Genomic DNA, 142,796 nt, shown 5'->3' with positions numbered 1-142,796 from the left:
TCCAAATGTTATGGCTCATCTTGCATACAAAAAAAGTATGCAGTATGCATCTCTACTTCCAGACAAAGATAGAATCCCAATGAAACTGTTTACTATATCTTGACAATAGGATGCTGGGCTCCCTGCCATTATACATGCTCTAAATGATGGACATATGATTATGTATGAAGAACTATACTGTAGTAATTAGATAGGGGGATTTAGTGAGGGGGAGGGAATTGGGGAGGAGAGAAGGGAAATCCCACACTCTATGGAACTATATCATAAAATGATACTAATACAAAGAAGTAAAATTTTAAAATATATATATATATGCTCATTAAATGCTGAATTCCAGAAACACAATGATCCCATCTAAGAACAGAAAGAACTATCCTAACGCGAGGAGTGACACGCTAGCCAGAATGATGTTAAAAGGTAATTTTCAAAAGAAAGGTAGAAGCATGGCCCTCATGCAGAGATAAACATGGACACATTTAAAGAACCGATTGTAGTCATTAATCAAAGAGGAAACCCACAGATGTCATCGCTGGTTGGAAAGAACTTGAAGAGATGCACTAAGAGACATGAATACCGAAATGAGTGTGTAAACGGAACAAAATTAGTATTTTCATGGGTGGAGGGAAGTTGACTGAACCCCTACCAGACAGGGCAGAATTTGCATGTCTATCAGTTGCCTAAAACATACAGACAATTACGGTCTCAAATCCGATAACTGGGAGAGTATGTTGTTTCTTGACAAAGTAAAGTTTCCCAATGAAGCACAATTTTTTTTCTGCAATGCAAATGGCCTTGAAGAGGTCGAACATGTTACTCCAAAACGTGGCATATCGGCCCCAAGATTGTTTAAAACTGAAGGAATTTGAGAAAATAACAGAAGCAACTGGTCACTCTGAACTTCCCTGGCTCTTCTCCCTGGGAAAAAAAATTATGAAACCAACAATAACTTTGATTTTTAAAATGTATTTATCTATGAGGAACTCAGAGTTGGGTCTGGTGTGATGGCTCAGTAACTAAATCTTTACCTTGCAGATACCAGGATCCCATATGGGCACCAGTTCATGTTCCTGCTACTCCACTTCCCATCCAGTTCCCTGCTTGTGGCCTGGGAAAGCATTAGAGGTCGGCCCAAAGCCTTAGAACCCTGCACCCACATGGGAAACCTGGAAAAAGCTCCCGGCTCCCAATTTCGGATGGGCTTAGCTCCAGCTGTTGTGGATACTTGCAGAGTAAATCAGCAGATGGAAGATCTGTCTGCCTCTTCTTCTCTCTGTAAATCTGCCCTTCCATTAAAATTAAATAAGTCTTAAAAAAAAGAAAAAGAAAAAAGTCAGAGTTACAGAGAAAGCAAGAGACACAGAGAAACTGAGATCTTTCATCTGCTGGTTCAGAGGCAAAAGTACTTGCACTGTCTTGTGTTCACTTCCCCAGGTCGTTAGTGCGTCATTTACAAGCTCATTAAAAGTAACTAGGATATGTTGTGGTGCAGTGAGCTAAGCCACCATCTGTAATTCTGGCATCCCATGTGGGCACTAGTTCGAATCCCCACTCTTCTATCTCTTATGTGACTCCTTCCTGGTGCGCCTGAGAAGACAGCTGAAGAAGGCTTCGGTCCTCTGCATCCGCTGGTCATTTGGAGAGTGAACTAAAGGAGGAAAATATGTTTCTTTCCCTTTTTCTCCTCCTCTTGCTCTCTCAGTAATGCTGACTGATGAAGTCTCTCCTAAGGGCCCTACCCTAACACAGTATGCCCCAGCACCTAGAATGATTGACTCAAATGCATCTGAGAAAATGGCAAATGCCTGCATTGGCTCAGCCCTTATTCTGAGTTAGATCACTAACCCAGGAAAGGATGTTCTGATCTTCCTCTGAAGCAAGACCTCACAAGATGGGAACTCTACCTGGGGAACAGGGAAGCAGCCCCTTCATTCCTAAAGAGGGGACCCCAAGAAAAAGGAGAGTGGAAGACCTTTTTATTGTTATTGCGCCATACTTTCTCACTCAACACCAATAGATTCATCAAAGCTAATCTAAAAGAGAGCTGTGCTTGATTATGGGGGGATTTTGTTTACTTATGAAGGGTCTTGGCTCATTTAAAACTTTTGGATCCTTCTAGTTCGTTAGTCTGACTTTTGTTGTTCGGGTCTCGCCGTAGCAGTGGGTGCGGAAGATGTATTTATCTTGCCTACAGCACAATGCATAGAGACACTCTTCATCCAGTAGCTTCTTCCCCATATGGCTGCCATGGCTGGGCCTGTGCAAAACCGAAGAGACACATAGGGTGTCACTGTGGCAGGAGTCTGTCGTTTTTGTAATTTTTTTCCCCCCTCTCTTCTGGGTTTGCATCTTGTGTTCAAGAAAAAAAAAATGAGAAACGTGAACAAGAAAACAAAGGACACAAAAATGAAAGAAGAAAAATCATAAAACAGCCACAATGATAATAATAACAATAATAATAATAATAAGCCACTAAGAGGATTCCCTAAACAGGAACGGAAAAAATCCTGAACAGCACTGAGAAAGTTCCCTAAAGGAGGAAGCTGTTCCAAAGCTTATTTGTCTACAGTTTTCTAGGCTGTAAAAGGAAATATTCTAATGATTGGTCTAGAAAAGGGATGGTTCTCGCTGATTAATTGGATGGGGACTCAACAGAAAATTTATGAAACTTTCCCCCAAACCGAATAGAATTCTCATTACCCAGATTGGTTGTAACAGCACAGAGGAACTTTGGTTAGCAGGACTAGCACATGACATGAGTGTCTCTCGCAGAAGGGCTGTTATCTCAGCTGGGGGAGTTGCCGGGAGCTGACTCTCCAGCTCCTATCTACCTAGCAGGAGTCTGCGTCCCTATCAGCAGGGGCCCTGGTGCTTCAGCCATCCACTGCTGCTCTCTCAGGCTCATTAGCAGAAAACAGGATGGGAAACAAAGCAGCCAGGACTGGAATGAACATTCCAGTGTGAGAGACCTGTACAAGTGGCAGCTTAACATGTGGTGCCAGAAGCCTGGTCCCCAACAACTTACTGCTTGAAAAGAAATCTGAACTGATATTCCTCTTCTTCTGATTTTCTCCAAAAGCTACACAAGTATACAAAATACACCAAAAATAGCACTGCTTTCCAGATGTCATGTTTTAAATCATATCACGCATACATCTTCTAATTTTTAAAAAGATTTATTTATTTTTTATTGGAAAGACAGATTTATAGAGAAAAGGAGAGACAGAAAGAGCCTCCTTACGCTGGTTCTCTCCCCAAGTGGCCACAATGGCCAGAGCTGAGCTGATCCAAAGCCAGGAGCCATGAGCTTCCTCCAGGTCTCCCACACAGGTACAAGATCCCAAGGCCTTGGGCCATCCTCTAATACTTTCCCAAGCCACAAGCTGGGAGCCGGATGGGAAGTGGAGCAGTCAGAATACAAATGGAAGTGGAGCAGTCAGGATACAAACCGGTGCCCATATGGGACCCTGGCATCTGCAAGGTGAGGACTTTAGCCACTGTTGCATCGGGCCCATATCTTCCAATTTTTAAAAGCCTGCTAAAACACACACACACACACATACACACACACACACACACACACACAGATTCAATGTTTTAAACAAAAGGCAAGCTAGCAGAAACAGGCAAAGAGCACACCACTAAATATAGCAACATAATTGCTGTCACATAAATTATCTCCTTTCTGTAGTGTTAGAACAATGAGATAAAAGGTTTATCTCAACAGAGGAAGAGTAAGAAGAGTGGAGTTGATTGTGCATGCCCTTAACTTCTCTAACCACAGGACAGTGGGAGGGGACAGAAAACTGCTCTACCTTCATTTGCATTTAGGGAGTTTTCCACGGTGCATTCATTGGTTTGTGGATCCTGGGTCTCTGAATGATCAGACAGGACAGCATCATCGCGCAGGATGAAACAAGGGCAAGACAGCAAAGCAGCTCCTTCTCTGGCTCATTCTGGACGGATCTCAGTGTTAACCAGGATGAGACATGCTGCTTTTTGCTCACCATCCTGGTGGGTGCATCCCCCAAAGCAATGTTAGAACCTCACAAATGGAATTCCACCAAGTGCTTTATTTTTGGGGGTGGGGGGAGTTATGCCATTCAAAGAAGAAATGTGATCCAATGTCACCGTTCCAACTGGCTGCCCTAGTCTATCTACCTATTTACTCATGTTGGCTAATGAAACGGGAGCAATTTAGAGCAGCTGTCATTCAATGGCATTAACAACTGTCCAGGCGGTAGGGAAACAGTAAACAACACAAAGTTCTTGTCTCTAACACGCACCACATCCTCAACATGAAGAGTTAGAAAGCTGTGACGTGAAGAAATGTTTACCTGACTCATGCCAACAATGGAGGGTCCTTGGCTGCAGAGGAATAAGAACAGACATGGAAACTGAGGCACGCTGCCCCCACCCTCGGAGCTGGATGATCTCAAAGGCTGCTAGAAAAGCCAAGTGGACTCTTAGTGGGCCGATTTAATTTATCCCACCATATTCAGCAAATTAGATCATCTATTATAGCATCCGTCCTATCAGAAAGGTACATTGGGAAGTAGTACACACGGCCATGGGGGAACAATGGGGCTTCTGTCGTTGATATATTGGTTATCGGGTAACAGCAGGCAAGCATATGGAGCGGGCATTTAGCCTCATAATTAAGAGACCATTTGCCATATCAGAATGTCTGGGCTCAAGCTCCAGCTTCCCTTCCAATTCCAGTTTCTTACAAATGCACACCCGGGGAGGCAAGCAAAGGATGACTCATGTACTTGGGTCCCTGCCACCTAGGTGGGAAGCCTGCATTGAATTCTGTATTCCTGGTTCCCATCTTATCCAGCCCTGGCTCTTAGGGGGCATGTTCAGGATGAACCAGCACATGGGATAGCTGCTCCCCATCTCTCTCTCTCTCTCTCTGTCTGCCTTTAAAACAAATACATATAAACGAACTTTTAAATGATAATGCTGGGGATCAACCCATTAAAAAAAAAAAAGCATGTGAGTAATTCACATGTTATTTTCTGCCCTTTTTTTTAAGGGTTTATTTATTTGAAAGGTAGAGCCAGAGTCACAGAGAGAGTAGGACAGAAAGAGAGAGAGAACTGGAGCTCTCTTCAGTCCCCTGGTTCACTCCCCAGATGCCAGCACCAGTCTAGCTTGAGCAGCTTGAATCAAGAAGCCAAGATGTCTGATCAGGTCTCTCATGTGGATGGCAGGGGCCCAAGCACCTGGGCCATCTCTTATTGTTTTCTCAGATATATAAGTAATGAGCTGGATGTACCGAGCAGAGCAGCCAGCCCTGGAAAACAGTCCTCCAATAAAGGATGCCAGCATTGCAAGCTAACCCACTGCACCACAATGCCAGCCCCTCGAGCTGCTTCTCCTGAAAAAGAGATCATGTGATGTGCACTAAGAAATACTATGAATTTCTGTCCTAAGAGAGCTTTGGGAGCTTCTCCAATGCCAAAATGTCTAAGCACTCTTTCCATATTGAAACCATGCCTTTATTAAAACGTCTGGCTACCATTCCACACACTTGCTGACATTAGATTTCTTTTAACCCCATCAAAAGCGTGTCAGCTACCTCTTGCAGTCTCAAGAGTGGTTACACATGTGCGACACCATCTTCAGAGAAAAGCTTGTAAATTGTGTTAAGTGTTTATGCTTAACTTATTAGCATTATTTAAATAGTGACGCCAGCACTTTGCTTTGCCACTGCTACCTCAGAAATATTTAAGCATGATAATAACGCAGCTCTACTTTCTAGTTTTATCTGGAAAATTAAAGCTTTTAGGCCCCATTTATGCCTGTCAACAAGTAACGAGCAGAGGTCTGAGCTGCTCGTAATCCAGAGGCACTAGGTTACAATGCGTTGCCATGGAAACCGTGTTTTATTGCATTTTCTCTTCTTGATTTAAGGCGTTTGACAATCACAGCAACTGTTTGCCAGTCTTCCCACATCATAAAAAATTCAAAAACACAAACAACCAATGGGGGGGGGGAGAGAGTGAGAGAGGAAAGAAAAGCGGGAGGAAAATCCTCTACTGTTCCTGGAGTTTGCTAGAAACATAAAAAGGAAATGACAGCCCTGTATTTAACATGGATCTTTTGTGAACAGTCTCTCTTTCCGAAAGTCCAGCAGCGCCGAAAGATCCAATCAGTGGTTACTCATGGAATGGATCTGTCTGCTGATGGTTCATTTTGTTTATTGCATTCTGTATCCTTTATGATCCCTGGGATTTTAGCCTGAAACAGCATTTTCTTTAGCAAGAGCCAGCTTTCCTTTGACATCGTTTATTGCATCTAAAACATGACTCTTTGAAAGCATGGTACATTTTCCAGCGAGCTAAGATCTGCAACAGAATCTTGCATGAATGTGTTTATTCAGCATCTAGGGTTAAAGAACAACAACAACAACAAAAACCTCATCCGGTTCATGTAACATTAATCACTTTGCTGTGCTCAGCTGGGGTCATTGCCACATTCCTAGCAGTATTAAGGCGAGCCAAGATTAATCATGTGCATTAAAGCTTGCAAGGAGGACACCTGAAAGGGATCTCAGATCAGACATGGACCATACCAAACGGGCTTTCCTTGGATCCAACTTTCTTGCTTTTGCTGCTATGAAGTTGTATGCTTCTTCTTTCCTCTATTTTCTCCCTTTTCTGAAGGGAGAGTCAAAGTTCATGTCTGTCTGAGTACTCAGAATGAATATCATTCACCAAATGTTTGTAGCACATACCAAGCAGGGAGCAGTCCATGTGGGGGACAATGAGATGCAACTCTCCCTGTCCTCATCCAAAACAAATAATCCAGGTCGACGTAGCAGGGGCAGGGTTCAGGGGAGGACAGAGGAGAGAATGCTTGAGCGATGGGGAATGAGAAAACACCAAGGTTAACTTTGGAGAGGGGAGAAAGGCAGCACAGACACAGGGAGCAGACCACAGTGTGCAGAGGGACTTGATGGGCACGGCAGGGCGCCCTCTTTCCTGGAGGTACAGGACAGGCCTGAGGATGAGCCCTCAAGCTGGAGCACAACACGAAACTCTGAACACTTGCTCTTTTCCAAAACGGAAAAGTCAAAGAAGAATTTCAAGTGGGAAAAGTAGAATAATCAGACTGTATTCAAAGTTGACTCAAACTGGGGCAAGGTCAGATTGGGTGGCAGATGAGTTGGTGAGAAGCCCCAATCATTGCATCCACAGAGGAAGGGGGTGCTGCCATCCAGAAAAGCCACGTTAACAGCTCAAGCCTGACTAGAGAATGGAAAGAGACGTGGTGGAGCCAGAAGTGACAGGTCAGGTCAGCCGAGATCCCAAAGGAAGCCAGAATGTGACTGATGAAGAACATGCAGTCTAAATGATGGCAAGGAATTTGCTCGCATTGAATATGCAAATAGACATGCCATGTGAGGTTATAGGCACAGATGAGGGGTCATCTTCATCAGGATGCTGGCCACGGCGTTACAACCGTGATGAATGACAGCCAGGCTGAATACACTGACTTAAAACGTTTATGTAAGCAATACGGACAAATGAGACTGTCAAGGCAACAAAATAGAAAAAGAAGGAATGAGAGAAGAGTCTCAGGAGAAGTTTATGGATGATAAGCTACTGCCCGTTTATGTGTTGCTGACGCATTAAGAAAAGCATGCATTAGGTATTGTGCTGCCTGGGTTAGGTCACCCTTTGGAGTTGTATTCCGTTCTTGGCCCACCTTGTGGGAGACCCAGATGAAGTTCCAGATTTTCGACTTCCTCCTGGCCTGGTTCACGGCTGTTGCAGGCATTTGGACAGTGAATTAGTGGATGAAGTTCTCTCTTTTTACTATCTGCCACTCTGCCTTTCAAGAAAAGAGAAAATAACACTTTTTAAAAGGGAGAAAAAGCATTAGAGATTTAAGAATTTTTTAGTGTTTTGCTCTGTCTAAAATGTAAGTCAGCTTGGCACATATGATAATAATCTCTGAAACACAGAGCAGTTTTAAGAATAAATGTTAGTTTTAAAAAATACTGACATGGGCTGCTTATCTAGAGAGCAATGCTTCATAAAAGAGGCTAATGTTACTGGGAAGCGTTACAGCTTTAAATGTTCATAATATGCATATTTAAATATGTGTTTATTGTGTATGACAGATCGATACATTTTCCATGTCAACCATCACATGTGGCCGTTAAAGATTCATTGTTTAGAAATACATTTTATATTTGTGAACAAACGGGAAATTAAAGTGCAGAAACACACACAGAGCACCTGTCCCAGGTGAGTGGTTGTCTTGCCCATCTCGAATGTGACAGGAAGGTCCCGACAGGAGCTGAGTTCTGGCTCATGGGACTTTGCACTGCAACCACTAAATTACCCTTCAGAGCTCATTTCACAAAGACAGCAAAAGACTAGAACTATGTTTGTCCAAGCTTGGCCTCACCCTCAACAAAAGTGAACATTTAAGAGCTGATTGTTATCCAAAAGCAAGAAGCAATTGAAAAATGGCCATTATTTTGATATACCCTGAATGGAAGGTTTAGGCTTTCCAACTCTTGTTCTATCTATTCATACAGCTGTCACTCGCTGTGGTAGAATTTACTGAATAAGGGTGATGTACTGGATTCCAGGTGAAAGACCAGGACCCAGTCCTTACGCTCAAAGAGTCAAAACCCGATGAGGGGGGAGAAGTTCTCAGGCTGCTATTCAGACAGACTGTGCTCTGCACAACTGCAAGGGGGATGTTGCCTTGGTATGACCCTGACCCTGCCTGAAGTCAACTGACACATCCCTCTCCCTGGCCACCATGAGTTTCTCAGAAATGGACACATGACCCAGTCAGAGTCTATGAGAGCTAAAGCAATGCTTACTGGGGCTTCCGAGAACTTTCTTGGTGCCACCACTGTGGCACAGCAGCGTAAGCTACCACCTGGTACCTATTTGAATCCCCACTGCTCCATTTCTAATCCAGCTCCCTGATAATGAACCCGAGAAGGCAGCGGAAGCTATCCCAAGGACTTGAGACCTGCATCCACCTAGGAGACCTGGATGAAGCTCCAGGCTTCTGGCTTCAGCCTGGGCCACGTGGACAGAAGAGCTCACTTCAGCTCTCTCTCTGGAACTCCACTTTCCAAATAAATAAATAAATCTTAAACAGGAGACAGATGTCTCTCTTTTGCTAGGAACTATCCTCTCTTCTGGATAACATGGTGGGATAATGTGAAGTTGGGAATTGCTGTGGAAGCCTGAATCGGGACTTGCTGAGGTCCCTCAAGTAGAAACTGAGTTAACAAGAACAGAGGCAGGAAAAGAAGAGAGATGGAGCACCCAGGTGATAAGCAACATCACAGCAGGTGTAGCTGCACTCCGCTCCCAAGTCAGGGCTATCTCACTGGCATGAAGCCACACACCTCCTTTTTGGTTAAACCAGACTGAGTGGGATTTCTTGCTACAATTGCAAGAACGTGACAGTCACCAAAATTGACAACTGCATCACATCTAACATTTAGGTGAACCTGATTGTCTTTTTTTTTTTTTAAAGATTTATTTATTTTTATTGGAAAGGTAGATTTCCAGAGAGGAAGAGAGACAGAGAGGAGGGTCTTCCATCTGCTGCTTCACTCCCCAAGTGGCCACAATGGTGAGCTGTTCTGAAGCCAGGAATCAGGTTTTTCTTCCAGGTCTCCCACATGGGTGCAGAGTCCCAAGGCTTTGGGCCGTCCTCAACTGATTTTCCAGGCCACAAGCAGGGAGCTGGAAGAGAAGTGGAGTAGCCAGGATACAAACCTGCACCCATATGGGATCCCGGCACATACAAGGCAAGGACTTTAGCCATTAGGCTACTGCACCGGGCCCCACAAACTTAAAAATCGGGCCCAGTGCAGTGGTCTAGCAACTAAAGGCCTCACCTCTAACACACCAGGATCCCATATGGACACTGGTTCTAATCCCGGCAGCTCCACTTCCCATCCAGCTCCCTGCTTGTGGCCTGGGAAAGCAGTAGAGGACAGCCCAAAGCCTTGGGACCCTGCACCCATGTGGAAGACCTGGAAGAAATTCCTGGCTTCTGGCTTCAGATAGGCACAGCACCAGCCGTTGCGATCACTTGGGGAGTGAATCATTGGATGGAAGATCTTCCTCTCTGTCTCTCCTCCTCTCTGTATATCTGACTGTGTAATAAAAATAAATAAATCTTAAAAAACAAAACCTTAAATATCTACTGGTCTCTGCTCCTCTAGACATCTCCTCCAGCTTAGAATCACGTGGGTCCCAGAGGGGTTGGCAGGAGAAGGGTCACAGTCGCCCTTTCTAAGAGTCCGACCTCAGCATGGACGTGGAACAAACTCTGAGCTTTCTTGCAACCCAATGTTGACATGAATTCCAAGAAAACGTATGGTTATTCAAAACAATTTTTACATAGCACTCAAGGCTAGCTTCTCAAATTGACTTGACACCATCGTCCTTTACTGGGAGGTTTTAGTTTCGTTTTGTTTCGCCTTTTGCTTTTCATACCCTCGAACACATACAGAAAAGTTCTCAGCGTGTATGTGATGCTGTAATGAGTACTTGCTTAAAAAAAAAAACTGGTTTTATTTGGATTAAATCATGCAAACAGATGGTTTGATCATTTTGAAGTGTGCCATTCCACGGCGTTCAGTGCATGAACAAGTGAGTGTGGTTTGACCTTCTGCCCAAGCCAATGGAAAGCCTCAACCCACCCAAGAATAGATAATACTGTTCCATCCCAGCTACACACGTGACCCAGCCTCTGATGACCTTTATTTGACCTTCTGTCTGTGAATTTCTCTCTCCTAGGAACTCGGTACAAGTGGAATCATGCAGTATTTGTCCTTGTGTGTCTTATTTCACTCAGTGTCAGAGCTCAACATGCTGTAGCATAAAATTTGATTTTTAAATATCCTCGTCTATCCTCCACCACTGAAGGTTTCTCGTATTCAAACATAACATGTACCTGTTGCGTTGTTACTATGTTTTTAATTAGAACTTTTTTGTGTGTGCCCAAGAACCCAGAAGAGACCAACATTGCAACCATTGCAATTAGTCCTGTACAGAGGGCCTTCCTGTATGTAACACACAAGGTCACGTGATACCATCACTAGAATATCAGCCTCATTCTTCCCCACTATTTTCCATTTCTCTTTTCCTCTGCCTTGCCCAGCCATTAGCAGACAGCCGGATTGGAAGTGGAGCCAGCAGGACTACAACTGGAGCCCATATGGGATGCTGGTGCTGCAGGCACAGGCTTAGCCTGCTACGCCGTGGCACTGGCCTCAGGAGCTAGCTTTACAGCTTCTAAGATAATCTGTTTATCCTTCTAACTAGCTTTGCTGGAAGTTTGGGATTTTGTGGATGGAAACAGTCTATAGAACCAGAGGAAATTTCCGGGAGAAGATGGCATTTGTGTCTACCTCTCTCGCTCTGTCCCTTCTTATTCTTACTAAAATTACATCCGTGCAAAACCGTCTCTGTGATGCTCAGTGTATCTCGTTGTTACCAAGCTCAAGACATTTGCTGTCCTACCTTTTCTCGCCTCCCTGGAGAGGCCCTGCCAGCTCCGCACCCAAGGGGCCGTTTGGAGACTTCATAAAAACAAAGAGAGGAAAAGCTTGCGGATAGGGGCATTTTGTTTTCTAGAAGCAGAGAGAAGTGAGACAAAGGTTTGTTCAAAACTAGGGCAAACCTCATTATTTTTTTTTTCCAGTTGAGGACTTTTAGAAGATATTGCTTCATTTAACAAGCAAACAACATTGCCACATTCCTAGCTGTTCTGAGAATGCGTTCCATCAGCCCGGATCCTTGCTAAACAAGCAGCCACAAGTTCTCCATTCATAGAGAATTTAACCCCACGGATGGCTCTTGGCGACAAGAGGAGTGGACGGGCTAGAGACAGTGCAGTCAGCAGCAGACATGCATGCAAGCCCCTGCCCTTACCCTTTAGTTACTGTGAGATTAAGGTCATGCTTCAGTCCCTCTCCAGCACTTACTTATTTATTGCTGTGTAAAAGCAGCCCCAAGTGTAGCAATCTAAATGCAATAACCATTTGTTTATGATCGGGTGAGTCAGCCACGCCTACTGATCTTTCTTGGGATCGGTGGCTCAGTTGGCTAGACCAATCTAAGAGGGTCTCATCTGTCCATCTGGGGCACCTTGATTCTCCTGCCCATACCCAGCAAGCTAGCTGGCATTTGTTTACGCAATGACCTCAGTGTTGCCACTACAAGCGAAAGAACGCAAACGTATGTCCAAACACTTGTCCCATTGGTCAAAGTCTCGTCAAGCCCAAATTCAAAGGGTGGAGACTAAACCTGCACCTGTAAATGGGACGTAGTATACAAATGGGAGGAATTACTGCAGCCACCTTGCAAGCAAACTGCCCGTTGGTTTACTCCCTAGATGCCCACACCAGCAAGGGTTGGACTCAGAAGAACTCTGTTCAGCTCTCACCCGAGTGGCAGTGACTCAATGACTTGGACCATCTCCACTGCCTTCCGGGTTGAGAACCACAGGTGGGAGCCAGAGGTGGGCATCAGACCCAGAATGTCTCAACCACAAGGCTGGTTGCCATCCGCATTTTCTCCTAACAGGTCACTTAGCCTGTCTTAGTGTTTGGAACGTAAGGGGCCGGTGCAGTGGCTCGATGGCTAATCTGCCACCTGAAAGTGCCAGCATCCTATGTAGGTTACTGTTTGTGTCCCGGCTGCTCCACTTCCAGTCCAGCTCTCTGCTTGTGGCCCGGGAAGGCAGCAGAGGATGTCCCAAATCCTTGAGTCCCTTTGCCAACACGGGAGACACAGAAGAAACTTCTGGTTCCTGGCTCCCAACGGGCTCAGCTCTGGCCATTGTGGCCTTTCGGGTAGCGAAGCAGTAGATGAAGGATAGTTTTCTCTGTCACTCTTCTCTGTGGATCTGCCTTTCAAATAAAAATAAATCTTAAACAACAAAAAGCTCCCTGTGCCTAAGGGTTTGTAGCATGAATAATAAAGAATTAAAATAAAGAATTTGGAACGTATGTAGCCATTTCTAAAGAAAAGTTTCGTGCGGCGCTTGCCTGTTGCACATCTTTAATGCCTCGGGGTTTCTCAGAGTCACTAGGAGTAGCTTTATGATCATATCTGCTTAATCATCATACTTCCTTAATTAAGTTCTTCACTCTGTGGGTTCACACAGCAGATCCCAAACTTCATAGGGCTGGAAGCAGAGCTCAGGGCAGGTGGGACAAGGTTAAGGCAAGGGTGGAATTTCACAGTGTGACTTTTAAAAAACATGCACATTGGAACGTCATCAATTTCCTCATCCAACGACGAATTTTTATTTCTCTTGGAAATGCAAGTAGTTGCCAATGCCTTCTGCATCAAGTCTTGGAATCCCTTGGTGCTATCCCCAGTGTTGGAAAGTTTTCATCTGCAATTAGATATATATTAAGCCATTAAAATATCATTGAATTTTAATGATTTGAATCTCTGAAAAATATGTAAATTAGTAATGGTTTATTAAACTTCACAGTTTCGGGTTATTATGAAAAAGAGGATCTTTATGTATAAGATGTTGGGGGGGTTGTGTATTCTATTACATCATTCTTGAGTGAGAATGACAAGAATAAAACTACTCTTGTCATTAGTAATTTACAAAAAGCAGGGTCTTACATAATGAATAGAAGCCATCACCATGAAAGCCGGTTGCAAGCAGTTGTTTGGGTTCAGCCCTCTGGTTTTTGCTTTGGAAAGCTCTCAACTGCATTCAGAGCTTCCGTGTAGAAAAAGGTTTCCTTCCCGCAGGTTTCTGAAAGCCTTGAAGTAGCAGTGGTTACTGGAATATTATTTCCATCCCCTTGCTGGCTGCTGGCCACGGCCCAGGGGGGTATCGACAAGCGGGGTGTGAAAACCGGAAGGGGGGAGGGCAGAGGAGCTAGAGGACGCTAATTTTCCTTCTTTTGCAGCAGGAGGTATAATGTCTTTATAAAGTAATAATTAAAAGAAAAACAATTCCAGGAACCTTATCTGCTCAGTGCAGCTGCACTTGCTGCTTTGGCTTTGGCAGCGCGGCGGAGGCTGTGACAAACCGTGCAAATGGCACCTTTACAGGAGTTTTATTCCTTTTCCTATGATTTGATTGAAGCAGACAGCTACATTTTGTGTATATATAATTAGGCAGTAAAATAGGCTTTGAAGGCAGGATCCCATTTAGTATGTGAGTCAGCCGCACCACAGCCCTTCAATTCAACAGCCAGAGAGTGATCTTTTTAATGCCCCAACTCGCTCAACGTGTTTGCTCAATGCTGCATCTCCCAGTCAATGGGGGAGGGAAGAGGAAGAGAGAAAACAAATCAGGTTTCAGGCCATATTCCTCTCTTTCTCTCTCTTTTCCACATGCTTTCCGGAGGGAAAAAAATCAATCTGAAAAAAAAAATCTAGGAAGTCTGTGGTGATTTCATCTTAAGACAAACTGATTTTTATTATCTTTGTCTCTTTTCCCAGATTGTCCCCCGGGGCACCAGGGAGTGCCACAGCAGTCCTTGGCGTAGCTAATCCCTCTCTTAAAAGGCCATTGTGGCAGTAAAACTGAGACCTACGGCTTTTGCGTTCTGCACCTCACCCCTGGCCTGGGCTACCGCCTGCTTCTCCTCACCTCATTTTTTTCTCTTTTCCCCTTTCGGATGCAGAGTTTCTCCCATTAACAAGATCTGAAGAAAAAAGGAGGGGCTAGCTGCAGGAGAAGAAACGCAACCCCACTTTTTCTCAGTGCTGTCCCCCGCATGGGGCACCAAGCGATCTTTCTTTTCTTTCTGAACTCAAATTAGCAAGCGCCTTCAAGTCGTGCTGTTCCTGGAGGCGCAGCCTGTTTCTGGGGGAGAGGCCTCGCTCCGATGTTTTCTGAGTGCTAATGGGGAGCAATCCTGGTTGAATGTCTCTTTTTTCTTCTGGCAATAGAAATCAGGCCTCCCCTGTACACCACGAAGCTTTATCTGATTATAAAGCAGTCGCCTAGGCCTCCCCATGCTTTCATCTCTACGCCATTTGTTAGCCACCGTCCCACTCTGGCAAACCTGAAGATGGAGAGAAGTCACACCAAGCATCTTAGGTGATTTATTCAACCGAGGACCTCAAAGACCCCTGCAAACAGGAGCACATTGACAGGGCAAGGCTCCAGCATAAAGGGCATACAAGGCCATGGTCAGGGAAATCTGAGTTTCCAGCGTGATTAGTACCCTGGTAACTGAGAGAGAGGAACTGGGGTCTCCCTTGTCGTGGGAGATTTGGCATCCATGCTGTAGGATTGCCCTGCCCAGTGTGAGGCCCACTGCAGCATCAACCACTCAACATTCAATTTACTGCCTGGGAGGCCCCTGGGGAGCGGAGCAAGGGAGGGCTGATTCTGTTCCCTAAGATGAAGGGCTTCACATGACAGGCAGCTGTATATATTTCTTCAATTGGCCTAATCTAATAAAGCTGGACATGATTTATATGTGCAAAATGTTGCCATGTTAAATAATTCAGGACGAAAATGCTTTTCCTCCGAGTGCGACAAATAGATGTCAATCTGAATTTGATGGAGCCTGTATCCCACAGGGACTCTGGCCCAAGTGCAACGTGATGCCTTCCTTGTGCTGGTCCCTGAAAGGACACTGGGACCAGCTTGCCTCCTGAATCGAGCTTACCGTGGTTTGGACCCAATGAGATGAAATTTTTCAAACAGACCATCCTTGCTGTTTCTGCTTTCACAAGAGAGCGGCTTCCACTCAAAAGTGTTGACCCCATGGAAATGTCTAAGTAAATCTGATGCAAAGACTTTCTTTCAAGAGAAATAAATGGAGCAAAGTTCTCACTAACTTTTCTGTGCACGTCCCCTATTCATGCGGAACAAACTCTTATCTCCTTGTCCCTGATATTGGTCACCTAAACTGCATTTTCAAAGACTTTAAGAGAACAATGCTATTCCTCCAAATTGTTATCATAGCTTGCATTATCATGAGGTTTGTTATCATAAAGTTTGTGTATTTCACTTTCATGTTAACCATGGACACATAATAGGAGCTGTCACTTGGCCAAGTCAGGTCCCCACAGGTGCATGGCAGTGTTTTCTGTGGATGAACTTTAGTGTGGCTAGCATTGACACGACAAAGCACAATCCGGTTATTACCTAAGTGGAGCCCCTTGGCTTATGAAAACTAAACGACAACATTGAAACCACCAGCCAGAAAGTACTAGGAGTGCCTGAGCGATAGCTTGAGGAAAGCACTTCAGATTATCACACAACTGTGGGACTGGATATGAAGAGACAAGAAAGACATGTGGCTGATGTGTTTACATGTGAGTTCACTGGATGGCCGGCAGTGATGACTCACCCGTCATCTAGAAAGGGTCAATGTGGGAGTGGAAAAAGCCCAGTGAACTTTACTCCCATGAGCCCTGGACCTTCGAGAACCTAGACATTTACTCTGGGGCTGGGCCCACTTCAAATGTGCAGTACTAAGTTAATAGCACAAGCAGATGTTTGAGGCTTTTTAAAAGCCTTGTTCAGAGCAATAATCTGCCGTGATGAAATGAAGGCTCAGATGGATGTTTCATGGGGAATGTTGTGAGTTAAATTTCCTCCCACCTCCGTTTCTTTCTTTCAGAGTATTCTTGTCTTCTGTTTTTTTTTTTTCTTAGCACCTGTTACAGTTTGATACGATTGTCCTTTATTATGTGAGCTTTACTTTTTATTTCTCAACTTTGTTAAAATAGAAGTCCCATGAAAGCAGGAACTTCGCTTAGTGCCTAGAACAGAGCTTTGTATGCAATGGAAGCTCAAAGGATATTTATTGGGAAGCATACAGATATATAGCATGACAAAATATTGGCATTCCAAACAAACGCATGAACATTTCAAGAACCATGCTCACAGAGCCACAGGTTAAGCCATCGCCTGTGATAGCAGAAACCCATATAAGCCCTGGTTCAGGTCCCAGCTCTGCTGCTTTCAATCCAGCTCCCTGCCAACGTGCCTGGGAAAGCAGCACGTAGCGTGTATTTGGGCCTCTGTGACACACAGGGGAGCCAGACTTAGCTCAGGCTCCCGCCTTCAACCTGGCCCCATTGCAGCTACTTGAGAAGTTAATTTTCTGATAGAAGACCCCCTATTGCTTTCTTCTCCCCTCTCTCTGTAACTTTTTCTTTTAAATAAATACAATAAACCTTTACATTTTTTCATAGATTTCTGATGGTATACTTTAATAAATATTTAAGCAATATGGAAATAATTTGATTGCTTTATTTTGATTGTTGTTGGGTGTAAACTTCAATCCATTGGCATTTATTGTAAACCAAGGTCCAATGACTCCCCACTGCCACTTCATTATGTTGGAACTACAGTGGAAAACCACAAGCATATAAATGACACAGTTAGTGTGAGACGTTCATTTAAAAGCAGCATAGTAATTTTGAAAGAAAGTTTAGATGTAGTTTCCAGGTCGTTCATTACATTTAAATGTTTGTTACTTTCTACTCAAAAAAAAAAAAAAAATCTATGGATCGAGGACTGATACTGCTAAATCCAGGATGTACTCATCTTTTTCCTCTCTCCTTACTTCGGAGACCACAGACTACAGTGGTTAAGAATGTGGACTTTGAGAGCAGGTGTTCAGCATAGCAGTTAACATGCCCTCTGTCCAAAGTACCTGGATCGCATTCTGGACCCTGGCTTCTGACTTCAACTTCTCCAAATTATATTTTAGGAGGCAATGGTGATGGCGCAAGAGCTTGTGTTTCTGCCACCCACTTGGGAAAACTTGAATGGAGCTCTTGACTCACAGCTCTGGTCCCACCCTTGGTCTAGCCCTGATTATTGCAGTAATTTGAAGAGAGAGCTTTTTCTCTTTCTGTCCCTCTGCTTCTCAAATCAATGAATAACAACAAAATCCTTAAGAAGACAATATGGACTTTGGACTGACTCAGGCTTACCTCCAATTCTCCTATCATGGCTCCTGTATCATCCCTACCTCCATCCATGTCCTAATGGCATCTATGTCACAGTTTGGAGTGACTCAGTATTTTCTTAGTTGCATGGCTGTGACAGAACACGTAAGCAGAACTTCCATGCCCTCATCTGCAAAATCAAGGAAGTGGTATTTAGAACATTTTCTTTTCTTTAAGATTTATTTCTTTTTATTGGCAAACAGATTTACAGAGAAAAGGAGAGAGAGAGAAATGTCTTCTGTCCTCAGGTTCGCTCTCCAAGTGGCCACAACAACCGGAGCTTGGGTCCCTGTGCTTGAAGAGGTTAGCCAACTGAACCACTGTGCCAGGCCCTGGATTAGAATATTTTCTAAGGTTTTGCAACGAGGCAAAGTTTTCTGTACTACCACACCTCTTAGGTTAAGTTTTCCAAGAATTCCCATCATGACAAAACAGTCAACGTTTCTACTGTTTTCTCAGATGCCGGAGTAACTGATTCAGACTGCACCATGACTGTTGTATCTTTATCCCAACGACTCCCACTCCACTCTTACTCTCATGGGTAGTAATTCTCTTGACTCCTTCATCACCTCCTACTGCAAATACAATTCCAGAGTGTGGTATCAGCAGATGTGTTATGCCTCTTTGTATAAACCCAGCCGTCAAGATGAACAAACACACGTGTTTGATGGTTTCATTGGACACCATACAAAATAAGCATGGGTTACATTTGGGATGGCTGTGTGGATGCTCGGAAAATGACGCCCATAATCAAGCCCTCAGAAGTGTCCTTTGAAGCGCACTTTGGCTGTGACCTCCTCTCGCCCTCCTGTCTCTCACCCTCCACGCTCCCTCCACACAGGTCATAAAAACTAGAGTTTCACTTCTAAAAGGTGGATCATAAAAACTCAAACTCCTTGTTCCCAGAGCCAGCTGTGAAACCCACAAATGCTCTGGAACCTGCCTTCACCTTTCTGTGTCAGAGTTGATCTTACGGAAGTTCTCTGACCTGCCTCATCTGACATGGATGGCCAGGGTCCATTCCAGAAGGTTCCTGCCTCACACCCAGGAGGAAGGAGAACGGTGGGGAGAGGCCGTGGAGAGTCCGAACCCACAGGCCTTTCTGGGTTTCTCTGCTCAGTCCATCAGACACTTCCTGTTTAAGATTTATTTATTTATTTATTTAATTTTTTGGAAAGTCAGATATACAGAGAGGAGGAGAGACAAAGAGGAAGATCTTTCATCTGCTGATTCACTTCCCAAGTGGCCGCGATGGTTGGAACTGAGCTGAACCAAAAGCCAGGAGCCAGGAGCTTCCTTGGGGTCTTCCATGTAGGTACAGGGTCCCAAGGCTTTTTTGGGCTGTCCTCAACTGCTTTCCCAGGCCACAAGCAGGGAGCTGGATGGGAAGCAGGGATGCTGGGTCACAAACTCAGAGCCCAAATGGGATCCTGACACATGCAAGGCGAGGACTTTAGCCACTAGGCTACTGCACCGGGCCCCATCAGACCCTCTTGTTCTGTCACGTTTCTTTCCAGTTGTCCCTGCTTTATTGGACCTCAGTAAAATAGATACATCCACTTTACTGAGCTCTGACGTCACACAAAGCTCGGATTTAACGAATTTGTGATGTTTTGCTCTATGGAACCTCTGTTCTGTGGTCGGTATGAACCCTTAACCAGGGAAGGAAAGAACTATCCATTTCGGCCCCTACGGTTTCATATCTTGAAAGTATATCCACACACACATTAACTTCTATGACCCTTACAACAAACTAATAAGGTAAGTAGGGCGAGCCTTATTGTCCCAATTTATAATAAGAAAAACTAGGGCACAGCGCAAAACGGAAGGCTTGCCCTAGGCGCCGCAGTTGATTAGTGGCAAGTAGGACAAGAACCCAAGATTCTCACCCTGAATCCAGGGTTATTTCTGTGTGCCTGGCCCCATTTGCAGCAGCTCACTCAGCCACCACCACCCCAGGCCCATCGCCAACTCTCACACTGCTGTCAGAGGTCGTCCTGTTTGCTGGGTCGCTTCGTCGTGGTGGAAGTTGTCCAAGAATCCATTGCTTCCATACGGAAAGCTGTATCAGGGCTCGTCCATATCTGAAAATCGGAGACAGGAAGGCTTTGTGGTGTTCAAGCTGAGACACACCATGCAGCATGAGGTAGGACTCCTAGATGGGGTTGGGGCAATGCCTTGAGGCCTCTTCAGCCTGGATGCTAGTACAGAAACTCTTGGAAGTCCAGTTTAAAATGTTAAGAATATCAACCATACCGCAGGGTTCTAATAAGGAATGAGAAAGGCTATTATTTGTGGAAGGCAGTGAGAAGTGACTCCCATTGGAACTGGGACTTCTTTTTATTTCAACCCTGAATAAAATATTAGGTCAGATGTCAACACTTGCTGTCTTACATTTGCCTATCCAACTCTATTTCTGTAACAGCCTGAGCATTGGTATTAATCACTGTCAAGGTCAAACAGCCAAGATGCTTGCCGATTTTGTATCTTCCTCCACGTGTTCATCATTGGCCTCTTTCACACCAGGGAATCACGTGTCAGAATATCTATCCTTCCACTTCCTTTGATTTCCAAGTTTTGTACAATTGTACTGTGGTACACCTTGCTTGAGAAACCTATTGCATGCCTAGTTATAGCATAAGCCCTGTGAAAGACAGACACAAGGAGCAGAAGACGTCACGTGTCCAAGCGATGTGCTGGGAGACAAGGTGAACAGAAGAAGACGCTGAACACTGCAGCAAATGTTGGCGACTCCACTCAGCAACCTGTGTTGAACAGTGAGCCCCAGAGCAGTTTTGATGGAGAGTGGAGCCTCAAAGGTAGTTAACAGAGGTTAAATAAGCTCATAATGACAGGGCCCTCGTCCCACACAAGTAGTCCAATAAAAGGAGACCTCAGAGAGCTTCCCTCCCCCTACCGCATGAAGACACAGGCAGAAGGCATCCATCTGCAAGCCAGGAAGGGAGTTCTCCAGAAAATAAACATTTGCATTTTTTCTAGGGGTGGGCTTTGTGGCACAGTACATGCCGCTGCTGTTTGGGGTTCTAGTATCCTGTGTTAGAATGCTCTTTGGAATCTCAGATCCTCCACTTGCAGTCCAGCTCCCTGCTAATGTATGGTAGGTAGGACGCAGTGGATGACAGCTCAGCTTGGGCCCCTGCTACCACGTGGGAGACCCAGATGGAGTTCCAGTTTTCTTTTGTCATCCCTAGCTGTTCGGGGAGCGAACCAACAGATGCAGATCTTTCTCTTTTTCTGTTACTCTGCTTTATAAGTCAATGAAAATAAAGAGTTAAAAAAAGTATATTACTTTGGCTACTAAGTCAATCTCATTTTGCTATGGTAGCCTAATCTATTCACTATAGAATTAGAGGAAAACCAATAAACACATTACAATTCACACACAAAAAATTTTTTTTATTGAAAATAAGAGAAGCAAAAATATTATTTGGTTCATATTTCCCAACTTGGAAACTATAGTAGACCAGATTGACACTTTATGGAATAATGTGTAGGAGACGATGAAAGACTGGCAAATTAGCGGTGTATCCCCTAAGGACTGTGGTTTCAGGCTGACTGTATGGAATCACAAAAAAAGGGGGACAGGGGACCTGCACTCACAAAAATGTGTTCAAACTCATGTTTGATGCCTTTCCAGCTGCAGTAAGAACAATCATTAACTGAATGGCCTATTTTGAGCTGAACACTATGCCACATGCTCTATTTCGTTGAATCCTTCAAGCAACCTTGCCACACAATGTCTGACACAGCCTAGGAGCTCAGTCCGTGCTTTTCAAATGCTTAAATACTAACACGCTAGCCTTGGTTCCTTATGAGAGAACTGAAGGTTAGAAAAGTTCTATGACCTACCCAAAGGCAACAAAGAAAAAGAAGATTAGAAAACATCTGAGTAATTTAGAAATGGGGACAGAATTTCCTGGCTAGTGGTTGAGTTAAGGGAAGTTCTCTGGTTAAAGGTTCAAGTACAACGACTGGCACACAGAGTGCTTTAGTAAGCGCTAAATAAAACATCTCACAGAGATGAGCTGATAGGGAATGAATAAGAACCAAGGAGAGCAGTAATGCCACTGTTTTTCAACTTTGAGCAGTTGAAGGTAATGTGGTTAGAGTTGATAGAACTTCAAATGACCCGTGTAAAGCAAATATTTAATGTGAGGTTTGCTTTCGTGCTCAGCCAAGGCCACTCTGACTTAGTATTGTTTCTTGTATAAGACTTTTAATCCTAAGTATGATAGACTCAGCTGGATGACTTTTTCCTGGCATGGTCTCCGTGTTCCCTATTTGGGAGTAATTTGATAATGTCTTCTGTTAGGACGTAAGGTGTTGTTGGATACTCTTGATTTGTAACATCCACAATAGTTTTTGGAGGTGTTGAGTCTGATCATAAACGTTCTGAAAACAACCTAGAACAAAACCTTGGCTAGGCAGTTCTGAAGTGAGGGCTTCTGCAGTCAGCACCTTGGCACCATCGCGCACCAGCGATGTAGGGTCACAGGTGCTTCCAGGAAGGTAATCTCTTCCTCTCCCTTCTCCTCCTTCTCTTTGAATAAACTTATCTTTAATTCCACTCCACAAACATTTAAAAATGTATTTGAAACGCAGAGAGACTAAGATCTTTCATTCATTAGTCTTTCCGCCCCCACCCCCACTCCCAAGGCCTGTTTTTCCATAGTTAAGTTATTTTTCAATTGTTATTAGAAAGTCAGACTTACGGAGAGAGAGGGTGAGACACAGTTAGTGAGCCTCCATCTGCTGCTCGCTGGCCACCAGGGCTTCATCCAGGTCTGCCACGCACATGGCAGGGGCCCAAACACTTGGGCCAACATCTGCTCTTTGCCCCGGCCATCAACAGGGAGCTGAATTAGAAGTGGAGCAGCCAGGACTGGAACGGGGGCCCATTTGGGATACGGGATCACAAGCTGTAAGTTAAGTAGCTATACCACAACGCTGGCCAACTCATTTAATTGTTTCAATATTGTTGTCAGACATTTCAGGCATGAATAATCTCCACCTCTTTCCATTTCTACAGTATTTTTCCAGAGCTGTAGTATTTCACGACCTCCATAAATCTCTTCTAGAACTGATTCCTCTGGAGAAAAATAGACAACTCGCAAGTAATTTCTCCATTCGAATATCTTTGACTATTTCAGAGAAGCTTTTGAGAATATTTGTGTAATCATCTTTAGTTTATAGTTTCATTCTTTTGGCAAGAAGAGGGTGTTTATCATCCTAGGAACTTTGCTTTTTTATTTATTTGTTCCACTGAAATAAATCTTCTGAGATGGCTGCTGATCCTGGGGATTATGTGGATCTTGTTTTCTTCTTGAACTTTTCAGAAATCTTCATTGTTGCTGGGGTTATCTGAGGTTTTTGCTTTGCCTCTACTTAGGGACACATGGAGTTCATTAATTAGTTTCTTGTTTCTGAAGTACAAAGTTTAGTGGCTTTATAGAATTGTTCTCATCCTTAAGGTATCATCTAACTTTTAAATATATACATATATTATAAAATACATTGAGAACTGTATTCTTTTTTTCTTAGGGGGATTTATTTTATTGGAAAAGGAGATTTACAGAAAGAGATGAGGAGACAGAGTTGGAAATCTTCCATCCACTGATTCAGTCCCTTAATAGGCAACAACAGCTGGAGCTGAGCAAACCTGAAGCCAGGAGCTTTCTCTGATTTCTGCCACGTGGGTGCAGGAATCTAACACTTGGGTCATTTTCTGCTGCTTTCCCAGTTCATAAGCAGGGAGCCGGATTGGAAGTGGAGGAGCTGGTGCCATAGGCAGAGGCCTATCTTCTGCCAACCCCAAATTTGTGTTCCTTTTAAAAGTCAATCACTAAAGTTGTTTGTGTCGGATCTACTCTGGCACTTGGAATTTAGTAGGTGCTCAATACGTAGCATACAAGTAAATAAGTAACACAATTATACAGACTGTGTACACTAATGAGGTGGCACTTGCTTATACACCTTTTTATCTCTTTATTTGGGAAGCAGAAAGACACGCACTGAGAAAGAGAGTTCTCAACCTCTTGCTGAAGGCCCAGAACCGTGTCTGATCCAGAGCCAGGAGCTGCAAAGGCAATCAAGGCAGCCCACGTGAGGAATAGAAACCAACTTTGAACCGCCTCTGCTGCTTCTCAGGGTCGCCATTGGCTGGAAGCTGGGCTCAGGGAGTGTCCTAAGTGCCAGGCTAAATGCCCACTTGAACTACTGCAGGTCTTTTAAGAGTTATTATTGTCATTATTTTTATTTGAAAGAGAGAAAGTGACATAGAAGGAGTTTGTCCACTCGATGAGTCACTTCCCTAAATTTTCACAAAGGCCAGGGCTGTGCCAAGCCAAAGTCAGGAACTGAGAAGTATACCTAAGTCTTCCACATGGAGAGCAGGAACCCAAGGACCTGGACCATCCTCCACTGGCCTCCCAGGTCCATTAGCAGGAAGCTGAGTCAAGGAGCTGGAGACTCAAATAAGAATTCCAACATGGCTTGTGGGCCACCTCGGTGTGTGACTTTACTTGCTACTCCCATGTTCTCCGCTGGTGAGGTTTTCTTTTCTTCTCTTTTTAAAGATTTATTGATTTTTATTGAAAAGTCAGATTTACAGCGAGGCGGAGAGACAGAGAGGCAGAAAGATCTTCCATCTGCTGGTTCCCTTCCCCAAGGGGATAGAGCGGTCGGGCCTGAGCAGATCCGAAGCCAGGAGCAAGGAGCTTTGTCCAGGTCTCCCACACGGGTGCAGGGTCTCAAAGCTTTGGACTGTCCCCCACTGCTTTTCCAGGCCACAAGTAGGAAGCTGGATGGGAAGTGGGGAAGCCGGAACATGATCTGGTTCCCATATGGGATCCTGGCACATGCAAGGCAAGAACTTTAGCCACTAGGCTACTGTGCCAAGCCCCCTTTTCCATTTTTTAAGGTTTATTTCATTATTATTTGAAAGGCAGAGTTATAGAGAGAAGGAGAGGCAGAGATCTTTCTTCTACTGGTTTACTTCCCAGACAGCTGCAAGGGCTGGAACTGAACTGATTCGGGTCTCCTCTGGGTTTCCCATGTGGTGTAGGGGCTCCAAAGACTTGAGCCATCCTTTGTTGCTTTCCTGTGCCAGAAACAGGGAGCTGGATTCCAAGTGGAGCAGTCGAGACATGAATTGGCACTCCCATGGGATACAGGCACCACAGGCAGAGACAGCCTACCAGGCCTTGGCACCAGCCCTCACCAGTGAGTTTTAAAGGTGACTAGCTCCACTTTGCAGAAAGCTTGTGTCTCATATCCATGCGTAGGTTAGTGACAAACTGAGCCATTTTCATTGACATATAAGCTGTCTGAGTAATTTCTGAAGCCATTTACCTTGAACAAATACGATCAAGTAAAAGAAAAACCCGAAACCTCTTTCTTATCTTTGTCAAGTCTAAGCCCTATTAAGAAATTCAGAGACTAACGTGCTATAACCCACTCATTGTTTTTCTTACGCTTTGGCAGAATCAATCTGTTGTAACATCCCAAGTTAAGTGTCTTTCCCCTTGAATCATCACCATCCCAGAAGGTTACTGGAGGCGCTGAATCACTGACAGCTTATTCTAGCCAAGTGAAAAATGAGAATCCTCTTGGTATCTGCTCTGCTGGTTCAGTGTGTTAAACTTTGGCAGACTGGGAGTTCTCTGGGTTCAGGGCTCCCTGAGGGCTGCTGGGGGAGGGACGTCACCTCTCAAAAGCAGCCGACGAAGGCCCCACCAGGCAGAGAGAGAGAAACAAGAGAAGGTGCAGGAAAGGGAGATACTGTTTTCCACCTGCTGGTTCACTGCCCAAGTGGCCACAACGGCCAGGGCTGGGCCAGGCTGAAGCCGGCTGCTCCACCACGCGTGTGCTATAGGAGTCCAAGTGCTTGGGCCATCTGGCACTGTTTTCTCAGGTTCATTACAGGGGAGCTGGATTGGTAGTGGAGCATCTGGGGCTCAAACTGGCAATTCAGCACAGGATACTGGAGTTGCAAGCAGTGGCTTAACTCACTGTGCCATTGCACCAGCCCCACTCTATGGTCTTCAGTTTCCCACATTTCTCCCATCAGTTTGCAATTGATCACCCTCTGTTGAGAGGTATTCCTTGTCCTTCATTTATTTATTTTGACTAGTTCAAGCCCTTATATTTCCTATACAATATGTAGATGTTTGTGTTCCCCACAGATCCCATTTTTGAGCCTGTAAAAATTTTGTTTGTTGACATTTACCTTTTGCTATAGTCAATATGTTCTCATGGTAAGGACCTATCTTTCGACAGCTCTTCATCCACCATGTTCTTTTCCTGCTCCTAGGAGTTTTCGTTAGGCTGTAGAATATTCTTGTAGAACTTCCAAATATGAGGGCTTCTAAATTCAGAGTTAGTTTAAGACGTTTATTATCCTTTGCCCCTTGAATGTTTTGTTTTGTTTCAATGCATCTCAACACACCCTGAGGCTCACAGGGGCCATCACCGTCCTCCAGAGACTTGGGGAATGCATTCTAGTGCTCACGCATTTGGAACTTCAACATAGATTCATTAAATATTTTGGACATTTATTTATGAGTCTGATTTTTTATTTTCTCTTATTTATTTCCACTTATGCATGGTCTGGTGGTTCACTTCAAATGCTCACAGTGCCCTGGGGTCAGCCAGGCCAAAGCTGGAGTCAGCCCACGCCTCCCACATGGGTGGAATGAAGCAATGCAGTCCATCGCCCTCTGAGGGTCTGCATTAGCTGGAAGCTGGGGCTGGGGATGGAATCCAGGGACTCTGCTGGAGGAACTTCTGCTTATTTGCGACTTATCATTAGACCAAGTACCCTTCCCTAATATTGTTTCGTATTTCTACTTCTAAGAACTTGGCCAAGTAAGGATGATATGACTCATCTGCTATCTTCTGGAACCTTCTGATTTCATAAATAAATAAATAAATATCAGTTAAAGACTACGAACGATAAGAGATTCAACAGCTTTCCATAGTCACTGCCAGGGAGAGCTTATTGCCTTGGGATGAGCTCCTGTGTTGTGTGCTCCAGTCCGGCCGAGCACCCTCCCTGGGTGGGCAGGCAACCGAAGGCTGCCCTTTCTTGGGCTGACCCACACAGAGCCAGGGCACTCAGGTAAGCACAGAATCGTCTGACGTCAGCTGCCATTGTTCTCTCAACAGAACACCTCTGTGAGGGTTCATAATGGCCCTATGTACTAGGTGTTTTCAGCCTGAGCCTGCCCACCATGCTTCCCCTGTGGGACCTCTGATATCAGCAGGCCCGTTCTCGGCCGTCACCATGGCTTCGTCCTTTCTGTTTCCTGTGCTTGACGGACCTTCCTGCCATCCCCGTTCCAACGTGCACAACAATTTAACTGCCTTCCTCCCTAGAGCATATACTGATTCCTTAGATAAAGTTAACTTTTCCTCTTTCCCAAAGCTATGCATTTTATACTTACAAATCAATTCCTGTTCAGAGTTTGGCACGTGTCTTATCTGACCTAGGAAACTTGAAGCACCTCAGGGGCAAACACAAGTCTTAACTCTGTTTCCTGTAGTCTGTGACTCCTACATAATAGAATCAATAAATGAAAGACTATCTCCAACCTAATCAGAGGAAAAGTTAATATTTGGCAAGAGATGTGTAAAATGCTTAGCATAACTGTTTTTTTTTTTTAAAGATTTATTCATTGTTATTAGAAAGATTTGCAGAGAGGAGAGACTGAGAGAAAGATCTTTCATTTACTGCTTCAGTTCCCCACTGGCTGCAACAGCCAGAGCTGAGTCAACTCAGAGCCAGGAGCAAGGAGTCTCTTCCAGGTCTCCCACATGGGTGTAGGGTCCCAAGGCTTTGGGTCGTCCTCTGCTGCTTTCCCAGGCCACGAGCAGGGAGCTGGATGGGAAGTGAAGCTGCCAGGACATGAACCAGCACCCATATGGTATCCTGGCACTTACAAGGGGAGGATTAGCCAATTAAGACATTGTGCTGGGCCCAGCATAGTGTCTCACACAGGGTAAGTGGTATCCTGGTATTTTTTCTTTTACCGTTAAAGCAAAAGTTTGAAAGAATACAAGTTTAGATTTAGGGAACATAGTGCTTTCATAAGTAACAAAAATTATACCTGTAATTTATTAATAGTCTCAGGAAATGCTTTCCTTTTAACTTTGACTTTACCGATGTATAACCATGGATAGAAACATTGCTTTCTATGCTTCTATTTTTTCAAATGATATATCAATTCTCTCACAATGATAGTTAAATCTTATTACATCTGATGATTTATTCATATGCTGTTATAATAGTTTTATCAGTGACTTCTTGTTTTATAATCTCATTATGTCACAAAATTCTATCTTACTTGTTAAGAATAGTAACTGTGCAGCATGATTTTATCTTCGATGCTCTTGTTAAGTGTCAGTATCGTAGCCTCCTCTGTGAAAAGATTAAACTTTCTTTTCTCTTCGTTTAGTGGAATTGTACTCAACATTGCTTATATTATATATAATGTCTTTCCTTGTATTGTGCTATTTTACTTGAAGAATTTAATTCTGGAAACTGTATCTGTTTCATTCTACAGCTCAATTTCCTTGAATGAGATCAAAATAATGCAAGAAGAGAATTATAAATTACCCACTATTTTTTTGCTTCCCAAGTACGATATACCTGTAATGAACTACAACGTCTTTATTCCTTTTCTTAATGCCAGCAGAATATAATTCTCTCCGAGATTGATTTGCTGCTTGATTGAAGTAGGGTTTATTTAAGGACATTTCAAAGTGCTCAGGTGACTTTCCTAAGCCCAGATTGAAAAAACTACATAGAACATTATAGATTTTCACCATAGATGATCTCACAAGTACAACTGAATCAAATCAAACAAAAACCTGGTTTGTATGAACAAAAATGCCATCTGAGACACTTACCCTGATGGGTCAACGCCAAAGACGGCTCAAGCCAGGAGCTCAACTGGGTTTCTGAACCGTTCCTTCCTTTCCAAAGACTGGTAGTTTCTCTCTCTCTCTCTCTTTCTCTTTTTGCTTGTTTTTTTCCCCCCTTTGTATTTAAGACAGAAATTTGCAAGTTGTGTGTGTTACACTCGTGTGTGCTGCATAAAGAATATTATGATGCCCATGAATACAGCACCAGTCTCAATAATGACCAGTTTGTGTTACGTTGACTCCCTTCTGTCATCACTATGCTATTATTTTTGACACTTTTTTTTTTTTAACTACAGGTAAGTTACAACAAGTAGCTGATTTTGTTTTTCAGTCCTGAGTCTTAGGACCAGATACAGTTCACTTTCAGGCTTTGCATATCTGATCAATTGTGCCAAGCTCTCTGCCTCATGTGGCATTGATCTTTGACTGAAAAATTGATCGCATTGTTTTTCTTGGATAGAAAAGCAGGGAAGTTCATTCTCTAAAGAAAAGAACTCATCCAGCAGCTGCTCCTGTTCCTGTGTTCCACAGGAGGGGCGGCATTGTTGTCTGGGGCCATGCTCTTGGTGGCCATCCCAGCACTGGTTGAACATCAAGGAGTTCTGTTTTGAATCTCCGCCACAGAATGATTTAGCTGCAACACTTGGACAACTTTGTTACCCTGATCCTGCTCATCGTCTCATTGTTGCAAACAGCACTTACATCACTCACTTGTTATGCAGACTGTGTGCAATAATGCCCATGCAAAATTAAGAAGTTTCTGGAACATGGTATGTGACACAAATACTTCCTGTTACTATCTGCCTAAATTAATAATGTATCTTTTTAAAAAGATCTATTTATTTCTATTGGAAAATCAGATTTAAAGAGAAAAGGAGAGACAGAGATAAAGATATTCCATCTGCTGGTTCACTCCCCAAGTGGGTACAGCAGTCGGGCCTGAGCAGATCCGAAAACAAGTTTCTGGCTCTCCGTTGATTCCATATTCTCCGAGTGATTGTGGTGATTCATCCGGTAGGAAAGCGTGTTTTGAAAACAAACGAGACACAACTGTTCCCAACAGAAGTGAGAGTCAACAGCCAAGAGAGCTGAGTCCAAGAGGACTTTTAAACTTTTGAAAAACAATGCTTGTGTGCCAATGTCTCGTTGCTACGAAAGATTTTCTAAGAGATGCAGGAAGGTTATGCTACAAGTTAGACAAGGCTTATTGTTTCTGATGGACAGTGCTGCTTTCAAACTCTTCCGGCGAAGGTACGAAGTGAGCGCAAATAGAGTGGAATTTGTGAAGTGTGAAAATATATATGATGACATGCTTTCACAGTGACAAACATTTCCTGTCCCCCCCAAAACACACCCCCCAAGTTAGAGATACATTTATCAATGTGTTTGCTTTTGCTCTCACCACTGTTTCCACACATAAGCAAACCTAGTATTAAATTGTGGTTATTTAAAAAATTGTTTATTTAGTCAGTTGAGAAATAGAGCCCCATCCATTGGCCCCCGCCTCAAACGCCCCTACAACAGAAAGGCTGAGCCAGTTGGAAGTGAGGAGCCGGGAACTGAACACAAGTCTGCCTCCCACGGGGTGGAAGGTACCCAAATACTTGAGCCCTTCCTGCGCCTCCCAGGGTCTGGGTTAGCAGAGAGCCAGAGGCAGGCTCTCATGTGGGATGCAGGCATACCGATCTGGGTCTTAGCTGCGTGAGTAAATACCCACCCCACAGAGATTTTTTTTTTTTAAATGACAAAAGGGGAAGCAGAGAAAGGGAGGCCAGAAGAAAGATGGAGTGGAACATAATGGCTTTATTCTGCTGCCTTTGACCTTCCTTCCTTGGCAGCCAGTGCATGTTGTAGTCGCTTCAAATTCAAACCGAGCAGTGACAACATTTCACCTACAAGTTTTAAAATTTGGTTTTACAAATATTGTTTCCATAGGCCATCTTTCGGGAAATGAGAATAACTCTGAAATGCAGATTAAGCAGAAGTCTTTTTTGCAGTCTCTCCTGGTGACCAGTCCTTGGCTGGCTAACAGGCCAGCCATTCCCAAGCAATTTTCTTCAGGCTGAAATTATGCGCTGACCACAGCAGATCACTTCCCATAATAACCCTTCCCCCACCCAACGCTAAGTACAATCTGTCTCCGACTCACTGTAATAACGTGCAAATGACTGTAATTTTGAAGACGAGAAACAGCCCAAAGTGAAACGTGTCTAAACAGAGGTCGATTTGAAAAATCAGGGCTATTACCTAAATCTGTAAAATACATATTGTAATAAAACCAGCAACAGCAATCTCCAATAAGTAGTTTAAAAAAAAATGTAGCTGCGTTTTGATCTTTATGCACCCGGTCTTCACCGGCATAAAAGAAAAAATCCTTTTCCAAAAATGGTTTCATGACATGTGATGTAAATTGCCTTGCTTAGCTGCTGGCTCCCCAGACCTCGCTTGGGCATGGGTTCAGAATAGAGTAGACTGCTCCTCACCACAAGAGCCCGGGCTGACAGAGGGACGATTTGAGACATTTGACACTGCCCTACATTTGCGGTTCCCTCAAGAACACAGCATACCAATGCTTGCCTTTCAAAGAATGTGCTGTTTTGCAATATTTTGCTAGAACTACAAGCCATAAAGAGGACCAGACTTTGCTGCTTTTTTTTCCTTCTTGGTTGTTTGAGGATGGAGGATGGGGTAAAGAAACAGGGGAACCAGGCGGACTGGGAGAAACGCCCCCTTCACAGTTCTTGTTTGTTTGGCCTGAAAATTCATTGCAGCCTCACACCCTCTCATGGGTTGGTTACCTCAGGGCACCTAAACTGGCTGAAGCTACACTAGAGAAAGTTCTATCAGGATGCTCATGTGCCAGCTCCCTTGAGTGTAGGCTCCCGTTGTTGTACTGAGGAATGTTTTAAAATTCTATCTTGTTTATTTTATTCCCAGAGATTAAAATCCAAGGTGAGTGAGCAGAAGGCAACCAGTACTGCCACCCAAATCGTGTAAATGCTCACTTCACCAACTGGAACAGGTGCAGGAGAGAGGCTGCTACCCCTGTTTCCTCATTCCACCTCATCCAGGGACCTTTCCGTGTCTAGGGTGTCCCCTCTCCTCTGGGCGCTGCCTCTGTGTCCTCTCCGGAACACTGTTGACAAGCTGGAGCTCAGCCTGTTAACCTGGAGAGAATGGACAGCCCTTCACATGCTTGTGTGGGATTCCGTTGTCCTCAGAAACCAAGGCAAGTCAGCGGGTCACCGCCTCCATGCAGGCCTCACCCAGTGCAAGCTCCAGAGGGCCAAGTGGCTTTCCTCAGATGGGTCGGCGGTACATTTCTCCTTCTGTCTGTACAAAGCTTCTTTTCCTATAAATTGAGCTCATTTCTAGACACATTTGGATTTTTTTTTAAAAAAACTCTGTTTTATACTTTTTCCCATGGTTTTAAGCAGAATTCAAGTGTGAATGGTGGGTCGGATGTAGAAAAGGTGTAGTTAGTTTTTTTTTTTAAAGTTCAAAACCATTATTTATTTTATAGTAACTTTGTGCCCAAAATAGTAGGTCCAGAAGTCTCTCTTATCAGCTGGGAATGTATTCTCGTCCCCCCTGTGAAGGTTTGAAAGCTCAAACGGTACTGGGCCCATTCATCCCTCATAAAGCTCAATTTCTAAAGTAGGCATAGTAAAAAAAAAAAAAAAAAAAGATTATAAAGTAAGTAAAAATAAAACAGAACAATGCTAACAATATGCTGAAATAAATGCTACTTCATGTTCATGAATTTTACAGTTAATGTATAATTGACTCTGATTGACCATGGATAATTGAAGCTAAAGAAAGAGGAGCTGTGAGAAGGTCCTACTGAACCCTCCCTTTACGGCAGCATAGAAGGTCCTTTCCAGATGAGGAAACCGTGGCCTAATAACTTGATCAAGTCATGGAATTCTCCTGGGACTGAGTTAGGTTGTTAAGTAAACTCCGTACAGTGTGGCATGCGGTATTTACAGTTTTTCTAAGAGGCAGTCAAATTTTTTTAAGTGACTTTCAATTTTGTCTTAAAATTGGCTTAAATGTCTTTCAAATAAAACGTAGCAGTTTTATTTAGTCCGAGTTTTTGTGACCAGGCACATTAGCAGGCTAATTCTGTGCTGGCTAATGATCATCTTGCTTTACCAGTTACTGTGACTATGGAGATTGTAGTTAGTTTTTTTTTAGACCAATATTCAAGAAATGATTTTTGATCCTTAATAACATACCTCAAATCAATAGGGGGACTTTCTGATTACCCTCAAAGAGGATGTAGAAGGTGAGGAATGACTGAAACATCAGCCCTGATGACTCCGCCATTTTGGCTTGGCACCATTTAAAATATCTGCTTCCCCTAGGCCTCAGCTTCCTTAAGATTTGTGTGTTACTTAAGTTCAAATTTTGTTGTCTGCCAATCTTCTGTAACCTCGCAACCTTGTTCTTTACCAATCTGCTGTAACTTCGCAACCCAGTTCCCATCAATCCACTGCAACCTCTGTATCTAAAGGCCCTATCCACGCAGCAATCCCTTGCAGCCCCTCCCCTTAGTTCCCGCCTACCACCTCAACTACCAATCCCTTGCAGCCCGCCCACAGCCCTATCCACCAATCCCTCCTGGCCCTGTGATACCACCCCAAGCCATAAAGGCACACTCCTACGCCTGTGTCGTTGAGACTCCATTTTCTCACTCCTTCCCCATTCCAAATGTCATTTTCTCCTCTTTGCTACATCACCAGATAGAGACAAGCTAAAATGTAAGGTTACTAAGCACACATTATTAGCAAGCTGGCATTATCAGTTACGCAAGGCGTCTTCATTTTTTTTTTCTTTTCCCCGCAAGGCGTCTTCAAAAAGTCCAGGAGAAAGCACACATTACAAACAAGATCTGCACGATGTAAACATTCCTACATTCCTTGCACCAAATGTACAATTACTTTTCTTTTTTTTACTTTTTTTTTTAAGATTTATTTTTGTTATTTTTTTTATTGGAAAGGCGGATATACAGAGAGGAGAGACAGAGAGGAAGATCTTCCATCCGATGATTCACTCCCCAAGTGAGCGCAACGGCCGATGCTATCCAAAGCCAGGAGCCTTTTCTGGGTCTCCTGCGCGGGTGCAGGGTCCCAAAGCTTTGGGCCGTCCTCGACTGCTTTCCCAGGCCACAGGCAGGGAGCTGGAAGGGAAGTGGGGCTGCCGGGATTAGAACCGGCGGCCATATGGGATCCCGGGCGTGCAAGGCGAGGACCTTAACCACTTGCGCCACCGCACCGGGCCCTACAATTACTTTTCAATTTTCATTTCTTCATGACCTCTGTGAAGTGTAGGCATATCCAGGCGGATAAGGGTATGGAGACAATTAACTTCCCTGCTGTCTAGCTAAGCGATTGACATAAAGTCTTCATCTCTGCAAATACAGCCAGACCTCCCAGTGTTGGAAGGGGGGAGGGGCTCAGATTTTCAAAGCTGGATCATCAATGATCTGATAGTTCTCTGATGCCTCTTGATTGTCCCCTTTATATAAAAACAAAACAACAACAACAAAAACATCACAACACGCCCAGGCAAAGCCAGCACAATAACCCTGGCTATTCAAAACTCCAATGGAAGAATTTGGGAGGCCTGAGAAAGAGGGTGGGGCACGAGTGGAGATCGGAAATGCTGGAAAGGAAGGGAATGCTTTGATTTTTTTTTTTTTAGTCAAAGTGGTTAGGGTTAAAGACTTAGTAGAGTTGCGCATTAACCCCATCCTTTTGGCTACTGAGGCTTATCCAGGTTTAGGATTTGGGGTTTGGTGTTGAAGACTGGGGGAGACTGGATTGCATATGGAGACGGAGCCTCTTCTGGCTGCTGTTGTGCTAAATCTATGCTGCAGACCCTGCTCCAACTTCACTAGGACTCATTTTTTTAAAACTCCTCTTTGAAGTCCTGTTGTTTTAACAGCCAGTCATTGATTTTTCCTAAACTAATATAACATATGGAGTAGCCATTGGCTTGTGAGGGTGGACGTGTAGATGGCACCCCGGGGAATCAGGAAGTACCCTAGGGTAATCCGGCCGTCTGAGGAACCACTCTTCTAAAAAGAAAAAAGTTTTCTTTAAAAAAAAAAAATCACCATATGGTGCTATTTTATCATCAATGGGCCATACACATGTAGAAACCTGTGCACTCAAGTATATAAAACAAACATCAGCGTTAAAGCGCACGGTGACTGGGTATCAGATGCCCGATGTGGTCCCTTTCATTGACTGCACAGCTTTGATTGGAACACAGGTTGATTTAGAGAGATCTAAAGACTTTATAGAGTGTGTTTCTCTGCTTTATATACCCCAATAAAGGCTGCAAACTGCTGTTTATAACCATTTGTGATGTCAGCTCCAGTTCATGAAAGGAAGGGAAAGAGCTAATTGGCAATTTTTTAATGGACTAAATATGCTGAAAGCTCAAACGAGTCAATAGCCATCACTCCAACACGTGGCATCCATATTTCCACTCATCTACGAAGCCATCCCTTAACATGTACGTCAGTGCGATCTTCTGCCAGCACCGATTCCCTGTGACCCCCCCGTTGGCACGGCTTCCTAAACTGCAACTGCCCTTTGCAAATCACAATTTTGGCTGTGCTGGATCCCTAAAAGCTGGGCCCCTGATGCTTTTGATTAAATTCACAGAACATATTCTTTTTTTTTACTTGAAAATTTCCATATTCTATCTCCGCAAAAGAATGGAAACTAACAATGAAAAATTGAAAATAAAATGTGCTTTAAAGGCTTAAAATACATAAATACATTAGCTTAAATATACTTGGAGTAGCTATTAGACTCAAATGCTAAACTTGTTATTTCATATTAACCTCTCTTATCCTATGACCTCACAGGCCCATTAACTTGGTTGCTGGCATTTGTCCCACAATAAATTCTGAAATTCCCCCTGTGTTTGGCCTGCAGCTGTAGCATTCCCAGGATTTAGCCTTCCCCACCCCCATCCCGAGACACGCTTCAAAATCTGTTGGTGGGAGGCTGGGGCGGATTCTGCTCAGGCGACCTGGTTTGTTTATGGGGTTAATCTTCCTAGTATATTTCTCTGCCACTAATCGATTTTAGTAAGGAAAAGGGGGGTGGGGGGGGAGATGCTGGCCCGTGATGTTCATAAGGTTGACTGAGGCTCTGTTTTATCTTTCGGGTTGGGGGCTGTGGAGGGCAGGGAAGGTAGCCTCATAAGACCAGGTGGAAAAGATTTGTCCCTAATTCCAGAGAAGAACCCTGCCCGAAGCGTCGGTTAAACCGTTGCCAGCGTTCACACGTCACAGCTTGCAGACGAGGCGCCTGGAAACAAAAGGGTTACTTGTTTGCCCACCACCGCCTTTACCCCAAGATCGATTTTTCTTATTTAATCAACGAGTAAAAAGAAATCCTATTCTCCCCCCCGCCCCCCAAAAAAAACGAAGGAAAAAAGAAAAGAAAAACCATCTGGAGGGGAGGAGATGGGACGCAGAAAATCCGCCTTGGGTGGTGGGCTGTGGGTCCCTGGAACGGCTCAGGGGAGCCGGCCGGCGCTCGCTGCCGCCGCACGCTGCCAGCCTCCCGGCGCTCCGGCTCGGAGCTCGCCGCGCCTCGGCTTCCGCGCGCCACCCGAGCGAGCGTCTCAGATATTTCTCCCCAGTTCACACACTCCAACTAGTATTTACCGACATCCTCTCTTCGCAGCCTGTTTGAGATGTGTTTTAATAAATAAGTGTTTTATGTGAATGATGTAGTAATTGAAACACGGGCCAGCCCAGCACCATTTTTTTTTTTTTCCTTCTGACTGTGGGAGAGGTGCCTCAACCCCAATCTGGTTGGGAAATAAAACGCTTTGTCTCCACACCCCTCCCCCAGCGCACCCCACCCGCTCCCAGTGTGTGTTTTATGCGTGTGTCTCTCCAACCCCCTACAGTAGCCAAGAAGAAAGCAGCCGGCCAATCAGAGGGCCCAGTTTCATAAAAGCTGCTCTCTGATTGGCCCGCTGCGAAAGGGCACTGGGAACAAAGAAAAGTGCCTTTCAGGTAACAGAGGCTGGGAGCCGCTTTCGCTCCAGTCCCCCTGTGTGTGTTTGTCTGTGTTGTCTTTCCAGCCCTGATTTCAGTGTTGCAGAACAAGCTGCTGGTGTTGTCTGTAGGCACCAGGGGGATTTTGATTTGGTTGTTTTTTTTTTCCTTAAACTTTATTTTTTATTTTATAAACAAGTACACAGGACGGTCTGTTAATAATACATTTGTTGAAGAGCTTACAAATTTCAAAATAAAGCGGCTGCAACCAAACACATTCAATGCAGTTAGAAGGAAAAGGTCAACTCGCTCCCAAACAGACCGTAAGTACGGTGGCGTGCTGTGTCTCTCTCTCTTAGCACTTAGCGGGGACTTCATGCAGGGGAATGTGCGAGTTGGAGGCATTGAAAGGAGGAACTTGGTTGCAGGGTTTGGCTTTTGCGTTTAGCACAACCCGAGAAGGGTGCGTTTGGTTCAGTGGAGGGTGAAGCGTTTGCAATTCCACACCAATGAAGCTCAACCGGGCGCTCGGGATAGCTAAGGAGGAAGTGACCTTCTGGGCTCCAACCCAGAGGACAACGCAAGTGACACAGTTACTAAGTCTCAGTCCACAAAGTCCGGTTCTGCCTGCCCCCCTCCCCAAACCCAGCCCGGGACGGGGGCGGGGGCCGTGTGTCCCCGTCACGTCCTAGTGGCCTCGATAATTTGCTATCAAGTCACCCATCCCAGGCAATGGTGATAAGGACCACTTTTTTTCCAGCTCCTTAAAAAAAAAAGAAAGAAAAAATCCCTCAAAACACCCTTCAGGGAAAGGGGGAGGGGGAAGCCCCAGCAACCTAAACAAATGCACCAGCAGTAATAAGGACAGCGTGTTTTCTGACAAGGCTCAGGGAGCTGGCCAAAACGTTTCTCTTTGTTTCCTACACCAAGGGGACGGGGTGGCGACGGGGGTGGGGAGCCCCCAGGTGCACGTGCGTCCCCCTCCCCCACCCCCCACCCCCGAGCAGAACGCACACGCCGGAGACGGGCGGAGAAGAGGTTTGTGAGGTGTTTTCTGGAAAACCTCGGTGGGGCTCTGGCGCGCTCCCTCGGCAAACCTGCGAGAAACCCGCACCTCCGGAGCCAGGAGAAAATGTCCCACCCTCCAACGGCCCCGCAGCCTCGCCCCCCGTGAGAGCGCGAGGGCGAGCGTGCGGGCGGGGTGGGGGATGGGAGAGGCTGGCTCGCTTTTTTTTTTTTTTAAAACACCAGATCAGTATTTTCTTGATACGCTTGTCACCATTTTTGTTCTCACGACAACCAATTGAGCCCTTGATCCTCACGTGACGCGAGAGGCTCGCACTGTAACCAAATCGCTCCTTTTCCGTGGTTGGTCGCCGCGGGCTCGCCTCCCCTCCCCCGCCCCAGCGCCGACATTTCCAGCGCGGCGACTCCCGCACTTCCCATCCATCAACAATTCATTACTGCTCTTAGCTTCCAAACGCCAGCTAATTAAAAATCCTAAGCCAAGCTCCGAGGCCATCTGACTCAACGCGTGAAGGGGGCGGGCGCCGTGAGGAGGAGGAGGAGCGGGGGGGGGGTAAACTAAGTAAAAAGGGAGACACACCGCTCGCCAGAAGGGGAAAATTGTCCTGAAAAAGGTCGCCTGAGGGAAAAAAATTTTTTTTCCACTCTTTAATTATCGAATTACCACACGACTGACGGGCTGGAGCGACGCGGGCGCGCCTCCCCCTCCCCCACCCTCCCTTAGGGACTTGTAACTAGGAACTCGGTTCCTTTTTTTCTTTCTTTTTTTTTTTTTTTTCCCCCTGAAAACAACATAAAACAGGAAAACACCACATCCTTTCTCCCGGCCGTGACGCGACCGGGCCCCGCGTCCCTCACCGGAGCCCGCGAGCGCTCGGGCCGCCGCGCCCAGCCCCCACACCTGTCCCCGGCGCGGCCGCGCTCCTCCTCCTCCTCCTCCGCCGCCGCCGCGTCCACCCCTCCTCTTAAGTTAGTTGGAGAAATCAAATCTGTCAGGAAGGGCGGAAAAATGCCACTTCCCGACTAACAGGCGGAATCCAGCCCAGATTTTCAGTCCTTTCTTCTTCTTTTTTTTTTGTTCTTTTTTTCCCTTTCGCTAATTTGGCCCGATGTTAGCGCAGTCTGTCTCGTTACTGGCGGGCGCCTGGAGTTCGCTCCGCGGGATTAATACTTACCGATCACGGTGACTCTTCAGTCTACAACTGAAGGCGGAATGCGAAGTTGGGAAAAGTTTTTTCTCTAAACTCTGTCTTTCTGTCTTCCACAAACCCCCTGTTATTCTCGATGCTTGTTCAGCGGGAACAAACCCTTTGGTGCTTCTGTTGTGAATGTGAAACATTATCTTCCAGCCTCACAGTCACACATTTTTTTAAAGGAGAAAAAAGGACACCCGGTCCGCTGGCCAAAAAGGGGGAGGTGGGGGAGAGTGGGGAAGTGGAATAATGTTCTCGAGTGATTATTCTGGCTGAGATGTGCGATTTGGCTTCTTCCTTCTTGATCATTTGGTGTTTAAGTAAGATGAGGTACAGGCTTGTTTGCCGAGTGGAGTGGGAACAGCATTTTGATTTGCTGGCCTAATTAAAAATGAGAGGATTAAAGGTAAGCAACGCTTGTGTGTATGTGTGTGAGTGTGTGTGTGTGTATGTATTTATGTATATTTATTATTTTTTTTCCCTGACTGTCAACTGTTAAAAGGGGGCTGATCCCTTTAAAAACCGTTTTAACTGCTCTTTGTCAAACACACTCTCATTTGCGGTCGTTGAGGCCACCTTGGCGCGGATCACTTAAAGTGTATGTCTTAATCAGTTTCCTTGTGCAGTTAGCAGCACCGTATTTAACAGACCGAGTCAAGTCCTGTGGGCTGGGAATAGAGCAGAATTATTTAGATTTTTTTTTTCCCACCCTCAGAAGGCGGATACTTAACCTTTTGTAGAACACTGTCTCTCCTATAGAGAAATGCGATCAAGACATGTGTGTGTATATTTAGACAAACTGGATGCTGTTGGGGAAGAAAGGATAGGAGGATAGGAGGGTGTGTGTGTGTGTGTGTGTGTGTGTGTGTGTGTGTGTGTGTGTGTGTGTTTTCCGTCCTGGAAACAAAAACCAGATTGCCCAATTTGTAAAGCAAAAAAAAAAAAAAAATCCTAAAATTAGAAAATAAGAACAATTGAGCAGATAGATTGAGAGAAGTTTTAGGCTGTCTGGGCTTTTAATGGCAAGAGCAAGAACGTGGCCAGGGGCTTTAAAAGCCGTGTTCCTCTGGTCGGAGTGTTGAGCCTTTGATTTGGGGAACTGAGATAGCACACGCGCCAGGTCAAAAAAAAAAAAATCCTAAACTTAAAAAAGATAAAAGCAGCAGTCCATAGAAACCTCGGATCTGTAGGAATTTTGTTAATATATAATGGCTTTTTTTTTCCCCCTTAAAGAAGTGTTGTTGATATAGGGTTGGTTTTTCCCACCTCTTATTCTTTCTAGCGACTGTCCTGGGCATGCCTTTTTTTGTTTGTTTGTTTCCCTCCCGCGGGTCTGGGTCTTCCCCTTAACTCTGGTCCTGGATTGTGGAGACAATACCCCAGCCAGCTCAGTCTGCCGCCGTCCCGGGCCCCTTCACTGCCGCCTGGGTCGTGGTCTGGTTGGCTCCTGGTAACACCCAGACGAGAAACCTTCGACTTTTCCCCCCTTTCACAGGAAAAGGTGGACCTGGACTGAAGCCTGTGGAAGCCCCGGACACGTTGGTGGGGCAGGAAAAAAAAAAAAAAAGAAGAGGAGACTCTGAAGATAATTTTGGTGGCTTTTTTTTTTTTTTTTTTTGGTTTTGTTTTTCCTGCGAAGAGGAAGCCCAGCGGAGCTAAACGAATGTCCCCTCATCTCCAAAGGAAAGTTCTCCGGGTGTTTCTGCTTCAGAGCCCGCCTTCAGGATGTCAGTGAGCAACATTCCCACTGCAGGCAAAGGTGTGGATGCAAACGCGGTTGATACCTATGACAGTGGCGATGATTGGGAAATCGGGGTTGGGAATCTGATCATTGATCTGGACGCTGATTTGGAGAAGGACCGACAGAAATTTGAGATGAATAACTCGGCCGGCACCGCGGGCGGCAGCAGCTCCCGGGATTGCGGCGCTGCGGCCTCTGCTGCCGGGACCGGGGCCCCCGCCGCCTTAGCCGACGGCCTGAAATTTGCTTCTGTGCAGCCCTCGGCTCCCCAGGGGAATTCGCACAAAGAGACCAGCAAATCAAAAGTGAAAAGGAGTAAAACTTCTAAGGATGCCAATAAATCTCTGCCTTCGGCTGCCTTGTATGGGATTCCCGAGATCAGCAGCGCTGGCAAGAGGCAGGAAGTCCAAGCGCGCCCTGGAGAGGCGGCTGGCATGAATTCAGCGCTGGGTCAGAGCGGCAGCGGCGGCGGCGGCGGTGGTGGCGGCGGCCCCAGCAGCCACGGCCCCGGCCCCGGTCCCGGCCCCGGCCCGGGCCCCGGCGTCCCCTCCGCTGCTGCCACCGCCGCGGCCACCGCGGGCTCGTGCGCCAAGGGCCGGGACGAGAAGCCAGCCAAGAGCCAGGGCAGCCGAGGCGCCAAGCGAGACAAGGAGACGGGCAAATCCAGGAAGGACAAGCACGATCTGTTGCAGGGTCACCCGAACGGCGGGGGCGGCCAGGCCCCATCCGGGGGGCACCTCTATGGCTTTGGGGCCAAGAGCAATGCGGGTGGCGCGAGCCCCTTCCACTGCGGGGGCGCTGGGAGTGGTGGTGCCGGCGCTGCCGCCGCCGCCAGCGGGGAAGTTAACAAAAGTGCCACGGATTCGGGACTCATGGGAGGAAACTCTGTGTTGGTAAAGAAGGAGGAGGAGGACGACGAGAGCCACCGGAGGATCAAGAAACTGAAAACCGAGAAGGTAGGACCCAGTCGCCCTGGTCGCGGGCCCCTTCCTCCCCCTCCCAGCCCCCGTGCGCTCCTGGTGCGTTGGTGTGGGGGTATGCAGGCTGTGGCTCAGTGCACCCTCCCCTGCCCCCTTCCCCCCTACCCTGTGCTTCCCGGGTTTGCGCCAGGAGTGCTAGCTGTGCACCTAGTGCAGCCCAGTCTGTTGCTGGGGGCGCAGGTGGGGGGAGCTGTTCTGGGTGCCTCTTGGCTGCTGCTGCGGGGCGGTGTCTGGGTCCCCAGGTTGGGGATTGGGTCAGGGGGAGGGAGGAGGGACGCGAATGCACCTGGGTTCCCAGCTCAGGTTGCAGTGTGCCCGGAGTACAAAGCGCTCCTGCACCCCTGGGACTCTCGCCCCTGTTTTGTCCCCTAAGAAGGACAGTCTTCCGTGTCGGGCTGGCCGTGAGGTCCCTGACCCTGCTAGTCCCGAGGGGGCAGGGTTCAAGTTCCCTGCTTGAAGAGGAGGGATGCCGAGGATCCTCTTTGCTCTATTTTCACCAACCTTGGCATCTGTTTACCCTCCCCGCCCCTCCCCACGAGTCTGTCAGGGTGTCTCCCTGGATGCGTCACCCCGAGGTGTTGCTGGTGTGGTTTGGTGCCTGGTAAGATCCAGCCCCAGGTCCTGTCCTCCCCTCCCTGCTCTCCTGGAGGTGTCCCTTGCACATGTGGCTTGCCTGGGGAGCTGGAAGGCGGCAAAGAGCAGTGAAGTGGACCAGACACGTGGCAGTGGTTGAGGACCGGAGTCCTGCTGCCTTTGAACCCCGTGGTTGCTGACTTAGAGGGGTTTAAGCCTTCCTCTAGACTTCCTTCAGCTGTGTGGTGGTCTTCCTGGCAGCCAGGAGCCCTTGCTTTGGGTAGGCTGCCCCCCTGGGGGAGTGCTGTGGACTGGTGGAGGAGGCAGGCAGGTGCCCTGGTCTGGGGGTTGTGCGTGTTGAATGGTGACTGTGCACTGGAGGTGCTGGTTCGCCAGGCAGGTTGGGGCACTCACTGGATGTGTGGGTGACACTGCTGTAAATGAATGGTGGAGTACTTCTTGGGCTGAGCCTGGGAGCAGCAGCATTTTTGTCATGTGGCTTGCTGCTATTGGTTTTTGGAAAGCTGCTTACCAAGCAGTTTGTTTTTATCTTGCCGTTTGTGACTTGGTCAGAATTGTAATTGTGGTAAATAATGTCTTTGGGTATTTGCCTCTCAAGTTATTCTCTACTCTCTGTTGAGGCCTTTTTGTTGTTTTGCTGTGTTGGTGAATGTCCAAGATTCCAGGTGGGGTCTGGAACGCAGAATTTTGATTTGGGAAGGTGATAGTGCTCTTTCAGGTGTGGGGAATGCCAGACCCACTGAAAAGTCGTTGGAACACTCCACTCTCCCTTTTAAATGCTTAGCCTCAATGCTAAATCGGTATACGTACTGATGCTTTCAAGTGGGGTTTTTGAAATTCCCAGATTTTGAGTCTTAGATTTGAACGTGTGGTTTCTCATCGTTTCTGCTAAAAGGCGTTCTGAGATCTTATTACTTGGTACTGTAGGGCATTTACTTTGGTTGCCAATAGTCTTCAAATTGCAGTTCTAATCTGCTTTAACTGTCTAGATGAATTGCCCTAATCCAGTGCTCACAATGGCTGTGGTTAAGGAGTCAGTGCTGTTTGATTGGATTCGCTGGCTGCTTGGAATGTGGGAGGGACTGCCCTTTTGCATTCCCCTTAGCCTTTTAATCTTGCAGCCAAATGTTCACATTCAACAATTTTGTTTAGCTGGCAATCGGGACATTTCAGAATCTCAAAGGCTGCTGTCATGGCAACTGAGAGGAGAGCACGGTGTCGCTTCTCTGCTTTCTGTGTTCTTTTCACTTCGCAGTCACAGAGGAAACTGGATGGAGAAAGGGAAAATTAAATTATTCATGTACGGGCCCGTCTTCTGCAGTCTGAGCGCTATACACGGATGGGACCCTGTGAATCTCCTCAATGAGAGGCTGGCCGACTGTGGTGGGGGATAGGGGAGGGCAGGAAGCATATTGCATGCAGATTCCCTCCCGCTCCTGGCCTCCTGGAGGGACCAAGCTGCACCTGTCCCGCCCACTGCAGCCCCTGCCTGGACGGCCTGGAGGTGGCAGGGCTCACTGGATGACCTGTCTTCCGAAGGTTCTCGTCCTTAGCTTGGGGAGATGGCACTCTTCTGCAGGAATGCCACCCCGGAAAGTCAGTCTAATTCCACTAACGAGTGGTTGCGTCAAATTAGGCTTCTATCTAGGAAAGGCATCCTAATGAGGGGAGGAGGCCTCTGAGCAAGCAGCAGAGGCTTCACCTGACAAAGTGACTCCCCTGCAGGGCACCTCGCGCAGGCACTTCTGACCTGCTCGCCACCGCTCTGCCGCCCCCCAGCCGACTCTAGGTGTTTGAAGAGTCAGTGAGGCTGATCAATTTTCAGCAATCAGATTTTGTGGCTCATGGAGGCCACACGTGAGAACCGAAGGGAGACTCTGTGTGTGTGTGTGTGTGTGTGTGTGTGTGTGTATGTGGCTGGTTGGAAGGTTTGCAGGGGATTCATAAGATGGGCTGTCACCGGTTAATTTTCACAGCATGCCTAAATGTCTATTTTTGGTCTCTTTATTCTGTTTCTTCACTACACAGTCATGTAAAACATGATAAATTGGACCTTATGAAACCTAATTAAATCAATGAGTGTTCTATTCCTTTATGTGGAAACCACAAGTATGTTGTAAAAGTCGCCACTCCCTGCATAACGTGAATGAAATCAAAACATGCCATAATTCTGAGATGTGTGAGCAGTATTTCTGTATCCCATTTTGTGGTTAAGCCGCCAGTGACATGTCTGAATAAGTAGATTTGATGGGCTGGCTTTGGTTGTTAAGACCTGCCTCTCCGCCTCCCCCTCCTTCCTGGGGAAGCCTAATACCTTTGCACCAAGCTTGTGGGCGCACAGTGTTCACTTACCAGCTAGGCAAGCATTCAGCTGTCTCAGTAGACACCTGTGGGGAGCACCATGTTTGCTTGAGCACCAAAGAATTTAAAGATTTCTGTATTCTTACCAACAGCTGATACTGGAACAGATATGAAAGGCACTGGTGATTACAGGATACACCAGCTTAGGGATCAATTCAGTGTCTACACAGATGGGAGAGTTCTCGGTGGTGTCCTGGCATTTTTCTTGGTAGGGGCTCTCGTCACCCTAACATGGTACTACACATGGTACTTAAAAGATAACCTTTTCTTTTTATTCTGTGGTTGGAAGTCTTTTCACACATCGCTGGGGGAATTCTGGTACTTTGAGTGGGAGCCGTTTAAGAGCCTATTTTGATGAATAAGTTTTGTGAATGGTTTTATTTGATTTGGTTGGTTGGTTGCAAACATCGGTCCCCTACACATTTTTCTGGGAGTGTCATTTACACGCTGGGGTCCCTTGCTGGCGTCTAAGAACAGGGTCCATTGCTGAGGTCACCACACTATGGTGTTGGGAAGCTCGGTGGCTCTGGCAGCACTGACCCAGCGGCTCACTTCTCTGGAGGTTTCCTTCAACCTAGCCCAGGGCCTGACCGCTCCCCAGGGAAGTTTGCTGTGAGAATCCTTGGAGCCTGGAGCGTTTGTATGAGCAGCCTCTGCCCAGAATCCCGAGTTTGGGGTTTGAAATCTATTGGATTTGCAGTAGAGAAGGACAGACTCAGTTGATGAAGAGATAAATAATGCTCAGCAACTTTTGTAACTTTGCAACTAGTCTGTAATTACAAGGAAGGAGGGGGCACTGCTTGTGCCAGTGTCGGGAGGTTAAGAATGCTCTTCAAGGGAGACTGCTTGGCTCCGAGATGGTTTTAATTAGAGCATTATAAAGACTTATTTTTCCTAAGCAGTGTTTTATAGTCAGTAAATGAAATGTGTGCCGAAAGTGCTAAGCAGAAACCTCCCCAAGCACAGAGGTGTTCAATAACCAGATCCAAACAACGCGGAAAGGGCCATCTGTTCTTCGTTTTCAGCATGAAAACCAGGGATTGCACGGCTGAAATTTGCTCCAATTTTGACAGTGTCTGTGCGTGCCTTCCCGCCCCCCTTTTGATTTAAAAAAAAAAAAGTTCACCTGGTACTTCATAGAGACTTGAAATTGCGGTAATATGAGCAACACTGTGAAAACACATGTTCCTACATTGACTTTAACCAGTTCCACTTTTATTTAAAAGCTTTCCAGAAGCGCAGGACACCCCCGGCCCCCGCCCCAGCACTGCAGACACTCGCCATGGGGGGGGGGGTCCATTCTGCTGAGCTGTATTCAGCTGGTACCTGAATGGTCCTGTCTGTCCCTCCTCTCCTCCCCTTCTGCCTGAGGGAGGCAGGGAGTGGGAGGTCTGCGCTGAGCAGTCTTTAAGATGGTTCATTTAATGTGCCTGCTGCTTCCCTGGGCTGCTGACTGTGACCAGAGAGGTCTTGCCCTGGGAAGGCTTGTCCATTACTGGGCAAAATACTCTTTTCAGATACATTTTGGAACCCTGGCGCTCGGGGTCCTGGGTTTGGGAACAGCCCTGGGTGAAACATTCTCGGGCCTTTGTTTGAGGTCTTTTCTTGAAGCTAATGACTGGGCTGGTGCCTTGGTGAGATAAATGGCATTATCTCTGAGTGGGCTGACAGGAAACAGACATGTTAATGGTGAAGCTGCGGGGAGGATCTGCCCGGGTTTCTCCACAAAAGAGTGGAGAAGAGACCCCTGGTTGTGGTCATTAACACGTAATGCATTCTCTTCCTGAGAGGCCTTGGGTAATTGGAAAGCTATTTTAGCCACAAGTATTTAAATCATAAATCTGCTACTCCCAGTTCCTTAGCCTTCTTAAAAGTGGCAAAGCAATATGTTTTTTTCTTTTCTTCTTTTGGGGGGCAGGGTGAGAGGTAACAAGTGTGTGGTATTTATTTTTCCTTTAAACATGGTGGCAGTTTTTTTTTTTTTGCGGGGGGGGTGTTCCTGAGTGACATTCGGTGGAGCTGCATTCGTCTAACAAAGGTGTTACACAGCAGTGCTCAGCCATTCCTGGGGCTCCAGAAAGCCCAAGCGTAGTCCTACAGCTAAAAGGAAGTCACCTTTTTATACTTAGAGCTGTCTTGTGGGAGGGAGATAAATCGGTTTCTTTGTAAATCGGAACACAGACTTTGCTCAGTGATCTGAGCGTGATGAAGTTGACTTTTTGATGTGGATGTTTTTTCTTTCAAAAAAGGTCAACAGGCATAATTGAGTTTCGATGTGGTTTAAAGTTTGGGCTTGTTGAGGGGGCAGAACACTGCCGTGTGCTGAGCCCACTCCGGGGGTGTAGGCGGGGCAGATGGAATTGTGTTATCAGCACTGGGGGTCTTTTCAAGCAATTACGGTAGCACAGCATCCTGAATTTGCCAGCCCTGTGAAGGGCTGCTCCTCTGTGGCACGTGTTGTTCCAGGACCAAGGAAGTCCTGAGCTGGCCCTTGGGGCAGATGTCACTGTGGAAATAGCCTTCTCCATCAGGATTTTTATCAACAGATGATAATACTCTTAATCTCCTTGTCAATTAAGCTTATAGGCATTTTGAAAACCGGCAAGTCCCTGCTTCAGTAACCACTTAGTAACACAGAGATGGCAGGGGGGTGCCCTGCACCTGGTGTTGCACAGGTGTGCCTGTGGGCTTCCTCGAATGTCCCAGGTGGGGATGGTGGGTTGGGCGTGTTGAGTTAGAACGGGCCTGATTCAGTTGCTGTTGATCTTACTTTCCTACGCCCTGCAGACTCAACAGGCCTCTCCCTCTGTCCCAGTTGAGGTTTTGTTAGTGACTACTTGCTTTCTGTTGCAAGTTCTTTTTCATTGAAGCTTAAGGTCTTGGCAATTGGAACAAAGCCTTCGCTGCTGAATGGAAGGTTGTTAAACCATTCACAGTTGATTGGCCAGCACTTGGGCTATTTGTCAGGTTATTTTGAGAGCTGCGAAGACACTCCCCGGGTGAGAACTAGCACTTTGCTCCTCCAGGCCTTGCTGCATTATCTGCTATATTCGGCTTAGAAGCACCTGTGGGAGTTTAATGAGAGGAGACTCTGGGTTTTGCCTGAAAAACCGATAGGTCAGTGGGCTTTGAATCCAGGGATCTCATCTGGGATTTAGAAGGTCCCCCCGCCTCCCTCAGTTGCGTCAAAGCTCAATAAACATTAAAAAGTCTGTATTTTAGTTGCAGGGGAGAACTCAGAAGGCCTGGTGTTTTGATTAGGACCAATGGGGTTGAAACACCGAACACACACCACTGCTGGCTTTGCTGCCTTTCCCCGCCTCCATCCCCGCCTCAGGATTATAAACTGAGCCTATTGTCGCTTTCTGCCTCCTGGGAATCCTTGTCAGCCCGCACCTGAAGAAAAATGTGCCTCCTGGGGCATTTTAGGCATATTTCCATCACGCCATATTAAGGCAGCTTTTACAGTTGAAGAGAGTAAATAAAAACGTATTGATTATGTTTTGTGTCGTTCAGGACGACTGTGGAAAGCAGATATTTAGGCTGTGGAATTGCCCTATTATGTTAACCAGAGAGCAGATGGCATGGTGCCACAGACGGATAACTTTACTTAAAGGGACTTTTAAGGTTTTGATGTGTTTTCTTTTCCTCTTATTTCCCTGATGGCTTCTTTTTATTGAAGGGTAACTTAAGGAGACCTGGTAGCAATTTTACTGCCCTCCCCTGACAGTCTGAAATAATAGCTTGGTCTTTGGTTGCACTGATCTACCAGTCAAGTTGATTCTGGTTTTTGTTATGTGGCAGTGAATTAAAAAAAAAAAGTGTTTGTAGTAGGTTTTAAGAAATGGACTCTTTTTATAGGCTTCAATTAGCAACAGACAAAGTTCCAATGGGTCACACTTTCATAAACTCCTGGAAGTCACTGTTGCTCCATTTGATGGGAAAAAGACCAACCCATGGGTGCTTTGGCTAGCACGTCAGGGACGCCCTTCTGGCCTGGCACTTCAGGTTCAGTCCAAATTGTATCTGCTTAGGTTAGCAGCTTACCCTATGCTGGAGGCCTTAACTTTTTTTTTTTTTTAAATGACACCACTTGCTTCCAGTTGAGTTGGCATCAAAGAACCATTTATGTGGGTGTCTCGACTTTACAGTTTCGCCCGTTCTTCGCCTATAAAATCGTCAGGATGAGTTGGCAAGTGGCTCTGGCTATTTTTTTTTTTTCCTCCCTGGGTAAAGTGGCCCCATTCTGACCAGATGACTTGGGGATCTCGTCACCTCCCTGGTTCTGGTTTAAGAATCAGCTCCGGGCCCTCAGTCTTCACGGAGAGCTGTTGATGTGTTGTGTGCGGTTCACCACAGCAGCCACGCGGATAATGCCATCAAATCTGCGCCTTCCACGTGCTCGGGTCGTTCTTTTGTGACGGAAATGAAGTTAGAACCCAGTCTTTCTCAGAAACGCGGTCCCTGGGGTGAGGGGGGAGGGGCGACTCACGAGACGCAGGCCGTGATGAACTAAAAAACAAAACCGGAAAACCTAACCTTCACCCCCTCCCCACGCGCCCTTCAGCGCCGGAAGCCTGAGGAGAATCCCGCGTTCCGGCCCGGGGAGCCGGGGCCAGGGCGGTGGGCTCTCGGCGCCTCCCCGCGTCCAGGGCCGCCGTCCCCGTGGCTGCGGCGCCTCCCGCCCTCGTATCCTAAGGCCGGAGTCGCCCTCCTGGGCTCCGGCAGCCTCGGCTGTATCTCGTAGGTTGGGTTTTCCATCTATCTTCTCAGAGGCTCCTCCGACTGACCGCGGTATTGTCTCCTCAGCGCGAGCAGACGGAGGGCTCGGGCGCCTCAGTCGGGGTGGGGGGCGTGGCCGGCAGCGTGGGCTGCGCGCTCCCGGCGGGGCGGGGGAGGCGCGCGCGCGCACGCACGTGGCCGAGGACGCGCCCCGCTTCCCGCCCCGGGGACCCGGGGATGGCCGCGAGCGCTGTAAATCTGTCAGCCCTTCAGGACGCCTTCACCTCTTTCTTCACTGGCCCCAGCTTCTAGTTTGACAACGTTCCCCCGAGGCGGAATTCTAATCTGCTTCCAATTAGTTGCAAAATGTGACTGAAATTTCCACGTTCTGACTGCTGTTTTCTCTTCGCAGGCACACATCTAGAAACAAATTAATGCTCTTGAATATTTATTTTTGAGCCTTTGGATTTGCTTTCCGAGTTTTCCGCGACTATTTGGAAGGAGTTGCCAGGGATTTGCATTTTTTTCCCTCTTCCCTTCCGCCCTGGAAATCCTTGCATCCTGGGTCTGTGAAAACCAAACAAAAAGCCGCTGGAGATGCAAGCCTTTCCCCTTTGCAGAATTCCCAAAATGGGTTTACAGAGCTGTGGGTTGTGCCAGGAAGTTGCATAGTGTTTCTCAGAGGAGTGTTTGGGGATCTTTGGGTAAGGTTAGGACCCTGTGCCTGCCTTGCTTTACTGGAATACAACCTCATTTGGGCCAAACACCAAGACTTTTGTTGTGCACACATGCTTAGCTGTTCAAATGCGGTGCCTGATGGTCATGACCAGTACCAGGGCATGGTGGGGGATGTCCCTGGTGGGAGGTTGGGCTGGACTTGGGCCCTAAGGGCCTGGGTGGCTTGTGAAGGGTGTATGGGGGGGGGAAAGCTGTGCGTGCATTTCAAAGCCGTTTCCCTCATCTTTTTATTCCTTTCCCCCTCCTTTGCCTCCCCCCCACTCCTTCCCCCACCCTGTCCAAGACTCCACCTCCTTTTCAATGATTTGTTTCCCCTTACAAAGGCGTTCCTCTCCTCCTGTATGCAAATGGGAGAGTGGCTTAGGTCTTGCTTGCTGAAGGCCAGAAACGTAGCACTGGCATTTCCTTACTTGCCTTTCAAAGCCGCTTGCTTGGTCCTAAGGCAGTGAGTGTGAGTGGGGGATGGTGGCGGGGCTGGAACTTTTTGCGCTCGGGGAGATTTACGGTTGCGTCGTTTTATAGTGGAGTTCACTCCTTAGCATCTGGGCACATTGATATCAGCAGGAAGAATGGACTTTAAAGAGGTGTGCGGGATTTTATTGATGGCAGAGTGGTTATGTTGATCACGCTTCTCTCTCAGTTTCTAAGTAACAGCCTCCCATGTAAATGGATGCCCATTTTTTAAAAAGTGCGTTGTCAAACCTAGTCCTAAAAGCCCGGATTGATTGATCTATGGTGTCCTTTTTTATGTGCTGTTTACAGTCTGCAGTTAGGGTGGGGCATTTATTTCACTTGGTTTAAGCAAAGCTTCCTTTATATTATTTGTATACAGAATATCAATTATTTAAATAAGTTATAGAAAAACTCATTTTCTGCCGCTCCAGATTTCCACAAAAGAAGCAGGCGTGCTCTTTGTCATTTCCTTTCTTCTTACTCAATGACTGGTCCCAGAAAAAAAAATAGCCAGATGGAAATCCTTAAAAATTTCAACCGGGGTCTTTGAGATTGCAGACCTCCTGGGTTAAAAAAAAAAATGGTGGCCCCACAGCGAAGTGCTCACAATGGACAGGATTGTGGTCCTGGGGTTCATTAATTACCCTTTTAGGAGGTCAGGCTCTCCCTAGCTTTCTCCCTACCTTGGGAGAGAAAACAGTGGAGACAGTCCGAGTTCAAGTGGACCTTGCTGTATTTGCAACTTAGCATAACTGCTTGGAATTCTCCTCCCATCCCCCACATCCCCAGCCCCTTACTTGGGGCTCACGCATCTCTGTTGAGCGAAGACTACACGGAGCTCCGTGTACACACAGAAGCCTCCTTGCATCTCAGAATCTGCGTTGTGTCCCTTTGTTGATGGTGCATAGTTTTATAAACTCCAAATGAGCTTATTGCCTTTTAACCACTGGGAGAGCTAAATAATGGAAGAACCTAGAAAAGTCTCTGGATTGGGCCACGGCCAAGCAATTAAAAAAAAGAATGAATGGTTTAATTGTACGGCAAACCATTTGTTGACAGATTAAGACTTACTCAGTCTTGGACTGGGAGGCAAAAGGCCGAGGCGGAGAGCTACAGAAATGGAATGCCCTGGGGTACGTTTTGTGCTTAAGCCTTTTTTTTTTTAAACTCCTTTCTTTTCACAAAGGCCTGATGAATTAATGGTGAGAATGCTTTGGCCAAGGGCACTCTTTACACGCTGTCTGTAAAAAGAGGGAGAGGCTTGGGGGTAGGGTGGTTGGGGAGCAGTTTGTTAACTTTGCTGCTTGATCAGGAAGCTAAAATCTGCAGATTTCTCTGCTGGAGAGAGGGGAATGGAAGTGATGGAGGCTGGTGCTGGGGAGCCCTGCTGCAGGCGTCTGGGGCTGTTGACAGAAATTCCCCGCTATTTCCTGATACAGTGACCCTGTTTCTGAGTAGAAGGGGACTCTCCAGTAACTTGGGCAGGGAAGAGCCGCTACCCTGCAGCCTGCATTTCATTCAGCATGCTTTTTGCGTTTTAATTTCTTTTTCTAGGGGTAGAGCGTAGCTAGCAGTAGGAGTGGTCTTTGTCCCTGTTGGAGCTGTGGTTGGCTCTTATCTGAGTAAACAGGCTTGTGGAAATCGCTGGTGAACTGGACTCGCTGGAAATGTTCTAAACAGGTCCCGTTCCCTGTTTCTTTTTATTATTTATTTGTTAGCTTCATCTGGGAGTGAGACCCTTTATCTCCTCTGTCATCCTTTCTGATGACCAACTAGTATTTGTGATGTCTTTGTATGAAGAGGCCCTCAGAGAAGTCCTTTTTTTCTTTTTCTGAAACCCTGCCATCTTAGGTGGCTTGATGTGTTTTTGGTTGATAGCACGTTAAGACTGCATTGGCTGATGCGGCCTTCGTTTGCTCTTTCCTCTTCCCTTCAAGTTTTGTTCCTGTTCTCTTAGTATCTTGATAATTTGAGAGTGGCTTGGTCCTCAAGTCCAGGTCATGGCGGAGAGCATTCTATGAGCTGTGTCTTCTAGGGGCTGGTGAATGGCAGGCAGGGTGGAGGGTTAGACCTCTGTGGTCGTGGTGCTGGCTTCTGCTGGTTTCCAGCGGTGCCACTGCTCATTCCTGCTGCTTTTGTGTTCATGTTTTCAAATGAGCAAGGCAAGGGGTTGCCATTTACCATTGTGAGGTAGCCAGCATGAGTTACCATGGCTTTTAGTCACTAGGTAGACGAACTTCAAACATTTCAAAACAAAATCATGCAGACAATTTCTATTTGCTGAAAACTGTAAAAGCCCAACAAATGCTCACTTAAATCTGATCACACTTTTTTGACTGTTGACAGGTGCCTAGTACGCTCTTACCTTTAGAATCCCCCAGGTAACACTCCCGTGGTTGTGTCTGGCAGTCTCAGTCTAAGGCTTGGCACATTGTAGAGGTCTGCCAGCCTCGGACCACACTGCCTGGCCCGCTGCAGTATGCACATTTCTGGAGGTTGTGAAAACACACCAGGCACGCGTAGCTGTGTTAGTCTCTTTTGGTCCATGTTCCCTCAGTGTCGCATGAGGAATGAACAGTACCGGCTCCCTGTACCGAGTTTCAGAACTTCCCATTGCCTGCCCCCCTCCAACTTCTCCTCCACACTTGGATCCCTTTTGTTGCCCACACACAATCTGAAAACAAAAAGGCCAACGCAAGATTCTGTTTACACGATTATTTTATAAACCTGCTTACACTGATACTGAAACTTAATTTTTGCTACCGTGGAAGGCTTTGAGCATCCTTTGAAAGCCTAACTTTTGAATCTGAAAGCCTATTGGACGTTCACGTATGCATTTCTTTGTAGAAATGAGTGTTTTCATGTGTGTGGTGTTAACTCCAGCAAATAACACCATTCAGGTTTAGCTTGGAGGAAACTGACACCTGCACTTATGCGCTAGTGGTCGGATGGTAGTATAGACTCAGTTGCCCTTGTCAGTTTCTAATGCTCTAAATATATTGAATCTTTTTTATTTATTTTTATTGGAAAGTCGGATTTGCAGAGGGAAGTAGAGACAGAAAGATCTTCCAAGTCAGATTTACAGAGGGAAGGAGAGAAAGAAAAAAAAGTATTACATCTGCTGGTACATTCCCCAAATGACCGCACTGGCCAGAGCTGAGCTGATCAGGAGCCAGGAGCCTCTTCTGGGTCTCTCATTGTGGTGCAGGGTCCCAAGGCTTGAGCCATCCTTGACTGCTTTCCTAGGCCACAAGCAGGGAGTTGGAAGGGAAGTGGAGCAGCTGGGACACAAACCGATGCCCATATGGGATCCCTGTGCGCATGAAAGATGAGAATTTTAGCCACCAGGATACTGTACTGGGCCAGTATAGTGAATCTTAAGTACATTGAGTTTTCCCTTCCTGCCATTCATAGTAAGATCTGAAGAGGTTCCAAGACAACTGTGCTTGTGAAATCTGGAAAATGTCCCAGTGTGTGCCGGTGTTCGCCCCTTACCCAGAGTCGGCAGTTCAGTCTGCATTTCCCCATATGACATGGTGGCCAGCGTCTTGGCTGACATTCACCAGCTGCGGTGGGAAGTGAAATGGCAGTGAAAGTGACAGTACTTCGGCCCTGGTCTGTCAAAGAAATTGTGAGAGGTCTTTGAGGGGCCTAGTCCCCAACCGCTGCTAACTCTTGCCGGGAGCTGAGGAGTGACCCCAAGTCCACCAGCAGTTCCGCGTGGGGGCTGGCTGCCCCCGTGTTGTGCGCAAGCCTGACCCGTGCGTGTACAGTTGCCGAAATCCTTGGAGGGCGAGTGTGTGCGCTGTGGTCCATGTGGTTGAAATGCTAGCACGGAGCATAGCGTTTGCTTTCTCAGCTTACCCACAAAATCTGTGACTAATTTAGTGAATGTGAAGATTTTTTGTCCAGATGGTTAGGTTTAATTGTAAAAGCTGGAAAGATGTCGGAGTACCCTTTGGTGGAGAGTGCAGGAAACAACAAGTAAACAACTAAAAAAGACTTGAAAGTACCCAGGAATCACTAAATATAGCATGCGTGTACGTTTTGGTATTTCTAAACAGACACAGGCATGTGCCTTAAACATTCACATGCATGTCGCTGCACACAGTCAAGGCCGTGCTGAGAGAAGTGATGAGAACATGGCGAGCAAGCGGCACCTGCCAGAGGAGTCGCCCTTCTCACTGTTCTGAGCTTGGGCATTTCCTGCAACGTGTTTGGCCTTTCCCGGCTCAGAACAGTTTTCCCCAAAGCCTGTTCTTCCCCTTCTCGCTGTTGGTTCTTGGCTAAGGGGTGCTGGCGATCACCCACCCCCACCAAGCCTTCAGGCCAGTCCCCCTCTTGGCTCTGGGGCTCCTTGAGAGCTGCACAGGTCTGGTGCGCATGCTGCAGCTGTGTAGCTCGCAGAGGGGCCGTGCTTGCTCACAGGGCCCGCTGGGCAGCTGTCAGTGCTGTGTCAGGGTAGGCTCCCCTACAGCATCCACTGCTTCTTCAGGCAGTGCCTGGCTGTGCCAGCGCATCACGTCTGAATGGGTGCTTTCAAGCTTCTCCAAGCCTTCTCATTCTTCTGGCTGCTTCCATGAAGATCAGAATTGAACGGGCAGAAATTGTGTTTCGTAGTCTGTCTGGAGCACCTAGAATCTCAGGCTAGGAGATTAGCTTTGAGGCTGGCAGGCCAGCAGGATTCTGCAATGAACTTGGTGTTACCTGGAGTTACATGCAGCGCAGCAGGATGCATATGATGTCTGCTTTTCCGAGTAGAGTGCTTGAGAGTGATGGGCCACCGTTCCACAGGTCAAGCAGCAACAGACGCAGTTCTTTTTACAAAAGTGAAAGTGCGTCCTGCTATAAATAAGTGTGCTGTGTAGCATTCAGAAAGTGTAGAGAAATGAGCTAAATTTATATGTGTTACATTTACCCTGTACTGGTAGCTTTAACATTCAATCAATGAGCCTTTTAAAATGACCCAAGGAATGAGAGTCTGTTACACAAGGAAGACAAGGCAGCGGCTAGCTGTGTTTGGGTAGGGATTTCCGGGTTATGGAAGACCTGGGTCAGGTGGGGTGGGAGAAGGTTGGTAGGTGCTCAGGACTGAGAAGTGCAGGGCTGCCAGGCCATTGCTGGCAGGAGCAGGGAGAGAGGGCAAGGGAAGGAAAGATCAGTCATGCCAAAGCAGAGGTGGGCATTGCTTTCATTCCTAGACTAAGTTCCCTTTGCATTTCCTTTGACTTCTGTTGGGTTCCTGCCTGCTGGGGGCTTAGGCTTTCTCTACTGCTCACAAGCCTCGAGCTCTGCAAGGCGAACTTAACATGGTCCAACTCCATCACAAATACACTTCGACAGGCCCGAGGCCCGAGTGCCCAGGTGGGGACTGTCTGGGAGCAGGAGAGGCCTCCGAGTTTGCCTGGGGTCTTAGCTCATGCCTTTCAGATGTTCATCTTTTCTTACCTGTTTTAGTGCTGGCTTCTTTTCTTTTTCTTTTCTTTTCTTTTCTTTCTTTCTTTCTTTCTTTCTTTCTTTCTTTCTTTCTTTCTTTCTTATCTTGCTAGCATTCATTGGTCTTAACAAGAACAGATATGGGATGTAGTTCACAAGAGTGCAAGAGAAGTGATAAGCAAAGGGCTGAACAGGGGTCGATAAAACAGTGCTGCAGGGAGGACCAAGCAGAAAGCAGAATGGAAATAAAACCCACAGCAATCAGAAGGCACTGCCAGCCTGAGGAACCCATTAGCTCTTGGAAGTCAGGATGGAAGTCCTGGAAGGTGATCACTCTCCTGCCTTCCTGAAAGGGTCCCTGGTGGCCCCCGGCAGGATCTGCGCTGCCAGGGAGGGAAGGGCTTTCCCCTTGGAGTGCATGGAGGATGCTTCTGTCTTGGGCCGCAGCCGGAGCAGGGGCTTTGGACGCCGCGTCTCAGAATGCGTACTGCTGGCTTCTTGAGATACTTAGAGGTGGCTGCAGGGTGTGAAGTGACAGGGCTGCAGCAGCAACTGCTGTAGTTCCCCCCACTTTTTTTTTTTTTCTTTTTTACCTGAGACTTGCAGCAGACAATGATTGCCAAAAAAGACCGAAAAAGCGATGCAGAGGCTTGTCAATGAAGTGTCATGAAGTCATGCTCTAAGTCAGTCAAGGGTAGTGTAAATGTCACATATTTTTATTTTCCATATCGGTTAATTTTTTAAAAAAAATTCTTTTTAAAAGATTTATTTATTTTTATTGCAAAGTCAGATATATGGAGAGAGGAGAAGAGACAGAGAGAATTACCTTCCGTCTGATGATTCACTCCCCAAGTGAACGCAACGACCAGTACTGTGCTGATCCAAAGCCAGGATCCAGGAACTTCCTCCGGCTCTCCCGCGTGGGTGCAGGGTCCCAAGGCTTTGGGCTGTCCTCAACTGCTTTCCCAGGTCACAAGCAGGGAGCTGGATGGGGAAGTGGAGCTGCCGGGATTAGAACCAGTGCTCATATGGGATCCCAGCACGTTCAAGGCGAGGACCTTAACCATTACGCCGTCGCACCTGGCCCTCATGTGTTTTAATGTATGTACTTTTCTGTACATTGTGCTTTCCAAAAGTTTCTAATGTACTTGATGACACAGATTTGAGGAAGATGCTGTGAGATGAGCCTGTGCAGGTCAAGGTGGCTGGGATCCTATGGGCGGGTTGGAAGGGTAAGGTGTGCTGAACTCAGCACACTTTGTGCGAGCAGTGGTGCTTCTCTCCTCTCAGGACCTGATTTGGGGAACACAGGCTTTAGGGCTGACAGATGGTATGCAGCTTACTTAGGTCTTGGTGGAGAGTAAGGTTCATGGGGAAAATAATAGGTCTGCCTACCAAGAGATTTAGTTGTTTGAAAATCAGAAAGGCAGAATTAACAAAGGGAGGGACAGAAACATTTTCCGTCCACTGGTTTACTCCCTAGAAGGCTGCAACGGCCAGGTGTGGGCTGATCTGAAGCCAGGAGCCGAGAGTTTCTTTGTCTCCTGTGTGGACATAAGGCTTAAGCACTTGGACTCTCATTTGTCGCTTTCTCAGTTGTATTAGCAGAGAGCCAGATCTGAAGCACAGAGCATCTGAAACACAAACCAGTGTCCGTATGGGATGCAGCAGCACAGGTGGAGGCTTTGCCCACTACCCCACCTTGCCAGCCCAGGGTCTGTCTTCTTTTTGGGAACCTTCTGTTAATTTTTCTTTCGAGCCTTTGATGCTAAGAAACTGCCCTAAGGTCGAGGGTGGAGTGTGGGGGCTGCTGTAGCTCTCTGGTGAAGCCCTGTCACAAGATGGAGAGCAGGGTCGGGTGCAAGCCTGGCACAAGGAGACAGCTGAGTCGGTAGCTTCCGCTGACAGTGGTGGCTGCAGCCTGGAATCCTGACTGATTGGACATGCACTTTCAGATCGTGCCTTCTGCTCTCCTTCTTGAGTGACTGCACCTGCTGTTGAATCCACTCAGGTGACACATGTGGAACATGCTGCTGATGGCCGTGTCCAGGATGACCAGGAAGTGAACTCCAGCCGGGTCACGTAGGGCTGTAGGAAGGAGTTTGCATTTGGTTTACATGTGACCGGAAGGCACAGGTTCAGACTTCTAAGCAAGGAGGTGACGTGCTTGGCTTTCTTTCTGAAAAGAGAAAAGGGGAGGAGAAATCAGAGCATTTCACAGCCATCCTGGGAAGACACGTTGGGCACCCTAGGTCAGTCTTGGTGGTGGTGATGGCCATGGAGATGGTAAGGGCCACATGGTGTGAGATGCTGGGGACGGGACTTGGGTATGCGGTTGTGAATTCAGAATTAAGTGCAGTGCTTGATTGTGTTGAGGTAGGCGGGACCAAAAGTTGTGACTTGTTTTTGCCGAGCAATGATGTTCAGCTTGCGTGCGGCAGCTAGAAGCTCAGACTGTAAGACACGGACACGTGAGGGGGTCTTTAGGTGTGGGGGGCTGGACTAAGGAACAGCATTGGGATGGTGGCTGCAGAGGAAGTTTGGTCTTTCTGGAAAGCAACTGAAGACATTTTCTGCAAGGGAGCGTGAGCAGCTGGGTCCATGGCTGCCACAAAGGTTGAGATGAAACCCAGGCTTGACTAGGTACTTAGCACAAGATGTCTTGGATGAGGACTCGATATTGCAGTGTCAGGAGCATCAGTGGAAGGCAAGAAAAACCTAAGACTTTTTTGTAAGGAGCACTGTAGTGATCAGGAATAAGGATCAAATGATCATTTCAGAAAGTGGGACGCTCAGGAGCCTCTTTGTATGCTGTTAGGGGAGAAGTCCGTTGAGGCCCATCTTCCCAGAAGGGGTGGGCACGATGCCTTGGAGTGGTGGGTGCTGGGCTGGGGAGGCCTGGCCCAGGGTGCAGCTGTGGGGTTTGTGCAGCCAGCCAGGACCTCCCTTTGTAGCAGAGGACTGCATCATGCAAAAATGAAATTAAAAGATAAACTTATTTTGATTTTTTTTCAGTAGAAATCATTTTTCTTGAACATTTGAAGATCTTTGGTTTGTATTGATGTAGGGAAGGTGATAGGCTTTGTGATAAAAAAGAGGTGTCTTTTTTTTTTTTTTGGCACCGTTTGTGCACAGTGTTGGCACTAGGTTAGAGGTTTTAAAAAAAATAATGAATGTTGTAGACAGAACTTCAGCATTCATTTTTTTCCCTTCATTGCCAGCCTCTTCCCAGTTCAGAAAGAGCTGTGTTCGGTTGTGTGTTCTGGTAGGGGATCCAGGAGGAGGAAGGGAGCTCTTGATCTCTTTTTAAAAAGATTGATTTTGTTTGAAAGGAAGAGTGACAGAGATCATGGGGAGAGGAGGAGAGAGGGCAGGACGGATGGAGGAAGAGAGAAGAGGGATAATATAAGCGCTGTGAAACACTGGTTTGCTTCCCGAGTGGCCAGACTGAAGCCAGGAGCCAGGAACTCCATGGAGGACTCGCTCAGGGCTCCAGGGCTCCAAGCACGTGACCCGTCTCCTGCTGCTCTCTCAGGCACGTTAGCGGGGAGCTGGATGGGAAATGGAGCAGCCCAGACTGGTATCCTGGGCATCACAAATGATGACTTAACCTACCTTGCCTCCGCCCTGGTGTCTTCCTGTGCTTTAAGGAAAAAAAAAAAAAAAAAAAAGAACCAAATAAGACTGGAAAAGGTGGGAGAGCCTGGGGGACATTTCTCAGAGTGGACAGGCTGTGGAACTCTGTTTCTGGAAGGGTCACGACGCGTGGGAACCTCACTTCCGGCTCCCTCACTTAGGTCACGGGAGATCATCCTTGTTTCCCACGTGTTGTTTGTGCCTGATTTCACCCTCAGGGGTCAAGGAGTGGGCAGTCTGGTGTCTCTTTGGAAGACATTAATTAAGAGAGCATTACTTTCCCTAGGGGGATTGCTGTGCTGGCATCCCTGGTTGTGCACGCATTACATGTACGGGCTGTTTCCCCATGCTAGGACTACAGAGGGTGGAAAGTGGAAAGTGAGGCTTTGGGTCGTGGGAAGACCTGTCCTGACTGCACCCCAGAAATTGCCCCCTACTCCCTGGCAACCTTACAAGCCGCCTCTCAGAGATTGTACATTTTTATTGGCTTTAAAATTTTTTTTTTTAAAAAGTTGTCACATTTTAACAGTTGTTTGTGGAATAGCCCGTCTTGAATGGTCCCGGCTTCCTTTTGGTCCTTGGATTCTGTGATTTTGAAAGCTCTGCTGCTTTGATTCTGTGACGGCTGGCGGCCTCCACCATGGAATGCGATCTGGGGAACCCCTCTGTCCACAGGTGTCACCTTCCCACCCGCGTGGCTTTGCGTCTCCTGTGGTGAACTAGAGAAATACCTCCGTTTCCGTGGCTCCACATTGTGTGTTGAATATTTTTGGCTTTCTACTGGGCCCATCTGAAGGAAATCCATTATCTTAATTTGTATTTTTTCCTGTCTATGAGCCATTCTTTGGTTTCCTAGATATTTTTAATGTACCACCTTAGACTAATTTTCCAGTGAAAATTGTTTGTTGTTTTAAGAGTTTTTGAGTGAATATATTTTTTAAAGATTTATTTTTATTGGAAAGTCAGATTTACAGAGAGGAGAGACAGATCTTCCATGTGCTGGTTCACTCCCCGAGTGGCCACAATGGCAGGAGCTGAGCTGATCCGAAGCCAGGAGCTTCTTCCAAGTCTCCCACAGGGGTGCAGGATCCCAAGGCTTTGGGCCATCCTTGACTGCTTTCCTAGGCCACTAGCAAGGAGCTGAATGGGAAGTGAAACAGGCAGAATTTGAACCGGTATGGGATCCTGGGCCCAATTTCAGGTGAATATTAAAGGAAATGCTACATTTTTGTCTGGTTTACAAATATTTTGCATGTGTTTTGTGAATTTTTTTCTTTTGTCTTCATTTGTCTTTTGATTATGTTAATGCAGTTTAAAAAATGTTATTTTTTTTGGCCTTGTTCATGTATCTTAAATTGCAATTACCTTTAGAGTTTATCTCCTCTTGTGGTTACCGGGTTTGGTATTGGTTTAGAAAGATTTTCTTACTGCAAAAGCGTTAAAAACCTGTGTTTTGTTTTGATGGCGCTGACACCATCTTTATGGCCTGCAGCTGGAAGGTGTGACCTCCAGCTGTTCACCGTATTGGCTTTTGGGGTCACTTTTATATAAATAGTGTTTGAGAATGCAGAGTCTTGGAGCCTGGACGTGGATGCTGATCCTTCCCGGAGTGCTGGATGGCTTTCATTTCTTCAGTGCCTAGGCCCCATCGATTCCTCGCTGCCCGTAGAAACTGCAGATACCGGCCCTGACGCCATAGCCTGGTGGCTAAATTTTCATCTTGCATCTGCGGGTGAGCCCACGTGGACGCCGGTTTGTATCCCGGCTGCTTGGTGTGGGTGTAGAAGCTGCACATAGCCCACCTGAGGGCCTCGCCTGAGTGCTTGCTCTTTCTCAAAGGGTAGATTTCAGGAAACGATATTAGAATCTCCTCGTCTGTTTTAAACTTAAGTAGAAAACTCTGGGAATTGCTTTCAGTGTGGCTTGGTACAGGTGTTTTACAGGTGGCTAATTAATGTACTCTGGCAAACGGGAGGCCACGCAGGAAAGATGACTGGTTTGAAGCTCCAGTGCTAGGGATGTCTGCAGAACAAACGTGCTTCTGAAGGCTCGCTAGCCTCCCTGAGCGACAGGGACTTGCACAGATGAGTGAGGCAAGTCCTCAGGGGACCCGTGGCTTGGTCTGAGAGCTATTCTGGGTGTCTAGGTTGTGATTGCAGGCAAGAGACATTGCTGAGAGTTGTCTGGGTTTTCTGCCGTTGTGTGTTTGTGATGTTTAAAATTCTTTCAAATAATCCTGTTGTTTGTGTAACTGTTATTGCACCTGCTTTCCTGAGTTGGCTTGGAAGGGTACTGCTGGGTCAGATGGGCACATTGCAGGAGCATCGTTTACGCTGGCAGTTTGGCATGAGGATTTCCTGTTCCCCACAAATATCTGAGAGCTCAATTAGGTTACTCCTCAGCAAAAAAAAAAAAAAGTGATTCAAGAGTAAAATTGTCTTATTAAAAACTTACAGCTTAGGTGTGACCTTGGGAAAGTCATTTAAACTGGCTTAACAATCTAATTTGTCAGCTCAGGGGTTTGGAGTATAAGATCTTAGGAACTGAGAGGTGGTTTGGGCCCCTTTATCTCTGCTCAAGTTGGTATAAGAGCTTGAGGCACAGCTCATTCTGCCATCGTGGGTGTTTAATCATTGATGATAATCTTATGTCATTAGTGACTTGTGAAAAAGAACAGTGGTTTGATTTTTACCTTGAAGTTGCCCGTTAAACTCAACGTGTTATTAAAAATGCATTTTTCCGAGAGGTACTCTTGGCCCGAATGCATTCCGTAGGTGGCAAGGAGGCGGGTCTGCTGTGAAAGCTGGTTTCACCTGAGTGAATCCTGTGTTGTATGTGACTACGGCCCGCTTGTGTGGCTCACGGAGCCTCTGTTGAGCTGTGGGTTCCTCTTGACATCCATAGTTTTAGAGGACCAGTGGCAGAGAAGAGAAGGCTCAGAATCAAATACAGTGGATGACGTGGCCTTTTGTGAATGGGCTGGCATCTGTTGCAGTGGGCTTCTCAAGGCCAGTAGATACTTGTTGCTTCGACGCTGGCAAGACTCCCCACCCCTACCCCGTTCCAAAACCTACTCAAAAGACTATTTCCGTTTTAAGACCCAAGGCACAGTAATGAACACCTAGTGTTTGTGGGATTGAGCAGCACCTCCCAGGTCCTCCAGGAGCCGTTTCCTGTTCTGCTTTGCAGGTGCAGAAACCGAGCTAGAGAATGGTTTAGGTGCTGTGCCTTTGTCTAGCACATGCCGAATGAGTATTGCACTCAAGTGAAAAAAGCACAGCCCCTGCCCCAGTGTTTGCCCACGTGGTTGTTTCTTACTCCTTGTGTGTGGAGGTCAGGTGAATAAAGAAAGAGCACCAAAGTGAACCTTTGATTCTGTAATTACAAGGCCCCCCCAGGCTCCACCCCAAGCAAAGAGTCTGGTTGGGCATTTGCTTGTCCACGTGTGCTTGAATTAAGTGATTGACGGAGGGGCCAACCACCCCCTTCCCAAATGTTTTTCCCACAACCTCCTATTGATTTTGCCCTGAAGAATGACAAATGCAATGATGGCAAGTCCCTTTGGCAACATAGAGAGTGTTGCAAACAGCAACGCAGACGCCTCTGCCAGTATCAGGGAACTTGGGGCTTGTCTGCATTTTGTGGCTTCTGTGCTTGTAGGGGGGTGGGCACCGTGGGAACCCCCACTATGCTACTGTTTGCTTTAATCCGATCATTTACTGGAACATGGCACCTCACTGGTGTGTGTGTTAAACACTGCTAGAGGTGAAATGAGGGCTGTGGCAGGAATGGTGGAAATATCCATTGGGATTTATGTCTGTCTTCCTGAGATAGTTGGAACGAGGAGATTTAAGGACTCGCCACATATTTTGATTTTTGTCCTGTGGTCGGAAGAACCAGGCTCATTTGAAGCAGCTCATTAATGTGCGAATTCATACCAGAAGTTTCTCTTAATTAAATGTTAGTGGATGGATGGCGGAAGTATGAGAAATGGACTGTCTGTGAGATCTTACAAAATTTCTGATTTTGTGGGTAGAGATATTTCTGCTGGGCCTGTTAAAAGCAAGTCGATAATGACTCCATTTCCTTCATCACAGCGTTTTAAAAGGGACATGGAGAAGTCTTGCCTCCCTTTATTCACCAAGTGGCAATTGTGAGACCCTTACGAATCCCCATATGTTGGTGAAAAACATTTTCCAAGAAATTGGCAGCTTTGCACTTTGTATCTGATGCCAGCTTCCTCTTTTGGGCCAATTCAACAGAGAAGAGAGAGAGAGAAAATGCCTTGTTTTAGTGGCTGAATTACTCTGACAAGCTTTCACATTGCCCCTCCTTTTATTAATATTCTTTTTGATGTGAGCTTGTAAAACAGAGGATTGGCTGTTAATCTCCAAGATCTCAAGGGCGTTTGGCAGTGGCCCATAATTGATGTGTTCACATGGCTGTTGTCTGACTACTAATGATTAGACAGCAGTGTTATCTACCAGCTCAATCAGCGTTGCTTATAAATCATGCTTGATCAGCTGCAGCTCCATGTCTTCAAAGAGTCCGTACATGCCTACAGACTTTGATGGAAGTGCCAGGGGCGTTTCATGAACCTGTGGCAGCTTACATTAGGTTTATTTTTCATTTCTGTTTGGCGAAATATGAAGACTCTCTGGTGCATGGGTGAGAGCATTTGTCTTGTTCCCTGTAACGAGGCAGTGGGAGAGTGATGAGAGAGGAAGCGTACCTGCTGTCCGGGCGAGGAGGTTCTGCTCGGCTGGTCCTACTCTTGAGTCCCAGGTGAATATGGGGAGGAAGTTCTCGGTTCCCAGAATGTGGGTCTGTACTCAGATTGTGACATGACGGGGACAGGCCTTCTAGAACCGTGCAACTGTGAGCTGCTCTGTCACAGTGGGTACCGAGCTGGTGCATCAGGGCATGACCTCGATTCACACAGGGACAAGAGAGAGCAGCTGGGTCTCCCAAGAGCAAGAGGTAACAGCTGCTGTCCTCCCTTGCTGCCCCGTGGGGACACTAGGCTGGCTGCAGTCACACTCCGGGTCCCTCATGTGCCCGAGGCAGAGAAGAAGCCATGTTGCACATACATAGTGGGCTTTGGGACCACCAGCGTTAATAGTCTGGGGCCTTTTTTTTGGTTACCAGCTCCTGTGACCTTGAGCTGACCTATCCCAACTGAAACTGCAAGCAAGGCTTGTCTACTGTGGAAGTTGTTGTGCTGCTTTTTATCTTTGCATCCTTGCAAAATGCTTGCGCCAGGGACGGTCACAGCACTTTGGACAAGTAAATGTGTTTTCATTGGTAGGGCGGTGTCAGAAGATAGATGCAAGGCAGTGAGCATGCTTGCAAGTGAGTTCTCCCTGGTTGCTCCCCAGCTGGGGTGGGGCCACGCTGAAGCCAGGAACCCAGAGCTCCCGCTTGGTCTTTGTTTCGGTAGCAGGCACGTGAGCACAGGGTTCGCTGTCTGCTGCCTCCCGAGGTGTGCATTAGCAGGAAGCTGGAATTGGAAGCAGGGGTGGGACTTGAACCCAGGCACTCCCAATAAAGGAGATTTGAGGATGTCTCAAACTGTTTTGTACCTGTTGGGCCATAACAACCTGTCCCGCTCAAAGCCTGTTGGCTAATGTTATCCTTCACTTCATTGTTTGGCCGAACAGGTTTCAAAGAAATGTTTCAATCAAAATTATTTGTTTGATGGCAAGAAATCAATTTTTAAATGGGATTTTAAAAGGACATGGCTTAAAGAGAAGTTTATTTGATTTTTAAAAAAAGTATTAGAGGTTAAGTATTTTATAAAATTTACAACCTTTGTATTATGTTGTGTAGCAAAGGTTGGAAGTGAAGCTTTTGTTAATAAATGGTCAAAGCTTAAAGAATCCCCAGACCCCAGCACACAAGAATGCCATCAAGGGCACCGGAAAACATTTCACCTGTACCACCAAACCAAGGACAAGTGACGCAGGGTCTTGGAGTGCTGCTGTGGGTTTGTGTCCTTCATTCTAGGTGTCACGATTGTTCCTTCACTTCCTCGCTGTGACTTTGGTAGCAGGTCTCCATTTGTCACATACTCTTTAGGGTTCTAATTAAAATTAATGTCGTGATGAAGGAATGCTAGTTTTAATAAGTGTGAGCATTCATAAACAAGAGGTTTTAAAGTCAGTTGCCTATCTTAAAATGATTTTCAGTTTAAGTTGATGCCCCTCTTGTTAAAATGTGTTTGAGTTACAGAGAGAGACAGAGAGGCAGAGACACACACACACAGATCTTCTGTTTCCAGCCACACTTTAGCCATCCTCTACTGCTCTCCCAGGCCCAATAGCAGGAAAGGAAGGTCCATTGGAAGTGGAGAAGCGTGAACTTGAACCAATACCCTAACAGATGCCGACATCGTGGGCAATGGCCTTCCTGTTTTGCCACAATGCTGGCCCCACCACATTTTGTTGTTTAAGTGTGAAGTGTTATGGTTATAGTTATTAGAATGGAATACATGGAAAGGAAACCCATGCGTACCATGCAGAAGATAGTTGTTTAGCGATTTTCAAATAGGTGCTCCTTCAATTTTCTGTGTAAAACAACTATATTGTAGTTTCCAACATAGATGTAAGCTATGAAAAATGCATTAAAACATATGGGGTATTTCATGAAATAAAATATGTATGCATATGTCAGGGCTGGATGGTAATGTTACAAATAGACACAGTGGACATATTCTTAAAAGATTTTTATACCATCTGTAGTGCTTTCTTGAAAAATACTATATGCACATGTATCTGTCCATTTTTTAAAGTGTATTACCACTGTGGCAAAAATAAGCATGCTTTGGGGGCTGACGCCATGGCTTCATTGTTTTATCCTTTGCCTGCAAACACCGTTATCCCATATGGGTGCTGGTTCGTGTCCTGGCTGCTCCACTTCCCTCATCCAGCTTCCTGCTTGTGACCTGAGAAAACAGTGGAAGATGGCCCCAAACCTTGGGTCCCTGCACCTGCATGGAAGACCCAGAAGACGCCCCTGGCTCCTGGCTTTGGATAGGCTCAACTCCGACTGTTGCAGCCATTGGGAAAGTGAACCAGCAGATGGAAGAACTTTTTGTTTCTCCTTCTCTGTAAAATCTGCCTTTTCAAGAGAAGTAAATCTTGGGGGAAAAGTCATGCTTTTCACCCTGTAGGCCAGGCAGAGATTGCATCCTTATGTCTAGGCCCGTAATACCCGGTCCAGAGATGTTTCTGGGTCCCATGGCATGTGAGCATCCTAGCTGAGGTGTTGTTAGCTCTCCATCCTTGAGTACATGGCTGGATTAAAGAACCCAGCTGTTGGGAATGACTGGATTCATTTCCAGTCTCCCACAAAATGTATTTGGGTACAGAGGTTCATTCACTTGTGGGAATTAAGATAAAATATCCCGTTTTTCAAGATTAAAATGTTTCCCAAATCACATTGCAGTGATACAACGCACTCACATTTGCTCTGCTTCTTTCAGAGAGGTGTAGCTTACTGACAAGGATGTTTGTTTCTCAATTCACTGGTCTGGGAGCTTTGTGGAGGCAAGGATCTTACCTGCCTGGGATATCATTGGATTGGCTGAGCACACCAAATGGCACGGTAGAGTTGCTCAAGGAATACAACAGCTGCCTGTGTTTACTGGGTGACGACTGGGGTTTTATTGAGAGAGCTAAGAGGTACTGGGCACATGGCTTTTTTTCTCTTTTTCCCCTTTCATTGCATTTTATTTGAAATGCAGATTTAACAGAGAGAAAAGGAGAGATAGAGAGAAGGTCTTTCATCTGCTGATTCACTCCCCAAATGGACACACTGGCTGGAGCCGATCTGATCTGATCTGAAGCTGGGAGCCAGGATCCTCTTCCGGGACTCCCACAAGGGTGCCACATTTTCTGGCCCTTAGCAGGGATGTGAATCAGAAGTGGAGCAGCTGCCACTCCAGCTGGTGCCTGTGTGGGCTACTGGTGTTGCAAGTGAAAACCCAGGACGTTTACTTCTTGTTCCGGGCCCTCACTGTGCCTTCTTTGCCCTTCCTTTGTATCCTCTTCCAGTACGCCTGCCCCTTCCCTCCTCGCACCAGCATATGCTGAACTCTGCTTGCTGAGTGAGCTGTTGAAGACCCAGGCATTCCTCATTAACTGGCTCCCCAGCTTTTCAGGTGGCAGACTTGGTGTACACAACTCCCAGCAAAGAATTTAGGCTTTTCCGGCCAGGAGGCAGACTGGGAGTTAGGTAGTTATTTATATAGCAATAGACAAAACACCTCCCACAGATTTGTATTCTTTTTTTTTTTTTAACTTAAAATCTAGTAGCAATAATTGAGCACAGTTTTTGGTAGTTCAAGTGTAGTAATGAAAAACATGGAATTCTTTTGGTGAGAGTGGGTAACGTTTCTCTGAGTTTGAGGTCAAAGTGTTTGCTGTTGTTATTTCATGGTAGAAGTGTAGCTGTGAAATACCTGCTTGGCTTATACGTCATAGGAAAACGGGTGGTGGCAAGGCCCAAGCATCTGGCCCTCTGCTGCTGCCTTCCCAGGTACTTGAACAAGGAGCTAGATGCTGGTGTCACAAGAGCCACATTAACCTGCTTTATTACAACACTGGCTTTTAGGAACAGAAAATTGAAATACATGAATAGAGGATGAAGAGCTTATCGCTGTTTGTAGCATGATAGTAATATTTAGAGTGGAGGTGCTTTGGTCTGGTCAGGGCCACAATCTGGGACACATGTGAGTTTTGGGGTTCAGCTTCCTGAAGTTAAAGCCACATCATTTTCTCAGCTGCCCAGGACACATAAAGGTGATAGGAAATGGTATTTTGGGATGGGGTCTGAGTTCTCAGTGATCATGATCGTCTGTGGAGAAAGGTGACTGCTGGACAAGTTGACTTGTCTCCTCACCTAGATCAGGAAAGTTCTGGGCGGGCATAGGTGCTGTTAGGTGACCATAAAGGAAATTCTGGAAATTGGCAGCCTTGTTCTGCTGCTAGGGGAGGAAGGCTGGAAAGGGAGCCCATGATGGCCCTCAAAGGGTGGCACCGTCTGTGTTCCCCTGCTCATGGTGTGGTTGGATGCCACTCCAAATTCTCTAATCCTAGTGCTTTTCTCCCTTGCTCTTGATGCCTCCTGGAGTGCCTAGCCGCACCAGCCACTCTACCACATTCTGCCCTCCAACGTTTCTTCAGCCATCTCGCCTCTTCCATTGACTGCACAACCCTGTTACAGCCTAGGTCATTCCCCCGAGTTCCCTAAGTCTGAGCCATTTGCCTGACACGACATTGCCCCCAGGTGCTCCTCTGTGTCTCCCATCTCGGGAAGCAACCCACTCACCAACTGAAACAGATCTGCCCGACCGTCCCCACCCCTCAGCCTGTGGATCTCTGCTCCCCTGATGCTACATGGCCAGCCATCCCTCCAGGCTGTTCCTTGGTTGTGGCTTCCACAGCTGTCCGCTCCTCCCAGCTCTTGCTCACTGTCTGCAGGGGTCTGCTTGCCCTGCCCCCTGTTGCTCCCACAATGCCCCGGGCTTAACTGTCTTAGCCCTGACTATTCTTAATTCTGTGGCTGCTGCCCATTCCCTGCCAGCCTGCGGGTTTCCAGAGGACTCCTGGAACAATGCTTGGTACATGGTAGCTCCTGGCAAAAATTTGTTCGCGGAGGAAATGACATCCCCAAGAGTGAGGCGGCTTTTTACTGTGACCCTTAAAGAATGGGGCGGGCTCCTGGTCAGTGTGTGATCGCCTTGTCACACAGACATGGTCCTGAGGTGGCCACAGCGTGAAGGGTGGCAGTGATGAGGTTCAATGACATACCCACTTCCCTGAACCTTGGCATTTGCCTGCTTGGATTCCAAAGTGGAACAACTTAGCATCTTCCTGTTGAACAGGTTTAAACAAAAATGTCACATTGAGCCCCTGGCAGCACCAAGGTTATAAAATACGGAATGGTGTCCTGGCCCTTTTGCCCGTTGTCATGGAGAGAGCATCTTTGAGAGGCTTCCCCACCCTAGCCCGGCCCATCAGCTGTGAAGATCTGCCCTGCCCCCCAGGAAGGGCACTGAAGCAGCCATTTGTACGAAATTGGGATGTGGCTGAGAACCTGGTGGAAGGCTTGGCAGGTTTCTCTAGCTTCCTTCCTTGCCTTTCTTCTTTTTAAAAAATGTGCATGTATTTCATCTACTCAAATAGCACAGTCATAGAGAGAGTGAGATTGTGTTACTTGTTGGTTTATTCCCCAAATGCCTATAGCAGGCAGGGCTGGGCCAGCTGAAGCCAGGAGCCCGGAACTGTAGCCTGGCCTCCCATGTGACCAAGAGGGGCTTGAGGCTCAGCGGCTGAGGAAGGGGGCAAGAGGCTGCCTCCCTCAGTGTCCTGAGCGAGTCTTAGGAGGAAGGGTGGCTTGGACTCCCTGCCCTAAGACGGTCCTGGTCCCATTCTCCATCCTCCCTGCCAATACTTATCACTGCTATTGTCCTGCTTCCCAGATGCAGATCAGAAACACCCCTTTCTCTCTGAATGATGGTTTTACCGTTGGGAAAGCTCTCCATAGTTTGTCCCTAAGATGGAAGGGGCAGTGAGTAACTCGTGAACCCCTACCCAGCCGTGGTCACACATGCTGTGCACATGTGTTCATACAGCGTTGTCGTATGTACACAGGCCTAGCCCCATCTCCACATTCAACACGCATTAAAGACCCAGTCATTCCAACTCTAGCTCTGCAAAAGGCAAGGATGATTTTTTAAGTTGAGGATTCAAGTCATAGTGATAGGTTTCATCTTAGAAGCAGAGCCAAGGAGCAGGTGCACCTGTGTACCACAGCAGGGTGCAAGTTCATGTCCTGGCTGCTGTGTCTTGTACCTGGGAGGATAGTGGATGCTGACCCAAGTACCTGGGCACGTGCCACCCATGATGGAGACAGGATGGAGTTCCTGGCTCCCGGTTTCCATCTGACCCAACCATTGTGGCCATTCGGATGGGAGAGCCCTGTCTTTCCCTGTCCCTTTCTGATGCTCTGTCTTTGAAATAAATAATCTAAAATTTTTTAGTTGAAAATAATTTAGAAGTGACTGCAAGTGAGAGTTCCTCACGTCAGGCAAAGAAAATAGCTGCTGTTAGCGGAGAGCAAAATGAGGTGATTGTTCTCAAACAGGCTTTTCCCCCTCTTTTCCCCTCTGCTTTCTCCCTTCTTAAAGCCACGCCTGTGCTGGAAGGACGACAGAACCTGGAGCATCTCTTGAGTTCTTTCGGTTTCTGATGAAAAATTACGAGTCTTAACCTGGCCGGCCTATGTCTGCTAAGATGGACATTGTTCATGTAAACGTCGGGAAATTGATTTGCACACCCATGTTCCAGAACTTCCACTGAGCTGTGTGTGTGTGTGTGTGTGTGTGTGTGTGTGTGTGTGTTTGTCTCCTGAGAGCACTGGGAACAAAGTCTAATTGAGAAACAATTTGTGTGTAGCGAGAATTTAGCTTTGCATAAGCAAAAAGACGGGTGGAAGAATCAGCCCAAGAACTTGGCTTTTCTGGTGTCTTCACCGTGGTCGCCTGTGCTGGCAGCTTGTCCTCTAAGTGTCTTTGGAAAGAGGATGAGAGGAAGTCAGAGGATGCTTATACGTGACTCAGGAGAACACTGGCCGTCACTGCTGCTGCTCACAGCACGCCCAGCTCTGCCGAGGGAGAGATGCCAGTGGCACTTCTGGCACAGGTGGAGTGTCTGGCAGTGGGACAGGTGCTTTTTCAAGAACACGGATGAGACTAAGTGGATGACAGCTGGTGGGGATCTGGTGGACAAATGAGTCCTCGGGTGCCCAGGGCTGTGTCACTGTGGCCCCAGCGCCGTGGCTGTGCAGGGGAGCTGCAAAACTGAGGGCAGGTGAAGTCTGGCTTCCAGGCAAAGCCGTAGTGAAGCCAGCCCATGCAGAGGTTTCAGGGAGCTGTCTACACGTGCTCAGGACCCTGTAGGTGGCTGGAGCGTGAAGCTCCGAGTAGCCGTGTGACTCTGTGACACGTGTGGATAGACCCTGTGTTCCTCTGCTTTGTGATCCACGCAGTGGCCAGCTACTTCTGGGGTGATTCAGTCCCCAAAGCAACACCTTTCAGACCCCTGCTATTGGCATCCTACAAGGCCAGGGTTCTGGCTGGAACCCCCCTGCTGTTATCCCTCACTAAGTGTTGCTGTTTGCCTGGGCTGTACTGCATGCACCGGCTCACAGCCCTTGACTCTGGGATGTGATAAATAGTTGGGCTACTGCGCAGCGTGCACGGCACCTGGGAATAATCAAGCAAAAATAACAGCGTGAGCCTGCCACGCGGCTGGGCTTGACAGGCTGCCATCCCAGCTGTTAGTCTTAGGGGCCTTTTCTCCCATTCTTTTCCTCTCACCGCAGAATTTTGCTTTCCTGTTTTCCTCTTTGGGGTTCTCATAAGACACATCATCAGTAACCCACCAAGATGACATTAAAGAGCTGTGACATGGAACCATCCCTAAAACAGACCAGGTCTCCATTCTGCTGTTAGGATGTGGAGACCCTGATCCCCACCAGTTTTTAAAAGGGGACTCTGATGGGAATGGTCTTGGATGGAGCAGATCCTGGCATTTGGCCTTAGGTGCGTTTGTGATCATGAAACTGGCTGCAGTAGACAGTCCTGTTTACTGAGTGCTGTTGTGTGCCAGGCCTTGAGTCGGGGTCATTGATGGTGCCTCCTGTGAAATCATGCCAGCCAGGTGCCATTTGCATTTCACAGGGAGAAGTGATAGAAGGTAGCGGAGAGCAGAGCTGAGATACCACTGTCCAAGACTCTGGCTTATTTCCCCACCCCCACTCAGGCTGCCCAGCAGGTCCTTGGGATACAGTCCTCTAGTTGAACTTGGCTCAGGGATGTTGTTGTCACAATCCTGTTGCCCACGGAGCAGTTGATCCCCAGTGGCAGGCTGTTCAGCCTGGCCTGCTTCGGTTTGGGCAGGCCGGGTGATACCAGCCCCCCAGCAGTGTGCAGTAATTCATTTTGTGTCACCTGCGGCACCAGGTTCCAGTGAGCAGGAGCAGGCTTTCAGGGATGACAGTTCCTGAGCAGGAGGAGGGTTGGCGTTAGTGGGAGGAGATTCTGCAGGAGTGAGGCGTCTCTGCGGCCTTCCTGCTGATCCCATTGCTGCTGTAAAATGGGGAGTGGGTGAATGAAGCCAGTCGGTGGGTGCCAGATGCCAACACTGGAAAGACACAGCATGCCCTGGGCTGCGCTGCTCAGTGTTAAGTTCACCTCCTTAGATTTTTACTGTGTTGTAGCTGTACTTACATGGAGGGAGTTACAGATTTTTGTTAAATCTAATAGGATGGTGATGTGCAGAGGTATTGGATTACAATATCAGGCTCGGTACTTTTTTCCTTTTCAGGCAGTGTTAGGCTTGGCTCAAATGTCCGGAATGTGGGCCCCATGTAACACATGGCACAGTCATTGTTGTATGAAGTAATGAGAATTCAGACTCTTGTCTCGTTTTGTAAGTGGCGAACAATCGCACTGTTTTTCATAGTTCACCTGCCAAGGAAAACACCTTGAAGGGAGTGGCTGTGGTAATTCTCCACCCCAAAGGCCCTGTGCTGTTGGTGACATCCAAAGAAGAGGGACTTGCGGTAGACCAGGTGGACATACTTTTTGCTGCCTGCTGTCTCACACATCCTTAAAGTCCATGGTGTGGAGTCGGGGTCGGGGAGGAAGGATTCCTGGCAGGGGATGGCAGCTTTGTGCTGCCACTAGAAAGCAAGTAGAGCAATTAAAAAGAAATTCAGTGGTGAGAGCCAAAGAGGTGCACCTTTATTGTTTATGATTAAGTTCATGTTTGTAGTCAAACTCTCTGAACCCTAGATTTCTTATTCTAAAACACGCAGGTTGGAGCTCCCATTTTAAAGAAGTCATTAAGTGTTTCTCGTTGCATTTGTATTGCTTTCATGGAAAAGCCACAGGTGACCTCTGGGGGCACTGGGAACTGTGGCTTTTCTCCTAAGTCACCCAAAATCTCCAGAAGTTTGATATTTGCAATTTGCAGTTGAATAAATACTTACAATTGTGTTTGTGTGTGTGCATGCATATTTGCTCATGCAGCTTTGGCGTGGAGGTGGTTGAAAGAGGGGCTTTTAGTCTAGGCACTGTTCTAATCCAGTTTCTCATCACTATTTGAAGGCTGACAAATAACATTTTCCAGTTAAGGAAATCTGTCCCAGAGAGGTTAAATGACTCTCCAAGGTCACAGGCTAATGAGTGTCGGAGTTGGGGCCGAAATCTTGGTGTCAACACGTCCCGTGATGCCTGTTGCCTCCACTGCCTGCACTGTGTCCTCATTGCCCACCCCCCCCAAAAAAAAAATCTGCCCTGTTCGATTATATTCCACTTCCTGCTGTCCAGTGAAGTTCATCTTTGTTCACTTGATATTAATGTAGGCCATGGTCCAAGACATTTAAAGAATAACCTCAACATCTCAATCTAGTTTGTCTTTTTGGTTAGTGTGTGTGACATCAACATGCAGTTATTTGACCCATACAAATTAAGAAGTTGTTGAGCAACATTGCAAGAAAAAAGCATGACCATAGCTGATTTATAATTTCCTCTCACTTTTTTCTGAAGAAAAATAAATTCTGGAAGGTGATTCTGTTATCCCGCAGTTGTAATAAAGATTGCCAAGATCGCGTCGGATGCCCACGCTCCCCGTTCCCCTCAGATCCACTTCACTCATGCGTCAGCTCTCAGTGTTTGCTTTGGTCCACGTTAAGCAGTGTTCACACAGGGGCGTAAATCACCATGTCTGGGGTTTGGGACTCTTCAAGGTTTTCCTTTCTGGGTCTCTGTGATTAGGAATGCAGAACAGTTAAAAGTGGCACATAAGGAGTTTTATGGCAGCTCCGAGAGCAGGAAATTAAGTTTCTTTACCATACAGATGGGTGCAGGGCTGTTCAGCTGCATCTTGGATTCCTCAGGCAAGTGAATATAGTTTATCATCTTAGCGCACGGCAAGTTGCAGAAATTGCTCCTGCCTTTGGATGAACAGGGAGCCCCTACAGATGATGGGCTCAGCTGTGGAAAAGGAGCTTCCTCATGGCTTTCTCTTGCAATACACTCTCTCTGTTTTCTTTCTAAACATCAATGACTAAGGTTGCATTAGTAGCTAAATGGGGTCCTAAGGTAAGAAGGATATCTGCGAGTGAAGGAGTGGGTAGATAAGATGGCATTTTATGTGTGGACTTTTTCAGCCCAGCTTGAAATCCGTGCAAGGGATTTCCTGATCCAGGCCTGTGTACACTACGAGGTGTAGGAATACTTTCTGTGTGGCTTTTTCACCACCAGGCTCTCCAGCAAGATCATGGTGATACTACAGCAGTCCTAGCACTTGTTTAAATGGGGTAGATGAATATTGGGGTGTGTTGGGGGAATGCCTGGTTAGTACCTAACTAGGCTTTGCTTATGTCATGTATGGATTTGTTTGGATTTTCTGGCTGAAACTCCTTTGCTGCTGTCCTGGGCATAAGAGTATAATGGATGTACCGTTTGGATGGACCATCATGTCACAGGATTGGCAATGGCCAGGGGTGCTGAGGCCGGGGGTGGTTACAGGTTGGCACACCGAGTGTGGTATGCTTTGGAGAGATTCAAGTTCTGTTGAGGTTGAGCACGTGCATTTATTTCCTTCGCTTATGTGAATTCCGCTCAGCTTTGTAGTACAGTGCTCAATTAGGAATTTACATGCTAACAATAACCTGCTTATGTGTTTTGGAGCATTCAAGTGATATACATTAAAGATTTATTTATTTTTATTTGAAAGGCAGATTTGCAGAAAGAGAAGGAGAAGCTGGGAGCAAAATCTTCCATCTACTTATCTAATCCCTATATGGCTTCAGTGGCCAGAACTGGCCTTCTCTGAAGCCAGGAGCCTGGCTTCCCATGTGGCTGCAAGGGATCAGGGAGTTGGATTGGTAATGAAATAGCTAGGACTCGAACTGCCGCCCATATGGGACTCTGGGCCACAGGCAGAGGCTTAACCTTTTGTGCCACGGCTCCAGCCCTGAGATGCTATATTTCACACATGCAGCAGAGTAAGTTAATACATTTTGATAGTGATTTAATTCACTATGATATATAAAGTGCTTCGAGAACAATTTTAGTCTATCTCCTGTACTTAAATGCTCAATAATGTATATATTACCATTGACTTGTATTTGTTGGAATTCTCTCTTTTGGAAAATGTTCTTTTGAAGATCAGCTTTCATTGCAAGTGGGAGACTGACTTTATATGTTGCACAGTGTCTTTCATCCGCATCTACCTTGGCTAGAGGTTGTCCACGGATGAGTGTTAGAAGGGACTGTGAGTAGTTCAGGCAGCTGGTGCTCGCTCGTTTGTTCACCTTGCCCGATGTGGAAAAAAAAGAAGAAAATTTTAAAAGGAAGCCCAGCTGCTCATTGCCCTGTGTTTTGTATTTTGGCACCGTGAAAAGAGTCAAAAAGCATATTGCCACAGTAGATGGGACCTGGACGGTGGATATTGTTGAAGTGATGTAAGCAGACTGCATCGAGAGGCTCGGAATGCAGCTCTACTGCAGTAAGCCTGTCTGTCTTTCAGGTTGACTCCCTGTTCACAGTGCCAGCGCCACCACCGCCGATTGCCAGCAACCTCACGCCTCAGCTTCTGCCTTCCTACTTCCCCCCATCTTCATCCAATATTGCAGCACCGGTTGAACAGCTTTTGGTTCGGACTCGGTCCGTGGGTGTGAATACGTGTGAAGTCGGAGTAGTGACAGAGCCAGAGTGTCTGGGGCCCTGTGAACCTGGGACCAGTGTGAATTTGGAAGGGATCGTGTGGCATGAAACAGAAGAAGGTAAATACCATTTATTTTTATCTATTTCTCTATACCCTCCGTCTCTCTGCCAAGGGGGGTTTGGTTCTCGGGATTCAGAGGAGAAAAGAGGGTGATCTTTCCGCCATCTGGATTTTTGTTCAAAGAACTATGTGTGTGTTTCTTTATTTGCAGCGGTTGCTGCCAAGGGGATAAGTTGCGTGCCCCGGTGGGGAGGTGTCTGTGCCAGAGTGCTGACACAGAAGGACTGTGAGAGGCAGGGTCCGAGTGAGCTTCCCCCTAGAACGTGTCATGGACGTTAGGAAAGAAAGTAGATGGCATTGTATTATTTGCGTTCTCTCATAGCATCTTGACATGGCTGGGTCTGTGTTGTAGGGTCTTGCATTTGCCTAACGGTTAGGGTAAGGGTACTTGTGCATGGTGTGGACCATGGTTACAATGCACTGTGCTGGTTGGTGATCCGAGCGAATGAAGCCTGTGTCAAAGGCTTGGGTCCCCGTTGACCCAGTCGTGTCCTCTGTGGCCCGGTTGACCCTTCACTCAGTGAAGCCATGTGGCAAGTGCAGCCCATTAGTCACAAGAGTAAAAGGTCCAAGAGCCATGGATCAGGACTGATGTGTGATTGCTGCTGCAAGTCAGCAGCTGCCATGCGGATTGTGGTTGCAGATCCTCACTAGCCGCGTTGCAGAGTTGTTTAAGGTGGCCGAGGTCTTTAACAGGCCAGCAAATAATTGAAAGCCAAGTACCAGGGAGAGAACTGCACTGCTCCGTTGAGAATGAGTGGGAAAAAGAAGAAGACAGCATGAACCAGAGCAGCGTTGCTTGTCATGGTTTTGTTTATGTGTGTGTGGGTAGGACTGAGTTCCTGCAGTGTGACCTCGCTAGCTGGTAGATGTTGTAAAACTAGCCACAAGCTTTTCTTGAGCAGCTGTCAACCTAGGGTTATTTTTCACTTTGTCTAGGAGTTTGCTTAAATTTGACTTTTAGCTTGAGCCCCTTGTAAGAGGTAGAATTATTTAGGAGAACAGAAAAACAAAATTCTGTTTAGCAACAATAGCAGGGCTGCTTTTGTGGCTTGGCACGTTAAGCTGCTGGTTGTATAGCTGAGATCCTGTAGAGGTGCCGGTTTGAGTCCTGGCTACTCTGCTTGCAGTCCAGCTTCCTGCTAGTGTGCTTGGGAAAACATCCAAGGGTGACCCAAGCTTTTGGTCTGTGCTATCCCCTTTGGAAGACACAGATGGAATTCCCGTATCCTGGCTTTGACCTGTCCTGTCTGGCCATTGCATCCATATGAGGAGTGAACCAGTAGATGGAAGACCCATCTCTCTCTCAATGTCATCCTACTAAGTAAAGAAGAAAATCTTAGGCAAAATAATAGTAATAGTAATAATAATAATAGCTGTGGCAATAAATGGTTTGACTTGAAGGTGCTGGAATGGTGACGTGTGGCCTCACCCGGTCTACCCCACCCTCTGGAAGCTCACTTTTCTGATGCTGGCATCCATTGCTGTCTGTGAATGTGTTCTGTGAAACAGACAAATGGCTTCCCTGGTTTCTATCCCGTGTGGTGGAGCCTTGGGCCGCTCAGCCTTCTCCGGACTGACTCACATTTTCCAGGATTTGGAATGTGTGCATGTTTACTGTGGAACAAGGAGCTGGAGCTGTTAATGGAGTCATTCTTGCTGAATCAACTAAACTTCTGACCTCCATGGAGAGTCGGGGCTAGCCTCAGTAAAGGCCGGGCTCCCAAGATGTGTGCTTAATGGGCAGTCATTTCCAAGAACATTCCATCTGCAGTTTTTCTCAGAGCAGTGAATTCAAGCCTTTGTGAGAACTTAAAAATTAAACCCACTTGACCATTAATTTTAACCCCCGTTGGGAAAAAGAAAGAAACACAGAACAAACACATTTGGAGCCAGTTGTTTGACAAAGGCTAAAGAGATGGGATTGGGGCGAAAGGGAGGGAGAATGGCTACAAGGGTTTGAGGTTTCACCAACAAAGGGCCTGGAGTCAGCCACTTAGAAAAGTGTCAGGTGCCTTTGACTAATGTGCTGTAGGTGCTGTTGAGTCAAACCCCCTCCCTCGTGTTTTCGTTTGTAGCTGGTGGTGTTTCCCGCAAGTTCGACTTGTTCCCTACACCCAGGCCTGCGTGAAGGTTGTACACGTAGTTGCACGTGTGTCTTAAGCCCGGAGTGTGTCGGGGTTCCTGCGTGTAGGCTTTGGGGGAGGTTAGAATGTTCTGTGATTCGTGTTGTGGTGGTGGAGAGCAGCGAGAGCCGGAGGAGACATCTGCACGTAATGACTGCTCGTCTGTTTTGCCTGGAAGTGCGTGTCGGAGGAAGGTTTTGTGTTACCCCATGTCTCCTCGTCATCTCGCCGCGTGACCCTGTGGTGTCACCCTGGGAAACTCACATGGGTTTCCGATCACGCTTAACAGGAGAGAAAAGCTGTTGCTACATTTGAATGTTTGCTTATTCTTCTCTGATCTTGAAGGTGAACTCGAAAGGAACAGTGATGTATGGTACCAAATCACTCACAGATGTTAGAAGGAATTTCCTTAGCATCTAATTCCTGACATTTGGGACACACATGCCTGTGCAGAGCTATTTGTTTGAAAATACAATCTTTTTGGTTTTGTTTTGTTTCTTAGAAAAAGCCAAAAGGAGCCAGAAAAAGCATGGTGTATGCAGCAGTGTTTGTAAAGGCATATGTGCGGAACTTGGCTTTCGTAGCCTCTCTAAATGCGTTTCCCTTTTGATTTTCCTCAAGTCCTGTTCATTGCTGGGCTTCCTCTGCCGTGCCCTGGAGCGGACTTGGTTGCTAGCATTTTTGCTTACTGCGTCTGGGCTGCCACGTTGTTCCCACCAGGGAGGCCTTGGGACCAAAGGCAATAGAGAGAGAGAAGACCACTCCCTGCCTGCCAAGGATGCCATTGCATTTGTGTTGGTTATGCAACCAGGCTTGTCAGCTCTGCCTGAGTCGCCTGTAGACCTTCTGATCATCTGGGTGCTGGAGTGTGAGGCTGGGTGCTGGGCATGCCCTAGGGTGGTAGATGAGTGGAGTGGTTCCATCTTGGAGCTCCACAGGGATTTTGGAGCAGCGAATCTATGCCCGCTTGTTAATGGACTACCTCCCACGGTGGGGGTGCTGACTGTTGCATTTGTCTCCTGCCAGCCAGACACCGTGCACCGTTTTATTTCCACAAGGTTGGTACGGAATTCCTTCTGGAATTACTTAGACACTGGGAAAAGTTGTCTGGTGCCCAAAGAACTTAACTCAAAAGAAGCAGTCTCGAGGGAGGCCAGTGGGGAGGGCCCCAGATGGCCATGCTGGAGGCTGTGGTTATGACCGGAAGCTCTCAGCTCCGGGTGCCTGCACTTCCTGGGAAGTTCTGCACCTGTGTCCTCCATGTTTACCAAGGAGAGAACAGTATTGCCAGTGAGGCCTTCAAACAGAATGGCTCTTTTAAAATTCTGCTTAATTTGAGAAAAGGTTATACACAGAACTAGGCTCAACCTTGTGTTTTCCATAGCCAGACATGGTTGGGTATGGTGCTTGAGAGAGAGAGAGATATCCAGTGGTATTGCAGGTTCACTTTGAATCACGTGGAAAATGCAGCACCAAGATTCTTTAAGCGGACAGAAGCAGGACATCCCCTAGGGAGCTGAGGATGGCTGGGAAGCTGGAGCCGGCTGCGGGTTCAGGGCTGTGGGTGGCATGGTTCGGGCCTCACTGTCAGCTGCTGGCTGGAAGCCTGTGAGTTTGGTCATGCCCTGGTGTCCAAGGTTGGAGAACCTGGCCTTTGATGTCCTGGGCCCGGAGGGAGAGGCAGACGACCACTCTGTGTGTGTGTGTGTGTGTGCATTCAGCTCTGTTGGGCAGACTCCCACACCCCATGCCTCCTATGCAACGAACACACACAAAACAGTGCTGAGGTTTCTAGGTGTTCCCGCATTGCAGGCAGCAGGATAAGCCCATTCTAGCATGATTTGTGGTGGTCCCTTCGGTGGGGCTAACAAGACAGAGGCGCCACAGGGATTGGGTTTTGAGTTTGTTTTTTTATTTTGTTTTGTTTTTTCTTTTATTTGAAGGGCAGAGAACAGCGTGAGGGAGAGAGCACATGGCTTGCTTGGAGCCAGCTCCCACCCTCTTATTCACACCTTGGACGCCCTCACTGGCCTGGAGGTCAAAGCCAGGAGGCAGGGAGCTCCCATGGGGAGCGGGGACCCAAGTGGTTGAGTCCTTAGCAGGCTGCACAGGTGTCCTAACTTATCTGCTAGGCTGAAAGATTTAAGAAAGTTGTCAGAGTCTGTGCCCCCACCCCAGGCGCCTGTGTGTGTGAGAGAGAGACAGAGAGCTAGGGAGCCTTCCTACCGCCTCAGCTTTTCCCTGTAAAGAAGGAATTGGTAAGAAAATCCTGCACGACTCTTACTGTTGTAGAGACTTTGACTTGAAAGTGCATTTCCTGATTACAAAACAGAAAGCCTCTTCCTTGGCTGCAGACAACAGGCATACTGATTTTTGTAAAAATGTGGGCTTTTTTTTTGTTTTAAATGTGAAAGACAGGTTTTACAGAGAAGGAGAAAGAGAGAGAGATCTTTCAGCCACTGGTTCACTCCACAAATGGCCACAACAGCTGGAGCTGAGTCAATCTGAAATCAGGAGCCTCCTCCAGGTCTCTCATGTGGGTGCAGGGTTCCAAGACCTTGGGCCATCCTCTGCTGCTTTCCCAGGCCATAAGAAGGGAACTGGATGGGAAGTGGAGTATCTGGGACAAAAACAGGTGCCTATGTGGGATCGCAGTGCTATAGGACCCACCTGTTGAGCCACCTTGCCAGCTTCTGGCATCTGGTTTTTATGAAATAATTGCAAGAATGTGCGTGACATAAAAATGTGCCTGTTTGAATGTGTGGTCAGTGGTTTGGGGGCATTCTCAGAATTATGAAACGGTCACCACAATCAGAAACCGCCCTGCACCTGTCAGTCACTGTCCCTCCCTCCTGAGCCCCATTTCACTGCGCTGGGAGTCTCTGTCCTCGACTCTGTGTTGTCCTGTGTGAGAGCATGTCCAAATCCCGGCAGACCAGGGGGTCAAGCCCTGGGCCCTTACCTGGTGTCCTGCCTACTCTAGGACATTTTTACCAGGTCCTGGCTTCCTTTAATCCTCGCGTGGGTGGTGGGGGCTTCGACGAACTGAACTGTTCTTTCCCCAAGTGTCCTGCGGTTTACATCTGCTGGCTGACAGTGCCCGCTCATACTGACAGTCTGGTGAGAGAGGGCCGGTGGTCCTTACATGCCTGGTATGCGCTGTCTGGACTCAGGACCCTACCCCTGTCCTAAACGTGCAGGCTGCGGAGAGGGGCTAGGCGTGCCAGTCGTGCACCTGCGGGGCTGTGAGACCGGGCCTGCCTCAGTGGAGGGCTCTGCTCTGCAGCACCGACAGGCTTACATGTCACTTCTGCTCGTGTCTACAGCGATGTGTTTTGCAGCTTTCCCCCTCCAAGTAACGGAACTAAAAAGACACTTTCAAATCTGAGGAATTCAAATACCTAGGGGAGAGAATTAGCGCGTCAGGCATCCGTTGGTATCTGAGCTGCTCACTTTTGTTCTTGTCTCGGCAAGCATCTGGTTGTTGTTTTTTTTTTTTTTTTTTTTTTTTTGGTGGCAGGGGTGTTGCTCCTTCAGAAAAAGGAAAGAAGGAAGACAGGCTTTTTTGGGAGGGTAAAGATTTATTTATGGATTGATTTGCTTACTAACTTAGAAAAGCAGAGTTACACATGGAGAGAGGGAGCGAAAGAACCTCTATGTGTTGGCTTGCTCCGCAGATGGCCGAAGCAGCCAGGGCCGAGCCAGGCTCAGGCAGGCACCTGCTTCTCCAGCCGCTGTGCTTCTTGGGTGGTATTTGAGTCATCTTCTGCTGCTTTCCCAGGTGCAGCAGATGGCAGCTGGGTCGGAAGCAGAGCAGCAGTGCCCATATGGAATGCTGACATTTGTAAGCTTAACTCAATCTACTATGCCACCATAGGACAGGACGTTTTACTTAAATAAAACTTCATTTGAGACAAAGAGAAATTCTATCTACTAAGCTACTTCTCAAATGGCTCTAATGGCCAGCGCATGGCTCTACCAGGTCTGGAAGATGGAAGCTCACACCAGGACTCCCATACAGGTGATAGGGATCCAACCCCTTGGGCCATCACCTGCCATCTCCCAGAGCCTGCCTTAGCAAGGAGCTGGGCGTGGAGAGGGGGCATGCCTGTGCCCGCTTCTGCCTTAACGGCTAGGCATGAGCACCATCACACATGGCTAGATTTGTCGACTGTGCATCACACTGGTTCCTTGACTTTGTCAAGCCACGAGTGGTTTTTCTGGCACATGCAGGCCCTGCCTCGCCCCTGCCACCGCGTGTACTTCCTGTCACAGCTCCTCTCCCCTTGGCTTCTGGACAGAGCTGCAGCGGGAGTTGGAAGCACACGGGCAGTTTGCAGCCACAGTGCCTCCTGGAGCCCTCCCAGAGGCTCTTGCCAGCCTTGGTGTTGTCACGTCAGTGTGGCTGGCATGTCTCTGGCACCAGGAAGATGAACTGTGGGACAAGAGAAAGCAGGCCACAGGCTCCCTAGGGTGTCTCTCTCCGAGGGGATTGTGGGAATCTGATTGCCAAGGGCGTGGCTGAAGCAGGCGGGACCCTGCCTGCCCGTGTGCCAGGCCCTGTCTCGGCCTGCATCCACACTTGTCTGCACTTCACCGCCACATCTCCTCTGTTTCGGAATTCGGCATCTGACACCGTGTGTATTCCGGATTCCTTGGTGGCGTCTCATTCCCCGTGTGCAGGAAACACGTGGCTCTGGCAGTGACATCTGTGAAGGGAAGGTGCCCCCAGATGATAACTCACTCTGTCATGGAAAAACTGAGGCTGAAGCTGTGAGCCTCAGAAGGAGCCGGGGAGGAGTGTTCTCCTGAGATTCTGCCATCCTTCTGGAATGGCTGGCTTATCCCTGTACTGAGTGTGTGTGTGTGTGTGTGTGTGTGTGTGTGTGTGTGTGTGTGTGAATATAACTCATTATTTTAAAACTCTACTGAAAGGAGGCAAGTAAACATTTGCCTGTCAGTTTTAGGTTCTGCATGAAATGTGAGGACTTAATCCGGCTTACAGAGCAGAATGCTTCTTAAATTTAATCCTCATCAGCAATTTTTATAAAAATACCCTGGGAAGACGAAAAATAGAGGCAGTCCCTTCCCCAGTCTCAGGGAGACCGTGCCGTGGCTTGTCGTGGCTCCACAGACAACCTGGGTCCTGCCAGGCTTGTAGGGCCTCCTTCACCTGTTGTGTGCACAGTTCGTGTGTTGTAGAGGTGGCTGCTCACACCTACCCTTGGAAATGACTCAATTTGGGAAGACTGACAAAGAGCCCTGGGCACGACTCACTTTGCCAAGCCAGGCTGCTTTCCTCCGCCAGGCAATAGCCTTGTGTCGGTGTGAGGAGCCTGGCTGAGCCAGGGCAGCCCACAGATGCCTGCTGCTTGCCCTCATCTTCTGGATGTGCCTGCATAGGGATTTCCTGTCCATGCACACACATGGCAGGGGGCACTGGCCTGGCACCTGAATGCCACAGGCACGCGAGGGATGCACTGGACTCAATATGTCTTTGAATCCTCAAGGACAGCCCAGGTGGAGCTGGAGGCATTCTTCATTGCAAAGCAATGGTACTGCGTTGGGCTTAGCAATTGCTCCTGCATCCGTGCTTGGGATTGTGCCTAGAATAGCATTATCACATCCACTGAGAGTTCTGGAAATACAGTGTGAAGTTCTGGCTTGACAGTGGGCCAGATAACCTAATGGGAGTCGAGGGTCAGATTTCAAAACAGCCAGGAAGCAGGGAGCTACTTGCAAGTGTCCTGGCACCTGCACAGACATCTTCCAAGATTGCAGAGGGGAGCCTTGGCTCAGGATTCCCAGTGAGTCACTGGAGAACCGGCGAAATGCATGCTCTCTAGGACGCTTCACTCTGAATTTGGCCTTTGGATCAAATGCCTTCTTAAAGTAAACATTTCCAGCTGTGGCTGTGCTGGCCTCCTGGGCTTGCAGCTTCTCGCAAATGACACACATGCAAGTGTGGCTTTTCAGCAGAGGGTGCATCTGGTGCTGAGCGTGGCTTAGAAAGTGTCCGATGTGACTGTCCCCCTTGTGTCTGCGTTTTCCTGTAGAGATGAAGACAGGTAGGGGGCATTACTGACTTGCGGAGACAATGAGGCAGGCAGATGGGGGAGAGTTGGAGGCGCAGGGTTCCCCAGCCTCAGGGAGGCTGCCAGGAATCCAGCTGTCTGGCTCTGCATCCTCAGCTCGAGGCTCAGGAGTGTCTCTGGGCTGTAGAAAAATGGGTCCCACAGCTACTCTCGTTCCCTGGCTCCCAGGCTTGAGCTCAGCACTGCTTTTTTTTTTTTTTTTTCTTCTTAACTGTTTCCCAAATTTGTTAGCTTTTCTCCAGATTTGGCTCTTGGCCTGAACACTCACAACCGATAGTAGAGCAAGGCTTCACACTTGCCCTCGTGCTAGCTGTGCGGCCTGGAAACATGGGCTCTGGGCAAATATTGTGTGTTTTGTGGAGTGGGAAGAAATGTCTGGTGTTTACAGATGCTATCAGGGAGTCTTGCTTTAGAAAAAAGATTTATTTATTTTTATTGGAAAGGCTGATTTACAATGAGAATGAGAGATAGAGAGGAAGACCTTCCATCTGTTGGTTCACTGTCCAAATGGCTGCAATGGCCAGAGCTGCAACAGATCCAAAGCCAGGAGCCAGGAGCTTTTTCCAGGTCTCCTACACGGTGCAGGGTCCCACGGCTTTGGGCCATCGTTTACTGCTTTCTCAGGCCTCAGACAGGAAGCTGGATTAGAAGTGGAGCAGCCAGGACATGAACTGGTGCCCATATGGGATGCCTGCACTTGAACGAGGAGGATTAACCAGTAAAGCAGCCATCGCACCAGCCTTGCGAGTCTGGTTTTGTGTCGTTCTTTCTCTCTGCTGAATTCTGCTGGTAGTCTGTTGCCATTCAGTGTTTGGTGCCTTCTCCCTACTTATTTCCTTCTGATCATTAATAAAAAAAAAAAAAAAGACAAGAAACTGGCAGGAATGCCAGTTGGTTGGTGAGCATCGTAAGTCAGGTTAGAACTAAAAACACAAACACTGCAATTACAATGCGGCTGAAGCTTTTCTTCTGTCACTTGCAGATTTTCAATCTGTTTTGGACCCTGAGTGGAGAACACGGCCTGCAGGGACTGCGTGTGCTGAGCAGGGTACACCCCAGCGCCGTGCCCTGCTAGCCTCTTCCCCAGGATAGCTATGGGGGAGGTGCACTTTATGTTTGCTACAAAATCCTCTGTGCCCCGACCTTCTGGAAGGCACAATTGCTCAGTGACAGCAGCATCTGTAATGTCGTGATTTAAGATTATTATTTATTCTTTTGGCTTCAATATCCTAGTGTCTCCATTCAGTGGCTATAAAAAAAAAAAAAAAGATTGTTATAGAATCCTAAAGAGATCTTGGACTTGTGGTCTCAATTGCTACAAGAGAAAGTGTTTGTGAGAGAAGACTGTAGCTAAACAGCCTGGTAAGCCAGACGAAGGCACAAAGGCTGAAACCTCGAGTACAAGGGTGGGGAAAGTTGATGGTGAACACCGTGCTGATGTCCTCTTAGGAGGCAGGGTTCTGTCAGCTGTTTTCACGATGGTGTCCCAGTGTTGCATGTGAGTGAGTGGCGGCAAAAGAGGCCACACAGAGCCTTGACTTTGTCCCTCAACCTCAAACATGCAGACGGAAACCTGGCTCATCCCTGCGGGCGCTTGGCAGGCAAGGCTCACATAGTTCTGTCCTTGAAGCTGGTAGGTCACAGACATAGGCTTCTGTCCCTCCGAGTGTTTCCTTGTCCTTGGCACAGGGCAGGTGGGGCTGGAGTGGAGAGAAGCCTTGCTCCCAGGGCCCACCCACGGCAGGCAGGGCTACCCGTTTGTGCTAAGCTTCATGAGCTGGAGGGCTGTGACCCCCTGACAGCAGCTCACAGTAGAGCTGTTTTCTCATTCCCTGAGTCCATTGCATGGCCAAAAGAGGCTAGGGTGTTTACCAAAGTGGCAAGGCCAGCGTTCTCTCTGTGATTTGTCCATGTGATTTGTCCCTGAGGGTGACCCCCAAACCTCCCTGGGAAGGAGAACTAGTCTCTCACTCACCTGCTGGCAAGGGCAGCATCCCAGGGCAAATCCTTGGCCCTGCGGTCCTGAGCAGCACGGCCAGCAGCCCTGCCGAAGGTGTCAGCATCACACACTCAGTGCCTGCCAGTGTATAGACCCATGGGAGGCCCCCTGCTGCCGGCAGGAGATGGCAGCTCTTGGCCATTTGTCCCCCAGCCCCTGGTGAACCCACCTGTACTACAGTGCGTGGGGAACCTGCTGCTGGCACCTACAGGGGAGGACACAGCAGGACTCGGGGTGGTGGCGCCATCAATGCACTCTTGGATCAGGCCTCCCCTTTTCTCAGAGTGGAGGCCTTGGAGTATGGAGAGTCAGTGTTTTCAGATTTCTTGGTAATGCCTGGATCGACCTTCTAGGAAGTGCTGCATTGCCAGCTTTGCTTTCCTGGTCATGGAAAATGCATGAATAATGCCTGCTTTGAAGTAGAGGGCCCACAATAAGCTAAGAACGCTGTTAACTGAAGTGTGCAAGAATGGGGCTGACTTCTGGGCAGCATCTGAACAAACTTCAAGTCACTGTAATTCAGTAAGGGTTAGCTGCCAAAAGCCATGGAAAACTTTATTTGATCCATTTGTGAATTAAGAGCCTGTAGTAAATTAATTACCCTGTATTGGGGCTAATAAAATCTAGTGGGACAATCTGGCCTTTGGGTTCTTCTACAGAGAATTTGCAGGCCGAGCACGGCTTCCTGGTATCTGCGTGTCCTGACCCTGGGGCCGTCAGCCGTGCTGGCAGGGGTGGCACCAGTGCCCGTGTGTCCACCGAGGGGGCCACTTGAGCCAGCTTTCCGCTCAGCCGCTGCTGGGGGGCTTTGCTTTATTGATCATAATAAGCTGTTGTGTCTTATTAAAGTCGCATCGTGGAGTCTGGTTTCTCGGAGCCCTTTGGAGAATTGGTTGCAGAAGAAGTGATTTACTTGTATTTTCCGACAGTGAGCGGGCCAAGCAGATGTGCCTGTAGACCTGGAGTAGTCGCCTTGGCTGCCTGCCACTGTCGCATGAATTGTGATTTGCACGGATATGTGACAGTTTTATTGTTCCTCTTTTGGGGCAGTAGGTGCCCACGGGCCTCCAGAAAGTCGGTCCTCGACTTGCTGCAAAATCCATTCCTGTAAGCAGACTGCAGATGCTGCTGCTGGGTTCCTCGCACGCTGCATCCGGTGCCATGTGTCTGTTGGCCCTGTACCCCCCTTGGGGGGGAGCACTCAGGCAGGGTCCCACAGCTTCTCCAGGGGCAGCGGGGGAGGGGTGGGCATGGATCATTCACAATTTTCTTTGCTCTCTAAGTCGTTTCCCCTTTGAAAAGCTGCAATTCCTTTCCTCCCCTGGTCACCTAAACTTTAATTGCAGGAAAGGGTGTTAACCATGAACTTTAAAAAAAGGTTTATGCAGATGTGAGACAAGCTGGCTTCTGGGTGAAGGCAGTCTAAATTCTTCCCAAATCAACCCAAAGACTCCTTTTATTACACAATGATGCTTTTCAACTTAATTGTATTCATTCGAGAAGATTTAGTTATTTCAAGGGCAGGTACATACAGAGGAAGAGAGCTGTTCCATCCACTGGTTCGCTCCCACAGTGGCCAGGGCAGGGCTGGGCCAAAGCCAGGAGCCCTGAGCTGCCTCTGGGTAATTTTCAGTCCCATGTATTATGACTCCTCTCTGAATTCCTAAATTACACGTGGCTTGGTTTTGCACAGGTTTTTCATCTTACCCTGTTTTGGCCAGTGCCGCTTGTTGCAGTCCATGGTCACAGCTGCACGGGCTTGCTTGGTGGACAATTGCTTGTCGCTTGGGAGCTCACGGACTCTCAGGTGAGGGCCAGCCCTTGGTCGTCTCAAGCACCGTCTCCTGGTATCCAAGCCAGTTCTTAAACCAACCTGCCTTAATAAGGAGTGTTGCTGGGATGTTTGTCAGAGGTTTGTTTTGTCAAGAGGGGACGTCACGAAATATTCCAGGTATTACAGATGATCAAATGACCTCTTAGAACACACTTCAAAGACAGGCCCATATGTACACAAGCTTGTCAAAGAATGATGGCTTTGTTTGTCTGCCCCAAGACGCGGGCTGCGATGAAAGTCGCTCTGGCGGCTGCCCAGTGCACGGCGTTGGTATTTATTAAAGCTGCAGAAGTCCAATGGAATTCCAAGATCAAAAAGGTGAGCAGGAGGGAAGGAATAGGCTGCAGGGAGAAAAGCCTGCCTCATTCACCTCCCCACCCCCCCGGCCCATGCCCTTGCAGTTCTGGAAGCTTCTCTTGAGCAGCTCGTACCAAGCCCTGTGAGGGCATTTCTTCAGACCAAGTGGAGAACACAGCAGATCCTCATCCTTACAGACTCTGCCCCAGGCTCTCTGCTGTCTTTGAGGTGCCTCCTCCCCAGGGATGCCCTCCCCGACGCCTCTGTCTGTCACTCCCTCCTGCCTTATCCTGCGGTACACTCCTCAGGAGTTGGTACCTACGTCACAGCTGCCTGCTTGCTTGGCTGTCAAGGTCCACGTGTTCCCTAACCCTATGGTGGGGGCAGGGCACACACGTGGATTCAGGAATTGAATATTCCTTCAGTAAGCTCGTTTCTGAATAAATGATGGCCACAGTCTGGTGGGATACATTTTGCTGGGGACAGAAGACTTCTTAAGCAGGTCACTGAGCTCCTCAGGTGTCCTTTTCCTGTCCTGTGAAATGGAGCGAAGGATGTGATGAAAAGAGAAACCATTAGCTTTTTCTGTGTGTTGCTGATGTGTTCACTGCCACCTGCTATTCTAGCTCAAAGGTGGTTCCCGGATTGAGTACTCTGGTTAAGGCTCACTTAGTCATCCATCACCTGGATAAAGAAGCCTGTTTCACAAGCACTACTGTCTTTTGACTAATTAAAACAAAAGGTTTTCATTTATAAAGAAAACTTTAGCTGTGTAAGCAGCTAAAGGTGTCAGCCTCTTCTCTTCCTCTCTGTAGTTAGTCATAAATTACATGCTGGAGCAGTCCTTGAAATCAACAACCTGTTCAGAGATAACGGTTAGAACCTAAGAATGTGGCTAATTCTTTTCATTCAGTTGTATTGATTTGAGTGGCAGCAAGAGATGGAGATCTCATGGGTGGCTTTGCTCCTCCGGCCAGACTAAGACCAGGAGCTCCAAGCTCAGCTGAGGTCTCCCGCCTGGGGGAGCTGGGCTCCAGCCCTCGAGCTGTGACTGCTGCTTTCCGGGGTGCATCTTAGCAGGAGGCTGTAATGGAGAGTGGAGCCAAGGCTTAAACCGAAGCCGGCTGGTGCAGTGAGGGCTGCTGACTTCCCAAGCAGCATCTTAGCCGCCACATCAAGTGTGAATTCCTGACTGTTTCTTACATGAACAGTATCATGCGTAATTAAAAGTCAGAGCTGATGAAGTCTCATGCTTGAGGGGCTCTCCACTTCCTCTGAAGTCTTTTTCTTTTAATTTGGAGCTGTTGATTGGTTTGTGTTTCTGTGCTGTTTTTCTTGTGGTGATATTCAGATACGGAAGAGAGAACCTGTTAAAAACAAAGACGGCAAGCCAGGGCTGTTCCATAGTTGTGTGAGCCAGCAGAAAAGAAAGCGAAAATGTCAGATCGTCTCTTGCGGTTGCAGGAGGAACATAAATGCTTTACAGTGTGTGATGGTGTCAAACTCAACTGCACAGTAGCTGAGGGTGGGCCGTCTGCCTGGGCGTGTGGAGGCTGGACACGGCGTTTCTCACTGTTGGTGGGAGATGCCCAGTCCTTTGCAGGAGGACGGTGCCCGTGTGAGCTGGGACCCAGAGCAAAGGCAATGGTGACACTGCCAGCCTCGGGCTGAACCGTGGGCACGCATGTGCAGATGCGGTCCATGTTAGTGGCACGCCGGGACTGGGAAAAGATAGCCACGTTCTTCTTCTCTGACGTGTGTGGGGCCTCTCGGGTTGTGTTTTTCGATGGCTGGAGGACAGTCCGTCCGTTGCGCCTCCCCTTTCACATTTTTTGTTCTTAGAGAGTCACCTTAAGGTAGCAGGACCTCAGTGTTGTCCTTGAGTGCTGACTGAATCCTATGGCAAACGACGTGGGTTCCTGCTTCTTAGCGATGAAAGAACTTTTTCCGAGACACACTTGTTTTCTGTAGACTTCCTCTGAACAACATTGAGATCTGAGACTTTGTGCCTTTTTAGCATTTGAGATACTAACATCAAAAGGCTGTTTCTTCAAAGAATTTCATGTTGCGATTTACATGGTAATTACTTTTTCCCTTGATTTAACTCTGCGCTTGCTAAGTTTGATAGGCTCAGTATTTTTATTTGATATTGTTGGTACTGTGAGATGAGGGTGGGAGCGAAAACACTGGTTTCTGGTTACAAAGATGATGGGCCACTTTGACAGGATCTGCTCCAGGGTCACTTGGGAAACATTTTGAACTTTGCCCCTGTGACATCGGTGAACAAACCCTTTGCATTTTAGGTTAACTCATTTCACAAGCATTTTTCACTCCGCATCAAACACCCATTTTCCTGGTCAGCAAAGCCTGTTCTTGGTGCTGTGACTGAAGACATAGTTGTACGCATGGCCCCTAGGCCAGCAGTTTTCAATGCTGACTATATTTTAAGAGTCCAAAGTGGCCTGAAACCCAGACCAGTTGAATTGCAGCATTTAGGAGTCAGATCATGGAGTGATGAGTTTAAAAAAAAAAACCCTCACATAATTATAATGTGTAGCAGGTGGGAACTCAGAGATAGACTTGCCAGTTCTGCTTTTGCTTGGTTGAAAAAGAGTTAAATTAAATTGATCTATCTAGATACCTGCTACGATTGTGGAGTTGGATTTCTCAGAGGTTCCCCCTTCCACCCCAAGGGAAGGAATGAGCCTTTTTATTTTATTATTGTTCTTTTTTAAGATTTATTTATTTTTATTGCAAAGTCAGATATACAGAGAGGAGGAGAGACAGAGAGGAAGATCTTCCGTTCAATGATTCACTCCCTAAGTGACCGCAACTGCCGGAGCCAAGCAGATTCAAAGCCAGGCGCCTGGAGCCTCTTCTGGGTCTCCCACACAGATGCAGGGCCGTCCTCGACTGCTTTTCCAGACCACAAGCAGAGAATTGGATGGGAAGCAGGACAGCCAGGATTAGAACCAGCGCCCATATGGGATCCTGGCACGTCCAAGGCAAGCACTTTTGCTGTTAGGCTACCGCATTGGGCCCGAGCCTTTTATTATTTTTTTAAAGGGATTGTTGAGTAATTTCTTGATTATTTCTTGATTCCTTGTTTGCTCTCTCTTTATTTTTCCTCTTGAGGGTTTTTATATATTTAAAAGTCAAAATTTGAGAGAGACAGAGTGAGGGAAAATGAAGTCTTCTATCTGCTAGTTCACTCCTCAAATGACCTCAACAGCAAGGGCTGGGCCAGCCAAGGTCCTGGAACTATATCTGGGGTTCCCTTGTGCTTGTGCTTGGCAGGAGTTCAAGTCCTCGGGCCATCTTCTGCTGCCTCCCATCATGTTAGCAAGAAGCTGGATTGGAAGTGAAGCGTCTAATGAGTTGCTGCTGTTGCAGTGGGTCTCAGCGGTGTCCGTTTTCTGTAGAGTTGGACTTTGTCGAGGATCTTGACCTCTTTCTCCATCAAAAATACTGTAGGTTCGGGAAGAGAAGTGTCCCTCTGAGGTGTGCTGTGGGCAGAGGGCTTCGGCAGGAAGGCTGGCGGTAGGCTCTGTCATTAGCACTATGATCTGTAACGCTTGTTAGAAACTTAATGTGGATGGGCCGTGCTCACGCGACCTGTGCACACAGCAAGCTCTTCCGGTTCACAGGCGGTGAGGTGAGCCTGGGTCCTTCTGCCAGCTCCAAACTGGAGAGAAGCTGCCACAGCTTCTCGGAGCTTCTGGGCACCAAGCATGCATCCCACCCCCCCCAGCCTGAGTGTCTGATTATCTGCAATGTTTTTGATCAAGACCGCCCACCTGCTTGGAGCCCACTGACCTGTCTCTTGCCTTTGCATTTCCTCCAGCACGCAGTGCGTGCGTATTCATGTTTGTGCTTCCCATTCAGGGCCATTTCCAGCTGGGAAAATAGAGTGTGTACAGTACTCACTGCCTGCCCCTGACATTGCTGTCAATTGCACCAGAAACACTGCCTTCAGCAGCGTAATAGCAGGTGGAGTGCAGCTCTGCAGATCAGAGCTCGGCGGGATGCACAGACCACGGTTGCCGCGTTTGGAAATGCATCTGCAAGGGCAAGGGGCAAGAAGTGTTCCACCCAAAATGGCCTTGCAAGGGAATCCCCAGAACACGGTTTCTGAAAGGGATTTGGGGGTGGGGGACGGGGTTCGCTGAGTCCACTGTTGCTTTTTGCTGAATTGTTGGCTTGGCAGACCTCCCTTGAGGATCTTTTGGGGGAACGCAAGCGTGGTCGTGGCTCTGCCTCTCCCCACTGCCTCACTACCCTCCTCTTCCTTTCTTCCGCCTCTGTGCTTTGAGTAGAGAAGGCCTTTGGTGAACTCAGTGGGTCGGGTGCTGTGTGCTTGGTTCTCAGGTGGCACCATTTGGTGGTCTGAGAGATGACCACGCACACCGCCATGCAGAGGCAGTATGTCCATGCCCAGGCAGAAGCTTGCTTTGCTAACTCTCTTATCCCCTTTACCTTTTGAGAAGTCAATTAATTTATTTGAAAGGCAAAGTTACAGAGAGGGAGATCTTCTGTTCATTTGCTAAATGGCCGCAAAGGCTGGTCTGGGCCAGGTCCAAGGCAGGAACCTGGAAGCACGTGCAGGTCCCCCATGTGGTCAGCTTGGGCCGTCTGCTGCTGCCTCAGCTACGTCATCAGGGAGTTGGACCGCAAGTGGAGCAGCCAAGAATCCAACCGATACGGGATGATACGGGATATACGGTCGTGTAGGCAGCAGCTTGATTTGCTTTGCAACATTGCCCATCCCTTATCTCATCCGGAACAACTCCCTGTCTCCTTGTTTTAACTTCTGGTAGAACAGCACACATTTATGTAGCGCACTAACGCATTTCAGGAAGGAATGGGAAAAATGGATATTCCACAGATCCTTTCCTTTAAGGAGGGGGGGAAGATAAATAGCTGCTCTATGGTGAGAATTTCCAGTATTAGCACTTCGCTTTATCTTAATAAGTGAGATTATATTAATATTTTGAGAAGCCCCAAGTACTCACCGAGGAAGGGATTGCCGAGCTCCGTCATCCTGTGACTCGCCACAGTAGAATCCTGCCTCTTGCCAGAGAGATTAGTGTGGATGGGAAATAATTCTTTCTTTAAACCGAGTAAAGCTGTTGTATTAATACTGCTGTCAAAAGGCTCAGGCAGATAAAAAGTTCTCAGCCTCACGCCAGTCAAAGAAATGGCCGGATCCGGGCGCCGCCACCTGCAACTCCCATCCCCCTCCCGCTGGAAGGCAATTAATCAAAACTGCTGTTTCCCGTCTCCTTGCTGGAAACAAGCGGCACGGTCTGTGTGTGACCGATTTTGTCCCGTGTACATTTTGTCTTTAACATCTGCTAACCCAGTGGCTCTGATAGGAATCACCTTGGTTCCCTGGTTTTCAATAAGCGCTCGGGGGAGCTGCATCTACGGAGGGATTGGAGAACTCCGGGCTTGCATAAGCCTGGGTCTGGACCCAGATTCTCTGGCGTTTTTCTGCGTGTGTGTGTGTTGGGAGGAGGAGGACGGATGGAGTTGTGCTGGGGGAGAGGTGTGGTCCAGACTCATTCACCCACACTGGACCCCTTTTCAACCACCCCCCCCCAGTTGTCCCCAAGCTGGAGTGAAGCCCCCTGCAGCGGCAGAGTTGTGACGTGCGTCCTCACGTGAGTGGGGTGCTGCGGGTGGCTGCCGGCAGCTCTCCCCTTTTGGAAAGCAGGCTGGGTGCCTGAGGCTGCAGCTTGCCCCACCTTCCAGCCATCTGTGGTGCCTTCAGGAGTCCTGCCATCAGATGAAGGTGTGGAGCCAGGGACTCTGTCACACAGGGTCTTTGGAGGAAAGTGAGTTACGGGTTGTGGCTGGCTACCAGTTGCCCCTGTCCTCCTGCGAGGAACTCAGGCCGCCCACGTCCCTCAGTGCTGCCCACCGGCCTTGGCCAGTTTTGGTTTGTTCCCTGGTGCCCTTGATGTGGTACTAAATGACTTGTGTTTTACACTTTCACAACCAAGGCCTTGGGTTTCTTTTTTGTCATCTCCTATGCCATGAACTTGTGACATTCATGTTTAAATTGCCTTGCTGGTTTGGCTGTGAAGTTTGGGATTGACTGAGGGAAAAGAGCAGTCCCTGGTGCCCATTTTGTGTACAGTAGGGCTTTGGTTGTTGCTCAGTACAGACCCCAAGCAAGCCTTTACAACAACAGAATATTTACTTAAAAGGTAGAGCAACAAGGAGACACGGAAAGTGATCTTCCAATCACTGGTTTGCTCCACAAATGGCTGCAACAGCCAACTATGGATTGGGCTAAAACTAAGAATCAGGAACTCCGTTATGGTCTGCCACGTGGGTGGGAGACCAGGAACTTAATGTCCTCTTCAGCCAACTGAGGCACATTAACAGGAAGCTGGATGGGAAGCAGAGCAGTGAGGTCTCATACCAGCCCTGGGATGTGTAATTTAACCCCCAATTCTGTTGTCGAAATTAAGCAAGAAGCGGAAGTCCCCACTGGTGTAATCTGTGTGCTGGGCAAATACAGGCACTTTCATTAGCTTGCCTCTAGGTCCACTGTTGGGATTTCAACATAGAAGACTTTTTCCTACTTGTAAGTCTTTTTTATTTTAAAGATTTATTTATTTATTTATTTATTTACTTGAAAGAATTATTTGCTTGAAAGACAGAGTTACACAGAGAAGGAGGCACAGTAAGAGAGATTTTCCATTTGCTGCTTTACTGCTCACATGTCCAAAACAACTGGGGGCTAGAGGAAGCCCAAACCAGGAGCCTGTTATTCCAACTGAGACTCTCATATGGTCACCAGAGGTCTGCTTTTCTGGGCATACCAGCAGGGAACTGGATCAGCATAGGTTCAACTTGTAAACCCATACTAGTCAGAGGTTGTTGAGGGGTTGATGCTTAGCAGGCCTGCACTGAGCCATCACACTGCTCCCAGATGCTGTCTGGTGTAAAGCAAGCGAGGATGCATGCTTCTCTACTGGCCGTATTTAACTACCTGTTGATTATGGCATCTCCATCCTTGTAATTACCACCATGTTTTGTTGTTGTTTAATTTAATTGGGCTTTTAAAAAACGTAATTCCTGGATCTGATTCGTTAAAGTAGACTCTGAGTTGAAATAAAGAGTCTGTGTTTTTTTGTCTTTTAAATGTTAAAAGAGTGTTTATTTGAATGGCATAAAGACAGAGAGATCTCCTGTCTGCTAGTCCACTCCTCAAACACCCACGTTGACCAGGCTGTAGCCCAGTTGAAGCCAGGAGCCTGGACTCAGTCCTGCTCTCCTAAGATTTGAACCATCACTGTGGCCTTCTCCCAACTTCAGGATACATCACCCCTCCTCCCGCTGTCTGCCATAGTAAGAAACTGGAGTTAGGAGCTGAAAGTACAGTCAGATTCTCCTGTGAGATACAAACAACCTCCAGATCAATCATCTCCGGCATGTTTTTGAAGATGGACAAGTTTTAAAATTTTATTTATTTTTCTTACAATTTTCTGTTTCACTTAGTGTATTACATGGGAAGTATATTGGTATTTTTATGTGGTTACCAAGTCTCTATTTCAAAATATGCCTCAACATTCAGTCAACTAACTGAATAAATTTTAAGATTATGCATTAAAGGACACGGTTTGTTCAATGGACATAGGGTAACTTGTACTTTGATCATTTGATCTGTGTACATGTTCCCAGTCTGTTGGGAAAATTGTATCTTGATCTGTGTACAATAAGTGCTGAAGTTGTATGCTTTCCTCTTCCATTCTTTGTGCCAAGGGACATGTGCGTGATTGCACATGGCTGAAAAACCTAACACATTAAAACCAAGCTCCATGTTGATATTATTCAAAGAACATGAGCTACCTCAAGTGTGTTGGGGAACAGTTTTGTGTATTTTACTGGCCCCCAAGAAATTCACGGCCGCTTGTTGCAGGCAATGAGTGCTGCTTACACTCGCTTGCGGGGGCCATGCTGTAACCAAATGGCAGGTGGAAGTATGGGACCTTGCCACACGGTCAACGAAGTGCAACCATGAATGTGTAACCTGGAATTCACACTGCTGAGCAATAAGTGAAATAATTTTTGTATTTTTTCAGAACCAATTTCTGGTGATGCACGCATGCAGATAGAAAATCATGGCTTGAAGATTTACATCCAGCAAATAAAATTTACACTCCTGAAAGGCAGAGGCGGCCATCATTTCATGGTTCCTAAGCTTCATTGTCTGTTTGCCTTTGGTCGGTGCATGTGGCCCCATGTGCGCCCATGTACGCGCACCCATTATGGAGAGAGCGCTTTCTGCTCTGTCAACTTTGTTTTATAAAAGCTCTGTTTTCTCTATTGCCTTTATCTATTACATCTGTAGGATTTATTTAAGCAATGACGAATCTCTCTTTAGGGCCCCGGCTCTGGGAGAAGAACCCCTGGCAGGCCACTGGGAGGAGATTTGTTGGCAGTGACTGTGCATTAATTTGCCGGGCGGTGTGGGAGAGGCCAGGGCTGCATCTGCCGGAGGCTGGGCAGGTTAGCACTGTGCCAAGCACTGCTTCGGGGAAGCCAATGGTGTACCTCGTCATTTGCCTTAGCAATTGCTGAATGAAGGTGGCTGTCTTCTGAAATCCCAGAGGAGGCGTTCTGGTTTCTTCCCACCGTACGCCTGGGTTGTTTACATCTCTCTTGTTCTCAGAGAAATCAGTGTAGATGGGCTCTGTAATGAGCTGACAGATGGCTCAGTCTTGCAGTTTTCACATTTGTATTTTGATTTGTATACACGGTTATAATATAGGAGCTTCTTTTCAAGTTTTATTCATGGTCTTATTTGAAAGACAGGCAGAAAGACGGGGAGAGGGAGAAATCCTGACTCACTGGTTCATTGTCCAAATGCTTGCAGTATGGGCTGGGGCGAGTCACAACAAGTAGCCAGGAATTCCAACCAGGTCTCCCACAGGGTGGCAGGGACCCAAGCACTTCGCCATAACTGGCTGCCTCCCAGGCGCGCTAGTGGGGAGCTGGATGGGAGAAATGAAGGTGACCCTGGTCGCAGGCCCTGTGTTGGGATCTGCATTTTGTGGGTGTGGAGGCTGCAGGAGAGTCTTAACAGGTAAGGATCGAGTATTCCAGATATCCCAGTAAATGTGCACCTTGGTATACACATCTGGCCAGGGCTGGGCAGTCAGGCAGCCTCCAGGCTTTGGGAAAGTGAAGTTTGAATTCCAAGGATTGAGCTGGTCAAGGGAAGACCTGATTTTCCAGGCATAAAACTGGGACAAAGAGGGAAATAAGGACTGAGGAACCCTTAAAGATGTGTGGGCAGGCGAGGTAGGGAGGAAGTAACTGGGAAAGGTAGGGACTTGGTGGAGCCTTGGTTGGCAGGGCCGTGATTCCAGCACGGGGTGTGATGGGGAGTGTGCTATGTACTGGGACAGTGAACCGTGTAGGACCCTCGCTGAGTGCTGGGGTCGTCCTTCAGCTCTCATACCCTTAGAGCTGTTCATGGAACAGAGGGCTTTCAGGTCTCATGGTCCTCCTGAACCAGGGCCACGTGTGAAGGAACAGTGGCAGTTCCCCAAAGGAGGTGACAGCCATTGGTGGGTATGCTGCCAAGTCCTTAACAACCAGCTCTGGGGAGGAGCCACTGCCACAGTCAGTACCAGGCTCCCCCTGTCAACGCTGGGTTGGGAAGAGTGTCCTGTGTGGACCGTACACACGTCCTATACACCAGCGTTTGTTCCTGTATAACATTACGCTGTTGGCAAATACATGTTTCTGATGACTTCATAAGACATGTTGGAGCATGGCCTGTGTTCAGTCTGTTGACTTTTCTTAACTGGGGGCATGGGGGGGTGAAGGCAGATCAAACAGCTGAACATTTTACTCATTTTTTTGGTTTTATTTTGCTTGAAAGAGAGAGGGGCAAAACAGATTTTTCTACCCACCAATTTACTCCCCAAATTCACAACACAGGCAGAGCCCCACCAGTGTGAAACCAGGAGCCAGAAACTCCCCCAGGTCCCCCTGTGTAAGACCCCAGTGCTTGGCCCATTGTCTGATGTGGTACATCAGAAGTGGAATCTGGGCTGTCCCATGGGATGCGGGTGCCCCAAACAGCGATGGAAGCTGCAGCATCTAATGTCTGTCCTGCTCTTAAACATCGTGAGAGTTTGTTTTTCTCATCCTGACCTTACGTGATGGTTTGCATACAGCACACAAGTTGGTAATAGTAATAGTAATACTGTATGAGGCGCCTTCCTTGAGGCTGCATGTGTAAGCGCACGTGCAACGTAACCAAGTTTCTTATTTATTTAGACTTGGAGCTCATCCCCAAGATAATCTTACTCTGTGTGTGAGCATATTGCAGCATCTGGAAAAAAAAAAAGAGTCCTAAATCTGAAACACCTATGGTCTGTGGCATGCCAGATAGGGGACACCAACCCCTCGGGACAGTGGCGCCTGGAGTGTGGAGTGCTGGTGGTGTTGTCAGTTCTGCATTACCTTCCTGACGCTTCAGAGGAAGCCCTAGATGAATGCCTACCCAGACAAAGTGAGCAAGTGTGTGCAGGCTTATGGGTCCGGTGGCTCTCTTCCTTGTCCGGGGTCTTTTATGCCACCATCCCAGAATGGCTGGGGCCACATGATTCATATGAACACGAATGTTTTCTGATGGCTTTGTAAGCTGCGAAGCCCAGGTCTTGACACCAGTAGCCGGCAAGCACCCAGTACTATGTCCTGCATCAAAGAAGGCGAAGGGGCAGAGTGGCAAAGACTCCTCCCGCTCCAGCCCTCCTACTGCTGTTGACTAGGGAGGGCCCCTGGGGCCTGACCACCTCTTCACGGCTTTCTCTCTTAATGTTATCATAGGAGCTGTAAGTGTATGTTTGAGGGTACTCTTTCCAGCCGCGGCAGCGTCCTTGCAGCTGCCTTTATTAACTCAATACTTAGGAGGATTTGTAGTCTGTCTCTACACAGTTGCTACTGCAATGTTTTAGTTGACTTTCCCTGGATGATTTCCTGACTTACTTCTGAGTGTCAGAAATCGGATTCCTCAGCATCCCTGCCTTAGCAAGCACACGCATGAAGGAGGGTGGGAAAGTCCTTCCCCATTCCCTCATTAGCCCTCATTCAACTACTAGTCAATGTTCTGCATAATATTCCCTCGTTGAAGACTTTTTTTTTTTTAAGTTTATTTGTTCCTCTGACCGTCAGAGTTAGGGAGAAAAAGAAAATATTTTCCTCTCACTGATTTACGTCCCAGAAGCCTGCAATATCCACGCTGAATTGTTCTGAAGCCAAGAGTTTCATCTGGGCCTCCCATGTGGGTAGCCGGGGCCCAAGCCCTTGGACCATCTGATGCTACTTCTGTCTAGGTGTGTCTACAGGGACCTGATGGGAACCAGCACCCATGTGGGCTGTTGGCTGTGCAGGAGATTGCCTTACTTGCTACTGCATGATGGTCCTGCTGAAGGGTTTTATGGCCGACAATTTCTCATTCCTATGCTATGGGAGAAAAAAAAAATGTGGTTTCCATGCTTTTCCCCTGTCCTAAAGAAATTTGACTTCTAAAATGTCCATGTGTGATGAGCCCCTTTTGAGTGTTGAGATTCACCCTCTTGGAACAGAATTTGTGTTTTTGTCCATCGGTGCTTGCCGCGTGGACAGATACCTGCTTAGGCCCAGGGAAGTTGAGAAACAGACCTGGCCCCCCTGATGTGGCGCTTCCCTTCCACCCGGCTGCTCAGCTCGGTCCAGCCCCAGACATGTGCTAAGGAAGTGCCTAGAATGCCTGCTTTTCCTTTCCAAGAGCACCAGGAAGCTACCAGCGCAGCAGTTCTGCAACGCTGTACCCAGACATTGCTGAGAGGCAGCCCTGCTTGGAGGGTTGCTGCAGTCTGGGCCCTCACTCCCCAGGCCTTCCACAAGCACGACCCCCATCTCGGTGGGCCAAGGCAAGGACCTTAGAAGGGAATGATAGGTTTCTGCCTCATTCCCTCACCAGCCATTTTCCTGCCTCATGTACTAATCCCTACAAGCTGTTTGCCATGAAGAAAACATTGATTTATTACTCGGTGTGCCAGCTCCTGAGTGTTAGCATTGTCCAGCCACATAGTGAACGTTTGCATTGGTATTAGATTTAACCATTCCTGGGCTGTCATGCACACTAGTCAGAGTTTTACCCAGTGTGTGTGTGTGTGTGTGTGTGAGGGAGGGATGGGGGGTTGTAACTCTTGAGCGGGTTCAAGGCAACCTGGCAAGATGCTGAAATATTTAGTCAGACCCTCGAGTGCAAAGAGGTGGCTGAAACGCACTGTGTTGCGTGGTAATGAGCAGTGTGTTGCTTTCTGAAGAAGACTTGGGAGTCCTCTGCCCCATGGGTCCCGGTTAATAAAGACAGCGTTACTAACAATAGCCTTTCTCTCTGCCCAAAGCTTGGACTTCGCCCTAACCTCATCAGACCAGAGCCCAGGAGCCGGAATGCAGACAATGGGAGCCGGACTGGGGCCTGATGCAGAGAGGCCATCAAGGCTGTCAGCCTGATTGATCGGCTCCTGCACTTCAGCCTCCTGTTGCCAAGCACGGAGGCTCCTGCTCCTTCGGTGTGGGCAGGGGCCACATGGGGTCAGAACTTACCGGCCTGCTGGGCTCCAGTCTGACCAACAGGGACTGAAGTGCAGTCAATAATTTACCTGATGTAGTGCCTAGCATAATGAGGAAAGCGGGTTTGGCCCTGAGAAGCTTCTCCCCACTGACACACAGTGCAGCTTATTGTAGGCTAGGAATAGAGTCATCATGGAATGATTATGGTACTTGGAGCCAAACTTTGGGAGTTTCAGAGCTGGCAGGTGAAGGTACGTAAAGGGAAGATCAGTGATTCTGAATGTGTTAAAAATAAAAATACAGAATCATGGCAGGTGGAGTCAGAATGACTTGGGAACGTGTGTGCAGAGAACATGGGTTATAAGCTTTGGGCCTGCCAGCGTGCAGACAGATTTGGGGTAACTAGAGGGACTGGAGGGGCACGGATCGGGAAGAGGAATTTGATTTCAGCTTCATGCCTCAAACAGAGAATAAAGCCAGGTTAGCCTGCCTGGGGTGTGTGATGGCAGATGTCTGGATCCGCACACATGTATTTGTACCCCTCTGCTGTATTCGTACAGACGGGCATACAGAGACGAGAAGTGGGGCAGGCTGGTCAGTGACCAACATGGTTCCGGTAAGGGCCAACCAAAGCCCCCTCGTCCCCTCTCCCCGTGCTGCTGTGGGACGAGCGCTATTAGTCACGCTTCATTAAAGTTGTTTACCAAAAAGAAATGGTGTCTCAACTCAGGACTGAAGTGCTCCCAGCTCTGTTGGGCTTTTGTCCTTTCCTGAAAAGATAAGAACTCTGGAATGTGGAGTGGATTGGGAAGGCAGCCCGGATAGACTCCCAAGGTGTGGAGAAGGAATTGGGAGGAGCATCAGCCATACCTGTGAACTGCTTGGACCCCAGGGCCCTGCTGTGGTGGGCCCTGTCCTGTCTGATGTCACAGCTTGGAATGGAGAGAGGCCTTGTGTGCTGTGGCTCCTGCATTCCCCCAGAGGAACGCATGGGAAGTGGGCACAACCCTTCAGGGTGGGGTTTGCCACCTTCGGGACACCTGTGCCACGAGGTTCCCTGCCAAGCCTGGCCACTGAGCATGTACGAGTTTTCTTGACACTGCATGGGTTTGAGAACTGTTTTTACACCCAACCGAGAACTCTGTGAGGTCTGCTCACTGGTCATGCCCTTGGTCTGTAGAGGAGACGGCTGAGGTTCCCGGAGGCCCTAAGTCATCTCTCGGTGGAGCAGGCAGCTCCATCCTCCAAAGGCCTGTGTCCAGACACCTGGGCAGCTTCCCCGGGTGGTCCTGCCCCTCCGCCTTTCCCTCCCTCACCCTTGAGTAGCGTCCATTCTCTAGGTTTCCCTTTGTCCCTCCTGAGCCTGTGCCACATTAGGCAGCTTCACAGGTGGTCCTGTGCTGCACAGGGGCTACAACCACGTCCCAGTGGGGTTGGGGCTGTATCTCAGCTCCACCGCCCTCCTTTACCCCATCTTCCTCACTTGTGGGGATGCCCAACCTGGGTTCTGGGACACCTACAACTCTTGTCTCCTTTCTGCATTTGCCAAGATGGCAGTTTCTGGTGGCACCTGGAATGCACCTGTTTGTGGGCCCTGCCCCTCGAGGATGCGTGTGCACAGATGTGCAGCGTCTCAGGGAACCTCAGAGGTGGAGAGCTGTGTGTCAACACTGGGGTGAATGGCTGTTTTCACTTGGAGCCCGTGAGATGTGCGCAGAGGGCTGTGGCATACACACACATTCAGACCATCATGGAGTAGCTTTTAAGCCTGGAGCTCCAGTCACCTGGGCCTAGGCTGGCGCTGAAAGGGTAAGGCAGGTTTGTGGTTTGTCCGGGAGACTGGGTGCTCCGAGGTCCCAGAGGGTCAGTATCTCCTCACCAAAGGACAGCAGACTTTCACCCCAGAGTGCAGATTGGGGTGCTGTGAGCAGCAGGCTATTGCACCTGGCAGACATGTATGCACTGGCCTTTCACAGCATTTTGCACCCTTCCCTGCCTACCAGCCCAGAGGACCCAGAAGGAGCCATTTTTGTCCTTAGGGACAGTCTTCCTTTGGCTCTCCTGTTCTCTTTCTCTGCTTCTCCAGCTGAAGTGAGGATATCAGTTAACACAGGGCACCCTGGCCCCGTGCCCCGTGCACAGGGCTGCTTGTCCATATCCAGGGTGCCAGTCTCAGGAGAAGACCATTAAAAAGACAGTGAGAACTGGATTGCTACAATGGCTTCCTCAACAAAGCCTTAAAAATGCCTTTCTCGGTGCTTGGATGTGTGTTTATGTATTTAGAAGCCAGAGAGAAAGAGATTCCATCCACTAGTTCACCCTCCAAGTGTGCACAATGACCAATGCAGGGCCAGGCTGAAGCCAGGTCAAGAGCTGCTTCTGGGTCTCCATACAGGTGCAGGGACCCAAGCGCTTGGACCATCCTTTGCTGCTTTCCCAGCTATGTTAGCGGGGAGCTGGATCAAAAGTGGAGCAGACGGGACTTGAACCAGCACCCATTTGGCTTTCCTTGTTAAACCTCAGCACTGGCCCCTGATGAAAACCGCATCCGAAGGAGCTAGTGACAAAAGTGCTGGGCCTGAGCTGGGCAGGGGTGCCTGAACCCATTTCTTCCCATGAGGAGTGGGAGCGAGACGGATGGGAGGGAGCTGTGGCTTTCTGGAGAAGAGATGGTATGGTGGAATACAGCAGGGTGTGGGAAACCTGCTGGAGACAATTATAGAATCCTGGCAGCTTTCAGGGAACTGGTGGTGTTTGACAAGGAACCACAGCTGGGACATGGTGTCGCTCTAGGGCCTTGCCAGAGGTGGGCCTGTGCTGAGATAAGCCATGTAAAGGGCCCCTGCTTGCACGCCACGTGGCGACCGACTCCACATGTGCATGGTGTCTGAGAAGTAGTCGCCAGCCTGCTGTGTAGGACTGTGCCTAAGGGTGCTGCTGGCTCTCGATGCAGCGCCCCCGCCCCCCGGGTGCCTGTGACCTGTTGCCACTGCTGATGCAAACTCAGGTTCTCCAGGGCACCTTCGCAGGCAGTGTTGGAGAGGAGTGGAGGGTCGGCCAATGCAGGGAGGGGTAGTCCTTGCGCTGATGGTACTGCACACACTTGTACTCTGGGGGCAGCCCAGGCGCTCAGGGTGGGATGTGTATGGTCACCTGGCTCCAAAGCAGATGTGTGTGTTACTGGGTGTGACTTCTGGTTGCTTCCTGAACCTCCCTGCCTGTGAGGCTTTCTGCAGCTAGGAAGCCTGCTTGCCTGCAACACGCATTAGAATTGTTGAGAAGTGAAGTATCACGTACTGCAGTAAACACTGCTTAGTTGGCCTCCAGTGATCAGATCTGATCTTTGTTAGAAGGCTATGCTGAATGTTTCTACCTGTGCGGTAGGAAAATACACCTGCGTCATAGTGAAAATAATGTCACTCCCCTCACGGGTTCCGTGGAGTCCCAAGCAGAGGAGAACGAGGGGCAGTGTCGGGGGGCGGGGGGTACTGGCAGTGAGCCCCAGAACTCCTGCTCAGGCCATTGTGCTGGGCAGGAACGCCAAAGGGTGATGTCACCGAGGCCGCGAGCGAGAGGAGGAGCAGCGAGAGCAGTTAGCTTCGTATTGACCACCTGTCTTCACGGGGGGGAAAAAATAGATTGCAGTGAATAAGTGAGAGTCTAGTTTTCCAAGAAGCTCAATGATTTTCCCAAATCAATACAGTTCATCAGGCCTCAGAACAAAGGCTGTGAGGAAGGTGACAGTGATGGAAGTGGCTGGGTGTTCTTTTGTGTATTAAACCCTAAGGCCCACAGGGAGCTAGGTTTCTTTGGCAGAGTCCGGGTTTTGTTTTCTGGTGTTTTTTTTTTTTTTCTTTAAAAAATTTTTAAGGGTTCATTCAGAGTATCTAGGGGGAGGAAATGCCTTCACATTGCTCAGAGATCTCTGTAAGATTGTGTACTAGTGATCAATTAAACTCTTGAAACAGGTAGACAGTGATCAAGTCAGCAAGTGTGCCATCTTTCTGAGTGCAGAATAGGTTGACCATTGTTCTTCCGGCTTGGTTCAAGGTTCCTGGTTGCTGCTGATGGATAAGACCGCGATGAAACAGAAAGAACGACCTGGTGTTACTGGCAAATTCAGAATCCGCTCTCGTCCCGTAAATGATGGGACCGTTCCCGGCGTTCTGAAAATGAGAGCAACGCTGAAGAGCATGGCTGCCCACGGGCTGGGAGGTGTAATGAATGCAGGCAGAGTGATGCCACATACACATCCCAGCCGCCGGCAGAGATCTGTCCCAGTGGGCCGCTTTGAGCCCCTCTCTCCTTTCATCTTGAAACTCGCTGTGCTCTGATAAAAATAAAGCCACATGTTAGCACCCGCACCCTGTGTCTCTGGTGTGCGACTCGGGCGGCTGCACACTGGGGCACTGAAGTGAATGGCACCCTGCATTGCTGGTTCAGATGGCCGCCCTGGGTCCTAGATGACCCCATTACAGGATGTGGCTAAAGCAGCTCTTGAAACTTTCACCCTTTCAGTGGCCCAGTTCTTCCAAAAAAAAAAAAAAAAGTCCTGCCTTTTTGTTTCATGTGACAGCACTTTTCTTGTCGTGTGTTCCTGTATACTTGGTACTGGTCATACTGGAAAGTCCCTCTGCCTTTAGGCTGGCTAGTATTTTGTGAACCTTAGTTGTAAAGTTGAAAAATTCCCCCAGAGACTTGCAGACTCATCTCTGTCCTTTGAAGAAGGACCTGTCTGGGGTGCAAGGCTCTGAAGCTAGAACAACAGTCTGCAAGTCAGCAGGGTGCTGTGCAAGATGCAGTGGGGAAAAATGTGGCATCCCCATGCCTGCTCCAGACCTAGAAGCCAGGCCCCCCCAGGCTGTAGGGACAGGATGGGCCCACTGGCATGGCGTGGCCACCTCCTTCGTGCATGTCTGTAGTGGCTCCTCTGGAAACAGCATGGGCGGAGCTGCAACCCGAATGTGGCTGCTACCTGGCGTGTCCCCACAGACACTAGGAAGTGCTTGGCCAGTTACTCAGAAGCCAGTTCTGTGTGTGGGATCCTTGTAAGACCAAGGGGTTAGGTGCTAAGGACCCATGCTTGTTGAAATGCCATGTAGGTCACATGCCTTTGGTGGCCTCTTGGGTTCTCTGCCAGTGTGAGACAAAGCAGGGAAGAAAACGAGGTGCATTCATGAACGATATTTTTCTTTGAATGTTTGCTTATTTTGATCTACTTAAAGGCAGAAAGAGAAAGAGCTGTACCTGCTGATTCACTCACTGAATGGCCACTATCTTCCAGGCCAAGCCACAGGCAGCAGCCCAGAACTCCTTCCTGCCCTGCCTTGTGGATGTCAGAGGTCCAGCCATTTACCGTCCTAGTGACCAGCCTCGTTTTTCAAATATACATGACACAGGGTATGTGTTAGCTGCTTGAGGAATCCCGCCAACCCTCAACCCCCAGACCCCGTGAAATCCCAGAACAAAAAGATGAAGGGGACTTGGGTAAGGGGCATCTCCAGCACCTAGTTTGTGGGTGAGACCAATCAGGAGATGACTTTGGGGCAGAAAAGTTCTATTAACTTCCAGTTTTAAGATAAATGAAAAATAGCATCATAATGTCTGGTTCAGGCTCTCACTTGAATTTGAATCATTTTCATCACAGGCATTTAAGGACTGTCTGCTTGACAGGACCATGGGTTAGAGGTGTTCAAGATTTTGAGATTTCAGGGAAAACAACAACCACCACGCTAACCTGTGTGGGTGCTTTCTCGTTAACAGAACACCTTTTTGGGACTTGGCCCTTTAATAGCCTTTCTTTCCCAGGGCAGCACTCCAGCAGACAGCACAGCTCTAGCAAACATTTGTGCCCATGTGTGTTTGCACATGAATTCTGGGTCGATTCAAAGGCTCTGGCCTCCTTTGCAGCACTTTCTGCAAGGAAACAAAGATGGGAGCACAGCATTTACTCAGTGCTGCTTGGTGGTGGAGCACAGGCCATAAGCATTCTGAGCAGAAAGCACGGAGAAAAAGCCAGGTGACAGCGACAGGCCCTTTCCGGCCAGCCGAGAATGGGCTGTTCTGTACCATGCGTTGTCTACCCACAGTGCACCCGGCTCCTGGAGGCGTGACACGCCGCGATGAACTGCTCTACCCGGCCCCGCAGGTGCAGGGCCAGCACTGCATCCTTCCCACCCTTGGACCTGGCTCCCCGCTCCCTGGCCAGCTGCCGCCGCCTCCGAGCCCAGCCAATCCAACGCGAGCGTTGGCAGTGGGCACTGACCAATGAGCGGCCGGCATTTGCTTGGAGGAAAAAAAAGAAGAAAAAAAAAAAAGCGAAACCCTAGGGGGAAAAGCAGTAACAAAAGGCTTTCACTGCCGACAAATGTTAAGTGTCTGTGCAGACTTTTCCTGTTTTTAATTTTACGACTGCGAGAATGGAGGGTCTGTTGTTTCTTTCATGTTTCCTTTCAAGCCGTTTTAATTATACATTTGTGCTACATCAGGGACCCCGCAACGCCGCGATCCACCTATGGCATGCAAGGCCGGCGTGCAGCATGGCGCTGCAACTAGAGCTGACAGACACAAGAATTTTAAGGGGCTGCAGAGGTCTCTGACACCACACATGGTGCCTCCCCGCCCCCTTCCTGCAGGGACGGGCGCCTGGAAGAGCCTTTTCCTCTGATTGTTCTGTCTTCTGCACCTTTTGAGCAAATGCCTAATGACCTCCTGATCCTCATCGCTAAAGGAATTCTTCTACTCAGCGGTTTTATAGGGAAAAAAAAAGTCCCCTCCAGAGGGAATGATGATGGAATCAACGGTGATTTCAGGAAATGCCTGCCTTGCTTCACCCTAGCAGCTCTCCTCTCTTACAATAGGCGGCGGGTCCATTCAGCGGTCACTTGGTAGTGACACAGGGCGGCTGGGAAACGGTTTTGGGGAGGGGGGAGGGTCTTCTCCTGAGACTTTGGAAAGAAAACTCCCCCTCCCCGCTCCTGGAACCCCAACCACTCTGGGAGTTTTGTTTGTTTGTTTGTTTATTTGTTTTTTTGCCGGCTGTTTGAAGGCTCCCAAGGAAATCAGTTTTACCTGGAGAGGCAGCTCAGGTCCTGTAAAATTCAAAATGGCAGTGGCTTTGAGTGAGGGCTGCTGATGCTTGGTGGGAGCAGCCCAGGAAACAAAGGCTCAATGACCGGGCTGTTTTCTGCCCTATTTAGGTCTCCCCTCCCCAAAATCTACACCCTTTTAAAATCGGTCGTAAGAGAGTGATTGGGGGAGGGGGGGCAGGTGACAACAACCGGAAAAAAAAAGGCGAAGTTGCCCTCTGGAGAAATGAAAAGGATGTTGTATTTTGTTTCTTGGTGACATTTGTTGTACTAAGTGCTCCTAAGTTTGGTAATTCACAGATGCAGAGCTAAATTAAATTGTCTGCCTGCAGAGCAGTGTGGGGAAGCCGAACTGCTTGCAGGAAACAGGGCTGTTGGTTTTGAGATTTCTTTTGTAATCCTCTGTGGCGAATACTTAGCCAAGTCGATTCTAAAGATAACCCCGAGAGCACGTCTCATTGTGCACATTTATTTTCTTAAGAGGGCTATTTTGGGAGTCCTTCCTACGAAACAAGACCCAGCAGTGAAACGGATACCCCAACAAAGCTGAGGACTTGCCCGCCTCAGTCAGGGAGAAGGGAGGATTCAGAGAGACATCGGAGCTCACTGTCCACTGCCTGGCATCCGATGTGCTCCCCCCAACCCCTTGGCGTCCCTATTTTTATGCACCTGCACCATTTTTTTTTTCTTAATAAAAATCACCGTTCTTTTCCAGCTGATTTGGAATCGGAGCCAGTGGCTCTGGGTCACCTTCTGGTTAAGCATTGGTAACTGGCGTTTAGTTTATGTTGGCTGCTTGCCAAGCGAAAGCAATTATGTGCAATAATAGAAAAATTAAGAGGTGAGTGTTGCTGTTTTACAGCAAGACATGGCAAAAACCATTTCCTTCTGTCAGCGGTATCCTGACTGCACTCTCGCACACTCTGACCCCTGTAGACCCACACCCATGCTCCTGAACACACACACACACACACACACAATTTCCTGTGGGTTTTAACTTGAGGTCACTGAAACCAGAAAGAGGAAGAATGCAAACCACAGCTTTTGTAAGCAAGTGAGAATAGAACTCTGCTGGTAAAGTCATCACCATTGGGCGCACTCAGCACGGTCCTTTCTTTTGTCTCTGCGCCCCCTCCCCCGCCCCCTACAGGTGTCCTAGTGGTCAATGTCACGTGGAGGAACAAGACTTACGTAGGGACCCTTCTGGACTGCACCAAGCACGACTGGGCTCCCCCCAGGTATGCGCTAGGGCTTTTGGGTTTTTCTTCTTTGTCTGCAAGGAAATGCTAGTGGCTCGTGCTGGCTAGAGAGAGGCTAGTGTTGTGTCCAGGTCAGCAGTGAGCAGTGTAGGGGAGCCTGCTGGGTTGCCAGGGCTGGTCCCTTCTCTCTGCGCATCCCTGCCTTCTGGCCCTTCTGTCTGTTTCTCCTCTGTTTTCTGCATTGGGACAGCCCGAGAAGCAAGCTCCCAGCACCAACAGAAGACTGCTGGTGGCACTGGTGGGAGGGTGAGGAGGGGGAGATGTGGTCCTGGGCTAGGTCCAGTGCCAGCGTGCCCCTTTGTGTCCCTGCGGATTTCACCCGCTCTTGCTGTTGTTAACATCTGTCCCTTGCTTCCCTAGGTTCTGTGAGTCACCGACCAGTGACCTGGAGATGAGAGGGGGCCGGGGCCGAGGGAAGAGAGCGAGGTCCGCAGCAGCGGCACCCGGCTCCGAGGCCGGCTTCACTGAGTCCCGGGGGCTGCCGAGCAAGAACCGAGGGGGTGCCAATGGCAAAGGGAGGCGGGGTAGCCTCAACGCAAGCGGCCGAAGGACGCCCCCAAACTGTGCCGCCGAGGACATCAAGGCCAGCCCTTCGGCTACCGCCAAGAGGAAGAACAAGCCCCCCATGGAGCTGGACCTCAACTCGAGCTCGGAGGACAGCAAGCCCGGGAAGCGCGTGCGCACCAACTCCAGAAGCACGCCCACCACACCCCAGGGGAAGCCCGAGGCCACCTTCCTGGACCAAGGCTGCTCCTCTCCAGTGCTCATCGACTGTCCCCACCCCAACTGCAACAAGAAGTACAAGCACATCAATGGCCTGCGCTACCACCAGGCCCACGCACACCTGGACCCGGAGAACAAGCTGGAGTTTGAGCCCGACAGTGAGGACAAGATCTCGGACTGCGAGGAGGCCCTGGGCAACGTGGCCCTGGAGTGCAGCGAGCCCAGCGGCAGCATGGCCACCTACGACCAGGCCAAGGCTCCCGCATCCCCTGGGGCCAGCAACCCCCCTGGCACCCCCAAGGGGAAGAGAGAGCTCCTGAGCAACGGCCCGGCTGCAGCGATGGGTTCCAAGACCGGGAAGAATTCAGGCAAAAAGAAGGGCCTTAACACCGACCTCAGCAACCTGCCAGTGATCTCCAACATGACCGCCACGCTGGACGCGTGCTCGGCCGCGGCAGCCGATGGCAGCTCGGCTGCAGAGATGCCCAAACTGGAAGCAGAGGGATTGATTGACAAGAAGACTCTGGGGGAGAAAGAAAAGGGCAGGAAAGGCACCAACTGCAAAATGGACAAGAACCTGTCCAAACTCAAGGGTGCCCGGCCCATCGCCCCGGCACCTGCTCCCACCCCGCCACAACTCATTGCCATCCCCACCGCGGCCTTCACTGCCACCACCACAGGAACGATGCCTGGCCTGCCCTCCCTCACCACCACCGTGGTCCAGGCCACACCAAAGAGCCCCCCGTTGAAACCCATCCAGCCAAAGCCCACCATCATGGGGGAGCCGCTCACAGTGAACCCCGCCCTGGTGTCCCTGAAAGACAAGAAGAAGAAGGAAAAGCGGAAGCTCAAGGACAAAGACGGCAAGGAGACGGGGAGCCCGAAAACGGACGCCAAGCTGGGCAAGCTGGACGACCCCAAGGGCGCAGCGGGCAAGGATGTGGCTGGGCACTTCCTGAAGGACCACCTCACCAAGGGGGAGGGCCTGGCCAACGGCCTGGCCGAGTCCCAGGAGAGCCGCATGGCCAGCATCAAGGCCGAGGCCGACAAGGTGTACACATTCACCGACAATGCCCCGAGCCCCTCCATCGGCAGCGCCTCCAGGATAGAGTGCAGCGCCCTGGTGAACGGCCAGGCACCCCTGCCCACCCTGCACGTGCTGGCCCAGAACGGGGCCGAGAGCTCCGTGGGGGCAGCCGCGGCCAAGACCAGCAGCCCCGCCTACTCGGATATCTCCGACGCCGCGGACGATGGCGGCTCCGATAGCCGGTCGGAGGGCGTGAGGTCCAAGGCCAGCTCCCCGTCCGAGATCCTCTCGGGCAAGGACAGCGTGGTCAGAGCGCATCCTGCCGCCGCCGCCCAGGCGTCGTCGCAGCTGAAGGAATCGCACTCGCCCTATTACCATGGCTATGACTCCTACTATTCTCCCAGCTACATGCACCCTGCTCAGGTGGGCACCCCCGCAGCCGGGAACGGTGCCGGCCCACAGGGGCTGAAGGTGAAAAAGGAGTGTGAGGATGAGGCCGAGAAGAAGGACAAAGCGGAGCAGCTGGAGCATAAAAAGGGGGAGCACAGCAGCACCCCCCTGCAGCCCCAGCACCAGTCCGTCATCACACAGAGACACCCGGCGCTGGCCCAGTCCCTCTACTACGGCCAGTACGCCTACGGGCTCTACATGGACCAGAAATCTCTGATGGCCAGCAGCCCTGCCTACAGACAGCAGTACGAGAAGTACTACGAGGACCAGAGGCTGGCCGAGCAGAAAATGGCCCAGCCCGGGCGAGGAGACTGTGAAAGGAAACATGAGCTCCCCTTGAAGGAGCTGGGCAAGGAGGACGGTAAACAGAAAAACGTGCCGTCGGCCACGGTCTCAAAAGCTCCCTCTACCCCAGAGCCTAACAAAAGCCATTCTAAACTAGGGCCGTCAGTGGCTAATAAAACTGAGGAGACAGGTAAATCGCAGCTTCTCTCCAAAAACCAGCAGCAGCTTCAGGCCGACAGCTTCAAAGCTAAGCAGATGGAAAACCACCAGCTTATTAAGGAGGCTGTAGAAATGAAATCTGTCATGGACTCTATGAAGCAGACAGGTGTAGACCCAACCTCGAGATTTAAACAAGTAAGAGTGTGGAGCGTGGCCCCCATAGAGAGAGCAGTCTGTCTGGGCTTTGATCTGGTGTAGACCGTGCGCAGCCGAGCCGAGGAGGCCCCCGCGAGGGTCTCCTCCCACTTCTGTCTTGAGAACTCTGCCAACTGGCTCTCGGGAGCTGCCGTAGTAAAACGCACAGTGCCCGCCGTCGTTTCCTTGCCGTGTGTAGCAAGAGGAACTGTGGACGTGCGCTTGGCATGCGTGTGCTCTCCGTGCGACTCTGGCGAGACCCCTTAATTTCTTTCTCAGTCCCAGGTGAGGGACAGGAGTTGCACCCCAGGGCAGCTGAGTTCCCATCAACCTCTAAGGCTGAGGCCATCTGTCCTCCCCCCAGAGACCTGTCCTACATCTGGTAGCATCTTCCAGGAGTAGTGGAACCAGCTTTTAAGTCCACACTTGCCATTTGCACCTTTTATTATTATTATTTTTAAGTCTCTGGGGCCCAGGCATGTCTCATTTAGGGTCTGTCTTATCCTCTGTATGGCCTGTCCCAGAGCGGGGTTCAGTGCTAAGCGCTTGAGAGCAGAATGAGGGGGTTTAGGAGCGGGCCCCAAGGTCAGCCAGCCCGAGAACACCTGGGAACAGGCTCAGTGCAAGCCTGCACCTGTGCAGCTGGTGCTCCCTGTGGCGCTTGTTGCACTTCGGCCCCTCCAGCTCTGCTGGGCACTGTTTCTCGTATCTCCCAGCCCTCCTGTCCTCCCCACCCCCGCCCCCAGTGCTGAGTTAGGCCCCGGTGAAATGAATACGAGAATCCTCCCCCACGCGTGTTCCTGCCACAAGCTGGGATTTTGGCCCAATCTTGTGATGCCCCCTCCATGGCTGAGATGTGGGGTCCTCAAGACCTGGAGGGCACTAAGCACCCCGTCTCTTTTTGCCGAGGCCGCACCCGGCTGCTGCTGTGTCACAGGGCTGCGTCAGAACCTTCTGGTGGATGGCTGTCTTCTTTTGAGAAACTGTCCCATGTGCTCTTCATTTGAAATTGTGTTTTGGTTAAGATGGCAGCATGTAATGAGAAGTGAGCCAGTGTGTATGAGCCTCAGTTGTGCTAGACCAAGCCAGTGTAATCAGAATCCCCATTCAGTTTTTCCTCAGTGATGGCAAAAGCTATTGTAATTACTTTAAATGTACTCTTTCAGCTTCAGATGTTTTTTGGTTTTGGTTTTTTAAAAGTTCTCCCTTTTTGAAACCTAGGTGAGTTAGTGAAAGGAGATTGAGGGTTGGAATAAATGTATCTGACGATGTTATTTGTTGTTGAGGAATGACCTTAACTCCAGCAGGGTTGGGTTTGTAGCCCAGCTTCACAGTTGGGCTCCTGTGTGACTTTGACCTTGGTGTTGCTTGCCCTGGAAAAACTTCAGTCTTGTCTTCTGTATGAGGGATCCATAGCAACGCCTACCCCAGACGCGAATGCTCTGTGAGGGAAGGAGGTAAAGCTATGGGCTCGGTGCCTCACACGAATAAATGCGAAGCTAGTCTGAGAAGTCAGCGGAATAGCGCTAACGGTACGATTAATGGCTTTTCTTAGAATCTGAAATTTTAACACTAAGTTGTATTTTCTTTTTCCCCCCTGAACAGGACCCAGATTCAAGGACATGGCACCATTACGTATACCAGCCCAAGTACCTGGACCAGCAGAAGCCCGAAGAACTTGATAGAGAGAAGCGACTGAAAGAGGACAGTCCAAGGAAGACGCCCAACAAGGAGGGCGCGGCACCCGGCCTCCCCGTGTCCTTGAGCAGCATTAAGGAGGAGCCCAAGGAGGCCAGACGCCCCGATTCCCAGCCGATGGAGGACGGCAAGCTCAAGAATGACGACCGGAAGACTCCTGTGAACTGGAAGGACTCCCGGGGCACCCGGGTGGCCGTGTCCTCCCCCATGAGTCAGCATCAGTCCTACATCCAGTACCTGCACGCCTATCCTTACCCGCAGATGTACGACCCCAGCCACCCCGCCTACCGGGCCGTCTCTCCTGTCCTCATGCATAGTTACCCCGGTACGTGCCATGCGTGCTGACTGCTGGCTCCCCCACTCGGGCTTAGAACCTCCGGACACGTTACCAACTTCAAAACAACTAACATCAGTTGTTTGTATGCTGCTTCAAATTAACTCTAAAATGAAACCGATTGAATATAAGATTTTTCTGTTTTGGTGAAATGTCCTCAGCTAGATTTCCCATAGTCTCTGATGGGTTGGTGTGGCTGTTTGGCTGACAGCTCCTCTGTTGCTTATGAAAATATCCTAAGCGCTTAGTGTCTTCGTTACGCGCACCATTCTTTTCACTTCAGTGGACACAATTAAGTGAACAAAATGGTGGTAAGCTGCTTTTAGCAGGTGGCCTCTCCCTTCAGCAGGATGAATTAGCTGGAAGATGTGGTGGATAGAGTTGAAGGACGAAGTACCCTGTTCTTAACGAGGCCCCCGCCCCAAATCCCTACTCTTAGCGCACATCCATGTAACCCTGAGGGATTCGAGGGTTTGCTAGTCTGCAGGTGTAGCCCCTGACATGCTGTGGTGTTTGTTGTTTATCTTCAGGAGCCTATCTGTCACCAGGATTTCATTATCCTGTTTACGGGAAGATGTCGGGGAGGGACGAGGCAGAGAAAGTCAATACCAGTCCCAGCCTCACCACGAAAACACCCACCGAATCGAAAGCTCTGGATTTGCTGCAGCAGCACGCCAGCCAGTACCGTAGCAACTCGCCAGCGGTAAGCCTCCTGCCACCGTTGCTGTGTTTGGGGGTGGAGGTGGAGATGGAGAACCAGCTAGGGAACACTTGAGAGCCTTGTGTGGTTTGGGAACCCAGCTGTGATTTCAGGGGTACCATTTTATCCTAGGATTTAAGGAACAGATGTTCAAGGGTGAGCATCTCATGTGAGTGGAAAAGAGGGTGTTGAGCCTGTGGGCCAGGAACAAGCTTTGTGGCATAACCTCGTGGGGGCCCTCCCTCATCCAAAGATGAGATTTTAGATGCACAGGAGCCAACCTCTGACACAAAAGAACATTCTTGACAAAATGCGGAGAACTGATGGAGGGTTTTATTGTACGGCATCCTTGTAAGCTAAGCAGGTCAGAACCCACAGACCCTCGCCCTTATTGGGTGAGTTGTGCTTTGAAACTACTTTCCTTTGGGGGACAGCTTTTAAAAAAAAATCCAAGAGTTCCCTTTAATTCTGATGCACCCTTCCCCCAAGTCGTTGGAGAATGCTGTGTGGAATGACAGGGCGAACATCTGGCCTTGCCACGCCAGCCCAGATAGTGAGGCTCCTGTGTGAGAACAAACCTTCTGGCAAAGGAATGAAGGTTGTGGCCACCAGCTTTTGACCTTGGCTCATTGTCCAGAATTACGACTCTGCCCAAATGATGTAGAAAAGTGTCTCTCAGTGAGAGAGAACTCTTTAGAACTCTTTAGAACTCTTGAGACACAGAGTGAAGAGATACTCAGCAGGGAGTAAGGTTGTTCTGGACCAGAAGATGGACATTTAAATTAAGTCAGGACATAGAGTCGGGTGAACAGGTGCATCGGACAAAGCCCAGAGAAACTGGAAGAAGGTGACTGTTGCAAGTTCACCTTCAAGTAAGAAGGAGGGCTCTGGTGAATGGGTGGTAAGCTTCTAAAAGGCAGAAATACATAGGAAATGCTCAGACCTTCACCAAACCATGCCTGGGGAGCAGGCGACTCAGCCCGCTGTTGGGAGGCCCTGGAATGAGCCACGGATGATCATTTGCTGGGCTGCTGAATGGCATGCTGGTGGGGATGTGTCTGATCAGTGGACGGCACTGGTTCCAGATACCTTGAAGGTCACAAAATGGGCTCTCTCCACAAGATATAAATAAGAAAGTATAATTGGAAAACTTGGCGCTGAGGAAGCCTCTCCAATGGCTTCTTTCCTTGATGCTTCTGGCAAAATTATTCCTGAGATGTGATCCAGTCTGCATCCGTGAGTGGGTCCAGACATGCCTGCAGGAAACTCCTGATGCCAAATTCCAGGAGCAGGCAATGCCTGAAGCCATCTTCAGTTACCAAAGGCTTGGCAGTGTCTGTGTGGTCAGCAGGATGTAGCAGGGGCACAGGGGTGGTGCGTTACCCTTGCTGGTTATTTTGGGGGGCGGCACTAACTGGGCAATGGCGTTCCTGTTTGTTCTTGCAGCCAGTGGAGAAGGCAGCAGCCGAGCGAGAGCGAGAGGCCGAGAGAGAACGAGAGCGCCACTCGCCCTTCAGCCAGCGCCACCTGCACACGCATCACCACACCCACGTTGGCATGGGGTACCCGCTAATCCCTGGGCAGTACGACCCCTTTCAAGGTCAGCCACGCAGCCCTTACAGTGTCTTTGTTTGTCCTGCCTTGGAGAACAGTTGCTGAAACTGCCTTTCCCACCTCACAATAAAGACGTTGAGCTTGGAGTTGCCGTCGGCTCTGGGGAAGGGTCTTGGCCGCTTGTATGCTGCGTCCTCTCTCTCCCCACCGCTGCTCCTGGTACAGCTGATGCTCTTCCCGCTCCCGAATGTGCTGTTGAGACGCAGAGTGGCTCCCGCGTGGCAGTTGTCGCTGGGCGATGTTATCGGCACTCACGTTTACCTGTCAGGCTGGGGGGTGGCTGGCAGCGTCTGGGGCACTGGCTGTGAGGATCACAAGATGAGATGAGCCGTGGGGACACTGCGGAGAGGAGTGAGGGGATGGGAGAGGTCATGATGAGATTGTCGGGTTTCTGCAGGAGCTTTTCCTTTGCAGGTCATGGGGGTGGCTTGCTCAGAGTTAATACTTGTCTAACCTAGTTCCCAGGCCCTTCCTTCACTGAAGGGTGCAAGGTTGGGGGGGAGGGCGGTGAAAAAGGGAAACCTTCTTGAAAATCCGGAGTGGAAAACGGGAAGCCTTGGTTGCGTGGCATTTGAGGGAGTGGGTGTTGCCAGGCCTGCCTGCCGCCTCAGCATCTCCATCCACTCCAGGAGAGCAGTGTGTTAGAGTCTGGCTGCCTTGCCAGCTGAGCTGCCACAGCAAATTAGGACCAGTCCCTCCCTGGCTTGCAGCAGCCCTGTCTATTTTCTCACTGGTCCAAGGGCTGAGAGCTGGAGATGGCGGTGCCAGCCGCCAGGGTGATTTCTGCTGAGGCCTGTCCTGTGTGTGTGTGTGTGTGTGTGCTCGCATGCGTGCCCACCTGTGTTTGTAGGTGCGGTTGGAATGCGGTGGGTACCGGGAGTAAGCTCTAAGGGTCTGTCACAGGAGACTGGTTGTATCATGGTTCCACCTCCAGGTCCTCATTTAGCTTCACCCCCTTGTAGAGACTGTTTCCAAATATCATCCCGGTGGTGGTTCAGAACATCTCCATGTGGGTTCAGTCCCCAACACTTACCCACTGGCCTCTTGCCAGTCTGCTGTGTGTGCGCGCACCAGTCCAGGGAGCCGGCAGCATCAGCAGGTGCTTCCGAGTGCGGGAAAGCTAGCCCAATGCGAAGCCCCCATGGCCTCCAGTGATCCAGTGGTACAAAGAGAGGACCTTTAGTTCCTGATCAAGTTGTGTTGAGAATAAGGCTAAACTTGGAAGAGAAAGGGCTTTTGCTTCTAGCATAGTGCATCTGAATAAAGGTATAGAGGTTCAGAAAATCCTGTCCCTTTTTCCCAAGGTGTTGATACTATTACAGCAATGTTTTGAGGTACCCCTAGCGAAAGAAAGCAAGGTCATGGGTGGAGAGGTCAAGGTCATGGGTGGAGAGGGCAGTCAGTTGGCCTTTGATTACGTTTTTTTTCCCCTTTAGAAAATAAAAGAATGCTCCATTTACAGTGATTGCATTGTGTTAAGAGCCACCTTTCTCCTATGTGTCACCTGAGTTTGATTTAGATTCACTTAAAAGAAAGAGAGAGAGGCAGATTCGGGGTAGGGAGAGAACTTGCAGCTACTGGTTCCCTCCCCAGATGGCCTCAATGACTGGGTCTGCTCCAGGCCAGAGCCAGGACCCTTGAACTCCATCAGGTTCTCCCACATACTTGAGCCATCTTCTGCTGTATCCACAGGCACAGTAGCAGGGAGCTGGATTGGAAGTAGAGTAACCCATGCTCATATGGAATGCTCAATTCATTTGTATCACAGGGCTGGTCCCTGGTTCTGTGCACCTTATGGGGTATATGCTGTGCAGTAACCACAGCACTGGGGCTGTGAAATGTGGCATTCTAAATGCGTGGCATGTCCTTTGTTCCATAATTCATCATGATCCGAGTACTGTGATTTCTCCTGAGCTTTCTGTTAAGGAAAGTATACAAAGCATGGGTGTCATGTAGAGCCAGGAGGTGGCAGGTGCGGCCTCTGAGAGCAGCCCCTGGGAGCGCTGCAGAGGGTTCGGTGGGAGGGGTGGAGACTGGTGAGGCCGACTGGCCAGCACACCAAACTTGCGATGTGAAGCTTTGTGGCTTTGGTTGTCTGTGGCCCTCTGCTGCAAAGCTTCTATGTACTTTCACCCTTATTATCGTGGGAAATGTCACCAAACCCTACATTTTTCCCCCTCAATAGGCTTGACCTCTGCTGCCCTGGTTGCCTCCCAGCAGGTGGCTGCCCAGGCATCTGCTTCAGGAATGTTTCCTGCTCAGAGAAGGTAACTATCCTTTGCATTCTGAATGGGTTCTCTATGCGGAGACAGCGGCATGGTGGGAAGGGAGGGAGTCTACAGGCCGTTGAGACCAAATCCTTAGATCCTGGGGTTTCCCGTCATGGTAATGAGCATGCGTGTTCTGTCCACGTCCCACCAAGCCCACCAGCACAGGGTGAGCACAGGCTGATGAGCCTTTGGTCAGCTGAGGTTGCCTTAGGTGATCCTCGCACTTGGTGGAGGAGAATTCACCACAACTCCCCTTATTATGTTTATTTTATTTTAAAGATTTATTTATTTTAATGGAAAGGCAGATGTACAGAGAGGAGGAGAGACAGAGAGGAAGGTCTTCCGTCCCATGATTCACTCCCCAAATGGCCGCAACGGCCAGTGCCGCGCCGATCCGAAGCCAGGAGCCAGGAACTTCTTTCCAGGTCTCCCATGCAGGTGCAGGGTCCCATTTTTTGGGCCGTCCTCGACTGCTTTCCCAGGCCATAAGCAGGGAGCTGCATGGGAAGTGGAGCTGCCGGGATTAGAACCAGTGCCCATATGGGACCCCGGTACATTCAAGGCGAGGACTTTAACCATTATGCTATCACCCTGGGCCCACCTTGTTCTGTTTAAAAATAAAGTCACAGGTGGAAAGTTTGCTTTCCATGATGCTAGAGGTAAAATAAGAGGTTTTGTCTTAATCTTAATATTTATTTTTCATTTATTTGAAAGCCAAGGATGGGTGGAGAGAGAAGAGGGAGAAAGAGAGAAATAGAGATAGCTAGCTTCCATCCACTGGTTCTCTCCCCAAATGGCTGCAACAGCTAGAGATGCCACATGCTGAAGCCAGATCAGAAGTTCTCCCGCGTGTCTCACATGGGTGCAGGGGCCTGTGCACTTGGGCTTTCTTCCACTGCTTTCCAAGGAAGATGAGCAAGGAACTGGCTTGGGAATGGGCAGCTGGGAGTCAAAGCGACACCTGTCAGATACCAGCATCATAGGCAGTGACTTAACCCACTACACCACAACACCAACTCCTCCTGAGATACTTTTAATGGTCCCTCGAGCTGATCTTAAGAAGGAAAGTAATATATAAAGGGATAGAATTCTTCCTATAAAATTAATACTTTTCACCATGTGGCTTCCATAGAGTTGGGTCCTGGCGGGGTGAGGAATTGGCTGTTGGAGCAGGAGCAGTGTGCTAAGGTGTGTTTTCTCTTGCAGAGAATAACAGTCGTCGAAGTGTCCGTGGTCATGTGACTGGATCACATGGGGAAAGCGCTTTATACAGACATCAGTTCCATGGTGTTAATCTGAAATGCCTTAATGGCAGGCAAAAACCAGTCATTTCATTTTTGTAAATTACAGATTTTATCACAGAGTAACAAATGTTGCTGTAATTAAACTTCTGTTTTATATATATATACGTATACATATTTGTATATATACATATATATATAAATATATATATATATATTCTTTACTTTTTGTATCAGTAACCAGGCTCACACACACAGGGTCTGCTGCCAGTCGCGAAGCGGTCGGTGAAGGAGATTTGTAAAGGTGGACCTCGCCTGTTGCAGAGTGCTAGCTGTGAGAGGCTGCCCTGGCTTCCTTCTCCTCTCCTTTGCTATTGTAAATAAGTAACGTTCCGTATCCGTGTGCCTGAACCTTGCATATCCTTCATCTCCCTCCCGCAAGCCCCCCGAAAGGCCAGCCGTGATGACAACGACACTTTGGTACCATGTAGGTGTGTACTTGGTGGCTCCTGTTGAAAACGCATCGGTGTGACATGTTGCGTAGTCACTGTGTGTACTTGTGTATCGTGGGAAAAATACTTTTGGAAGGCATGGGGTTGCCAGTACCACAAAAACTGTGTTGTATATAGAATGTAAAGATTAAAAAGGGGGAGACGATGAGCATCTGTGAATAATGAGGTGTCATTGTGGGTAATCTCAATCGGCAGATAACCCAATGAGCCTGTGTAGCAGAGACGTCTGTGATTGTTCTATTACTTGAATAGTCCTGCGGTCCTTTTTTTGTTTTGTTTTGTTTTTAATGTTTACAATTATCCAGTTTTAGAAGAGAGAGATGTTAACGCCATTGCCTGGTTACTTGTTTTATGCTGTAATCTAGTTTATTTTATGTAAAATGTATATTGAATGCTTTCCTTTTTTATACCTGCCTTAAATAATTTGGCAATCAGAATTAAAAAGGGTTTTTTTTTTTAATAACGGCCTCTTGTCTGTCTCATGTTATTTCTCTCCGTATTGTGAATTAATTAATAATAAAACAGTACCCCAACATCAACTCTCCTTGTATGAAAACACACGGGCGTGAGCCCCGCCACTGCATACCCAGTAGCCAGGTGCTCACACCAAGCGTGGGGCATCCCATCCCTACAGACAGGTCCATATGTATCCCTGTAACAGGCTGAGAGACCAAGATGTTAATATAGGGACGTGTGAACAGGACATAAAACGTGTCGAAAGCCAGTCCGTGAGCTGGAATTTAACTGCTTTACTAGAATGTTCCATACCAGCTTTATACTCTTCCCCGCTTTCTCCCTCCTCTCCCCTTGATCTCCACCTTTCTCAACCACTTTGTTGGGCACTAGGGTACAGCACCGAGCAAGGCAAACAGAAGGTCCTGTCCCTGTAGAGCTGGCATATTCCGGTGGCTGCAGTGAACCCTGGCTGAGACGCACACACACACACACACACACACACCCCGCTCGGGGTTGTCAGATGCCAGGTCGCCGCAGCCCAGGGAGGCCAGGGGTGGCAGCTGGCCGGGAAGGCCTCAGTCAGGACCCGTGGAAGGTGGGCAGTCTGTGGAGCTGGAGACGCAGGTATGGAACCTCAGGGACCGGGTGCCCCGTGTATAGGACGGGCGGAGCTCGAGGACTCAGTCCAGCTTTAAGTTTCTACGACTTTACCAGAACTGCTGACTACGGCTTCTGCCCTTGGTTTACTAAGATGTTAAATTGGTGGATGGTTTGGTTGGTTCTACTTGGAAACTTCCTTTACTGAAGAATGGATTTTTGCCATCACAAGGGATTTGTGACAGGCTACCTGCAAGTGTCGCCTGCCTAACCCAGTCTGCCCTTGTCAATTTCACCAGGAGTGTTCCTCCCAAATTTCAGTCTGTACTTCAAGTTTCATTGCATTCCTGTTGCCATGTATGAAAACTTTGCTTATCAGGAGGCCAGCATAGTGGTGTGGCACACCGGTCCTCCACCATATGGGCACCAATTCCCAGCTCAGCTCAGCTCAGCGCTGGCTGCCACCTTTGGAGAGAAAACCAGTGGATGAAAGACAGCTCTGTCTCTCCTCTCTGTTAAAAAAAAAAAATCACCTTTCAGTAAATCTTCAAAAATACAAATAAAAACTTTGTTTACGGTCCTTTTATTCTATGCGTTCAAGGGTTTCATGTATTTCTTGTCATCTTTGAAGCTATTGACATTTTTCAGCTATTGACTTCCTGCCAGGCAGTTCAAACAGGTTTAGACCCCCTGTTCAGATAGGGTTGACAGAATCTGCTGCTTACCTCATGCGACCCAGTTCTTTTCTTTCTTAAAGGATTCTTTGAAAGGCAGAATGACAGAAAGGGAGAGACAGGGAGAAAGAGATCTTGCATTGTCTTGGTTCACTTCCCAGCTGGCTACAGCAGCCAGGGCTGCACCAGGCTGAAACCATGTGGACAATGGGGGCCCAAGCACTTGAATCATCTGCTGATGCTTTCCTAACTCTATGAAATTCCATCTTTGAGCTCAGCTGCCAGAGGACCGGATGTGTATGTGTTGCACACTCGTCTTGTAGCCGCGTCTCGATGGATGGGTAGAGAGATGGGATTGTTGAGCGCATTAGGCTGGGCTTCACTGAGCTGCTCTGATCAACAAGGGTGCTGATAAATACAGGGAGGTAACATGACTAAAAACGCCATGCAGTGGGTGTTGTTTCCCCCGTCCCCCAGGCTTTTACTGGAAGGTGTTTGTGACTGGTTTGCATTTGACACTGAGTGAAGTTTTGCTTCTTCCCCTTACTGCGTTGTCTGCGCTGATGACAACATGACTTGCTGAAGGCCAGAGCACGTTCTGATCACACAGGCCGTGTCTCTGACTGAGGACAGAGGAGTCGGTGCTGAATGGTAAATTAAAGATTCCCGAAAGACAAGCGTCCTTGGCTCCATTATATTACTATGATGAATCTGCCATTAATGTGGCCTAATTGTTTTACTTTTATGGACCTAAAATCAGTCTCCTTAGTGACTAATAATAGGGTTTATTGATTTTACTCCACATTATTCATCCTAGGCCTGTTCACGTCAACGTGGCCCCGAACACAGGCCGAGAGCCCGTGGCGCTAACACAGTGGACAGCCACTTCCTGCAGAGCTGGGAGAGGAGTGTTGCTCACTGCTGATGGCTCGCTGAATACAAGGTGTTCAAAGCAAGGTAATGGGCTCCACACAGAACCACGCATAGCAAGTGCCCACTGCGAATGTTGCAGATGTTACAGCAGCCTCAGCAAGTGCCAACCAGCGCATCCTGGAGCACTTAGGACTCCCCAGCCCTGTCCCCACGGGGGGTACCACAGCCTTCCCTGGAGCTTGGTGGCTTTAGTGGGGTGGCTCATTTGGGCTATGTGGATACAGCTGGATTGAATCTCTAGGGTTTTTAAATTTTTAATATTTACTAATCTGAAATGCGTAGCAACAGAACCACAAAGAGAAAGAGCTTCCACCTACTGGTTGATTCCCTAAGTGGCCTAAATGGCTGCAGCTAGTCCAGGCCAACATCAGGAGCCTGGGTCCTTGGATTGTCTTCTGCTGCTTTCCCAGGCACATTAACAGAAAGCTAGACCAGAAGAGCAGCTGGGACTCACACTGGCACACCAGTACAGGACACCAGCACTGTAGGCAGCCATGGGCCACAGCGCCCATCCCCAGAGCACCAGGTTTTTGAAAAGACTTGTATGATCCAGACTTTCACATAATAATAAGTAGTTTTATGACATTGAAAATGATTTGCATTTTATAACTTTGGTGCATAATTCAGTTCACAGCACATCAATTAGCAACACTAGGCCTCCCAAAGACATCATTTGGCATAGAATGAGGGCTGTGAAGTCAGAAAACCTGCAACAAAAAATGACTGATTGTTAGGTTGCAATTGATTGCACTTGAATTTCCTTCCCCACAGGACAAGCCTTTGTTTCATGCATAGGTATAAATTTTAAGAGATTCTTACATATGCAATATGTAAGAATGCAGTGAAGCTATTCTGTCTCACGTTTGAGAATCAGGGAAAGGAAACATACCCAAACCCAAGAAGGGGAGAGAAAATAAATGTCTCCAGGGCCATAGTAAGCAGAGGTGTGTGCAGATGGCAGGTTCAAGTGTGGCCTAGACTCTTGTCCACCTGTTGATGCACTCTGCTCAGAGCAACATGTGTCACAGTGGACAAAACCCACCCGAGAGTCCCTGAGAGATGTGACACACCACAGCATTCCCAGCTGTACCTGGGTGAGACCTCAGGAGTTTCCTAGGACAGTACAGCCTCAGCCAGCTTCTAGAAACAGGCCAAAGTTGAACTGCAAGTCTGCCAGCTGTGTCAGGCGGCTGAGTTCAAGGGGAACAGAATCAAGACCAGCCAGTTTGGCTGGGCCCCTGGTGTGGTATGCTGGACAACTGCCTGCATCCCCTAGCTGAGTGCTGTACTGCCAGTGTACAGCCTGGGAGGCAGCCCATGATGGCCCTGGTACGCCGGTTTCTTCGGCTCACATGGGAGACTGGAGTAGAACTTCTGGTTTTTAACTTCAGCCTGGCTCAGTACTGTCTACTGCCAACATTTTGGAGTAAACCAGCGGTTGGAAGATTCTCTTCATCTTTCTGTCTGCCCTTCCCTTTCTGGCAGTGTGCCTTTCAAAAAAAAAAAAAAGCTCATACAAAAGGAAGCTAGAAGATAAAAACCAAGGCCTATCAGCTTCCCCATCAGCAGAGCTAGGGAACCAGAATTCTTTCTTGTTGCCGTATTTTCCCCTTGTTTATGCAAATGTTATTCTTTTCTCTTGTACACCCTCTTCACACCTCCAAGCACTCTCCTGCCTCCCTCGTAGAAAGAAGTGAGATTCCACGGGGTCCATCCCTGGAAACCAGGACTGATTTTCTTCTCAAGATCCCACATTGCCTGGTGAGATCCTGGGGGTTAAGATGTAGGCATGTTGGGGAGAGGCCCATTATTCAGCCTGCTGCCCCTCCCAACATGGGAGCTGGGGAGTGACCTTGCTAGCTTCCATGAGATGCCGGATGGATGGGGCGGCCTGACCTATGGCTGCAGACCTCCAAAACTGTGAGACAAATTGAACTTTTTTCCATCAAAAATAACTTCTCCCAGGTGTTTACTGCCTAGTACACTTTTTTACAATCAAAAGATGAAAGACAACACTCCCTGAGTCGTAGAAGTCATCCTGGGATATTACTCAATTGGTGGCTGGTGTCTAAAGCCCCCGTCTGGGGGGCTTGCACTAATTCCAGGCAGTTAATGTCAGAGTGGCCCGAAATACAGGCCACCTGGTTGGGGTTGAAGTACTGTTGTCGACGGGAGATGACGTCACTCACGTACGGGTCTCAAAGGAGGCGACGCGAGGGCGCGGGGCAGGTAGATGAGTGGAGGCCGAGGGTTGCGTGAGCACGAGGGTCCTCAGGTAAAGATGTGTTTGAAATGTTTAGAGAGCAGCAAGAGCTTGGAGAGCCAAGCAGGGACAGAATGTTGGACAAAGTGTTATGGGGGTTGCGTCCCTGACGCCGTGGTGGCCTCCAGCTACACAGCCCAGCCAGCTCACCAGACGGAAAGCTGATAGATTCGTGAACGTTTGTCGAAACAGTTTAAAGTGTAGAGTAAGGAGCAAGTGAAAGACTGGGAGTGCAATGATACACCCAGGTCCATATGAGAACATGTAAAAGGACCGCCTGGATTTTGTCGTTGAATGCTCGTCGTGTCTCCCGTCTCTGCGATGCACCAAGTTTTGCAGTGCTAAGGACCACGGTGGCAGGCAGGAAAGCCTGGAACATGCCTGCCCTCAGCCCACGCCTTCTCTATTGGAAAACTTGGCCCTGGCCCGCAAGTGCAGCACCAGCCTGGTGAGCAAGACACGTGTACCTGCTTCTCCGGGGTAGGAGGGAGGTGGGGCTGTGTGTGGTTATCACCAACAAGTGTGGAAGTATGACCTCTTGGATTCGGAGTGACTCATGTCCTCATGTATATTTAAGATCTAATGAATATTCAGGGATCTGTGTGCTTCATGTATATTTAGTGTGTCATGAATATTTAGTATTTACTTGGTTCTTTCTTTCTGTCTAAGTTCACACGTATATGCCCTAATCACTTTATCCAACACGTTTCCTAGGTCTGTGGTTTAAATTTCCATGCTTAACACATTTAATGATTTCCATCAGCCTCGTTTGTTTTGTTGTCTTCCATGGGGGAATTGGATATTCTCAGTGTAGCAAGGTAGCGAATGTGAGAGGCTAGGTGTGAGTTTCAGGGTGGGGTCAGGAGAGGATATCATGATGGGGTCTTGGGAGCCCCTGTAAGGACACTTATTTTAACTCTGAGAAAGAGGGAAGGGATTGCCTGTGTGGGGGAAGCGTCCATCCCAGGCATGCAAGATTTCACAGGAGACAGGGGTGGTGAAACACTAGATGGAGATTCTGGAAGATTCTTTGTAGTCTGCTGCTTACAGAGGGTGTTGAGGGTGCTGAGATGGGGAGGGTAATGAAGGCTAACTTCACTTGTTTGCCTCCCAGACATTTAATTTTTGTCACACAGGCCACACCAGATGTGCAGGGGGCAGCTGGCACAAAGGGTACCAGGTTCAGCTGGGGTGCGCCTGCAGCTGGCAGCAGAAGAGGGTGGAGTGGGAGAAGTGTGGAGGACGGGAGGGGGCAAGCAGCGTTTCTCCCACAGAGCCACATGGTGCTTCTCAGTGGATGAGTCTGCACAGTGAACTTGACTTCCACATCCTGTCCTGGTTCCTGCTGCAGTGCTTACATATTTCCTTCTGTCTCTGAGTGTATTTTGAACAATAGGATCTTAAACCTAATGGTATTATTTCCATGGCTTGTTGTTGGTGCAGAACACTAATGTATTTTTGCTGGAGTGAAAATATTGCTGTGTTTGTTCCTGAAGCTAAAGAGTTTTGTGAGTTTACCTGTTTGAGTGTGTGTGGCCCTGGAGGCCCCTGGAAGTGCTACCGGGACAGAGTCCCTGAAAAGTGGTTTTACAGAGTGCAAATGTCAAAAAGAATGGTGGGTGTTATTCCTTTCTCATGTTCCTTTCCAGCATTTAAAATTGTGATTTGTTTACTTTCAAATTGTGGAATATAATGCTTAAAGAAACATACCCTAAAACTTAGTAAATATGGGTGGGCTTTGAGATGCTGAAGAATCTTACATCCCCCATCAGAGGGCTTGGGTTCAGGTCCTGCCTCGACTTCCCACCCAGCTTCCTTCTAAGTCACCTCGGAGGCAGCGGATGGGAACACAAGGGCTCGGGTTCCTACCAACCACAGGGAAGACTTGCTGGGGCTCCTGGCTCTTGGCCTCAGCCTAGCTAAGCCCCGGATGCTTGGAGCATTTGGGAAGTGAACAAGTGGAAGGAAGATACTTCTTTCTCTTCCTTTCAAAAGAAATTTGTTTTGAAAAATTTAAATAACCAAAGGATGCTATTTGTCAGTATTTCTGAGGAGTAAATTTAGTAAATGAAAACATGAAAAATCCCTGTTTGTTATAAAACATTGTGGTATGCTGTTGTTACCTCGCATACCTTGACACATCAGTTAACCAATTAGGAAAAAACGTAGTTGTGATTTCCATCTAATTTCTTTTACAAAATAAGCTCCACATAGATCAGATCTTTAGTGAAAATACCCAGAAATGACCAGAAGAAAACATGAATACATTTATTTAAATTCTTGAATTTGGAATGGCACTTCTGTGCTTAGCGTGAAATTCAGATGCAACAAAGAAAAAAGCTAGATAATCTGATTACATTAAATGTTTTTCAAGTTGCATTTGGGGAAAACATCATAAGTAAAGTCAAGTAGCTTACAAGAAACTTGATAAAATATTTTCAAAATATACCTGAAAGGATTTACTTTCATGCTCAGGATGTTTAAAAAAGATTTATTTGTTTTTATGGCAAAGTCAGATATACAGAGAGGAGGAGAGACAGAGAGAAAGATCTTCCGTCCAATGATTCATTCCCCAAGAGAGCGCAACAGCTGGAGCTGAGCCAATCTGAAGCCAGGAGCCAGGAGCTCTTCCGGGTCTCCCACATGGGTGCAGTGTCCAAGGCCTTGAGCCATCCTCAACTACTTTCCCAGGCCTCAGGCAGGGAGCTGGATGGGAAGCAAGGCTTCTGGAATTAGAACCGGCATCCATATAGGGTCGTGGCACATTCAAGGTGAGGACTTTAGCCATTAGGCCACAGCGCCGGGCCCATGCTCGAATTTTTGAATGCATTGAGCCAGAAACCTCATAGCCAAGAGGCGAGTGGCAGAAATAGCAAGTGAGAATGATGACTGGAGGAGCACGGGAAGCTGAGATTGCGGAGTGATGGCAAATGGCAGTGGAGTGATTTCCACCCGTGAGGAAGATGGGGTTCAGTGTTGCTGGGAGTGTGGGGGTCAGTGTCCCTGTACTGTTAGTGAGAAACGTGTTGGAGACAAATGTACACTGTCAAAATACCCATGCACGATGTGATTTATTCTTGTGAATTGCCTACATCCGTTTTATACAACTGATAAAGATATTGCACAGAAGCGATCATGGCTTCGATTTATCTCTACATTTTTGGAGTGGTAATGAGATGATTATTATTTTTAATTATTAATTGATTTTATTTTTGATTATTTTTACATAGTTGATTAGGATGCTTAGGGTCAAGGGCTACAGGAAGGTGGGTGAGATCCCACCTCTGCAAAATAAGTCTTCCTTGCTTAAGGTGTGTGCTTCTGGAGATTTTAATAATGAAATTGACTTTGCACTTTCCAAAGTCAATGCTTTTAATCTTGTATTCTGTTACTACTCTATCACCCCCACCCAGCCCCCTCTCAATTCGCTTTCCCCTCTTACCATTAACTTGGCTATTCTCTGGCTAAAGAATTTGTGGTTAAGTTGTTGTAAGAATTAGAGGTCTTGAAATGCAGCAAGACTTTTTCTAAGGGCAAAAAACGGACGCGAAGTTGAGCATCCTGGCTGTGGTGATTCTCTTTAGCTCCTGTCGTGTAGGCCCTTGTCTTCAAAATCTACACGCGACAGCTGAAGTCACACCTCCCACTCCCGTTTATTCCTACAGGATCCTTTGTCACAACAGAGCAGGACCAAATTCTTTTTTTAAGCTTTCGTTTTATTCATTCATTCATTTATTTAATGCTACAGTTACATGGGCTCTGCGATTTCCCTGACCCCTCCCGAAGTATCCATTCCCTCAGCTCATTTCTCCTGCAGCAGTACAGTCCTTCATAAACAGCCATGAGTCCATCATTCTGCTACTTAAGTGTATCCTGACATTGCAGGTACGGACAATGGCAGGGAGCCCAGCATCCTATTGTCAAAATATATTCACATGTATATTTATATTTAGTTGTATTAGGAGTCCATGTTTGATCTGGAAGTGGAGCTGCGTACGGCATTGTATCTTTCTATTATGCAGTTATTATAAATCCCTCAAATGAAAAGTCATAAAACAAAATCAACAGCAGGAAGAAGACATTGAAAATGATCAACAACATGAAGTTAAATAACATGCCACTGTTTGACCAATGTGTCACTGAAGAGATGAAAAAAAAATCAAAAACCTTCTTTGAGGCAAACGATGCTACTCTGTGCCCTGTGAGTCAATGAAGAAATTAAGAAGAAAAAACTTTTGTGAATGAATGAAAATAAAAACAAAAATATGAACCCCCCTTGATATGTAGCAAAAACAGTATTGAAAGAGCTATTGATCTTAAAAATATAGAACGTTTCGCGAATTCACACGTCATCCTTACGCAGGGACTATGCTGATGTTCCCACTACCGTTTCAGATTTAGTCTGTCCGCTGCCAAAGCGGGCACGAGCCAACTCTGTGAGGATTGTGCCAGGGTAATACTCTTTTGCTTTTTGCTCAGAGAATTTTTTTTTCTTTCTTGTGCAATTAAATTTGCTTTATAATGGTGAGAATGATTTTAATTTGCATATTTAAATTTCCATTTTTTAGTCAATGTTCTGAAATATGTCTCCTTGATCAATCACTCTGAGGTTTAAACAGTTTCTTCGTATGATCATAATCATAAGAGAGATTCCTTATTGTGAGTCATTTTTATCCTAGTTGTCATATGTAGCTCTACAGAAAGTAAGAAAAATGAAAACTCTTTCTGATTTTTGTTCTCTCTCTCGCTCCCTTTTTCTCTGTAACTTTGCCTTTCAAATACATGAAATCTTACAATAAAATGGAAAACTTAGGAGGATGTTAATTTAGCACACAGCCTTGGATGCTGTAGGCCACAGGGGGGCTGGCTCTAGCTGCACGGGGTCCCTTGGTGGAGTTACAAGAGGAGAGAGAAGGGCCCAGCACGGTGGCGCAAGTGGTTAAGGTCCTCGCCTTGCACGCCCCGGGATCCCATATGGGCGCCTGTTCTAATCCCGGCAGCCCCACTTCCCATCCAGCTCCCTGCCTGTGGCCCGGGAAAGCAGTCGAGGACAGCCCAAGGCTTTGGGAACCTGCACCTGTGTGGGAGACCCGGAAGAGGCTCCTGGCTTCGGATCAGCACAGCATCGGCCGTTGTGCTCACTTGGGGAGTGAATCATCGGACGGAAGATCTTCCTCTCTATCTCTCCTCTCTGTATATCTGACTTTCCAATAAAAATAAAATCTCTAAAAAAAAAAAAAGAGGAGAGAGAAGTAGCCACTGTCCATGAGGTGCGCAAGGAAGTAGCGAGGTTCCGGGTCAGGTTCTGTCTTCTAGAATAAGCCTTTCTCATGAGCACTGACTCACTGCCACGGGGCGTGCCCCAGTAACCCTGCACTGGACTTGTCTCCCAGAGTTCCAGCACTTCAGGGCGCCACACTGGAGACCAAGCCTCCAGCACCGGAGCCTTCTTGTTTCTCTTAAAAATTCATTTTGTTTCGAGCTGATGCCTTGGCTCAATAGGCTGATCCTCCATCTTCAAGCATCAGTATCTTATATGGACACCAGTTAGTGTCCTGGTGGTTCCACTTCCCATCCAGATCCTGCTTGTGGCCTGGGAAAGCAATAGAGGATGGCTCGGGTGTTGAGTCCCTGCACCCATGTGGGAGAACCACAGGAAGCTCCTGGTTCCTGGCTTCAGGTTTGCCCAGCTCTTGCTGTTATGGCCATCTGGGAAGTGAAGCGGCCTCCTTGATATGGGGGCTTTTATGAAAATGAAACTTACAAGAAATAAAGGTGAGAAAGGAGACAGTTGTGACACTTTTGGGAGCCTTTCTTTTTCAGTGACCCAAATCAATGGACACTCCATTTCCGCTTTTGAAATCTGTTTGTTTAGTTAGATGACTTTGAGTTGGTGCTTTGTCACATGTGACAGAGTCCTGCCTGACATTTCTACTCTCTGCAAATATGTATATGTTTGTTTAAATAGAGAGTGAGGTATCTTACGTCTGCTAGTTCAACACCAGAGTGCCTACAACAGCTGGAGCTGGGCCAGGCTGATGTCAGGAGCCCACAATTCAATCTAGGTCTCCCACATGTGTGGCTTGAACCCAGGGACTTGGGCCATCTTCTGCTGCCTCCCAGGCACACTGACAGGAAGCTGGATTGGAAGCACAGCTTAGCTGGAACGGGAACCAGGCATCCTCAGCCTGCTGCACCAAGGTGCCTGCCTAAGTACAGTTTTGGAGTCTGTGTGGAAGGAGATATGGTGCAATTTGGTATACAAAGCAGTATAGCAAGAGCTGTTTGAAGAGCGTAATTCACCCTCGTAATGTCTGTTGACTGCAAATACTTTTTAAAGGATAAGAAGACAATTATCTTTTTGTTTCCATTGTCTATACGTCTAGCTTTCATTTATTTTTTCCAGCCTTTCAGATTTTGTTCCTGAAAAATAGGCTGGGTGCCCAATGCGAGCTTCATCTGGTTTTTTAAGTAGGCAGCGTGGATGCCCTGGCGGTCCCCAGAGACCAAAGAAAAGAGTAGAAGAAAGAAGATAAACCAGAGTGCACGCCATGGTGGCTTCCGCGCTGTTCACGCTGCTTTCATTTGCCATGAGTGAGAGAGAATGCTTGTTCTATTTCATGCAGTGAGGTTAGCAGAGGAAAGCAAGAAGAATTGGAAAAATCTGCTCACGGTTCCTGCAAACTGGCTTCTCTTATCTAAAATTCAGTCACAACAAAGGTGGGGAAAAAAAGTCTTACGTGTGCTCAAGTACTTTTCCGGTTTTGAAACAAATCAATACCACATTTACACTCGCGACCGTGGTTACACGCCTCGGAGTCGCTGTGTGCAAGGTGTGCCTTCAGCCCTTCACCGTCACAGTGGTCCTGCTCTCACCGCCCTTCCCGCAGAACAAGTAAAGGAAGGACAGCTAAAAGCAGAACTCTGTAGTTATTTTATAACTGGCACTAACAAATTTCGCCAATTACAGAGTCCATTCTGTAAGCAGTGAATGTGTGGCTTCCAATTAATCTAGTGCACCTCCAGGCAGGGTCTAAATCAGCTGGATACGGTGAAAGCAATTTGCACACAGCTAAGAGCAAATTGGAAAATAAGTGTTCCACGCTGCTGCCTATCTCTCCAAGCCAAAGACACAATCAGTATTCTGGCAGCGGCCCTCTATCATGTTATTTGCAGCTATCAATTTTAATTATAACAATTATTGATTAGTTAGGAAAGTGAATAATCTGAAGTGCAAATGAATGATGTGGTTGCCTTCATCTCCTTCCTGCCCCTTGAGATAGTGTTATACCGTGTAAAGCCCCCGCCTGCAAGGCTGCCCTGTTCTGCCCTCCCCCCCCCCGCCCTCTTCCCTCCCCTCCCGCCCCTTCCCTCCCCACATGGCGTTTCCTTGATGTAATTTCACATAAAGACTGCTCTAATCTGACATAAACCTTGGTCAGCATCCTATGTAGGAACTTCCCCAAGTTCATGTGGGAATGTGCCTTGTTTTTTTTTTTTTTTTCCATTTTTCCCATGGTCCTCTGGAAGACCTCTTGTGTTTCTAATCAGAGAATTTGGAGCCAGTGAAGAACAAAGTAGCTTGCTTTTGGAGGATTTGGACTTCACAAAGCCAGTTGTTCAGCTGGGTGAAGAAGTGAGGAAGTTCCATCAGAAGAAAGAAAAGCAGCTGAATGTGAGAAAGAGGAGAAAAATGGGTACGGCGCTCTTCGCGCGAGCCAGACCAGCTGGTTCAGTGGGTGAAGGCAGCGGTGGCATTTGTGGTTGGAAGGCACAGAAGAATCTTGGCTTTGAGGTCACTGCCAGACGTTTAACTTTGTGATCCCAAGGAAATCAAATATCATCGCTGAACGTTCATCTCTCAGAGGTGAGAATAACACAGCAAGAAAGATGCTTGCACTGTGAGTTAGTTCTGTTTTTAAGGTGGAGGAGTTGGGGTGGGTTGCCCCCACCTGCTCTGTGTGTATGTGTGGCGGATGAGGGGTCGTGTCAGATGCTGCTCCCTGCAATGGTGACTTCTTGCAGGCAAGCTCCGTCATATTTGCTGAATTAGCTCCATTCTCCAGGAGTCACGCTTCTCCCGCCGGGTTGGTGCACGAAGGTGAAGTGAGCAGACACAGAGATGAGAGATGGAAACATAACGAATGCATCTCTTGCTTTATGATGCACATTAAAAGATTTGGCCGGGAGGTGAATTTTGGCTAAGCAAATCCTGCTTCTCTGTTGAACCCTGTTATAAATGGAGCTATTATATCCATGGAAAGGAATTTGCTAAGACACTAAGTCAAAACTCATTGCAGGAGAGCGGCGCTACTCTGAAGCGTGTTCAGCATTCCCAAGTATTTGGCACCCTTCTCTCAGCGCTGGTCTCATCTGGAACCTATCTTTGTGGAAAAGGTTGGTCAGGGCCTGAAAAGCATAAGCAGTTCTTGCAAATGAGCTACGCCCCTGCTCCGGTGGCCGAGGTCTTTACGAAGTCCGTGGAAGTCCGTGGAAGTGCTGTATCCTGTTCTCATCTCAGGTGTGATCTGTGGTCTGCTGTGTTAGCTCACTCCGTGCTGGAAACTAGGATTTAAAAAAATGTGATGGTGTAATTCCTAGCGAGCCTGTCACCCTATTCTAAGGAGATCTAGCTTGTACTTTAGCAAACATTGAAACAAGAGGGAACAGTGCTTTCCAAGATGATATGAACTTGAAATGCTGACTATTCCAAAGCCATTCTTTCTCCAGCTTCCCATTTGGTTGGGCAGTCTCACTCACACTGCAAGTATTTTAGGCTGCTGTGTTCTTTTCTAAAAGGAGTATTTTATTGCATTTTTACTTTTGAATCTTTATCTTAGTATAAAGAACGAGCAGCACTGTATTTAAATGTATGTCATTTAAATGCTTTATCAGATTTTAATCAGTTGAAATTCTTGACTAGAGCATGCATAAAAACTTAGGTAATGGTTACTTCTAACACCCATGCTTTCAATGCTGAATGTGAACTGATTTGGTGGAATTCATCACCATGTGCCTTTTTTTTTTCATAATCCAAAGGATGAGACAGAATCTAATATATTGGAGAAGAAACATGAAATTTGGTATAATAAAAAAATTTTGGTATGGGGCCCAGCGCGATGGCCTAGTATAACTAAATCATCACTTTGCATGTCCTGGGATCCCATATGGGCGCCTGTTTGTGTCCCAGCTGCTCCACTTCCCTCCCAACTCTCTTCCTGTGGTCCTGGGAAAGTAGTAGAAGACGGCCCAAAGCCTTAGGACCCTGCACCCATGTGGAAAACCCGGAAGAAGCTTCTGGTTATTGGGCTCAGATCAGCTCAACTCTGGCCATTGTGGCCACTTGAGTGACCCAACAGACAGAAGATCTTCCTGTCTCTCCTCCTGCTCTCTTTAAGTTTGCCTTGCAAATAAAAATAAAATATATATATTTTAAAAGCCCCTACATCTGAGTCCTCTTGTTTCTACCTGGTTGAGCAAGTTATTCATCCTCAGTGACATCAAATCTGCAGTCTGTAAAAGCGTGAGACAGAAGCAAAGTGGGTATTAAAAAGAACGAATAAGATAATGAATTTGAAAGTACGTGGTGGTTATTTGGTAACTTTCCTTCTTTATCATTCCTTCTCTGTGTTCAGATTAACATCAGGAGGTAGATGAGAGAATTAGAATCCCACAACTGCTAAATGGTATGGAGTTACAAACTTCTGATTTATCTGACAGGAAATAAACAAGATGCAAATTGGATAACTTCATCATTTATTCTATTTTTTTATTGAGAAAATTATTAGCACATCTGATTCCCAGTGTCACAGCAAATGCATAATTATTATAACACGGTTCTCATGGTCATGTGCTCTTTTATTATTGTTGTTCATGGGAATTCTATTTTTTTAAAATTGATTTGTTAATTTTTATGATACAGTTTCAAAGGCGCTGGGATTTTCCCTTGGTTATGTGCAGTTAATACAAAGTACAGACTCGATATGGTTCATAGATATAATTGTAAAAATCCGTGGCCATTCCCTTCCTCACTCACTTATTCCTTCTTTCTTATTGTCTAGATAATGTATTTTTAATTTACATTATATTCAAAGGCTTAATGCACCTCTACATAAAAAGTTGAACAAGCAAAAAGTTAAAAGTCTCTAGTTTAATGGCAGCAATTGCACTGTTTAAAAAATAGATATCTTTATTGCAAGAGAGTTTTGTTGACCCCAAACCTTGAAAATCCTTGGCTTTCATCCCTCTACTTTCAGCAGAATTTCCCAGAATCACAGAACATTGCTGCAAGAAGAGATCAGATTGTGATGATCTGGTTAACTGCTCACCCGGCTATCGTGGTCGCCTGTCTTGGCAGCGGGGCCTGACCTGAGCCAGAGCAGAGTGGTCTCTTGGCTCTGCTGGACTTGGATTTCACCTGTGGGGCAGCCTGGGCTACAAGGCAGATGACCCTGTTAAACTTGCTTCTGGAGTCCCCTCATTTGGGCTCCTCTTCCTGCTCCAGGGTTCCAGGGTGGCCACTCTAGATCCTAGACGGTGGGTAGCGCTCCTTCCCCACTGCTCACACTTGGGGCCGCTCTTCTTGGTTTCTGTGCAAGGTGGATCATTTGTAGCTGTGGCCTTTCTGTCCTCAGTTGCTCTGCATCTAAATTCCTCAAGCTGAAACACTGATTTGATTCACCACTTTGTTGGATACCAATGATCTCCCCTCCTGGTGTTATGGTATGACACCAGGTGTCATAAAGGTGACTCATCTCAGTCTTCTCGCCTCCCAGCTGGTGTGAGATAGGGTTGTCTGGGCCCTGGCCTTCCTCCTGGGGGATTCACCCAGGATATCCAGGCATGGGAGGCCCTTCCCTTCAAATTGCATGAGATTTTTTCCTGCCTCTTTATAAGGTCCCTGTTGGGAAGCTTTCCTGGTCACAGAAGCAGTCAACATGTCTTCCAGCTTTCCTGACCTCCCAAAGCCACGGGCAGTTCTAGCGTCATATTGAAATGACCTAGCAAAAACTGAGTCCTCTTGCCTTGACTTGAAACATCTTGGCTGTTCAGTGTCTCCACAAAGGACAAGCAAGTCCTCCTGCTTTGCGTTTAGATCCAGGAAGCAAAAGGGCCTATCAAATGACTGCTCTGCAGGGAGAGCTGGAACCTGTGATCCCTATGGTGACAAAGTCTTGCTTTCCCGGAGTAAAGGTTGTAGTAGCTTCATGGTGGCCTCGTTGTAAAACACCAAGTGTGGTCAAAACAACAGCCTGTGTGCAGAGCCCCACACGATGGCTCAGTGGCTAAATCCTCACCTTGCACGTGCCAGAATTTCATTTGGGCACCAGTTTATATCCCGGCAGCCCTACTTCTAATCCAGCTCCCTGATTGTGGTCTGGGAAAGCAGAAGAGGATGGCCCAAAGCCTTGGGACCCTGCACCCTCATGGAAGACTTGGAAGAAGCTCCTGGTTCCTGGCTTCAAATTGGCTCAGCTCTGGCCATTGAAGCCACTTAGGGAGTGAACCAGCGAACAGATTTTTCTGTCTCTCCTTCTGTCTGTAAATCTGCCTTTCCAATAAAAATAAATAAATTAAAAAAATATATATGTGTGCAGAAGTGCTGAAGACCATTCTATGAGAATTAGAAGGAATTCTGAATATTCAGTTATATGGATTCCCTGATAGGTTTGACCCCCTGAAATGCTGATCTCCAAGTATCTGGTCTACCCAACCAGAACAGAGGCTGAATGGAAAACCAGAAATTTTGAATTCAATCTTTTCCTGGCCCTACTGGTAACTACTATTGTAATGTACATCCAAGTTAAAAAAAAAAAAAAACATTGACAACAAATGTTTTTGCTGTGTTTTCTTTAAATGGAATTGACTGCCTATTTCAATGGACATTCTAATCAGTTATCCATTTGGCATTGGTGCCTCTTACACAGCATTCATCAACTCAGTCTCCAACCTTTTTTATTTTTATTTTTATTTATTTTTTATTATTATTATTTTTTTATTGGAAAGGTGGATATGCAGAGAGGAGAGACAGAGGATCTTCTGTCCGATGATTCACTCCCCAAGTGAGCGCAACGGCTCCCCGCTAATCGCCTAGGAAAGCAGTGGAGGATGCTGCCAGAGCTTTGTCCCCGCTACCTGTGTGGGAGACCTGGATGGGATTCCAGGCTTCTGGCTTCAGCCTGGTCCAACCCCAGTCATTGCATCCTTTTGGAAGATCCCTCTTTCTCTCTGCCTCTGTCTTTTTGTGTATAAGTGTGCCACCATGCCTTTCCAAATAAATAGAAATAAATGGGAAACAAAAATAAAAAAGGTGGGCCTGGTGCAGTGGCCTAGGGGCTAAAGTCCTCGCCTTGAACGAGCTGGGATCCCATATGGGCTCTGGTTCTAATCCCAGCAGCTCCACTTCCCATCCAGCTCCCTGCTTGTGGCCTGGGAATGCAGTCAAGGACAGCCCAAAGCCTTGGGACCCTGCACCCGTGTGGGAGACCCGAAAGAAATTTCTGGCTCCTGGCTTCAGATCAGCATAGCATTGGCCGTTGCGGCCACTTGGGGAGTGAATCATGGGAAGGAAGATCTTCCTCTCTGTCTCTCCTCCTCTCTGTATATCTGACTTTCCAATAAATAAATAAATCTTTAAAAAAATAAAAAATAGGGCCCCGCACGGTGGCGCAAGTGGTTGAGGTCCTCGCCTTGCATGCCCGGGATCCCATATGGGCACCGGTTCTATCCCGGCAGCCCCGCTGGTCAAGCACTTACGCCATCATCCATAACCTCCTGCGACCCCTCAGCAGGAAGTTGAAATGGGAGCCGGGGAGCTGAGACTTGACCCTGTACTTGATAGGGGATCTAGGGCAGCCCATGCACTAGCTTAACCCACTGTGCCACAGCATCTGTCCTTCCGTTTTTGCTTTTAACAAAGACTTTAAAAAAAAAAAAATCAAATATGCAACCACTACCACCAGCACAAAAAAATAGATAGAAATGAAGACATTTGGGGCCTGGTGGCATGGCCTAGCGGCTAAAGTTCTCGCCTTGAATGCACCGGGATCCCTTATGGGCGCCAGTTCTAATCCCAGCAGCTCCACTTCCCATCCAGCTCCCTGCCTATGGCCTGGGAAAGTAGCTGAGGATGGCTCAAGGCCTTGGGACACTGCACCCATGTGGAAGACCCGGAAGAGCTCCTGGCTCCTGGCTTCAGATTGGCTCAGCTCCAGCCATTGCACTCACTTGGGGAATGAATCATCAGATGGAAAATCTTTCTCTCTGTCTTTCCTCCTCTCTGTATATCTGACTTTCCAATAAATAAATAAATCTTAAAAAAAAAGAAAGAAATGAAGACATTTATGCTCTTGTGATTTATTATTTATGATTTTTAAAAAGATTTATTTATTTTTATTGGAAAGTCAGATATACAGAGAGGAGGAGAGACAGAGAGGAAGATCTCCCATCCAGTGATTCACTGCCCAAGTGACAGCAGCAGCTGGTACTGTGCTGATGTAAAGCTGGGAGCCAGGAGCTCTTCTGGATCTCCCAGGCAGGTGCAGGGTCCCAAGCTGGGCCATCCTCAACTGCTTTCCCAGGTCACAAGTAGGGAGTTGGATGGGAAGTAGGGCCGCTGGGATCAGAACCAGCGACCATATGGGATCCCGAAGCGTGCAAGGCAAGGACTCTAACCACTGCGCTATTGCGCCGGTCCCGCTCATGTGATTTAAACATAGGATTTCCGCAAATACATATTACTTATTGTTTAACATGTGGTAACTTAGAGGCTGGTTCCCATAAAACAGTTGTGTAATGTTGTTTAGCATTAGATAATGAGTACCTCATTCTTACGTAAGGTATTATGATCTTGAGCCTTTCCACCTAGCTTGAGTTAATATCTACTTTGGGAATTGATGTCATATTCCCAAGCTACAGTCACTCCAGGAGAGGAAAAATTATTTATTGAGAGAAAGAATCATAAAAGAAATCGAGTGTACTAATCCATGGATTAAAATATAATTTAAAAATCTCTTTCTGACTTGAGAGTGCATCTGTGAAGTAGTGTGACTTAGTGCCGTCTGCTGTGAGTTTCAGCACTGCCGAAACCCAAAATTGTTTCCTTGTAACGTGTAAAAAATGCATCATGAGACCCAACCCAGCCAACACTGTTTTGAGTTTCTTGAAAGCAAGGCTCTCCTGCAAAATTCAAGTCCACTCCCTTCACACATTCCCAGAAGTTCACCTAGTGTAGACAATGCGCGGTTTAGATTTCACTGACATGCGGGACGTGACCTTGCACATTCTCCCAAGGCTCTGGGCTGAGCCCCAAGGCGGCTGCTTGGCCTGTCCCCTGGACCTGAGTCGTGGCTGCCCTCCCTCTCCCGGCCCCTGGGGAGTTGGGAAACATCCTAGGACGCAGCCCTGAACCCTGGCGCACGGGTGACTTGTTTTTCCGAAAGGCTCACGGGCTGCCATTGCTATGGAAGCAGCGGAAGTTGACCCGATCTCATTCACAGGCCTGTCTTGGGTTTGTGTCGGGGGAGGTGGCCTCCGCAGAGTGGGAAGCCTTTTTGATTCCGCCACACATGGTTGTCTGCCTCATTTTCCTCATTCTTAACCTTTGCCTTCTCCTTGGAATGAAGTGTGAAATGCTGCCCAGCCTCTGCATTCTTTCGGCAGATTTTCTTCACAATAGCCAGGAGGGGCAGGGTTCAAGATGCTTGAGAAAGCAGAAAATAACTCCCCGTGATGCAGGGGCTCTCATCAGCTAGCCACCCGTGGGAAGAGGCTACACGGAGTGATGAGCTCAGAGAAGATCCATTTCTACCTTATGTAGTATTTCCACTTGATTCAATATTGTCTCATCATTTAAATTAATAATGAAACTCTCTTGTCCACAGTACAAGTTCATTTAGTAGTACAGCTTGCTTTTGAACCAGATCCTGCCTTTGAAACTCTTTTAGCATGAGCAGAAAATTAATGATGGTGTTAATGATATAGCAGTCATTTAACCTGCTCTATCTTATGTGGCTAGGCTTTGTTTTCTAACTTTTCTAGCTGCTGGACATGGGTCAAAAATATGAATATTTCTATGGACAAGATTATGCTGAGAAAATTAGAGACGATGCTTTGAGAGTTTGTTGTCAACAGCTAAACATAATTCTCTTGTGCTACTCACAGCATTTAAGAAGGTCCCAGGTGATGACCTAGCTGACCACAACACCTTTAATTTTTCCTCATTGATTTAAAAAGAGAATGAAATAGCTTGGTTTCCAAATGTATGTTGCTGTCATGGGCTGGTGAACAGATTTTTTTTTTCAGTATCTTATTTCTGATTTTCTCTTTCTCATTTCCAAGAGGAAACAGAGGAGGAACCTGCGCCCTTCATGGGAATAGAGCGCAGAGGGTCAAGTTCAGTGGTTTCTATGCCACGACCACAACTGCCTTTCTTTCTTTCATGAGCCTCTGCTAAGGGGAACCTCATACCAGGAACCAAAGAGGGTGCAGTTGCCGTGAAACACACCTTTCACCCAACCCAAGGTGGCTGTGATGGTTAGCTCTTCTTGGAACCTCACTGCTCTCCAAGCTCCTGGGGAGAGTCTGTCAGCACAGAAGTCACGGGGGCCACTCGCTTTCTTATCGAAGTCTGCTTTAATCCTTATTTCTCCTTGCTCTGTGATGATTAAAATGACATGGTAGTATTTTGGAGGACAAAAAGGACAAAGGACAGTTCTATCACCTTTAATGTAATTATCTCAGTACAATTGGTTTTACTGCATATGTAAAATATATGTATGTGTATATGTATGTATATATATATGTGTGTGTGTAAAAAACTATCCAGCCTTCTAAATATGAATTTACCTTTACATGGGTTGTGACCACAGCGTGTTTTTTGGCTAGTTCTATTTTACTCACTTGAAAGACAAAGTTACAGAGAGGGGAGAGAATGCCCCTCCACTTGCTGATTTACTGCCCAGTGACCAGCACAGCTGGGGCTGAGCCAGGTTGAACCAGGAGCCTGGAACACCATCCGTGTGGGTGGAGGGCCCCAAACACTTGGACCACCTGCTGCTGCCCTCCGGGGGCATTAGTAGGTGGGTGTTAGGCACAGTGGCTAAGACACTAATACAGTACGTGTGTATAAAGGTTGAAGTCCTGGCTCTACTTTTGAGTCTAGTTTCCTAGTGAGGTTCGTCCTGGGAGACAAGAGTGATGCCTCAAGTGCTTGGGTCTCTACTGCCCATGTGGGAACCCCAGGCAGTTTCTAACTCCTGTTTGACCTAGTCCTGCCTTGACAATTACTTGCTTTCTCTCTCTCTCTCTCTGCATGTGTATGTGGCGTTCTGCCTACCTTTCAAATAATTAAATAAGCTTTGTTTTAAAAGTATGTGTGTTAGGATAGAGATCTAGAAGTGAGTCTCCTGTCTGAATGGGCCTGATGCTGCACAGCTGTCGGTTACACCTGCCAGAGGATCCTCCCAAGGGGGCATGGCAATTTACATGCAGCAATTAAGGATGAGAGTTCAAGTTCATGGCAGTAGTGTAACTCAGATTCTCTCCATCTCCTCTATGTGGCAGCTGAAGAAGTCTGGATGAAGCATGCCATTTGTTTCACATTCTGCGAAGAAGAGAATATTGGTTGCAGGAATTGGCTTTGCATGATGATTAGGGAGAAAATTGATGTGTTCCCCTGATAAGGCAAGCTGGGTAACACATCTT

At 47.9% G+C, this 142,796-nt stretch overlaps 1 protein-coding gene and 1 non-coding gene across 2 annotated transcripts; one reads left to right on the top strand and one right to left on the bottom strand.

Annotated features, from left to right (window-relative positions):
- Positions 1-40,874: 40,874 nt before the first annotated feature.
- ZNF608 (zinc finger protein 608) lies at positions 40,875-119,417 on the top strand. Its single transcript, XM_040968998.1, has 8 exons — positions 40,875-41,846; positions 76,415-76,670; positions 109,853-109,940; positions 110,322-112,800; positions 114,406-114,823; positions 115,363-115,535; positions 116,979-117,132; positions 119,332-119,417. Exons 1-8 carry the CDS (start codon positions 40,875-40,877, stop codon positions 119,415-119,417), a joined length of 4,626 nt encoding a protein of 1,541 aa, XP_040824932.1.
- Positions 119,418-130,410: 10,993 nt separating this feature from the next.
- Positions 130,411-130,513, bottom strand: LOC121154551. Its single transcript, XR_005883550.1, has one exon. It is a non-coding gene; the product is annotated as a U6 spliceosomal RNA (small nuclear RNA).
- Positions 130,514-142,796: the final 12,283 nt, after the last annotated feature.

The sequence above is a fragment of the Ochotona curzoniae genome, unplaced genomic scaffold (assembly GCF_017591425.1).
Source record: "Ochotona curzoniae isolate NIBS_2020 unplaced genomic scaffold, NIBS_Ocur_1.0 contig_1, whole genome shotgun sequence".
In the NCBI taxonomy this organism is placed as follows: domain Eukaryota; kingdom Metazoa; phylum Chordata; class Mammalia; order Lagomorpha; family Ochotonidae; genus Ochotona; species Ochotona curzoniae.
This window is presented reverse-complemented; position numbering and strand designations above follow the sequence as displayed.

Excerpts from the sequence above, each read along its gene's own strand:
- ZNF608 (XM_040968998.1), top strand. The coding sequence starts at position 40,875 with ATGTCAGTGAGCAACATTCCCACTGCAGGCAAAGGTGTGGATGCAAAC. Across the intron at positions 41,847-76,414 it reads AGAAACTGAAAACCGAGAAG|GTTGACTCCCTGTTCACAGT; the intron begins GTAGGACCCAGT and ends TCTGTCTTTCAG. Across the intron at positions 112,801-114,405 it reads CAACCTCGAGATTTAAACAA|GACCCAGATTCAAGGACATG; the intron begins GTAAGAGTGTGG and ends CCCCCTGAACAG.